At 51.2% G+C, this 125,079-nt stretch overlaps 5 protein-coding genes across 5 annotated transcripts; 2 read left to right on the top strand and 3 right to left on the bottom strand.

Moving 5' to 3' along the window:
• Positions 1–31,755: 31,755 nt before the first annotated feature.
• Positions 31,756–44,694, bottom strand: GLYCTK (glycerate kinase). Its single transcript, XM_084214363.1, has 5 exons — positions 44,607–44,694; positions 35,891–36,286; positions 35,362–35,513; positions 33,342–33,517; positions 31,756–32,725 (listed from the first exon to the last, which is right to left on the bottom strand). The coding sequence occupies exons 2-5, from the start codon at positions 36,175–36,177 to the stop codon at positions 31,820–31,822; spliced, it is 1,521 nt and encodes a 506-aa protein (XP_084070489.1). The 5' UTR covers positions 36,178–36,286; positions 44,607–44,694; the 3' UTR covers positions 31,756–31,819.
• Positions 44,695–44,792: 98 nt separating this feature from the next.
• Positions 44,793–60,065, top strand: WDR82 (WD repeat domain 82). Its single transcript, XM_084214506.1, has 9 exons — positions 44,793–45,179; positions 49,999–50,096; positions 52,929–52,995; positions 53,187–53,286; positions 55,927–56,043; positions 56,789–56,944; positions 57,069–57,138; positions 58,902–59,044; positions 59,222–60,065. The coding sequence occupies exons 1-9, from the start codon at positions 45,019–45,021 to the stop codon at positions 59,249–59,251; spliced, it is 942 nt and encodes a 313-aa protein (XP_084070632.1). The 5' UTR covers positions 44,793–45,018; the 3' UTR covers positions 59,252–60,065.
• A 3,372-nt stretch (positions 60,066–63,437) lies between these two features.
• Positions 63,438–70,752, bottom strand: PPM1M (protein phosphatase, Mg2+/Mn2+ dependent 1M; the record flags this gene model as incomplete). The annotated part of the gene is made up of 10 exons (XM_084214717.1): positions 63,438–64,697; positions 64,969–65,117; positions 65,306–65,413; positions 66,261–66,324; positions 66,741–66,859; positions 67,159–67,243; positions 67,978–68,090; positions 68,585–68,839; positions 69,452–69,575; positions 70,532–70,752. The coding sequence occupies 10 exons, from the start codon at positions 70,750–70,752 to the stop codon at positions 64,553–64,555; spliced, it is 1,383 nt and encodes a 460-aa protein (XP_084070843.1). The 3' UTR covers positions 63,438–64,552.
• A 140-nt stretch (positions 70,753–70,892) lies between these two features.
• On the top strand, positions 70,893–93,892 carry TWF2 (twinfilin actin binding protein 2). Its single transcript, XM_084214718.1, has 9 exons — positions 70,893–70,941; positions 80,377–80,454; positions 84,230–84,408; positions 85,733–85,828; positions 86,531–86,635; positions 91,431–91,556; positions 91,649–91,799; positions 92,202–92,323; positions 92,482–93,892. The coding sequence occupies exons 1-9, from the start codon at positions 70,917–70,919 to the stop codon at positions 92,647–92,649; spliced, it is 1,050 nt and encodes a 349-aa protein (XP_084070844.1). The 5' UTR covers positions 70,893–70,916; the 3' UTR covers positions 92,650–93,892.
• Positions 93,893–98,421: 4,529 nt separating this feature from the next.
• On the bottom strand, positions 98,422–105,653 carry ALAS1 (5'-aminolevulinate synthase 1). The gene is made up of 10 exons (XM_084214230.1): positions 105,377–105,653; positions 104,423–104,629; positions 103,289–103,444; positions 102,984–103,206; positions 102,343–102,527; positions 101,586–101,765; positions 101,252–101,416; positions 99,877–100,145; positions 99,257–99,419; positions 98,422–98,703 (listed from the first exon to the last, which is right to left on the bottom strand). The coding sequence occupies exons 1-10, from the start codon at positions 105,573–105,575 to the stop codon at positions 98,543–98,545; spliced, it is 1,908 nt and encodes a 635-aa protein (XP_084070356.1). The 5' UTR covers positions 105,576–105,653; the 3' UTR covers positions 98,422–98,542.
• Between the last annotated feature and the right edge of the window lie 19,426 nt (positions 105,654–125,079).

Below are 125,079 nucleotides of genomic sequence, written 5' to 3'. Positions count from 1 at the left end.
AAAGGACTGGCACCATTTCAGTGCTGCTTGCCTCAAAGGCATGAAAACCCAGTGAAAAAGTAGGCTGGGAACCAAGAGGAAGCAAAATGCAGACCGGCCATGAATAATGGGGCAAATGTGTCAATGCTAACAGAAACACACAGCAGCCCTTCCCATTGTGCAGCCTTGGCACAGTCTTTCCAAAAGCTGCTGCTGAAGTGAGCCTTCCTGGATCAAACAGAGTGTGCCTGCAGGCGTGATCCCCAAGCTGGCTTTGATTTATGTGTTTAGGGTTAGTGATTCAGCCACAATGAGGGATCACACACTGGAGGCACTCTCCCGTTGCTCCTCCATCACCTGCACCTCCCCCACGCCAGCCTACTGACCCCTCATTTTTGGCCATGTTGCCTCAGCATTGATTTTCCTTTTCAAAACCACTCCAACTTGAAGTGCTGAAAATGGCTCCTGAGCAACCCTGAGATGTGAAGCCACACAAAAAGGTCCCTTTTCTTGCATTTGCAGGCGTGTTAGCATTCATGTTTTTAATGTTTCGGTGTCATGGGACAGACAAGAGGTCAGGGCAGGTAGGGGGAAGCAGCCTTAGGTGCACTTACAAACAGATCTCTGTTAGGAGGTGCAGCAGAAGAAAGCTGCACAAGAAACCACAAGAAGGAAGGAGGACTGCAGTTCTCACTACTGAGGATAGAGGAACTTGGGCAACAAGAAGCCAAATGCCCAAAGCAGCTGAACAGGGAGAAAATCTCTGCTTAGGTGACCCTGCTCCCCCAGTCCCCCTTTGTCACTCGCTGCACCAACCCTGAGGAAGCCAGTTTTGTTTCTGCACAGTTCACAGCTATCTTCAGAGGGTTACAGGCTCCCTTCAAGGTCTCAGTGAGAAGGTGTGGTGCAACTTCTTCAAATGGTGGCTTCAAGAGCAGCTAATGGGGGACATGGGAACTGTGGGAGTGGGAATTGTGTCAGGCTGGCACAGGAAAAGTTCTGCCACTAATGTCTCATCAAGCCAACGCGGCCTTAACCTGTCAGGCAAAACAAGAAGTGGTAGAGACAGAGTACCAGTTAATAGGATTTAGGACATACAAAGCAGCAGGAAACCCATTTTTCTCCAACCACCCACATTCCATACGGATGTAGCTTTGAGGGTTTTTTTCAGCTTTGTGTTGGTGGAAACAAAAGCAAGTCCCTTCTGCAACCCATTTGAGCAAGAAAAATGAGTTAGAGGCTCCTGGGGAGGCTTGTTCTATCAGAGATGCTGGTGCTGAGGGGGTAGTATAGAGACCAGTGAAGTATGAATGGTGCTCTAAATTTGGGGCTTTCAGGGATGTCTCAGATGGGACAGTGACAGCGTTGCATTTCCTCTCGCCTTGATCCAGAGGGGTTTGTCCTGTCAGTGCCACGGAGTGTTTACAAAAGGTTAGCTGTAATGCTGCCCCCCTCTTTTTAGAGGGCAAATTGGGGCCAGTTTGTCACAGCAGTGAACTTTCTGCATCCAGCCTTGCCCAAATGTTCCCAGGAGAGGTACGAGACAGTTCCTCTCCATGGGGCCTGCAGCAGATGTTCAATGCAGCCAAAGCTAACTTGTTTGTAAATCTGATTAAGTCAAGTTGGGGTTTTCTCCTGTTTCAAATATTAGGTACTTTGACGTGCCTAAACACCTTGAATGATCTGTAAGTCAGAGACTTTTGCCTGGAAATACTTCCCTGGGATCACTTCTAGAAGAGAGGGGGGGGGGTGGGGGGAGGTGGGGAGGAAGAGAGATTTTTTTTCTGAAGTTCCCTTTTAAAAACAATCCATAACTTCAATTTTCAGATCAATGTAAAAAAAAAAAAAAAACAAACCCACCAAACTAAAAAAAATCTATCAAATTATTCTCTTCCTACATTCTTCTGACACTGCTTTTCTCAGCCCTCTCCTCCTCCCAGCCTGTTAGCTGTAGGAGCGTTACAGGGTGCTCAAGGTGACAGGAGACGATTTGATTACAGCAGCTGAGCTCTGAGTGCCATCGGTTCTTGCCTTACCCTGCTGTTTGAGGGGAGCACAGCAGCTGTGTTTCCCCTCCAAAGGTGGGGTTCCATTGCATTGGTGGGTGACAGGAGATCGAGTTTGCTTTAAAAGGCAAACTGTCGGTGTCATTACTAATGAACTTGCGTTGTGGTAGTGAAGCAACAGAAAAAAATTGGGAAGCAAATAGAGAGCAGCTGAAGAAATTCCTAGATTTGCTTTTTCTGTCTGAAGAACAGAGACAAAAATGTAAAGGGGATCAAACAAATGGAAAAGGCATCAAGACAGAGCAGAAAGGGTGTCAACTTTCCAGCAAATTACACACTCAGTGTTGAGAGACCACAACTCTGATTTCCAGTCCTCTGGGATATTCCAGCGCATTGTCTTCAAGCTGGCTTCCTCATTCAGCTGCAGTTGGGTCTGACGGCTGGTGTGGGCTCTAAAATGGAGAGAGATTAGTGTTAATAAAGGCAACGGCCCCCCCCCACCCCCTTGCTGTATTTTAGGAATGGCCTTGTGCTGGAGATGGCACATTGTTTCCCTTCTCCAACCATCCATCAAGGACAGTTCATCTCAGACTCCGATAAATCCTATTATTTCAGCCGCACATTCCCACTGCCTCCAAATCAGCAGCTGATGATATGCAGAGTGTTGCAATAAATGTTTATGGCTCTGCTTCTCCTCAGCCTTTAATTTCAATGGTTTGATGTTGATCAGCCCCTTGAACAGCCGCTCGTTCACATCATTACTGGTGTGTGCAAACAGCCCGCGCCGGGGACCAGCGCCAGCTCCGCTGCTGCGCTCATCTTGGCTTGCTAGAGTTGTTTCCAGATATGATCTTATAACTCATGGAAACGAACGGCTTCCTCCAGCCCTGAGCTAGCATCCTCTGCTGTAGCACAAGCATATGCTACGGAAGGTATTTATGCATGGCTGAATGCCCTGGGTGTACACATAGCTGGGGATTTTATTAAAGCCTAAACCCACCTCGGTGTTTCTGGGCAAATTCACAGCCGAGGCACACCGTCAGCTTAGGAGCCACACACCGCCTGTGAAAAGCAATAATTAAACATTCCCCCAAACCAGCGAGCGGCCGTTTCCCTGCCAGCCTCCTGCCTTTGCCCACGGAGCAGACAGATGCAGGGAGGATGCTGCTGCTCTGCCCTGCCTGAAGTGTTGCAAAGGCCAGAGGATGCTGCCCGGGAGGTCAGAACCTGCTGTGCAAACATCTAGTTTTTGCAACATTTTGGACTCAGCAAGTCCAGCTATGAAGCACTGGTGCAGATTTGGGGCAAACAGTCTGTGCGGTGAGTCTGAGGCAGAGCTGAACCTTCACCCCCAGGTCCTTAGCCAAGGTGACCATCCTTGTACAGATCCCAGTATGGACTGAAAGCCCAGCACTGACCATGTCTTGCGCTCCACTGTAGACTTTCTCAGTCTTTCAGGCTTTCTCAGACACACAAGTCAAAGTTCCAGGCACCGTGGTAGCCAAGTTGACAGGGTTTCATAGCTCCATGGAGACAACAGCTCAGAAGTTCAGAGCAACAGCAAAACCTGTGGGACCTGAAGTGGAGGCACTTCTAGGCTGCTCAGGACCAGGACAGTGCTTATGGGGAGGAGGAGACAAAAGGTACATCATCAAATCTGCAGGTGACACCGAAGTGGGATGGGTTTGGAGTGGGGGGTGCTGGTGTCAGCTCAGCAGGGTGGCCCCTGTGTAGCTCGGGCTTAGAGTTCCTTGGAAGATGCTCCAGTTCTGGCACAACTAGGGGCGTCACTGTACAGGTGCCATGACTGAAGGTCTTGCTCAGAGGTGGTACATGCAGCAGGAGGTGAGTGGGGATGGACTGTGCTCTGTACCAGGCCCAAGGCTGTGGGTGACAGACAAGGGAGACAAGAGAGTGGTTTCTTCACGCTGTAGCTCTTTGCAGGTGTCACTCCAGGAGAAGACAAGTCCACGAAGCTCAGTTGTGCTGGGATTCTATGGACATGAGCCCAACAGACCTCAGTGCTTGTAGGGACACAGTGGTACCAGGTGACTGCAGCTGAGGGACCACCTATGTCCCACATCCCCACCATGGGATACTGACTTGCACCTGTGGCAAAGCTGATGCTGGGAGGCTCAGGCACAGCAGGAGGATGCAAGGGAGGACCAGGAGCTGGGGATGGGTGACACCTGCAGATGGTGCTACCCAGCTGGTGACTTCACCATGAGTGAGGAGTGATGCCCTCGAGGAGCAAGAGGAAGGCCCAGGACAGGTATACCTGCTGGCCCAAGCCTGGGGAAGGGGAGCAGGGAAGATGAGCTGGGGCTGTGCTTGCCAGAAAAAATGAAGTTCACAGCTCACTTGTCAACATGGAAAAGGGAAGGGGGGGCTTCCTGGGAGCGGGATGGAGCCGGGGAGCGCGGGTCGTTAGCCTTCTGCTCACATCGGCGGGGGAAAGCAGTTTCATTTGCTGGCCTGATTGGACTGATGAGATTTCCATATTCTTCATTAAGGGGCTGCCAGCAAGCGCGGCTGGGCTGCCATTTCCCATTACTCACAGCCTATCCATTATGCAAAAGGCGAAAGGGAGAGGGATGAGCCCGTGAGCCCAGATAGCGGCTGTAATGATCCTGTCAGCCGCCCCGGCTCCGGGGGGACGGGAGCCGAGGGTGCTGCAGAGCCGCCGCCGAGCACTGCCTGCCTGCTTCCCTGCCTCCTTCCCTGCCTGGCCACAGCTCTCTACTGCAGGTGACAAGTTGGTGGCATCAGGCTCCATGTCCAACATTCAGCTCTCCTGCCCCACTCTCAGCACTGCAGCATGGGGACAGGTGAGCCAAGTCCCACTGCAGTGAGGCCAGTGCAGAGGGAATGGGGGATGAGTTACCAGCACCAGGATGTGCCCACCGATCTCCCAGACATCCAACGGGGCTGCAGGACCCCCCACCCCGGCCCCTTTCCCATGGCAGATGAAGTGGGGTTGCCTGGTGCTCCAGGCATCCCTAATATATCAGGACGGGGTGGCAAGGAACAGGGAGAGGAAAGTGAAAAAGCAGAGGCAGATCCATCTGCACCCCACTGACCCCCGGGTGGGCACTGCTCCTGCCTGGGTGCTCTCATCACACCCCACGGGAGCTCCAAGCCTTCAGGCTGGGTACCCAACTACTCCCTGTCCCTCCCCAGGGATCACAGCCCACATGTGGAGCTGTTTGATGGGGCCCTGTGCCCTTTGAAGGCAGAGATGATGGAAGGATCATCACCTGAACCTGGCTCCACCCAGAAGACAGCCTGTGCTAGGGAAGAGTGGGAAAATTACCTCTCAGCCCCAGTATTGAACTGGGCTGCTGCAGGGAGGCCTCGGAGCCGGGAGCTCTTCCCAAGGTATCGGTCATGCCTGACCTCAGCTGTCACCAGCAGACAATTATCTCAGTGCTGAGAGATCACAGTGGGGATGCAAGGACCCAGCTCTCTTCCTGCCTCCCCTTCAGCTCCCTTTTCCCCATCTCCTTGCCACAGTGGTGCAGGCAGCCAGGAACTTTCCATCGGACAGAGGCTGCAGGAAAGGCACCCCCAGAACGCTGGCTGTGCTCCCCAGCCTCCATCCCGGGTTATGGATGGAGCTCCCTGGCTTGCTCCTGTCTTACTGGAGGTGGATTCATGGTGTGGGGAGAGGGATGGGGTGCCTGCATAGCCTCTCCATCCCCCCAATGCCTTTCAGCTGTATTTCACAGAATTGTTTACGAGTCTTGCCTCCCTGGAGGGAGTGTGGGTCAGCTCCAAGTGAGGCTGCTACCGGCAAGGCTGCGCTTGCAGGAGGATGCAAAATGCCCAGACGCTGGAAGGAACAGGAACACGTGTCAAGGGAGAGTTTCCATTTATTAGTGACAGTAACCTCAGCAAAAAATAGCCTGGTCTTTGTCACATCTTCATCCCTTCAGTGTCTCTGCGGGGCACAGGCAGAATAGCTCTAATTGCTCCCAGGTGCGGGAAGCAGAGATCAGAGCCCAGCATCTCTCCTCACCCTCTCATGCTTCCTTCTTGCCTTTTTCTCTTCCTGTCCACCCTTTTCTCCACCATCTCTCTTTCATGTTTCAGCACCAAAATGACCAGCATACGTGGCTGTGTTTGCTGCTCCATCCCTGCCCTTCATCCCTGCCCATCACCTTCACACACCTTCAGAGGTCTTGGTCTCGGTGCTGGGTCCCTGGGAGGCTGTCCCCTGTCTTCTTGACTGATTTTGGGGCCTGCTGTGGCACAGGCTCTTGTCCATCCCCTGCGTGCAGGCAGGAGGAGCTCACCAGAGGGGCAGGCAGGAGCAGCGGTGCTGCCCCACGGTCAGGCCCTGCCTTTGGGGAGGGAGAGCCGCTCGGGGGGCACGGGGACAGAAGGGTTAACTGTCCCTGGTGCGGTGCCATCGCTGGGTGCCCATCAGCTGCCCCGTGTTGCACCAACAGCGGGCACTGAATCCCTTCCTTGTTGGCAGCGCTCCAGCCCGGCAGAGGAAGCTGCTGAGAAAATGCAATTACAGCAAACAACAGCCACACGCGCAAGCGCTGCAATCCACACCTGGCACTAATTAACTTAATTAGTCCTTAATGAGCTACACTGGTCGGAAGGCCTATTTTTACTTAATTATCCCCTAATGTGCTTAGCAGAAAGTGGGGGCCCTGATGGATGGAGAGGTTTACCTGGCTTCCTCTACTCCAGCAGGATACTCCATCATCCCGGCATTCCTGCAAGGAGCTGAGCTGCCCCAGAGTGGAGCAGGGATGAGCCTGGGGTGCCTGGCACACAGTGGCCCCTGCCTGGCTGATGGCAGGATTTGGCTACACAGCGTGGCTTGTCCCACTGTGTCCCAGCTCCTGCAGGTCTGGGTGATGTTTAGGAGAGCCTGTGGTGGTGCACTGGTTGAGGGAAGTCGTGGTGCTGGTGCAAAAGGCTTTCCTGGGATGTGGTGGCCTGAAGCTGCCTGGCTGTGCCATGCAGTTCCTGGGGGGATGGCTGGATCTGGCCCCCAGGTGGCTGGAGGAGAGGTGGTGGCCCAGGTCCAAAGCATTTTGTTCCACCCCAGGGAGCCCCATGCAATGAAACACCCTGTGCAAGATGTACAAAGGGTGATGGGGGTAAGCCCATTGGTCCCAGGGGAAAATGCGATGGGGACAGACAGTCTGGGGCTAGGAACAGCCCACTGCCACCAGAACAGCTTTCCTGCATCCTATGCTCTCCAGCTGCAAACTAGGTGAGAGGAGCTGGTCCCAGGTGCAGGAAAATGCTGCAGACCCTGGATCTGGCCCTGCTGTTGCCACAGCAACCAGCATCCTCCAGCCCGGCCCTGGTAGCTGCAGCATCTCTGGGGGCTTCCTAAGAAAGCCTGTCCCGAGCATCTGAGTTAAAGGTGTGGGAGTGACCTCCAAACTGCGTCCTGGGGAGGCTGCAAGGACCTGCTGTGGCAAGGCAAGGAGGCAATGACAGGGTAGGGAGGGGATGGTGCCTGCCACTGGCCCTTATTCATACCATGCCTCAATGTAAAGAATGTTTAAAGAGAGCAGTGCTGCTCTCCCAGGCCTGTCAAGCCACTTCCCAGATGGATCTGCCTGTAAATTATAGATGGAATCTGCCATGCTTTCCAGCAGCAGTGGAGCACGGAGCTGGTGACGTGCTTCTGAAGGAAGTGGCTGTGTCCCACAGCATGGCATGGCTGGACACTGAGGGGCTGGTGCTCTTCTCTCACCTGCCCTTCAATACCACCACCAATACCAGACAGCCAAGCCTGGCTTTGCCAACAAGTGGCACTGGGCTGTGCTGAGGCAGCTGGCCAGTCCTTCCTCCTTCCCTTCCTCCTCATCACCTTAGCAGACTCAGTGAATGGTGCCATGTCCTGACAGTCCCTTCCCTTGGGTTTGGCCCCCCCACCTTTCTTTGTTCTTCAGCCCATCCCTTTGGTGAGATGATTTCCTAAAGCTATTTTAGTAAAGTTTCTCTTGAATTTCTTCCTTGTTAAGTTTTACAGCCCAGACCTCAGCAGAACACTGGCCTGTTGCTTTCCCAGGGCAGGCTGGGCTGGAGAGACATGGTGGGCTCCTGGCTGCTGGGGTCACCATCCCTCTGTGTCTCTCTCAAGACTCCCTGGAATGATGGATCCTTTTGTCTCTGACTCCTTTGTTTAACAGATTTGGAACCAGTGAATTGGCCTCCATTGCCTTTCCTGGGTCTTAAAGGACTTTGCTGGGTGCAGGAAAGGTGTGCAGGCTTTTAGGAAATTTCTTCTCCTCTGGAATTTGGTTAATTCACTCTGGACTTTGGAACTTGGTTAATTTTCCTGGTGGCTCTGACCAGAAGTGTGAGACCCTTTATTCATACACTGAAGTGTGCTGAGTGTTTAGAGGAGGGTTTAGAAGCAGATGTTGAGGGGGATCTGAGGGTCCTTGCTGCTGCCCTGGCAGCAAAAGGCCTGGCCTGTCCTCTGAGGGCATCCTGTCTGTCCTTAAGGGGATTTCTGTCCCAGAGGGACCTCCTGCCCTGGATGGGACTCTTGTCCCAAAGAGGCATTCTTATCCTGGAAGAGGGGATCCAGTTCCCAAGGGATGCCCTGTCATGGATGGGGTCCTACTCCCAAAGAACACCCTGTCCTAAACTGAGGTCCCCTGCCTAAGGATCATCCTGTCCTCAGGGGTTATCTTGACCTGGATGCACATCCTCCCTCCAGAAGGGTTTCTGGTTCCATGGAACAGCTTGGCTGCTCTTTCTCCATGAGGTGCCCTGTGTGAGGAGGAGCTCCTGGCTGCCCAGTCCAACTCCAAGGGATGTTTTCCACCTTGCTCACACCATGGCACAGCTGGGTATCCACCAACACTCCTGGCCACCCAGCTTTGCCCTCACTACACCCCTTCCCTCCAGGTGCAGCTCACAGCTGGATTACAGCAATGCTTTGGGGCAGTAAAAAGGGGTCTTGGGCCACTCAGGGCAGCCCTGGCAGTCATTCCCAAAACTGGGCTGGTAATTTGTTGTTGTGCAGATAAAATAGGGCACTGGAGTGCGTGTGAAGGTGAGCTGATACAGGTTTATTGGTGGTTGGGCCTCTTTGGGAGGGGCATTTCAGTACTGCTACAAGGATGCTGGGAGAGGGTTTCCAGCAGGGAGAGCTCTCATTTGTCCCTAAGGTACAGTGGGGGACTCCAACCATGCAGCCCACCTGGAAGGCACCTGCCACTGCAGCAGCATTGCTGTTTTAACCACAGCCTTGTGGTAAATAGGTGTGATTCGTGCTGACAAAATTGAAACAGTAATCAATATTGATACAGTGATTAATATTCGGAAATAATAAAACAGTTAAGGAGCTAATAAAACAGTTAAAAGGAGTAATGCCAAGAAAGAAAGGGAGAGGAGGGGTTCCACCATCCCCCCCTTTCCTGCAGATGTTCAAGGCAGGAAAAAGCAAGAGATAGCAGTTACTAAAAATTAACAGAAAGAAAGGAAAATCTGGTTGGGTCCCAAGAAAATGTTCATTATATGAGATTTATTGATTTGATGCTTTAATATAATATAATATTAGTTTTGGCTTACATTATACTAGCTTGGTGCACGTGTGTAACCAAAAGTGAATTAAAGGACATTGAGGAAGAGGAGAGGCCTTCATCAGTGTGACCCCCAAAGATGGTGCAGCCGCCTAAAAGAGTGATGGAGCGGAGGTAGAAGTGTGATGAATCGAAAATGGGAGGAGATGGCACTGACATATGGCATAAAAGGGGGAATTTTGGTTTGGCAAGCTTGTAGGTGAGGTGGCGGGGCTCCAAGGACCCTGCACTCCGTACCCCACGTGGTTATTATTTTTGCTTATGCGCTATTATTGGAACCAAATTATCCCTTATTTTAGCCAAATTGTATTGTCAATATTTCAAGTGTATCCGATTTTATATATTTTTAGCTGCTCAATTAAAATTGCTGCTACCTTTGATATTGTTTGGGGTTTTTTTTGATGATGGGATAATTGGGCAAATATAACAGCCTGAAGCCCCAGCCATGTCCCCATCCCCTCCCACTTGCAGCTGGGGCCAGCATCCCTGACTTTGACCCCTCTCCCTGCCACCAAGCAGCATTTCAGCATCCAAATTCAACAGAAAGAAGCTTTTCCCCAAAGACACCTTGCTCCTGGTGACCTGAGGGTGCTCCCTGAGGACGCCATCCACCTCACCTGAACACCACTGCCTGCCTCCCTGGAGAGGGAAAACCCCATGGCAGGGCTCAGGCATCGCCCCCACTTGGGCTCTATGTTTGTCATTATATTAATCTCTCATTTGAAATGGATACAAGGAGGGGGGAGAGATAAATTAGTCCCATTCTTCTGGGAAGAATGAAGTGACCCTGCGAGGCGAGGGACGGCCGTGCCAGCCCCACCGGCCCAGGCAGAAATGCAAATTTCTCCTTTCCTCCACCAAAGCCGGAGTAAAAAATGCTAATGGGGCTGACGGCGGGCTGCAGATAAAAGTCTGTGTCTGCTCGTTCGCACACAGATGGGTTTGAGCGCCGCGATAAGCTGGCAAACAAGGTAATTAAAATAATTAAAATGCTAAACAAAGGGGAGGATGGAGACAAGCGGTACAAAGGGCTGTGAGAGACGAGCAGCTCCTGGGAAATGGTAGCTGGGTGCGGGCAAGGAGGAGGGCAGCGGGACGGAGGTGGGTGGGCTGGGAAGGAGAAGGGCTGCGGGGTGCAGCAGGTAACCATCCCACAGGGGAGCCCCATGCCCGGGCTGCAGCTGGCCCTGGCCACCGGGACATCTGCCTCCTCCATCCCCTGCCTGCCCCGGTGCCCCCTGCACAGGTGACTGGGGGGAACCCAAGAGCCCAGGCACATTCACACTGCCTCGGCAAATTTTTCCAGTTTTAAACAAACTGCCCCCAAAACAGGCATGTTCTGCTGCTGGAAATTGCTATCTCAAAGTCTCCCTTTTATTAACAGCATCCATTAAAATACAAAAAAAAAAAAAAAAAAGCAAGCTTGAAATTAAAATTAATTTTTGTTTCAGGCCAAGAGTCAGGGGGCACAGAGCTTTCACCTGCAAGGAGAGCTGGAGTCTGGAGCCGATCTAGAGACCTCTGTGCCATGCTGAGGCCAAATCCCAGTATGCCAGCTGCAAACCCACACTGGTGCAGCGCTTGGCAGGGGCGTCCCTGATGGGCTGCCACCACCTCACGAGGGGCAGCATGAACTTGGGATGCCCCTGCCAGGCTGTGTCGCCCCACACCAGGTTCAGAATGCCCCAGAGCACTGTGCTTCTCCCTCCCTGCTGCTCTCCTGGTGGCCCCTGGAGCTGGAGCAAGGAGCCTGTCAGACAGTTCTAGCAGGAGCCACGGAGGGTGGGGAGCAGCAGATGCCCTGTGAGATGCACTGGGGGGGTCGGGGCTGAGATGCCCCCTCGGAGCTTCCTGCTGTGAAGGAGCTGTAGCCAAAGCAGGCCGGGGGCTGGCAGCCTGCCCGCGGTGAGCTGAATCTCCGGCTGCAGTTTGAAGCTCGCAGACAGCTATTTAACACAAACAGCCAAGCTGTTATCTTTTCCCTTAGGGCCACCATCCCTTTCGCTTCTCAAATGCCAAATTACAGCCTACATTTAATTTCAATGCCACGGGGAGATGCATGTCAAGGGAGGGCAGCTTCGTTTAAAATTAGCCACATTAGATTAGTGGTGATACAGCCAGGGAGGAGGGTTGGAGAGAGGAGAAGCATCCCCATGAACTTTGGGGGGATTCCTCTAGGAATGTTGAGGATTTGGGGTCCAGGAGAGCCGAGTCTGCCCCATCTGCTGCATCGCTGGCTCCACATGGATGCTGGTTCTGGCTGGGGATATCCCATGTTTCACGGGGTCAGGGAAGGGATTTATGGTGTGGCAGGCACAATGTGGAGCTGGCACAGACAGATAAAGGGCACCAAGTGTGTTTCCAGCCATCAGCCATGAATTATTTGACCAAGAGAAATTTATAAGGATCTTCAGTGAAAATAGTATATTTTTTTCTGCACAGCACACTTATGGGAGAAGGGTGTGAGGTGGTGTTGGCTTCCTGACAGCAGCATTGGCATTGGTAGGATTCCTGTGAGCTTTTTGCCTGGACATGGGTTGAACAAGCAAGGGGGTAAAGACCAAAGGGCCTCTGCTAGTGCACAGCTACGTTCTGCTCTGGTCTGAGCCCCCAAAATGATGTTTTTTGGTGGGGCGACAATCAGAGGAGTTTGAAACCAGCCGTGCGCACATGGAAAGTGTCAGCCCGAATCCCAATTTCTTTTTCTTTACATTGAAATGCAGAAATGCTAAAATTGTGGGCAATGCTTTCATGGGGAATAGTGACAGCCAGGAAAAGAAGAGAAGGCCCGTAATTGCAGGCTTTCACTGACAGCAAAACAACCCTTTAATAATAACTAAATACAAGGAGCGCGCAGAGAGCAATCTTCTCAGAAAGAAACAAACACTGATTTTTCTTTTTTTTCTCCTCACCAGAAACATCTCTGCTACAAAAGGGCTGGCTGGCATCACCCACATCTCCTTCATCCCCAGGGCTTCAGTTTGCCCCATCAAGGACTTCCAGGCATGCTGGTGTGTGCGGGGCAGGATGAACCCTGGCAATGCTCTGTTCCCTCCACGCCAGTACCCAGCCACTCATGGGGGGTATGATGTGTTCATGGCAGGGTCCAGCATCCCTGTGCTCTGGGAACCATCCTGTTTTAGTTTTAATAACACTATTAAAGCCTCAAAATCCCCTGGGGTAGAGCTGCAAGGGGTGGACATGGGCAGGCATTGGGAGTGAAGCAGAAGGAATAGGGAGAAGGTCCCCAGGGAAGTCCCTGATGGAGTGGGGGGAGTGGTGCCATGGAACAATGCCACCCCTGCTCCAGCTCCATACCCAGGGGTGATTGGGCAGCCCTATGGCACAGGGGTACTGCTGCACCTCCCCATGGCAGAGCTCCTCCTGCCTGTGCCCAGCTCAGGGTCCTCTGCAGGTGCTCCCACAGTGCTGGTGCTGACTGGCTGCATCCCTCCGGGCATTCACCTCACCCCAGGGGACACAGGGACAGTGACAGGTGACACAGTGTGGCTTCAGCAGGGGCAGAGGAGATGTTGATGGGTCTGTGGCTGGTCCTGTGTGGAATTCAGCATCTCCTCTCACATCAAGCCAGTCCTGCAGCACTCCCAGTTTTAACAGACCGCTCTGTCCTGCTCTGCCTCACCAGACTCCATGCCCTGTACAGCAAATCCAGCACCTTGTTGTGGGCAGCTCTTTCCCACCCAAAGACCACCCAAAGTCCGGTTTGCCTTCCCATGCCACCAGCCAGCTATTTTTCCAGCAGGTGAGGAAGCGGCGGCGGAGGAAGGGGGGGAGCAGGGCCAGGCAGAGCCGAGCCGCAGGGATGCTCCATCAACATGCAGAGCCACGTGCCGGTTCGACGGTGGCCGGACAGCGTCTGGCTCATCCAGACAGACTGCTGTGGGGAAAGGTGGAAATTCAGCCCCAGAAATAACGGTGGAGAAGGAATCCTCTCACCTTGAGCCCAGGACAATGGGCTGAATCCCACCTATAGGAACCACCAGCGGGAGCCCTTTGTGGCCCTTAATTGGGCTGTAATTTAGGTGGTCGCTCAGTTTCGAGGAGCGAGGACAAATCTTCAGCTTGTACAAATCAGTGGAGTGCAGCCGGTGCCACCCCCCTCTGTCCCCTCCTGCTCTCTCACGGGTGGCGTTCGGGGTGGGAAACTGCTGTGCCAGGTCTGGGCTGGCCAAGCTGCCGGGGCCAACCCTGGTACTCAGGAATCTGCCGCCTCGTGGGGCTTCAACTAATGTGACTTGCATCTGTAATTTACTTTTAAAAGGGGATTCTTGCTTTCTCTCTCTCTCCACACTGCCTGCTGGCTGCTCCTGGATTTTCCAAGCAAAGGGAAGGGGAAGAGGGGTATGAATAAAATATCATCATGACAGCTTTTATATATATATACATGAACCCGCTCTGTCAGGCTGCGAGCTTCATTTTTAAATAAGAAGCTCAGCTCCGTTCCCCAGAGGCCGGGAGAACGCAGCGGGCTTTTAAGGGAAGGGACCAAAACAGAAGAGCATTTTCCTCTTCCATCACATCAGACTGGAGCTGGGTTAATTACGCTTCTCTGTCCTGATTTAAGCACGGGAGCTTATTCAGTACAACTGTTCCTTTATTAATGAATTGCAACCCAATTTTAACTGGAGGAAGCTGGCGAGGAGGAAAAAAAAAAAATTGGAAATCCTTTTGCCAGCATGCTCTGTTTGCCGCTGCCTTTCATTTACATAACTTCAAAGTGATGCATTTTTTAAACCAACCTATTTTCAGGTCTGGCTGGACTGCATGGGTGCATGGACATCCATGAGGATGTGGCATTCCTCTGTGTATGCCCACTGCTGCTGCAGGGTGCAACAGCTCCTGGGCAGGGCTGGGTCCACCATCCTGCTGGGCTGGGACATGGCTCTCCACTCTCTGCTGCTGCCTGAGATGCTGCTGGCTCCGGGTGAATGTCACCATGAGCTTATGACCCGGTGCCAGCAGTCCCTGCAACGTATCCTGGGGTTCCAACCCTCCCTAGGATGGCCCGAGAGGTGCATGGAGGATGCCCCAGGGAGCAGGGATGCGTGCTGCTGCAGTGCTGTGCTGGTCCTGCAGGGCATCACTGGCACCTCGGGGTCCCCGTGTGCCTCCCCCAGCGCCGGGGGAGTCGCGGGCATCGGCGGCGCCGCCACGCGCCGGGGATCCAGGGACATATGCTGCTTTTTCACGCCGAGGAAACACCACCTGCTCGGCTTCCTGCTCAGCCCCAGGCAGGCAGGGAGGGGAGCCCATCACCCCAGTGCCCCCCAGCACGTCCCCACAGCCTCCTGCACTCAGCAGGGCTTGGCCTCTCCCTCCCAGCTGTGGGCACTGGTGAGTGGCCTGAGCTCGGGAGCGCCGTGGGCTGGCACAGCTGATCCCCGGTGCTCTGCAAGCAGAGAGAGCTGAGAGCAGCTTCCCAGCCCTGGGCAGCGCCAGGACCCAGCCCGGCGCCAGCACCCACCACTGCCCCCTCCATCGGCTCGCTCCACACACGGAGAGGTGCTGGGCTAGGGGGGAGCCTCATGGATATTCATGAGCAGAGGGTTTGCTGATCAAAAGGCGCAATCCTGTTTTCCTTTATAATATATCTGGTTAATACAGACTTAATGAACAAATGAATAATAAATTAGACCAATTTTGTTTTCTTTCTTCTTGGAAAGGCGGGCGCGAAGGGGGACTCTGTGCAGGTTTGATTGATAGCAGGGGCTTGCTGGGAGATCTGCTCCTCAAACCCTCATTAAATATGGAACAACTAATGGTGCAATTGGTTTAATCTGGTTGCAGCGGTGGACGCTGGCTGGGCAGGGAGAAGAGGAGGATGATGGGGAGGAAGAGGGATTTTCAACTGCCTTCACCCCACACCAAGGCAGGGTTCAGGTCTCTGGGCAGGGTGCCGGGCACCTCGGTGGTGGCTGCACCATGAGCCAGAGCACAGTGTGGGCACAAGCCACAGGAAGCAGCCAGCACTGCGTGGCACCACTGTGGCACATGGCCCAGGGCGATGCAAAGGCATCACGAGGGAATGAAGGAACAACATCATTGCCCCAGCTGGATCAACACTGGGCCTTCTGGGCTCGGCAGGCTGATGTGTGAGGAGCTGCCACCAGAAGGAGGATGAGATGATGAGCTCCATCAGGGAGGCGAGTTGTGGCCGCCCCGCCATGGCCGCGAGCCTGGGATGGCAGGGGGCTGTGGGTCCCTGCATGGCAGCACAGCTCACTGAGCCAGTGCTGCCCTCACTGCCACTGCTCATTGCAGCCTCCGGGCTCCTGTCACATCCCACCTGCTGGTGTGAAGCACTGGGAGGAGGTGATGAGTCACAGGCCACTGGAACATCCTCCCCCTGGCAGGACTGGTGGGAAGGCAGCTGCCCGGGGCAGCCCAGGGTGTTTCCCTAGGGAGCACTGGGGCTGGCATGCAGGTCTCCAGAAACACAAATCCCTTCAGTAATACCTTCCCGGCCTCCAACAGGCTCCATGGTCTGGGCTTCATCCTGATCCATCTCCACAATGTCCCACGGAGATGCCTGAACCTCCTGGACTCCCTGCAGAGCCAGTGATGGGAGCATCCTCCTGCCCTGTGATGGACATGGGGGTCATGGGTGGCTCTCCATGCCCAGCACTCCCTGCTAGGAGGGCCAGGCAGCGAGGGACTCCAGGGGGGTGCCAGCACCCCAAACCACCCAGTGACACCTCAGCACACACAGCTCCAGCAGTGCAGCGGGTGCTTCTTGTGGAAGCTGCTCCTCTCCAGGTAACTTCCCCCTGCTATCATTTCAATGGAAAAAAGAGAAGGAATTCCCAGCTGCTGTGAGCTTAGCGCCGCTCCAGCTGCCTTGGCCCAGCCTTGCTGCTTTTCTTTGAGCTCAGAGCCCCTCACTGGAGTCCTGGCCGTGGTGGGAAGCTGGGCTGGGGATAAAAGTGCCGCTTACCTGCTTACTTCTGCTCCAGTGCCCAACGAGCAGCAACACATGGATTACCAAAAATAATTCCCCCTAGAAAAGGAGGGAGGAAAGAGAGGGGGGAGAAAAAAGGGAAAAAAAAAAAAGAAAAGAAAGCCTGTGCTGTGGGAACAGCCAGCTAACCTCGAAAGCCTCTTACCTGGCTAGATTTAACTGCCTTTGTTGCTGCATCAGCCTGAAAAATCCCCTCTTGCATGGTGTCAGTGCTGCTGGCAGCTCCGAGCCGCTTCCCGGCCCTTTGTAATGAAAGGCGGCTCTGTGCGGCGCGGCAGCCGCGGCTCCGCTCTCCCCGCTCCGGCTGCTCTCCCGAGGGACCCAGCTCAGCTCTCGCTCTGCTCGTCTTCGCGGGCCCGGGCTCCGTGTGCACGGGGCTCCAGAAGCGGCCTGGGGAGGAATTGCCTGTATTAAACACTGGTCCTGGTATTAACTTATCTTCTGCCTCCTTGAACCTGCTTATCGCTGTGATCCCAATTGCAGCACTTCCAGCTCGCTCCAAAGTGGCATTTCTGAGCCATATCTTCAATCTACTAATTAATGGCTTTATTAATGCTAGAGGAATGGCATAGCTTGGGACAGGGGGCATGAGGGGCAGGGGAGCTTGGGTGAATCAGGCTGCTAAGGTAGAGCCTGAAGCTGTTCTGGGGAGTTGGTACTGGTGGGACACAGCTCCCACACACTCCCATCCCCTCCTTTTCCAGAGCAAGCCCCAAGGCCACCTCTGCCACCATGGTTCAGAGCCTGGCATCTGTGCCACGCTCCAGCCAGCAGCACTGTGGGGCTGGGAGTGAGCAGGGGATGAATGGCACTGGGTGCCATTTGCACTTTCCCCTTGGATTTTTCTGCCGCCTTGGTGCCAGCCCTCAGAGATGAAGAGGGAGCCAAATCAGTTGCGAGGCATCAAAGGGGGATGTGTGTATGTGGATGGGATGCAACACCAACCCCAACGTCCCCTTTGAGTTGGGGTCACCCAGGATGGTGGGTGACAGCCACCTTGCCCGGGAGCATTTGGCAGAGGTGGCAGTAGCAGCTGGAGGACACAGAGGGGTGTTCATATGTGTGTGGTTTGTGGGACCTGAGTGCACCTCGGTGCCCGGACCTGCATCACCAGCACAGCATGCACCTGCAGCACCCCGCTGCCATGTGTGTGGGGACAGTCACAGCCCCTTCCCTGGACCTGCCGCTGCTCAGTGGGAAGCCATCGGGAAAGAGGACGGTGACGATGCTCCATGCTGCCCGAGATGTGCTGGTCTGTCTCCCAGGGTGGGCATCCCTGTCCCGGGCTCCCTCTGCCCACATCTGGGCCGTGACCTCCATCGCGGGCCGTGTCCCCATCCCAGGCTGGGCTCCTCCTGCGCTCAGAGCGGCCCCGGCCGTGGGGGTCCCGAGGGGATGTCGGGCGGGGGGGGGGCGGTAAGGCAGAGGAGGCTGCGGAGGGGGCGGGGAGCCCCGGCCGGACCGGGGGCCGGTGCCGGGCAGGGCCGGGGGCGGGGAGGGGGCGCTCGCCCCCCCTTCCCGCTGCCCGCCCCCGCGGCAGCGCGAGTCGGCGGCGGCTGCAGACGGGGACGGCGGCGCCGCGCAGGTAGGACCGGCACCGGCAGCGGCACCGGCAGCGCGGCCGCTCCAGGGGGAGCTCGGTGCGGGGCAGGAGCGGGCGGCGGGGGCAGGTGCGCCAGCCTCGGCTCGGCTGGAGCGGCGCCGGGTGCTGCCCGGCCGGTACCGGCCCGGGGATGGGAGCGGCGGAGCCCGGCGCGGGGGTGTTCCCGCTGCTGCCGCTGGCCGGGGGCGCAGGGCCAGAGCCGGGGCTGGATCCTGCCGGGAGGGAGGCGGCTGCCTGGCCGGCCGGGGCGGAAAGGCTCCGGGATGGACGATCGGTGGTCCTGGGGACCGCTCGGGGTGATGGGGGTTCTCGGGTGCCCACGGAGAGCGAGGCCGGCGGATGCCAGGGGCTGGCGTGGGCGTGGGTCGGGCGCCGGCTGCCTGGCGGCAGGTGGATCCGGGGGAGGGACACCTCGGGGGGACCCCTCGGCCGCTCGCTGTGGCCCCCCATTTCCCCAGCGGTCACTGCTCTGGCCACCTTGGTGGAGCCGGGGGCGCCTGGGGGAGAGCCCACTGGAGCGGGGAGCACGCTGGGAGGCAGGAGTCATGTCCGGAGGGGCCGAGCCCTTGTCTCCTCTCCCCGCAGAGCCCCGGCCCGTGAGAGACTGACTCCCTGTAGGTTCACTGCATCGTCCCGGGTGGCCTCGTTGGGCTGTCGGGGTGGCCGGTGGCTCTCCGGGGATGTGATACATGTGACACGGCTGAGCTCCCCTCTCCTTTCCCGGCTGCCGCCTCTTCCCTCTGCAATTTTTCATCCTCCCATCTCCACGTCTACCTCTGCAGCCTCTGGTTTCTTTTTTATCCTACCCTCTTGTTTCAAGATCCGTGGGTTTGTGTGGACTTTTTTTCCAGCCCACTCTCTCCCCCCCCCCGCTCCTGTTTTCTCATCCGTGCTCTCGCTCGCCGGAGCCCTCGTCTTTGTTTCAGCAGGGGAAAAAAAAAAAAATTGCATCCCTTGTAAAGTTGGCCCTGGCAGAGCGAGCCCCTGGAGAGCGATGCTGCCCGGGTGGCGCGGGAGCCAATGGCAGCCCCTGCCGCCTCGGAGCCGCGGTGCCCAGCGCGGGGGGACAGCCGCTCGCCCCAATAAATACCTGCCACCTCCCAGGCAGGGCAGTGTTGGGATGGCCCACGGCTGGGGGGCACTGCCGGTCTGACACAGGTACCTCCACGGAGCTGCTTTCCCCAGGGTGGGTTTTTCTTCCGGCATGATTTTGAGCACGGGCCCCGTGTCTCGGTTTGGGCATCTCTGTCACTCAGGTCTGTGTGTGGTGCTGGTCCCCGGTGGTCCCGTGGGGCTGGGGGCCTCTCAGCCGGCCTGGAGTTTCAGGGGGCTTGGGGTCTCAGGGGCTTGTGTTTCAGGTGTGTGCTGCTATGCCCAGGTTTGCCTTTGTTTGGAGCAGGGACGGGGTGGGGAGGGGGGGGGTTGGTCTTTTATTTTCCCTTTTGCATGTGTCTTTGATACCGTCCCCAGGCGGGGATCCCATTTCCCCGAGCCGCCTTTGCTCTGCGTGGCTCCTCCTGCGCTGCTGGGATTCACAGCAGCCCCAGGTAAAGGGAGAAGCCAGGACTGCTCTGTGCTTCCCGCTCCCGTTCCGCGGGCAGGCTGCCGGATCCGGCTGCGATCCCGGCATGGAGCCGCTTTGTGGCTGGCTTTGGCCTCGCCGGCTCGGGTATCGCCTGCCGGATGCTGGCGGCAGAATCTGGCCCCTTGTTTATAAGCGAGGGAGTAGTTTTGTCCTTATCTCCATCTGCTACGGAGGCCGGAGCTAAAATTTCAGTGGGATGCCGTGGATCACCCCGGGCGGCAGCCGGCGTGGGTGCTGCGCCCAGGGGAAGGTGTGGGCACCCCGAGGGGGACGAGCAGCGATGGCCTCTGCTGAGCCCGGAGTTGGGCTCTTGAGAACCACGGGTTTAGCCATGGATTTATTGTCTGGTGTCTCTGTCTCCCCTCTGCTCTTTCTGATTTCTTTTCCATCCCTAGGCTGGCTCTGACAGGCAGGGAAGAGGTGATGCTCGGTGGGCAGCACACAGAGGGCGTGCGGGGTGTTTCGGGGGTATGCGCACAAAGCCCCGCTCCCTTGTCCCCAGGAAGTTTGTACAGGATGCTCCCGCGGCTTTGGGCACCCGATGGCTTTGATCAGCTAAATAAACCCGTGCGGAGCGGGAGCGGAGTGTGAGGGCTCCGAGCCCCGTGGGGAGCGCTGGCCGGGCCCCTCCGGCTCTCCGGTGTCGGCACGGCCGCGCCGGCTCCATGGGCTGTGTTTGGAGGAATGACGTGTGCGGTGACGGGAGGGAGGGAGGCGAACAGGGCACGATCAGGAGCCGGAGCCTGGCCGCGTCCTGGGGCTCGCGTGGACATCCACAGCGCGAACAGAGAGTGGGGAGGGGGATGAACAAGGGATGGCGTCTTCCTCTGCTCGGCCCTCCGCCTGCCTCTGCGCTGCTGAGCCCAGCGCCACTGCTGCGAGCCCCTGCTTGCCCCTGCCTGCCCTCTCCAAGCCGTCTGAACTCGGCCACAGGGAAAGAAGGCCGGGCCTAGGGTTTCCTCTCACCTCCCCTTTTCTTTCTTTCTTTCTTTTTTTTTTTTTTTGTGTGCTTTTAGACATGAGACATTCCTGAGTGGATATTCGTTGCCGGGGCTGGAATGCCTCCTGCCAGACAAAACTCATGAGAAATAGGGGAACTGGTTTGGGATTTTTTCTCTGGTGTCTTGACCCTTTGAGTTATTGAAAAGCCAGCTGCAGCACAGCCCTGCACAGCGATTCCCATGTCTCCAGCCAGTCATTTTGGGTCTGTAGGTGGCTTGCAGAGAAGCCCTTGTGAGTACAGGAGCAGCAGCTCACAATGTTGTGGTTTCTGTGGCAGGTTACATGGTTTTGTCTCTATTTCCTCCCCTCACCCATTCAGATGTGTAACAATCAGAATCATCAAAATGTAAATTATAAAACAAAACGCTGCTGTGACACGGTCACAACTGCCCTCAGTGAGGTCAGCCTTCGGAGCTGGGAGGCCCAGAGGAGCACTCTGCCCCTGTCCCATCTCCTGGCCACCATCCCATCACCCACATGGCCAGTGGCAGGGGAGGAGAGGGGAGATGCAGCTAGGCAGGCAGGGAGTGGGTGACCTTGTGAGGTCCCCTTCGTCCTGCTCTGCTCCACCACCTCTCGTTTTTGTCCAGGCACTCACTGTAGACATCTCTGAAAGCTCTAATCTGCAAAGCCCTGGGGGGCTCCACACTGCGCTGGCTGCTATTATCCCCGAGACAAAGAGGGACAGGCAGGCAGATTACCTTGGCCTTTATTTTTTCAGCTGGAAGCAAAGAAAAGCCTTAAATGAGCTTGCTGCCAGGGAGGGATTGATGGGGCAGAGCCCCCAATGCCCTGCACTCCTTCCTCTCCCCGGATGCCGGGACTCCATTTCCCATCCCTCCTGCTGTCCGGTCACTCCCTGCTCTGCTGCCAAGCCCCAAGGCGAGGCAAGCTTTTCCCTCAAGCCTGGGCTCCCCTGGGGCTCCTGCAGTGTCTCAGGCCACGTCGCACCAGGGGCTGGCGTGGCCAGGACCAAACTGACGCTCACACCCACTTGGTACCCTCCATCTCCGTTACATTTCCAGGCTGGAGTGGCGCTGGCTCCACGGTCGCATCCCGCGGGCTCAGGCGCTGTGTCCCACCCGGACTGGCCCCCAGCCAGACGGCACCGCCACCGCGAGGGCCGGCTCCCCTCCATATGGCGCCCCTGGCCGGCTCCCAGCGCGGGGCAGGTGCTCTTGTCGGGACTACACAAAACCCCATTGTCGGGCTCCCCGAGGGTTCCCTCCCCGGGCAGGGCCCGCCCCAGCCCCAGCCCCAGCCGCCTCCTCCTCCTCTGGGTGCCCTGCAGAGGATGCTCCCCGTGCAGCCGCTGTCCCCAGCCCTGCTGGGTGGGTTGTGTCACCGGCCGCTGAAGTGCTGATGGTTTTATGCCCAGCACTTAATTATTTCCCCGATCGCCACCGCCATGTGCTGGCGAGCGGCGCTGGCTGTGACCCCGCCGAGCCTGACGCCGCCGCTGCAGCCTGGGGAGCTAATGGCAGAAGCACACCACACGTGGAGTTTAATTATTGGCTTTCTTCCTCAACAGAGTACATTGGCTGACCTTAATGCAATTAATTAGGGCTTAATCAACTTCTGGTGGCTCAGCACAGCACACAGTGATTCCTGCCTTTCCAGGAGGGTTTATAAGAGGTTAAAGCAGTAAAGGGGAGGGTGTGGTGTTGTTTGTGGGGCTGTGCTGATAAGTAGAGTTAAGTTAGACAAGTATTGGGGTAGACCTTGTGTCTTCCCAGGCTGGGCTTGTTGCTGGACCTTCTGGTAAAGGCAGGGGAGAGGTGAGCTGAACTCAAAAGCTGTGTCTGACATGATGCTTCTGCCTAGAAATGCTTGTGTTGCTTGTTTTTGGCATCACACTGAGCTCAGGAGTGGCTTGTGGTGGGACTGTGGCTGGGTTGTGCATTCAGCAGCTGCTGGTGGGTGGCTCTTAGGTTTGCACCCAGAGTGCTGGAGAGGATGTGTGGGGAGCCCCTTCGCCTCCTTGAGCAGCTGTCAGCCTTGGACACAAGAAGTTGTTGGTCACTGACTGTTCCTGAGCAAGAGGGAGGCTCCTTCCCCTCCCTGCCCAGCAGCATTTAAAAATTAATAGTTCTCATTAATATAACAGAATGTCCCCAGTACCCCTGGCATGGTCCCTTGGCTCTGGTACCCCATGACTCTTGGTTTGCCTGCTGGGTGCCCCAAAAGCTTTCGGAGCCCCTAAAAAGGGGCTTAGACACAGATGCCCAGCATGAAGCCTTATTTGCACACCTTGTGCTTCCAAGCCAGCAGGCACCTGTTGGCATAGCTGGTGTCCATGGGGTGCCCTGTCCTTGGGCTGCTGGGGACGAAGTGACTCAGCCTTGGCCTTGCAGAAAGTCCGTGGCAGGGGAGGTGGCCCTGTGCAAGTGGTGGCATGTGCTGGTGATGGTGGCTGAAACCATGGCATGTCCTGCTGTGTACCCTCACATCCTGCATGCTTTGCATCCTCTCTGTGCCATCATCCCATGGCAGTTCCTGTCCCACAGTGGCATGTGGCCCCTCTGCTGCTGATTCTTTGGGTTCCCACATCCCTGGCTGTGCCACCAAGCCCCCTCGTGCAGGCTGCCCAGTGCTGGGACTGGGATGTGGCAGCAGGAGCTGTGCCAGGCACTGTTACTGCCTTGTTTGCTTCAGTGCCAATTCATTAATATCAAAAAGCTAATTAGGATTCCACAGCCCTTCCCACCCAGCCCTCTCCTTTGGAGGCTGGAGGATACTTGTCTGCAGGATCTTGCTGCAGCCCTGTGTTCAGAGGAGTCAGTTCTGCTCTGTCCCATCCCGGTGCTTTGTGTCCCTCTCTCTGTTCCTGGCTAATCCATGTGGCTAAAGCTCCTGGAAGCCTGGCAAATGGGAACTGATATTTGCCAATAATCCCCGTGCTCTCCTGGGCAGGCTTCTCATATTACAGGTTTATTAAAAAAAACAAAACCCAGGCAGCAATAACTGTGGCCCCAGGGAGAGCCCAAGCACAGATTGTTCCCGGTCAAACCCCACCTAACAGGAGAGTGCAGGCCCAGCCCCATCTCCTGGAGCATCTCTAGGCAGAGCCCAGCCCCTCTTGCCAGCACAGGAGTGAGCCACAATCCTCTTTCTCCCTAGGGAACAAGCAGGATTCCCATGAGTCACGACTAAATCCAATTTCTCCCCTCAAAGGCTGTGGGATAAACCCTGCTATTGCTCACCAGGGCTCCCCAGTCCAGCACTCCCTGGCCTTGGCATCTTCCCCACTGCTGGGCTGGGCAGCAGCAGCTCCTGCACTGGCATCTTGCAGGGACAGGACAGAGCCAGCACCACCTGCCTGGCACCTGCTAGGACAAACACAGACTACTGCTGATTTTTTGCTTTGCTTTGCAAAGCTTTTGAGGAAACTTGCCCAGAATCAGGGATGCTCTTTTCTGTTTCTTTCTACCACAGGGTAGTGATGTGGCTCCATCCTTTCCCAAAGTCTTGCCTTCTTGAGATGGGCTTTTCCCGTGGGAAATTCAAACCACTAAATATGTGTAGCTGGGGGTGAGGTTTTTTTGTTTTTTCCTGCAAAAAATATCAATTTCCCTGCAAGGAGTCTCACTTCAGCTCGAAACATTTCATTGCACGGACTAGGGGTTTCCTTCTGGTTTTAAGTCAACATTTCCCCTCAAAATGTCACTCAGGGAAAGCTGCTTTTTTTTACAGCAAAAGTCTGTGATGACATTTTAAGTGGAGAAGAAAATTGCTGCTTCGTTTCAAAATGTCAACTTTGAGTGGGGTGGGCTTAGAGTTTTGTTGTTTTTTTTCTTTTTTTTCATTCCACTGTTTCCCTGGGGAAAAGCAAAATGGTTTCATTAGACTGAGTAACTGCGGCCCCCCCCCCCCCCCCATCTTCAAAATAAATCTGTTTGGTTTTTTTTTTTAAAACCTGTTTGCATTCTTGTAGCAGGGAAACTTTTGCCAAGAGAAGTTGTGCTCCGGGGGGGGATGCTGCCTTGGGAAGGGACATCCCTGCTACATCCAAACCTGAGCCCTCAATGGCAAATTCTCTGCCACCAAACTCCAGTGAGGACCTGTGGGAGAGGCTCCACTGCTACTGGCTGGCCTTGGTTGCTGTGGGGAGGATTAACAGCACATCCAGGTTTTGAAGCTCTCCTCTCCCTGCTTTCCCTCTGCCTTGTGCTCCTGCTTTTATTTCATACAGCTCTCCTCGAAAATCGCTTGTTCTAGATTAGGCTAGAGACTGGAGTTATCTTCCTTTTATTTATTAGGGTAATTATACCTAATGATTCACATGCTCGGGGAGAGTAATTGCTCCCAAATACAGCGCTGGCAGTGTTCGTACCCAGCCGGGGTGCAGTGATTCACAAACACATCTTTTCCTACAATTCATCGGCTGACGATCCCGTAATTGCTGACTTGCTTTGGAGCGGTTCAGGAGCGATCGCGGACCCGCCGCTGCCCTGCCGGTGTTGGGTTCCCTCGGTGGCGCGGTCCCCCGGGGGTGTCCCCTCCCTGCCGCCCTAATGCCCGGCACCATTCGCTTCCTGTCTGGGTTTTGCTGGGGATTTCGGCTGGGCCAAGCCCCTCAGACTGCGGGATTTGTGCTTTTGAAAGAGTCACGGTGCCTAATCCGGCAAATTCCGTGGCACAGCCTGGCCGAGGGAAAGCCAGGGCTGTCCCCCTCCGCAGTGGGAATGACCTCTCCGTCCTCCCAAAAAGTGGCACAGATGTGGTTTGACTCTCACCTCTTCACAGCTCTTGGCGACAGCCTTGGAAATACTGATGTGGGAAGCCAAACCCCCCAGGTTTTGCACTGAAAAAAGCTTCTGTGTGGATGGATTCCCCCTTCCTTGGGGTCTGGCAGCCCTCAGCCTGCACTGCCCAGGGAGGGCACCTGTGCAGAGCCTTGCCCCAGGACTCCTGCCCTCCTGCCCATCCACCTTTCAGCGCGGGCAGGGACATCCCCCGAGGGATGATGTGCAGAGCCCACCCTTCTACAGCTCCAGCCCCTGGAGAAACCAGGGCACTGGGGCTGGAGGAAGGCTTTGGGGAGAGTTTTGAAGAGTGTTGATGTTCTCAGCGCTACCCTGTGGCATGGAAAGGCAGCCCGAGACTTGAAATTCCTCCTGCTGGCTTAAGGGGAGCCCAGGGTGATAGTTCTGGGGGAGCTCAGCTCCTCTGGAGCTGCTTCAGACAACACTTCAGTGCTCAGCTGGAGGCTGCTGGTTGGCTGTGCTGTCTTGGGCCAGCAAAAAGAGTTTTTTGGTGCTGTGTGGCAACCAGAGAGTGTATTGGTACTTTGTTGGGGGGGTTTTGTTTAGGTTTTTTTGCCGGGGGAGGGAGGGGGAGTGGCGGTGTTGGTGTGTTTTTTTAAAATTTGTTTGGTTTGGTTTTGGGTTTTTTTTTTGTTTGTTTGGTTTGGGTTGTTTTTTCTTTTAGCTAGAAGACCCTTCCCTTCTCAGTCTGGGCTGTACTGCATGAGCCTGCACCCACCACCCATTCTCGCCTGCCCCAGGCACTGCTCCAGCTCTCCCATCCCGTGGATGCCAGAATCGCTGCTGGGATGTGAGCAGAAAGGCAGGAGGAGAGGAGGTGGCACAAACAGCCCTTTCTGCTGGCCACCACTTGGCTTCATCCCCAGCACTGCTTGGGTGGGCTCCCAGGGGAGCTTGCCCTGGTTGCCCCCCACCCCTGAATGTGGGGTTGTGCCAGCGCTGCTCTCTGAGTGTTCACTGAGGAACAGCTCCCTGCTTTCCCTCCACCCACATCCACCTCCTTAGAGCAGGATCCACACTTGTTCACGTTCGTGCCTGGTCCCCTGTCAAGAGCTCCTGCAGGCAGCCAGGAGCTGCTCCTAATGGGCTGCCAGGGGATTTGGGATCTGACAGCTGGGTGCTGACAGCTCCCTGCGACTGCTCGCTCCAGCTGCTGGGCCCTCCTCTCCCTGGTAAGATGGAGAAGGATGCTCTGACTCCACAGGGAGGAGGCTGGCTCCTTTTTCTCCCTTCACCAGGTGTTTGTGATGGTGCTGGAGAGTTGTGGTACCCACTGCCTTAGTGGGGCTGGTAAAGCCCTGGGGGGGGACAATGGTGGTACAAGCAGAGGGATCCCAGGCTGGAGGAGCTTCTGCAGGGTGATGCTCCCAGCAGGGCTCTGTGAGAGGGGAGGAGGTCTGGGTGTTGCACAGAGCAAGTCCTGTCGCAGCTCCTAGCAGGGAGTTGGGATGGGAGGCCCTTGTTAGCTGGGAGCGCTGGGAGCGAGTGCTGACACCTCCTGGGGCTCCCACTGCAGCAGCTCTGGGGCCTCCTAAGCTTTCTCCTGGCTGACACATCTCCTCTCTTCTCTGTTCGATGCAGGGCTCCTGTGTCTCCCCACACACCCCATACAGGGGCTGGGGGGAATCCTGGGGCTCCCTGGGGTCCGGCTCCATCCCGGCGGGGCCGTGGCAGCCCAGGCAGAGGGACTGTCCCGTCGTCCTCCAGCACGGAGCATCTCCCAGCCTGCCGTCTTGTATGGCTTTTTATTCCTATGTGATTATACATCCCACTTCATATAGGGATTGAAGCCGTGCACTACGCCGGGCTCTGCGGCAGAGAGCAGCCCCTGTGCCACGGGAGCCGGCCCCGGAGGAGCCACCAGAGCTGTCCCCAGGGTGCTGGAGGAGGACTGCTGGCCTCAGCCTGGACTCCATCCTGCATCCCAGGCTCCCCAGCCCTCTTGGGATGCAGGTGAGGGGTGCCAAGCTGCTTTGGGGTGAAGCCAGCACAAGCCCACTCCTTGCATTGCACCCCCTTGCAAGGGTGGGCCCGGTTCTGCACCACATCTGCTGTGGAGAGCCCCAGTGACTGCACTGGTGGGCTGATCCCTGGGGAATCTGCTGCTTTGGTTTTGTCCCCGACTATCCTGGGATACGCAGCATCTGCGTGCAGGCACTGCCAGCAGCACAGGGGAGGAAGAAGAGGAAAAAGATGCTGAGGAATGGCCACGACAGCAAGGGCTGCCCCAGGCACGATGCTCTTCAGGGTTTCTCAAGAGGCCTCAGCCACTCTTTCAAGGTTTGTGTTATATCTGTCACATTAGCAAAAATGGTGAAAATTGTGGCTTGTGGAGGAGATGAAAGGCAGCCCCTTCCAATGCCTCCATAAAGGAAGGGCCCCATTAACACCTAGTGAATTATTGGCCATTAATCAGGCTCTGTGCAAAATAAAACCATCCACATTTATCATTATTGGATCCTTAATGAAGTGATAATGGGAATGCTGGGGAGCTGTGATATTAATGTCTTCTAAGAGGCAAGAGCAGAGCCAAGGGCGGCAGCCAAGATTTTTAATTTACTGCCAGAAGCTCGTGCTGTTAATAACGCTGTTACTTCTCCCGGCCGTTAGCACTGTTTGGCTACGAGCTGCCGACTTAGGAGAGCAAATCAACCCTGAACATACCCAGACTTTATTCACCTGCTCCCCACACAGCATCTGAGCCCGTGTTTCCCACCCAGGGTCCCTGTGTCCCCTGCCATGTGTAGGGATATGGCCAGGGAGCTGCTGGCCATCTTCACCCACCTGACTCCCTTCTGAAGGCTGGCTGGTGTAGAAAGTTTTGCTTTTCTGATAAAAAGGAAAGGGACTGTGAGCGTCAAGCCCCAGTGTCTCTTACTGTCCTCACTCTCTGTGTGACTTTTCTCCTTAGGCACAAGCACCCAGAGCCAGGGTGGCACGGAGCTGGTCCCAGCACAGCCCACACGCTGGGGTTGCTTGGTGTGACTGCAGCCACCACACTCTGGTGTCTTCATTTGCACAGCTTTACTCCCATGAGGCCTATATCCCATCCAGGACAGCAAGGACAAGCTGCAAAGCCCTGCTCAGCTGTGGTGACTCACTTGAGTTCCCAATGGGAAAGTCATTGCTCCTGCCAAGCCCTGCCAGCCCAGAGGCAAATCATTACCAGGCGGGTAAGCGATGCTCTCGTGTCTTAAGATTTGTGTTATCTCACAAATCTTGTTAAACCTGGCCAGTGGGGCCCAAAGGTATGTTGGCTCATGCATGGGGCCTTTTGACCTTTTGTGTGAAGGGACTGCAGGTCAGAGGGAGCTGGTCTTGGGTTGGAACCATAGCAGACAATTCCCTGCTGAGCACTGTCCAGAGAAATAAGATGCTGCTTTGTCTGTGAGGGCTGAGCACACTCCTTTTGTCCCTAGGCAGAAGTTGCACAGGGTCCACCAAAGCAACCCCTTGGAAATGGAGCTTTGAGTTATCCAGGTAGAAGCATCAGAGAAGTATTTCTGTAGCCTGGGTGTTCTTGCTGAACCTCCCCCTGGCCTGTTATCTCCTCATTAGGAAAGAAAGAACAAGAACAAAAATTCATATATGGCAGCCAAGCAAAGGTAGATGGGAAATGCACTTCAAACAGCTCTATCCTTTCAACAGACCTTTTATTAGACTTCTCTCCTCCCCAACACACACTCTTTAATCGTTATGAAAAGCCACCATTCAGGAAGCAAGGACACTGCTCGGGCTACCTGGAGTAGGCATTTCCCAGGAGAAGCCAGCCAGCACTAGCCCAAGGTCTTCTGGAATTGGCTGGGAGGCAGCACAAGCAGCAGCTCGAAGTCCAGGATGGTGCTCAGCCAGTGTGGCAGAGCTGTGGGCAGGGGTTTATGGTGGCCCTGTGGCAGTGTGCCCAGGCTGGCACACTGGACTGCTGCTGAAGTGGCCCTTCTGCCAGGCACCCCAGCCCAAAAAGGAGTCACTCTGCATTCTGCTGGAGCAGAATGGCCCAGGGAGCCCCCAGCACCCTGTGGAACCAGCAGAATGGCCCAGGGAGCCCCCAGCATGCTGTGGAGCCAGCAGAATGGCCCAGGGAGCCCCCCAGCACCCTGTGGAGCCAGCAGAATGGCCCAGGGAGCCCCCAGCACCCTGTGGAGCCAGCAGAATGGCCCAGGGAGCCCCCAGCACCCTGTGGAGCCAGCAGAATGGCCCAGGGAGCCCCCAGCACCCTGTGGAGCCAGCAGAATGGCCCAGGGAGCACCCAGCACGGTGTGGAGCCAGCAGAATGGCCCAGGGAGCCCCCAGCACGCTGTGGAGCCAGCTTCACCCAGCTGTCCTGGCTGCAGCCCACACTTGTGGCTGTGTGGCTGCCCGTGTTAGTGCCCCTGTGGAGCTGCCCTGCTGGGCACAGAGCAGGCGACCTGCCAGCAACCTCTGGAGAAAAACACAGGGCACAAAGCAGCTTCTCCTGCACAACCACCCCCTGACATTACGGGGGCACAGCAAGCTCTGTAACGCTTGGCAGATTTTCCCCAGCAGATCTCGGAGCTGTTTGCCACTGTGAGCAAGTTCAGGCATGTTACAAAAGACCTTCAGACTCTGAGGACAAATGAGATGCGTGGATGAGTTTGAACCACCGGGCAAGAGTGGGGTTTTGAAATTCCCAGGGTTGTGCCTTATTCTGAGCCTGGGCTGTAGCCCAGACAGTCCAGCTGCCAGCCTGGCATCGACACCAGGCCCCATGATGGTCCTGCTGATATCCCTACTTGTTAGATACTGGCTTCAAAACCAAAATAGGAGGTTTTGCATCCTCCTCAAAACCCCACCCTCTGATCCACCTTGAAGTGGGGTGCAGAACAAGTGAGTGTTCAGTGAGACAGCAGAGGGTGTTGGCACAACGGTGTATTTATGTCACGAGATGAGATCAGCCACACGGAGTAGGTCGGTCTGTCTGGAAAGAGTCTGAGTCAAGCGTGTCCTATTACATTAGAGCTGGATTTTCAAAGGAGCTCAGCTCCCACTTAGGCTCTGTAACAAACAGACGGATATTCAAAAGGAGTTGGACGTGCTGGGTCATACTGGCTGCTGAGCTAAAGCCCTTTGAATATCCAGCCAAACCGTCAGTGTGCCTGTTGCTGCAGGCAAAGCCCTCCTGAAATCCAGCCCCACTGTGAGCTCCATGTCCTGGGAAACCAAGCTCATCTCTGCTCTCCCACATACCACACTGCAGTAGGTGACAAAAACGTGATAACCACCGTGTCCTCTGCATGTGGGGGGAGCAGCTCCCTGTCAGAGCACAGCTCTGGCATATCTGCCCTTTGATCAACTCAGCAGCATGGGTCAGGAGAGCTGAGCACGAAGGTTTCCTTGTCTTTTGTTCTATGGAATTAGCAGAGTTAATCAGAATGACAGCAACTTCTGCCTCAGTGCAGAGGAAAGGTCAGTGGCTCAGGCTGGATGCACGACAGTTTTCTAGACAGTTGGAAAACAACACCATGAAAGCTCATAGCATACATGCTGCTGGCACAGAGGCTCTCCCAACAGGGACCAGCAGGGAAGATGCTACTGTGGAGGGAAGGAGGCTGGAGGAGGACTCCACACAGCTGGCTTGTCACTGCACTTCTTTCATCCCCATCCTGACGCTGTACAGTGAGGGTATGTTGTCTTCTTTGTCACTGTGCACTGCTTGTGTCACCCAGCCAGTATCAAGAACTTTTCTCTGCCAACATGCATCTTAGCCACGCTCCTGGGTGTGCATCCTGCAGGGCCTGGGGTCTCTGTCATCTCAGTACCCTGGTGTGGGAAGAGCTGCAGGGCACTGTGCTGGCATGTGGAGCAGGTGCTGGGGGGCCCCTTCCACCACATCCCCCCAACACCTCCATGCTTCAGGTGAGCAGGCCTTGCTCTTAGAGCTTTTACATCCTTCAGTCACTGTAATTTGCTCCAGTGGACCCCTCAAACCCCACAGCTGAGCTGCTCTTTAGCTGGGGGCACTGGAAGTGCAACAGTGCAGCAAGGGCTCTCTATGGTAGCCCTGCCATGGCCTCAACTTCCCTACATCTCTTAAATTAACTATAGCTGAAGCAGTCACATGCCTTAAATCCAGTTTCCTTGTGTACAATGTGACCTCTTACCTTCCTCTGATCCCACCAATTACAAGTGCTTGTTTTTGCTGTGGATGTCCACTCATGTGTCTAATTAGTGGATTCTTTCTGTCAATGACACTAACAGCCTCAACAGCGAGCCCTAATTTAAGTAGTTTGCATTTGTCCACAGCATTGGTGCTTTCATTTACTCCTGCTCCTAATTAAGTGCATCTGGGTGTCTGCAGAGGGAGCTCTCATGATCTCTCCATGGCTCTAATTAAAATGGCCTGGATGTCCATGACATTGGTGCCTGTCAAGCCTGTCACCAGGAGGTGATGCCCACCTTGGAACTGGCTGAAGAACGTGTAGGAGTCATTGTTCCTGAGAAAAGCCTCCACATCCAGGCCCTCCTGAAGTGCCTCAGCCACCAGCGCTGGGCTGCAGAAGGCTCCTGCTGCCTCCGTTGGCCCATCCTGCCCATCTGTTCCCCCACTGAGGAAGAGGATCTCACACCTCCCTTGGGGGCTGCTGGCTCCTGTGGCCTGGGCCTTGTGCAGCCCCAGCCCCACACGCAGGGCCAGCTCCTGGTTTCTCCCTCCCCTGCCCGTTCCTTGGAGCTGGACCGTGGTTTCTCCACCAGCCAGGATGCAGACTGGTCTGTCGGGCCCTAACCCTTGCAGGGCCTGTAGAAACTCCTCCAGGTGCAAGCCTGGGATCTGCAGCTCTGCTGCCAGCTGCAGGAGATTGCCCCTCAGCTCGTCCCCCAGGGGCCCTTCTCCGGGGCTGCTGAAGCGCAGGCAGAGCAGCTGGATCAGCTGGCAGTACAGAGTGGCAACACGGCCCACTTCCCCCTGGACTGCCGCACTCAGCACCAGGGCTGCATAGCCCAGGCCCTCAGCCTGGCGCCTGGCCTCTTCCAAAGCCAGGGTGTTGGACCCAAGGATGATGTTGGAAACGTGGGAGTAGTTTTCCGGAGCAGTGGGCTTGGTGGGAGAGCTGGAGAGGACCATTTCCACTGACTTGGGCAGGTTGTGCAGCAGGTTGTACTTGGTGAGTATCTGAAGGCAGTCTTGGACACTGTGGGAGCTGGCAGCAGTGGGCCCACTCGCTATGATGTCCAGGGGGTCACCTATCACGTCAGACAGGATGAGACTCACCACCTATGGAAAGAAATGCCCACAGATTATTGTAGGAGGCAAAGACAGGTGACCACAAAAGAGCCCTGGCATAAGCACTGCTCTGAGTGCCATCCCCACATCAAAGCAGACGGAAACAGGGTAGGTCTTCACCCATTTTTAATTTATGGACCTGTGAGTGTCACCTTGCCCTTCTCAAACCCACAGATTTACAGTCCCCTTTGAAGCTGGACTATTATGTTGGAAGATGTAACCTGTGACACTGCACTTGTCAGGCCCAACCTCGTGTGAGTTCAGCAATGGGACATGCTGAGAACAGCCCTCAGGGGAGCCAAGGGTCAGAGCCAGCCTTGAAAGCACTGTGCTGAAGCACCAACACTTGGAAGTGCCTGCTGGGTGTGGGCTGGGGTCTGCAGAGTGGCATGATGGGATGGCTGATGTTTCTCAAGTCTGAATTCCCACTCTCCCAGCTCTGTCTCCCTGAGAGTTTCAGTCCAAAGTGAAATCTCAGCCAGAGAGTCCCAAAACAGTATGCAAAGTTGTTCACTCAGTATGGACAAAAACCTGGCAAGCTGATTAAACCTGTGTTTTGAGGGCAGATGGGTGATCTCTGGGCAAACAGGGGCTTTCTGTTGGTTACCCGTGCAGGATGTGCCAGCTGGGCCAGCCCTCCACCCTTCAGCACGGACAGAGTCTTCCGGACAATGTTCAGCTCCTGTATGGCAGCTCCTCGGAAAGCCAACAGCTTTGTGAGCTTCTCCTTCTCCTCGAGGAGGATGGGAGGGATGGGAGCAGGCAGTAGGGCTGATCCACCCCCTAGGATGCAGAAGAGATGGCAAGGACATCAGGATAGCAGGAGAAGGAGGACAAGGGAGAGCAGGGCTTTAGCCTTTTCTCTTCCCTCACCAGTGTCTGGAGGGAAGGCAGAGATGGTTGGGGACCTAAGCTAACATCTCTGGAGAATTCAGTCATCTTCAACAATGGGTTTCAATCACTGCTGTCCTGCACTCTCTGCAGTCAGCTACACTTCACCCAGGCAGTGTGAGCCTGGCTGGATGGGGGCACCACAAGCCTGCAGTGTGGTGGGGATGACAGAAGAGGGACAGCACCTACCCCCACCTCTGCACTGGGCTACAGCTGGGTCCTCACACTGATACTCAGGGGTTACCTGGGTGGCTGAGCAGGAAGCATGGCCTCCACAGCTCACACAGCAGCCAGTGCTGTGCACATGGGGACACTGCCTGCTTTGGTGGCTCCATTTATTCAGGACAGTGTGTAAAAACACTGGCTAGGGATGCAGCAAGATTGGAAACTGCTGAATTGCACTCATCTAGGCCTGGGAGGAAAGAAAAGGGGGGACAGTAATGCAAAGGACAAAGCACACTCTGAGTCCAGGGTGATAGCTTCACTGCTGAGAATTCTGTCTGATACAGGCAGGCATTGGAAATGTGAAAAAGAAGGCAAGGTTCTAATGGAAAAGTGGAATGGATTGAAAATACAGAGGAGAAAAGAGCAAGGTCTGTGCACAGAGTGAACGTGCACAGAAGTACAGCTGAATGCTACTGTCAAAATGCAAAGCCTGCTCAGAGGTTTGAGACAAATCAGCATCAATAAAACATGATGAGCAAGAAAAACAAATGCAAATGCCTGTGTTTCAGTCAATAGCCAGGGATCTAGCTGAGAGGCAGGAGCAGTTGGGGACCGGCTGCTGTGTGGGAGTGCACATGCATAGGGAGTCACAGCCACGGGGAGATCCTGTACAGGCTCCCTGAAGGGCTGAGGAGTCTCTTGGAGATCCCTGTAGCCAAAAGACAGGAGGAAGCCCAGGGGAATCCCCAGAAAGCACAGCTAGCTTCCAGTCACTTGGGTGTTTGCCTAATGGCACTGCTCTCTCTGTACTGGATCAGGCTTCAGGATCCACAGAGGAATAAACACCGAGCAGAGGAGACCAAGGCCTTTCTGCAGAGCTGCTCCAAGCCCCTGCATGCTTTTGCCCTGTGACACCCACTGAGCTCAGGATGAGGTGATGCCACTGCATCCCTCTGCTGCATCTTCTTACACAGCCCTGGATCTGGGGACAGCCTGGGGGCCACCAGCCAGGCCCTGGGGGTGTGCAGGGCTGCCCCCGCAAGGCATGCAGCTTACTGTGTGGTACCTGGAGGCCTCATTTCCACTGGCTGGGAAGGAGCCAAGCCCTGGGAAAGGTCAGTGCCAGATCTCAGCTTTCAGACTCACGCTCCTGCACAAAGGCTGAACATGCAAATCTACCAAGTGCTTGCTTCTCCAAGTCTGCATCCCCAAAGGTAAGGAGGGGGCAGGAAGAAAGTGTCTCCTTGCCAAGAGGTGGGAACAGCTGCCAGGCTGTGCCCAGAGGTGCCACTTCACAGTGGTGGCACAACTGCAGGACCCAGCCTGTGCAGCTCAGCCTCTTTCCAGTGCTGGGAGGCAGCAGCAGTGTCCGCTGCAGCAGCAGGAAGACCTGTGCTCTCCCTCGCTGCATGCCTGGAGAAAGGATGGCAGAAGGGAGAGGAAAAATCAGAGGTGCAAGTGTCTGTGCTAAAGGGGCTGGCACAGCACAGCACTCCCTTGCTGCAGGGTCAGGGGTGGGCAGGCAGCTGGGGGCCCTCAGCAGATCCCATTCCCTGGGATCCCCACACTACCTGAGATGAGCACAAGGAGCAGATCCTCTGCAGTCAGACCCTCAGCCAGCTCCTGGATGGCAATTGCTCCCTTCAGAGCCTCTGCATCTGGGAGGTTGTTCTTGGCACCTTCAATGACCTGGATTCTGCTGTGTGGCTTCAGCAGCATCTCCCTGGTGAGGTAAGAGAGGCAATTACACCATGGATCTGTGCACCCACACAGGCAGCCAGGCTGTCACCTGCAGGTGCCTGGTGTACCTACCAGTGGCATACAGTGAGTGGCCAGGACAGGCACATGGCCTTTTCTGAGTGTCTCTTCCCCACAGCCAGGGAGGCAGCACACCCAGCACAAGAGGTGGGCTGCATCACTGGTGTCACTGGGATGTGACGGTGGTCGAAGATGAGAGCGGTGGGGTGGATAGGGTGGGCAACAGAGCAAGGGCAGCTCAAAAGGACTTAAGGTGTTCACAGCAACATCCCACAGAGGGAAAATCTGGCAGCCTACACCCCTCTTTCCTGCTCCCCAAAATTGTCCAGAAACCATCCTTACTGCATTCCTGCTCGCTGCAGGCTCTCCTGGATCCCCAGCGGCACATTGATAATCCCCCGTGTGAGGTGGTCTCCCAGGATCTCTTCTGCTGCTGCAGCCATCCCCAGCACAGCTTTTCCAAAACCCACCAGGTACAGGTTCCTCTTCAGTGGAAAGGCCTGGCCCTTCACCAGCAGCTGAGGGCACCCATCTCCCTGGAGCTTCAGAGCCCTCCTCAGCATGGGAGCTGGGCGGACGGTGCCCAGAGCGCCACGGAACAGGGACAGTGCGTGCTCGCGGAGGGACATGGTGCACAGGCTGCCGGGGCTGAGCCACTCTGCGGTGTGGGGTGGGCTTCTCTACTCCCTGCCAGCACTGGCAAGGCATCAAGGGCTGAAACAGCCAGCAGCTTCCAACCTGCAAGGGAAAGTGAACATTTTTGCTAGTAGAAGAGACAGGGCTGTCACAGAAAGAACAGAGAGGTCAAAACACAAACCGTGGAACTCTAGCTCCTGTTTCCCCTAGATTAAGGTGTCATACAAGCAGCATTTTCTAACTTTTCCCCAGGCAGGAGGAAGGGAAGGACAGTGTCACATTCAAACTATCTGTCAGCTTGTGATTCCCCTGCAATCTCATCACCTCCTGCAGGGAAGGTGAGCTCTGCCAGCCAGCTTCTCCATCACTGTAGATTTGCTACTGGCAAGCCATCATTTCTATTTGCTTAGCGTTTGACACCTTTCCAAACTGTGGAAGCTGCTCTCTGTCCTGGAGAGAGCAGGGCGTCTGGGTGGAACAGCTTTTCACTACATTAACTCCCTTCCCCATGCTAGCCAAATGCTGATGTCATCCTCTGGCTGTGCATTGCCCCATGTGTCCCTGCAGCATCAGACACGGACTGAGGAGAAACAACAGCCTTGCTGGCTGCCTCATCCCTTGCTGCTGGTGGCCACAGAGCAACCAGTAATGAGGTTTCCTCACCAAACAGCAAATTAACACAAGGCTTAATTTACCTTTCTCTTTTACTCCTCATTATCCATTAAAATCACATTTAGAGCCCAAATAAGACTTCATATCCAGGCAAAGTGTCTGTGAAAGCCGTGTCTGTGAAAGCCCATTTGAGCTGCTCTCCACTGAGCATTAGCATTATCTGCAACAGATCTGTGCATGGACCAAAAGATCTCAGCTGCTCAAGGGCAGATACTTGTCTTGACAGAGGAAAGGTGGCCCCTGCCAGCACACACACATCTATTCCCTCCCAGCATTTCTCCTTCCTTCTGTCAACTGGCAGCAAATTCACTGCTGGTTTCTGAGGATCAAAGATCCTTGTGATCTGCATCTCTCCTGCTCATGGCATTTAAGGCAGGGTGCCAGGAGGCTGAAGCAGCCAGGGCAACACACTTGATCACAGATCCATTGAAATTCCCTGAGAGAGAGTTAATCCTCTCTCAAGTAAGTGGATGTGTTTTGTGCAAGGGCTTCTTTTAGGAGCGCTCAGGAGTCCAGAGGTCTCTTTGTCCTGACACTCCCTAGCATTGCAAGGTGTTAATCATTAAGCTGGACAAGCTTTTCAACAGCTCCTCTGGGTCTAAATATGCCCTTATTTTGCTGCAGGGACCCAAAAGATCTACAAAGAAAACCTCTATACACCTTCTCAGGCATTGAAACTTGGAACACTCTGAAATCTTGGGACAAGGGACTTGTAGGTAAGGCTATACAGAGAATCAAAAGTTTGTCAGAGAAAGAACCCCAAGAATCACTGAAGTGGGAGAAGACCCGTAAGAACAAGGCTAGCAATAAACCATTAATTGCTTAGGAGAACAGATTTTAAAGCCAAAAGCCGAGGCACATTAACTACCTATGTGTACTTCCTTTAGGTGCTGGTCAGAAGGACTGGCTTTTCAACTACTAGGAGACAGGAGAACAAAAGACAGGGTGCCCTGACCACTTTATTACTAGACTCTTAAACCACTGACCCCACTTCAGTGAGGGCCAGAGTAACTGTGCTGACCGCAGTGAAGTCAGCCCTGCACCTCTCAGGAACTGAGATAAGCATCTCTGCTCCCAGCAGGTCTCTGATTCACCTGGCCCTGGGCACAGCAATCAGAGGAAGGTGCTACAAAGCAGAGGTGCATCACACCCAGGTCACCCCGTGTGAGCTGCAACACAGGGTTTGCAAGAATGACTGGAGAAGAAAAGCTTAAAAGGAGCCAGGGGAGTTTAAGAAAATAAAGCCCCAAAGTTTTTAACAGGCTTTGTCTCTGCCTTGATGTTTCTGTGCGCCGCTGACCCTGAAGCCCGGGGAAATTGAGCACAAGCAGACCTGCAGCCGTGGCTCCTGTCACACGTGCCCTCCTGGCAGCCCCGTCCTGCTCCAGCTCCAGACACCACACAGCAGGCGTGAGTTCTTTAAAGGCAATCCTCTCCTACTGGAGGTGGAAAAACTAAATGCCAGCTTAACTCATCTGGCACTTGTGTACATACTGCTAATGCTTACTCTGGAAAGCATTTCAGTACAATAGCAGGCATGTAATCTGTTTTCTGCACTCTGAACTCAGATTATATTTTAACCATTGAGGCCTGATCCAGAGTCTGTGGAAGCCAGCAAGCACCTTTCTACTGCATCTCAGGATTTTGGGGTCCACTGCCTGACACTGATCTCAGAGCACAGGTGTAAGGGCAGAATAAATACAGTGTAAAAAACCCCCTTGCACTCAAGAGGTTATCCAACTTTATGCCAGTGCAACAGAAAGCTGAATTTGGCACAGATCCATTTGCTTTGCATGTCTCAGTGTGTGACTCTGCTCCTTGTCAGCTCTGATTAGACACACAGGCTCACCAGAGACTCCCCTTGGAATGGGGGTGCTGCTAATGATACCACAAATCCCTTTTTATGTAATTTATTTATACAGTCTCAGGCACTGGGTACCAAATGTCATCAGGGAACAGCTATAAATCAGTGCTATGAAATCCACTGTAGATATTAAAAAAAATAAAACTCCTACTCATTTTACTAAGGCTTTAAAACAAGATCAAGAGAACTGAATATCACCCCAAAACACAGGCAGTTGTGGAAAGAAAAATAACCCAAATGGCAGCTCTCATGCTCCCTCCCCGGATGGTGGGTTTAGAAGTGGTGTAATTGCCTGTTAACTGCTACATATTGCACGAGGGGAAATTACACCCTCACATCCCTGCATTTTCCTCTTCCCACTGCTGGCTGTGAGGAATCTGGGCTGGGAGAAGGGGCTGATGATGTGACTCATATTACTTCATGCACTAATCTTAGTTTCCCAGTTTCTCAGGAAAACCACTTAAGGATGAATGAGCCCCCTTCAGATATATGGATATAAGGTGACAGGCACAAGGAGGTTCAGGTTTCACACCTTCCCTTTGTCCCTGGTTGGGGTAATTTGGAGTTGGGATACAGACAGTCTTTTGAAAAGTTTCCTGTAAGTTTGTACTAAGCTTAGGATGAAAATGATGCTAAGAATTGCCTGTTCCAAAGAGAGCTGGAGGATTGTAAGGGGTTTAGATTAATCCCCTTTAAATGAAAACTTCCTCAGCTTTCATTCATGAATAATCTACGCACTTATAATAATCTACACACACCATTACAAGCCCTTTCTTCAGAGGGCTCCTCCTAAGCCTGTAGAAATTTCCACTGTTAGCTCTCACACCATAATACAGCAAAACCCCAGCTTCTCATTTTCACCTTCTCTGGGAAAGAGGGAGGGGAAGGAGCTGGGCTGTGATAAAATACAGGCAAAACGCTCGTTTGCATTACCTTTCATTAACTTTTTAATTAAAGCAATTCTGCAGGCAAGGAGCCAAAGTCAGAGGGAGACAGAAAGAATCCAGCAGTAGAGGCAGAAATGTGGTAAAGCTGCCAAGTAAATTGGATGGTGGCAAGAGACCAAAAGCATGGACATAGCAGGGCAGAGTCTGAGCCATAAACTTGGAGGCACACTGGGGAAGAAAACAGTGAACAAATGAGCTGGCCATGCCCATGCAGTGAGAAAAATGAGCCAGCACCTCACTCCATGGCAGGTACTTGAAAGCTAGAAAAATACTCCTTTCTAGGGGCCAGTCTGCCATCATTGGGCAGAGCTGAGCTGTTCCAGGTGCTGTGGTTGGAGATTTGCTCAAGGATTTGCATCTTGGGCTTGTGGTTTTCTTGAAGTTGCAGCAATTGAGCTTATTGCAGGCCAACCCAACCACACAGACATCCTGAGCATTTCAGGTGCTGTGAGATCAGAGGATGCTGTGCCAGAATGCATGATTTAACTGAGAACTTCAGGGACCTAGGTTACTTTACTTTCAATACTGTCAGGATGCCTCTGGATTTCCTCCAGGACTGGTGGCTGGCACACCTTGAACAGGGTCAGCTTCAAAATCCCCGAGGGGCTAGGAAAATCTTTGAGATAGCACTGGATCAAAACCCAGTTGCTGGAGGATAATTTTGAGCTCAAGCTCTAAGAGATAGATTACAGTAGTAAACTCCCAGACACAGCAAGTTTTAGCAGTGTCTCTTGTTCCTCGTTTTTCTTGCTGCGTGACTTTTTTCTGGCCTCTCGGCATGTAAATTACTGACAGACTCACCAAGGCTCCTTGCTTCCATTTCTCCTGCATCACCAGGGGAATTTACCTATGAAGTACAACAAAGTGGAGATTTTACTGCCTTAAACTCCCTCGTTCCCACTTACTGACACATCTCCTCTATCATTTGATATATCAACTTTAATTTGCCTGGTGAGCCCTGCTCAAACCCAAGCTTGCTGCTCCACATGGTCCCAAAAGCATTACAAGAAAATTTTCCAGGAGATGCACTAAACCCAGGAGGGAAACAACGCACTGAAGGCTTGTTCCAAGTGACTATTCTGGGAGGATTAGATGGGGGATTTTTCAAGACTAATCTCTTTAAATGAAAATTTCAGAATTTGATTAATTTTTTAATCTGCACATGGATTTGCATAAAATTACTGCACTGCCTCATTCACATTTGGCAAAAGAGAAAATGTCTGCAGCAAGGATGGGCAGCTATGAAGGGTCCAGTGCATGAGTGGGTGTGCAGGGAGAGGGTGAGGGGCCCTTTGCCTCCTCTCACTTCAGTGCTCCTGCAGCCATAACTGGGAAAAAGTATGAGGGTAGTCAGCAGCAGTATGATGAGACCAGAGGGCTTGCCAGGCAGGCAAGGGAGAAAGTAGGATGGAGCCTGGATACCTTTGTTTTAAGAATATGCTGAGCTCTGGGAAACCCAGGAGTCCTAGTTTCCAGTACATGGCTTTCTATATGTTGCTTGGAAAAGAAATATGTTGCTCTCATGACTGATTTACTCACCAGGAAAGTGTCAACAGGGTCTCTTTGCCTTTGATGGGGAATGTGGCTTAAGGCCAAACACAGGGAAGATAAGTGTTCTATTCAGCATTTTATATATATAGATAAGTATCATTAGCAAAAAAAAAATTAACTGGATTTGACATATGCATCTTACTAGTTTTTCTAGGTCACACTCCCTTCACTCCCTATATACCTTTTGGAAATGATTTTCCCATGCTCTGGGGATTGCAAGGAAGAAAAAATTTTCACTAAAAATTCTTCTGTAGCTCAACACAGAACACTACTACCCTGAAGCCAAACCCATGCCAAGTCTACTTCCTTTCATGCTGTAATTTCTCAAGCTCCCTATTCTGAGTCAACTTGCCATCAAAGATGAGAGTCATTTAAAATCCAGGGAAGGATCACAGTATTCTAGAGAAGATGAAAAGCTGTGAGCCTTGAGGACTGGAATAGTAGAAAGGGGTTGAAATCCAGTGCTGCGAAATACAAGGTCATGGTCTTTGGGATTAATAGCAGAAAATTATGAGCTCCTCAGCTGGAAATAACATAAGAGGAGAAAGGGCCAGGAATCTTAATCAGTCACAGGATGACAATTACAGCTGCCCTCTGGGCTGAGACAAGAGGCTGTGGGGAATGTGGAAAGCAGCAGATGTGAACTGCCTGGACTTTGCTGAGGTTTTTGACATCATTCCTGTAAGCACGCTGGAGGGTGGGCTGGGCAATCAGAGCTGGAAACCAGCCTGACCATTGGGCTCAGAGGGCAGAAAGCAGTGGCTCGGGGTCCAGCCGACATCTGGTAATCCACAGGGACTCTGCTGGTGTTTGTGCTGCCCCACGGCGTCATGAGTGACCCGGAGAGTAGCACAGAGCGCTCAGTTTGGGGAACTGCTGATGGAGGCACCTTCCAGAGGAGCTGTGATAAACTCAAGGTCAGGGCCCACAGAAACCTCAGGGCACTCAGCAGGGAGAAGTGTGAATTTTTGCTGCTGAGCAAGCACAAGTCCCTGTGTTTTGCAGGTTCCATGGTATATCTAATACAGAAATGCATAGGTAGAATAACTGCATTTGATCGATATTACTCAAGCAGCAATTAAACATTTTTTCCATTAACTAATTTTGCAAGGGCATTATCCATAATTCCTACTTAATATGACATTTTTCTAGGAGATCCAATTATCCTGCCAGCTAAATTCCAGCTTGGTATAAACTGACAAACTAAGTTCCAACGATTAGGAAGAAAGGCAGAAGAATAAAAAGGAAGTGACAAAATATCAAATCAACAACCCACGGTGTTATACAACTCTAAAACTTAGCTAAGTATTGTAGGTGTTTTGAAGTAAATTGTCTTATGATGTTATTGGTGAGTCACCTCCGGGCCTGCAGGAGATAATCTAGGCTCTGATCCTGCAATTTAGAGTGTGCAGGAGGCACGACATTCCCAGCTTTTGTAAAAGCTCTTATCGCAGGAAAATAAATCAGTTGTGGGTTTTGAACTGGCCTAACAAAAGGGCAGCTGACCCCGAGACCCTCAGGAGGAATGAGGGCGTGTTTTGGTATCCCTGGACTCCCCTGTGAAAGTCTTGACTTTGTTTCAAAGTAAAGAAGGTAAATCATTCTGAGGAGCCAAACCCACCACAGTGTGAAAGGATGAGATCATTAAACATGTAAGAAGGAGCTCCAGCAAGCAAACAGCAAGGGCAAGGACTCTGAGTAAAGAAACAATTAACTAAATCAGACAAAAATAAATGCACACAAAATAATTCAGCCCGTTTGAAGGACATGCAGAGCTTTAACAGTCCTTGGACTTGCTGAGGTTTGACCACAGGAGGGCAACAGGATCCAAAAGCAAAATCAAACTCTATTCTGGACACCTTGAGAGGAAATGCAATTAATGTTCAGGACAGCATCTACAGTTGGTTTTTTTTTTGTTTTGATTGTGAGTTTCTGGGGGACTAAAGTGACAAGATCTGGTTTCTAAATTTAAAATAGCAGAAAACTTCATGGGGTGAGATTTTCACAGCTACTCATACTCCAAGAGCAGCTTTTTAAGGTAAGAAATACACAAAAACATGCACACTGAGCCTGTCATCAGGTTTTGTGATAGAAAAAAGCAGTTCCAAGGTGTGTGTATTGGAGCAGCATCCTCAAAAGCCACGGTGTGTTGCTCAAAGGCTTAAGTGTGTGCTGCCCACCTTTACCTGAGAGCCTACGTGGTGTAGGAGCACGGTGCTACAGCTGTGGTCATGCTGTATTATTGCCAACAAGTTTTTAGAGGAATAAAACTGTGGGAAATAAAACTGTGCAATAGCTGGACTGAAAGGGGGAAGGGTGAGAAAGTGATCTCAGTGTATTTCAAAGGAGAGGGAGCTGACTGACACTCCTTGGCCACGCTGGGCTGCCCCGAGGCTGTTCCTGCCCAAGCTCTGCGAGATGCTGGCACAGCACAAAATCACCTGTGTTGGAAATGAACCCTGAGACATCGAGTCCAACCTATGGCCCAGCACCACCGTGCCACCCAGACCCCATATGGCCACAGCCAGGCTTTCCTGAACGCCTCCAGTGACAGTGACCTCACAACTCCCTGAGCAGCCCACTCCAGCGTCTAAGCACCCTTGCTGTGAAGAAATTCTTCCCGATGGCCAACCTAAACCTCCCCAGGCACAGATTAAGGCTGTGTCCTCTTGACCTGCCAGTGGTTAGCTGGCCAAGCCCCACCGGGCTACAACCGCCTTTTGGGGAGCTGCAGAGAGCCGTACGGGCACCCCTGAGCCTCCTTTTCCGCAGGGTAAACACACAGAGCTCTCTCAGCCGCTCCTCACATGATGGTGCTCCACAGCCTTCCCCAGCTCTGCTGCCCTTCTCTGGACCTGCTCCACTATTTCAATGTCCTTCCTGAACTGCGAGGCCCAGAACTGGACGCAGCACTCAAAGCGTGCCCTCACCAGTGCCCAGGGCAGGGAGACAACCAGTGCCCTGCTCCTGCTGGCCACACTATGGCTGATACAGGCCAGGTGCCACTGGCCCTCTTGGCCACCCGGGCACGCCTGGGCTCATGTTCAGCCGGCTGCCGACCAGTTCATGTCTCTCTAGTTTCCACTAGAAACTCCGAAAAACGCCTTAAATCGACATCACACGGGGACTATCCCGCACAGGGCGCGGCTGTCCCGCGCTCTCCGCGTCCCCTCACGGCCTGCAGCACCGCCAGCCCGCCCTACCCCGCACCGGAAGTGACGCGCTCCCGCCGGCGCGAAGCCATTGCCCGTTCTACGGGATGACGTCATGCCCTCAACCCGGCCCCCTACGCCTCAATCGGCACGGACGGGCGGGTGGGTAAAGAGCGGATAACGAACCCCGGCCCCTCCACAGCCGCCCGGCCCTGCCCTGCGCAGCCCCTTCCCACCTCGGGCCCCGGGAGCGGCGAGGACGGTGATAGATGCTGGCAATCACGGCGGGCCGGGAGCGCGCAGGCCTTTCTGCTCTTCCTGCCACACTCAATATGGCCGCCGGACACCCCGCCCTCCCCCGTCCCAGCGGCCCCTGCGCACTCCCCCCCTCAGCACCCCCCGTTCCCAGGGTGTCCCGCGCGGCCCCGCCGGAGCCGCAAGATGGCGGACACAATGAGGGGGAGCCGCCTCTCCGCGGCCTGACCGCGCCGAGCCCACCGCCCTCCGCCGCCCCCGCGGCCCCTCACTGCCCCTTGCCGCCCCTGACCGCCCTGCCCCGCCCGGCCCGGCCGTTCCCGCCACCGCCCGGAGCCCCGCCCGGCTGCCCTCAGCGCCGCCGCCCTCGCTCGGTGCGGCCCGGCGGGCGGGATGAAGCTGACGGACAACGTGCTGCGGAGCTTCCGCGTGGCTAAGGTCTTCCGCGAAAACTCGGACAAGATCAACTGCTTCGACTTCAGCCCCAACGGCGAGACCGTCATTTCCAGCAGCGACGATGACTCCATCGTTCTCTATGACTGCCAGGAGGGCAAGTGAGTGACGGGGCTGGGGCTGCGGCCTTCGGGGTCTGGGGCAGTGCCTGGGGCACGGGGCTGTGAGGGACCGTGGCGACTGCCCACGGTGGCCTTTGGGGACAAGCTGTGCCCGCACATCTGGCCGGGGAGTTTCAGCTTGAGCTTCTTTTCAGTCGTTTTTCAGCCGTTTTTCAGCGTAGGCTTCTGAGTAGAATCCCAGCGGCAGGGATGGCAGCAGCATGGGTTTGCCGGCTCCACGGGTGTACTTGTTATCTTGGTAGGTTGGAGACAGTCGTGATAATTTCCTAAGAGTAAGCGAAAGTTCACTTCTGTGAGAACTAAACAGTTACTAAGCCTAAAAGGCTTAGTCTGGTCACATTTCCAGGTCTGACTTCTCGGGCTTCTCTGGGCTCAAGTCTCGCTAATTAGTAGAGAAGTGGTTGTTGTGAGCAATGTGCAGATGTGCCCTTTTAATGCCTCATTTGAGTGTAACTTCTTTGCTAAATGCTTTAAGCCAAAAGGTGCAGATGGTGCGGTGTGTATCACTACAACTATAAAAAGCTGATGGTGTTTTCCATAAAACCCAGTTCCTAAGTGGTGTCTTGGATCGCTGCAGACAAACGTGGTCCTCTGTTTTGAATCATTTTCTCTAGTTGTGTCCTTATCTGTAAAGCACCTGTGTGATTTGCCTGTGTCTTCGAATAGTCTGTTTGGATGTAATCGATCAGGGTTGATTGATTTCTGTTACCTAAGCGTAATGAGTTGAGAGTGTGTTTCTGTTTCGCATTTAACTGTCCGGGTTTAATCTTTCTTCTACCATTGATCACATGGTGCTCATCTTGATTTTCGATGAACTCTCAGAGTTTTGCAGAGCACTTGAGATCTGGTGCTCCTGTTCAGCAGATGGAAACCTACACCAAGGGCGTTTGTAGTCTGTGAGAGTTGGAACAATTTGAGCCAAATGATGTCATTATGCCATTAAAATCTTTCTCTGTACTTTCTCACACTCTGTACAAGTGTGCATTTGTCTACTTTAAACTCCTTCAGGTTTTAAGTTTTACATGTGCTTATTGGTGTAGAGATGTAGTTCTGAGGTTGTTGGTTGTTCTTGGTTTTTTTATAGAGTCAGGACCGGGAAGCATCACATCCACACAGAACGTGAAAGGCGAAGAAGTGTATTATAGGACAGGGAATAGAAAGGTCAGGGTAGTGCAGGAATGAAAAAGAAATGGCCTGGGAGTGTCAAGACAGAGATATGTCAGTGTTGTATATATATTCTAGTAAACTAGAAATTCCTAACCCTCCTGCTTTTCCAAGCAGGCCAAGACATCATACTTGCTGGGAGGAAAGATTGCCTCCTACATATTCTCTTTATTTGTGGCATACCTCTTCTATATTATTTTAGACTTCTGTGTACTTTGATTGCTTTACACATTAAAATTGTTGGTGTTCCCCATCTGCTAGAATGAGCTCTGACGTTAAAATATTTAATTTTGATTTATGTAAGAACAGGTAACTCTATACGTATGGATTGTGCCATGGATCGTATCCCAGATCTTAATTATATACAGTAGTAGCAGGGCTGAGTGATGTTAATGCAGATGGTATTGATTGCTCTTCCCCTTTCAAACTTGTAAAGAATAGTTTGATGGGTTGGAAGGCATTTGGCCCTTTCATTCCTATCTCCATCTAATCCTGATGTGCTTTATAGTCAGGGGGTTTGCTTTAATAAGGTTAAATGTAGATCAGTGGTCCTCTACTGCAGTGCTGCAGGGCAGTGAGAGTAGTTTCAAGGTAACTTCTGTGTCAGGATGCAGTTCTCTGGTGGTTATAAAATTTTAAAGTTATTTGAAAGCTTCTCATGCACTGTCAACTGGCTTAAAAGTGTAGCTGTCATTTTTAGGGGTAGCTAAGGATGCAGGACACACTTGTTCTCTAACCTGGAAAGTATTACTTTGTCACTCAAAATTCATGTGAAGATGGTATTTCAGGTCCCTGAGTGATCATTGTTGTGGCAGTTTCAGGGTTATAGTTGGTTTCTTTTTCCTTGTAAATCAAGATTTCAAGAGCCTGGAACTCTCACCTGCTTAGATATAATGGCCAGGAGGAAATGTCCTGCTTGCTGGGGTTCAGTGTTGGATACCCTACTTCCTCAAATGGCCTGAAAATCACTTCCTTTCCCTGTGTAAAAGTGGGAAAATCTGGTGTGTGTCCCCTCTTAATGAGCAGTTCTGCTGGTAAATGAAAATGCAGCCGTTTGGTTGTACTTAAGGAGTATCCTTACCTAGTTTGCTTTGTTTTGCCGCACCAAAATAAGTTGTTCAGCCCTATCAGAGTGTGCTCAAGTCCATCTTGGTGAACTTCAGCTTGTGACAGTGTCAGGACAGTTGAAACAGTGCTGTGTAGCCAAGGGCTGACAGGACAAGATTATCTCCTTATCATGTATTGTTCTGGGCTTAGGCAACTGACATGAGCATCTAATGATTTTGGTCCTGAGATTCCATTTCTGTTTCAAAGTGTGCAAACAACTAATTTGTTACTAAATTTTTAACCCACCCTGCATCACCAAATCCCTCCACATCAGGCTGGCTCAGAAGCATAAGAGGCTCACTGGAGTCTGCTTGGATTTGAGGAAGGATTGTGAGAACTTGCAGGGCAGTTGTGTGTTGGGATGTACGGCAATCCCTGAGGCTGGGAACAGCCTGGCTGCACATTGGGGACCCTGCAGTGATAGAATGGTGCTCCAGTAAAGGTTTAGCTTGTGTTTTAGTGTATATCAATTGTGTGTTATTGAAACAAATAAAATGACAGATCTGGACTCCTGCTTTACTGTGGTGTTTGCTGGGCACACCCACATTCCTGGTTGTGGTGATGTTTTACCCACAGCAGCAGTGATTCAAACCGAGGCATGAATGATATTGCAGGCCTTGCCTGTGTTTTGTTTCATCTTTGTAGCAGATTTGCCTGAGATCTTGTATTTTTCTTTGTCAATATTGCTTTATTTGTAGGTGAGCTGAATAGATTTGCCTTGACTTTGGAATTGTTTTAGTGATTGTGATTTGCTGTTAAAAAGTACTTAGTTTTCTTGTTTGTGTTTAAAATAGTTGACTGGCAGCAGTCTTGTGTGCAGTGACACACTTCTCTTTGTGTCAGTTTACATGAAAACTTCACCTTTCATAGAACACAGAACTCTTTTTCCTTCTTTTTGGTAAATGTACTTTTGTGTGTCTGTTGATCTTTATTGTCTCTATGTTAATTTATTCTAAATAGATCTTCTGAGGTTTAAACTTGTAATAGAAAAGGAAAAGCCAAACTAGGCATGGGAGAATCTAATACATATAACATATTTTGAGATTGGGGTTTTTTCTTGGTTTGTTGTTGGGTTTTATCCCCACCTGATTGGTCAACATCGTAGCTGAGGTAACTTCAGAAAGCAGTGTGGGGTAGTATATCATGCATAATGTTAGAGTGTGTCAAAATTTAAATTAGGTGTGCTTTTTCAGTGTGTGGCATGTTTAGATCTGAAGAATAATTTTTAAAAGTGCTGGAGTTACTGGGGAAGAATCAGTTGAGATTTGGTCTGTGGTACAGGTGGTGTGTGGCTTTGCTTTACTGCACTTGTATTGGCTTTCGCTTCATGAGAACTTGTCCCCAACAAGTTTGTTTGAAGTCAAAGCCCTATGGCTTCTGCTGTTTGAGAATTGATATTCAAGAATGAATGTCTGTTTTTGTTCTGATATGAAAAGTCTCCAACTTGTGCTCTTTTTTGGGTGTGTCAGGTTGAGGCTAATGAAAAAAGGAAAAAGTCCAGTGTAATAGAAATACCTGGTCTGAGGTGTAGTCTGACAAACTTTTCTCTTGGCAGCAGTATTGGTTTTGAGTGCTCCTGCTGTTCGTTTCCGTTCCCATGCTGTTTGTCTTTAGTTGTGTGAGAAGAATATTTTGTGGGCCTGTGTAATAACCAGAGTTATGAGTCTCTGGAATAAAAATAGCTCCTGGAAGAGATGGCATTTCTGGTGTTGATCAGTACCCTCACTGCTCCACTGCCCAGCTCTGAAACCTTCCTGCTTCTTCGGCTGGGCATGAAAGGGGTGGAGACCTTGCCCTGCTCAAACAGGCACCACTGCTGTGAAATACCCTTATTAGCCAGCTGCTTCCAAGCTTACCCTGCCATTTGAATTTCTGGTACTGCAGTGCATTACCTGCTTACCACACCCCCCAAAAGCCAGTTCTGTAGACTGTGTTTGCTCTCACTAGTATTTTTCATTCTGTTGCAAAATGTTAAATTTCTTTTTCTAAGATTGGATACAAGTATAATTCTGCAATGGTTTGGAAAAGTCCCTATGTTACTATGTCTGTTAGAGATGACTGGTATATAGATGTGTTTGGGTTAATACCCCGTGAATGAGACACCCTGTTCTAGGGTTTGAAGTAATAGAGAACAAAGACAAATTATGCTCAATCTAAAATAAGCAGCAGATGAATGGGAGATTTGAATGGGCAAGGGCACAGTAAGGCAGTGCTGCTTGCTGTGCTCATTATGGTGGCTCCTCCTTTTCTTTTTGCGGTAGACGTCATAGGAAAAGAAATGTTTGGAGGAGACACATGCGTTTAGCAGGTGTTACAGAGACCTCCTCAAGCCTAGGGATAGTTTTGGAGATACAACAAGATCCTTTTTTGAAAATAAAATACAAAAGTTTTTCTTTCTTTGTATAAAAACATATGACTTCTTGAAACAAACATGTAATGCCTCAGTGGGAACAGGCCTTGTTGATGTGAATTTTGTTTTGAGATTTTTGTTGCAGAGAGTGCAATTATTTGTGCTTCCTTCTGACAGACCAAAGAGGACCCTGTACAGTAAGAAGTATGGAGTGGACCTCATCAGATACACGCATGCTGCCAACACTGTTGTGTACAGCTCCAACAAAATAGACGGTAAGTGATCCACTGGAGTGGAGCATATTCATCTCCTTACACTGCATATCTGGATAATTAGAGGTAAAGATTTGGGAAAAAGTTATAACAGCTCTTCAGCAATGAGAACTCTGTCAGGGGCAGATAAGGGAATTCATGTCCAACACTAATGCACAGCTTGGTGCTAGTCCCTTGAGCTTCCTTACATGTTTGTTCACTGCTGCAGTAACTGAGGGACTAAACATTGTTAGGGAGATAAAACTCGGGTTCTTCATTGGGCTGTTCAGTTGGTGTCAGTGCTGTCATCGGCCTCTGCACCTTCGTTTCTTACATGAGTGAGGCGGAAGGAGCAGCTGGGCCGAATGCCACATCTCTGTCTGGTGCACACAGCTCAGCTGCAGAGGAAGGGAGGGCAGCAGCTTCAGGCAGCTCAACAAATCACCAGCCAAGCCTGGAGGAGGTCACAGAGCTCAGTCTTGGTTATGTTCATCGTAGTCAATGTCTGAGAATTTTGCGATGACTACGTCTCTGAGCACAGCACTTCACAAATGGATTTTAACGCTGTACTTTTAGACTCATAATTTCTGTAGTAGAGGTTTTGGTTTGGTTTTTTCTTTGCACAGATGAAACTTAACAGTAGAGGTGCTGGTACCTTCTGATGTGTGCTGGGCTACTAAAGGAATTGCAGAGGCTGTAATTTAGAGAAGATGGAAGTTAAGAGTTAGGAAGTTGGGTTAAACTAGAGCAAGCTGGGCCTGAAACTAGAGGAACAAGGAAGTCTCCACCAGAATTAGATTTAATGGTGTAAAAGGTTTAAAAGTGTCACAGGAAGCACATGCCTTTTTAGTCTGTTTCAGAATCTACTTATTTTTAAAATTATATTATTACTATATGTCACATTTTTAATTTGGCTGTTATTTAATTTACAATAAGTAATAATTAACAATCTAATGAAGCATTTTAATGCCATTTTGAATACTGAGTTTTTGTTTATAAGCACTGGTAAGCCTTAAGACTTAAGTCTTCCTGCTGCAGGGTAGCATTATGGTGAACACTTAATTAGAAGAAGAGAAAAAGAGTCATGTGAGAATGTTTGTTGCTGTTACAAATTGTAACCGTAATAAAACCAACAGTGTGTTCTGTGAGAGTCCAGGTACTCTGTAGTCCCTAATGCATGTGGTCATGGGCAAGGTGCATTGTATTAGCCTGTTTTGCAGGTATTGGGAGGGAAAATTACCTCAGGAACATTCTATAGGAATGCTGGTGCTTGTTTGCAAGCTTTTTTCTGTTGAATGTTTTGTTGCTACCAATCTACTTGGGAAGATTTCCTCAAGACCTCTGGACTTAATTCCCGTTGCCTGATTCCAGGCTGAGGTAGTAGTTTGTACAGTTTGAGGGTCTATGATACCACCCGGTACAGGAGATAACTGTACAGGCCACTGCCTTGCCTGGGACAGAGCACTGCCAGCAGTGAGCATCACAGAGGAGCACAATTGCCCAGTGCTTCCTCTTTAGCCAAGGAGGATGGAATTCTGCATGGATACTTCAGAGATCAGGTAATGACACTTCTTGTAGGAAACAAGAGATGAGTCCTAATCGCAAGTTTGAGGCATGTTGGTTCTATCCAGTGTGGGATGTGACACTGGTGTTAGGGATTTATATTTTGGATAACCACCTCAGGTCACTTAGAGCTTTTCAGAACTGTCTGTCACCAGTACTACATTTCCAGTTCATTCAGTCAGCTTCAGTTTGCTTCTGAAATACTGGAAGGTGGTTTAGACCTCTGATATCAGCTTGATGAGCAAACTCAGGCAACAATGAGAACTTGATAGTTTTTTCACAGACAGAAACTTCTGCTGAATGAGCCTTTCAAAACATTCTGAACACAGCAGCCCCTCTGACTGTCAAAACGCCCAGTTCATCTTGCATCCTCTTGGCACATGTTCTTCTGAGTCAAAAGTAAAATGTCCTTGACCCTCAGCAGGACTGGTTGTTCCAGCAGTACAGAGTCTGCACATAAAAAGTGGCTTCTGTCTTTTAATAATTGTTTCCTCCTAGAAGGATTTATTTTAATTTTGGGAGGAGGTCTCAACAGCGTATTCCAGAATTGTGGGCTACTCTTGGTATGTTCACCTATACTCGGGATAAAATTGTCACTTGAGAAATGTTGTGCTGCTGCTCTCATCTATTCAATTTATGTTTAAGGGTGCTTGTAGTGCACTAAGCTTTGGACTACTCTGTCCTCTTCTTAGAGCTTAGTGCAGAGAAAGTGTGAAGTTGTTGATTGTCAGATTAAACAAAAAGAAGAAAGATTTGCTAATTTTTAATATCTTATCCTAGCTTCAAAGTTATGGTTTTATCTTTAGCTGAGTGCCAGAATTTGTACATTTCCTGTGTGTACTGCTTAGTTGGAGATTTGTTTGCTGAATGTGTATGTAGGAAAGAGAGCAATACTCATGCTGCAAAGCAATATGAAGTGGTATCAACTCTGTAAATTTGATACTCTCCATTTCGTGAGAGCAATGGAATAAAACCTGCTGCTACTTAAATTTTAGCACCTTTGAAATTACCTTGCATAAATCACATGACAGTTATTTTTAAAATGTTACATGACTTCAGACTGTGGGAAGTATCTTTTCCTGTTGCCTAATTTTTACTTCTGCTTAAGAACTGAGTTGGTTTATGTCTGTTTCTAACTTGATTCTCTTTCGAAGTCTTACTTGAAATTAAATTACCAGACTTAAGCACTGTGGTGAGATTACTATTGCTCTTGGGAGCAAGTTACTATGTGATCTCTTTCAGATAACCTTGGGCCGGTGGTATAATAAAGCTTATGGTTTGTTTATGTTTCAGACACAATCCGATACCTCTCCCTGCATGACAACAAATACATTCGCTATTTCCCGGGGCACACGAAAAGGTGAGATGTGGCCTGGGGGCAGGGCAGGAGAAATTGAAATGAGAATGGTAATGGGCTTGACTTCCATTACACTTGGTTCATGCTGCTTTTTGCTTAGTTCAGTTATTGGTTTTCACACAGCTGTTGGGGTGGGTGTTGCTGCATTCACTTCTTTGGTTTGTCTCTGATGCGTGTGGGTTTCTGTATTGCAGGGTGGTTGCTCTTTCAATGTCTCCAGTGGATGATACTTTTATTTCTGGATCTCTGGATAAAACTATTCGTCTTTGGGATCTCCGCTCTCCAAATTGCCAGGTAAGTTATAAAATTAATGTGCACAAAATGTTGAGTTTTCAGTTGGAAGAATAAAAAATGGTTGTGTGTTTGTAACAAACTAAAAATACTGCCAGAAGTGTATGCTGCTGATTTAGTGTTGACACATTCCTGAAGGAGCCTGGGTCAGGAATCTCTGTGCAGAGTGTGTGTGTGTGTGTCACATTGTGTAACAGCACTTGCTCTCACCTGTGTCTCTGCTGGAGAGGCACTGGGGAGGGCAAGAAATAACACCCACAGCTGATGAAACAAGAGAAGGGCTGGGTGTCATCAGCTTGTTCATCAGGCTGCTACCTTATGCAGAGGGTGTTCTCTCAGAGTTGGCATCTCTCCTGTGTTGAGAATTCATCTTATCTGAGTGTTTGTGTGTCTAAAATTGGCGCCTTGATGCAATTAAATTTGATGAAGAAACTGGCGATCTAAAGTAACACAGCAGCCATATGGTCTGCCACCTCCTTGCATCACCTCTGTTGTTGATCAGAACTGTTTGTGAGCAGGTTTGACTCGATAGCAAGACAGCAAAACTGTTTTTGTTTACTTTCTTTTCTGGAATGCTTTACTCTTCGTAGTGGAAGCAGGCTTGTAAGAGCTGAGAAAAATACAAGAACTGGCAGCAGTGGCAGGAATGAAAGACTGAAAATAGAATCTCTACCTTTAGTGGTGCTGAGTTGTTTTGTCCTGGTATCTGGGTACACAGTGTTGTGCTCTCATATTTCCCCATCTCTCTGGCATATTCCTCCATCTCTCTGTTTTGCTTATGAGAGAGGGCTCCTTGCTTGTTCCAGATGATGGAACTGTAAATGAAAGAGAAAGGAAAAAGTTACATTTCTTACAAAACGTTTTTATCGTTCTTCAAACCAAGCCTTTTCTTAATTTTTTCTTAATTCTGCTTTTTTTTGGGAATAAGCCTTTAATTCCAGCATGTAGGCTTCCCTTGGGATGAAACTCCAAGTTGCTGCACATGAGGCAGGGTTGTAAGTGCAGTAGCCATTCTGTGACTTATGCTAATGTCTGAACTTGTAAGAATGGTAAAACTGGGACTTGTAACTGGAAGCTGCATCCAGCCAAGTTTGGGAAACAGGTTGAGGAAGTGTTACTTGTAGTTTTCAGTTGGTCCATGAGATGGCAGCCATACTGCCTGGAAATATTCCTAGGAAACCAGAGCTGGCCCACTCACCAGGGCCCTGAGCATTGGCTGAGCTCTCTGCCTCAGAGACCACAGGAAAACTAATCTATGAGGGAAAAAAGAGAAGTAGTAAAATCTCTAAATTTGCCTAAAGAGGAATGCAGAAAGAAATAAAAATGCAGAAATTTGTTAAATGTGTTATGGATTTAATCAAAGATGTGTTCTTGTTTATGTGCATACAGTTCATGGAAATGTTTGACTTCCATGCACAGACTGGTAGTCAGGATACAGAAGATTACATATTTTGTTGGCTTTTAACAAACTTCCTCAAGTGTTTTCTATGATGTGACTTAAGGAAAAGGTAACATTAAAAATAAGCACTGGTAGTAACCTATCAATTTTAATATGTGTGAAAAATGCCATTCACTTTTGTTAAAATTTTAGAAATTTAATAGTAATGAAAATATAATAAAAATTAGGACTATAAGAGACAATAAAATGCAAAGAATTATGGATGTCTGGGTGCCTGGCACTCTGCCTCAAAGCACACCTTGCTAACAAAGGATTACCCCTAAATAGCAATAGCCTATTGTATATTCATATATCTCATACATGATTCAAACATTCCTTTCAAGTAGGGTGTTTCTGCTTAATTTTGGCTTCCCTCCCCCATCTTGTAAATCAATCTTCTTGGTTCCTCGAAGTCTGAGCTTTCCTGATAAGGAGGCAATAATTCTTCTCTTGGGATCTTGATGTCTGTTGCTGTTATCTCTATCCAGATAGGACAATGTGAAGAATCTCTTGATTATCTATTCCATTCCTTGAGATAGTTACAAAAAGTGTCTTACATCCCATAGTTTCTATTTAAATATTGTGCTATAGCCTAAAAACTGTTTACCACACTACTTAGAAGAGATTAATACACCACTACTTAAAAGAGATGAATACAGCATAACTGTCCAACATAACACATAGAGTATTCATTTTAATATTTGCAAAGAGCCAATATTATAATATGTATCCATAACATATGTAAGGTCTATTGGCTTCCAGCAGGTATGAGGTTTCATTTAACAGGCATATAAAGCTCAGCAGCAATATTCCCTTGCTTTCCAAGTACTTTTTTTCCTTCTTGTGCAGCCATGAGTGGTTGCTGTTGATCCCAGCCAGCAGTGTTTTGTGGTGCTGCCTGGTGTGGTTATTAACACAGCCATATGAGCCTCCCTTCTCTGGAGACTTCTGGAGTGCATGACACCTTGAATGAGTTTTTGATTTGTTTCATTGTAAACTTTGTCACTGAAGCAAATTGGAATCCCTGTAGATGACCTAAAATTGAGAAAGCTGAGTTCTGAACCCTTGTAAAACCTCAGTATTTACAACTGAAATTACTTTGTTCCACCCCTAGTGTGCTGTCCTGCTCACAGTGGACTCAAAGTGGGGTGGTAGAAATATAAGCATCAGTCTTGCAAAATAATTCTGGCTATTTCTATTTCTAGGGTTTAATGCATCTCCAAGGGAAGCCAGTGTGTTCTTTTGACCCAGAAGGTTTGATTTTTGCTGCTGGAGTCAATTCTGAAATGGTGAAGCTTTATGATCTCCGTTCTTTTGACAAGGTGAGGTACCCTGACTTCCCTTTTTACAGCTTTTATCTTACAAGAAGTAATCTAAACTCAGTGCTCAGAGGCTAGATTTGTGTACTCAAGCTTACTGTCTGGGTGCCTCCTTGGCATGCAGGGAGTTAGTTAGCACACATTTCGTGGACAGAAACACAAGTCCTGAGGTACACTCTGAACCCATGCTGGAGCGCTAACTCTTGAACCTGCTCCAAACTGCAGTTCAGGCTCTTTGTTGTGTGGTTTTGGCCTTTCTTTCCTTGCTGCTTATTCTGGAAGAACGCTGGCAAAGATTGACCCAGGACTGTCCGAAAGGATGGAAATTTCAAAGGAAACTGTACTGGTGTGGTCAACTGAACTGAATAAGCACTGAGCATAGTTAGGTCCATGGTTCTCAAAATGACGATTACACTGGCTCAAATTCTTTCTCTAACTTCATTTGGCAGCCTTGTTTGAAAACCTGTTCCTACCTTAATTTAATTTGTGCTGTTGATTGTGGTAGAGTATGAAACTGTTGGATTGAAACAGCCTATTGCACTCTTTTTTTGTTTTGGAAACTAGATTTATATATTGAAACTTACACCTGTAAGAGACATGTTTGTCTTGACACTGTCTTTTGGTATCTTAGGGCTAAGGATTTTCTTTTAAAAAATCTGAGCTGTTTTTCTGCACTAAGGTTAAAAGCAGATTCTTGTTAACAGCAATATGAACAGTCTTCCTCACGTTTCCCATTTTCTGTCTGCAGGGGCCATTTGCTACATTTAAGATGCAATATGACCGAACGTGTGAGTGGACAGGCCTGAAGTTCAGCAATGATGGGAAACTCATCCTCATCTCCACCAACGGCGGCTTCATTCGACTGATCGATGCCTTCAAAGGAGCTGTCTTGCACACATTTGGGGTGAGCCTGCTGCCTCTGGTACTTGCTGGAAAACCTGGTGTTAGTTTGGGGAGCAGGTGCCCTTTGGTTGCGAGATTGCTGTGGACACACTCTCTACTACATATTCTCCTGTTTTGTGCCATAGGGTTATAACAATAGTAAGGCTGTCACGCTGGAGGCATCATTCACACCAGACTCTCAGTTCATCATGATAGGTAAGATAATTCTTGGCAAGAATTTCAGCGCTCCGAAATTAGCCGTATTATGTAGGGCTAAAGCTATGTCTGTTAGGAAACAGAATGTATTTAAATAATACAATGCAGCTGTAAGCTTTCTTTGCACTGATGGTGTTCTGTTTTGTTAGATTGCTCTTTGTTCTCTAGACTGAAATGTAAAAAAGCCTGCAAGAAGTCTTTTCTTCTTTTCCTATATATAAATGCTGTTCCAAAATAGATAAGGAGCCAGGAAACAGTTGTAGTGTGGGAAAACTGATCACACAGTTTGCTAGTGGTCCTCTCCCTGTGGCTAGGACACCCTCATGTGCTGCCTCACAGCATTTTGTGGCTGTGTTGTGGCCATCCCCTGATGACCAAAGCACATGTTTGTGCTTGGGAGACTGGTCTCGTAGCATGGTGCATTTGTACAGGGCTGTTCTTACTGGTGACATTCTGGGGCAGCCGCAATTTGTTCATGTGGCTCTTGTAAACCCCCATGTCTGTGGAACAAGTTCTTAACCCTTAATAGAAGCTGTAGGCATCAGTCTGGTGGCTCCCAGTGTATGATTCCCCTGGCCCTCTGCAAGATAGACTGCTGAGGGAAGCAGGTGGCAAAAATCAGCTTCAAACTTCTGTACAGCCTGGTGCTGCACCTTGGGCACCCCACAATGAGCACTTCAGTCACTGCTGCCCAACAGGACCTTTGGACACAAGTCAGATGAGTCTGTGTGGTGCTTCCCCATCCTAGAACTTTATATTTTCTACTCATTTCTGTGGCTGATATATCAAATATGTTTAACCTTGTGGTAATTTGATATCCAGATCCTCATTTTTCCTGTATGAGTGATGGTCTTGGCAATCCTCCCTTTCTTTTGTTCTGGCTGAGATCTTCCTGACTGCAGAGAAGAGGGGTGGGGTTTTTGTTTAGTTTGTCTCTGGAGAGCACTTTATTGCACATATTTACCTTCCTGTTGTGCTCTTCCAAATAAAAACAGTAGTCGAAGTTCCAAACCACTTATTCCTGTTCAGTTTTTACATACGTTAAAATTGCAACTCATGCTTCTTAATTTTTTTCCTGAAAGGCTACAGACATAAATACAGAAGAAGAAAATGCTTTGCATTTTTATTAGGAATCCTGTTTAAAATGAGTCTAAAGCAGAACTGAATTAAAAAATTCTAAGTTCTCAGCCTCAGAGTTTGAAAAATGTAATTTTAAAGTGAAAAACTTGTTCCATTATACTAATGTGGAGAGTCAATATCTCCAGGGAAGCTTCTGATATTTGGTTTAGTGCATTGAAATCTCGTTCCCTTCCATGGTGAAAGCTTTGGCTTGATTCTGTGCCCACTGAGTGAGACATTTACCTGTGTCTGAACTGAGAACTTGTGTGAACAATGACTCTTTCCCCAGCACTTGGCCTCTCCACATTGGTGCAGGTTGGCCAGGGTCTCTCCTCCACAGCTGGAGGTGTCAGGTCTCCTTTCCTACTGGGTGACAGTAATTAACATCTTTGCCTGAATAGTGTTGCCCTGTTGTGTAGTTGAGTCTCTGCAGTGCAAAGATAGAAACCTACCATTTGGATACAGGTGTTTCAGCTCTATGATGTTTTGCACATGCCCTTGTGGCACTTGGAGAACTCTAAAATTGTATTATCAAGTTGAGACCTACCTGTTCCTAAAGTTCTGACAGAAAAAAATGTTCTTCCTTTCCTCTGCTGACATCTCTAGTGCATCTTGCGTATCTTGTTTTCCACTCCTACCTTCAGGTTCAGAGGATGGGAAGATCCATGTTTGGAATGGAGAAAGTGGGATGAAGGTGGCTGTCCTGGATGGAAAACACACAGGTCCTATAACCTGTCTGCAGTTCAATCCAAAATTCATGACTTTTGCTAGTGCATGTTCCAATATGGTAAGGAATGGGCATTAAGTTCCTCTGAGCTCCATGAGGTGCTGACCCTTCCAGACATGACTCTGAGAAGGCTTAGTGCCTCTTATGTTTGCTTGCAGAAGGTGGCAGCTCCTACAGGATGCTGTAGGAGAGATTTGTGTTCTGCTATGAAAAGATGTTTTCTTTCCTCCTCTGTAGGCCTTCTGGTTGCCAACTATTGACGACTAGTTCCTGTGCTGCAGCCGCTGTGGGATGGCTCCATACTGCTAACAGCAGCAGGTCATTGCAAGCATAGTTCTGGAATTGCCTACATCTCCTAGACTGTGTTCCTGTTCCTGCATATTTTCCATGTCTTACCTTTATCTACAGCATTCCGTTGTGAGGACTGCTTCTCTTGGCCTCCTGGCATGCTCAAGAAGCAGTATGCTACAAGTTCTTACCTTCCATGCTCAGCAGGCTTTAGCCTAAGATGGAACTGACACAGTGTCATTTCTTAGAGCCCTGAAGTCTGTTTTATCTACAAAATGTTTGTGGCATTTTTTAAAGCTGTAATTATGTGTTTTCCTGCTGTAAATGCACAAGGCTATTGATGTTCCAATGTGGAGCGTGCAGTTCCTTTCCATAAGTGCATGTTTTTAACGTCTGGGATCTCTGGTTTCACTGCAGTCCACAGATGCAAATACTTCTGTGCCAAATGTGAACACTGACAGTTTTCAACGGCAGATGCTGGATTCTCTTGCAGTGGAACATGCACCAGAAGTGTGGGTAGCTGTGAATGTACCTCATACATCTTGTCATCCTTTTTTTTTTTGGCAATTTAGTGTGCAACTGCACAGGTTTCATCCACTGTCAGAGATTGCCAAAGCCTCCCTGCTGTTTGCTGTGTCAACATCCTGGAGGTGCAGACAGCACTGCTGAGGTCCAGCCAGTGTCCCAAGCAATAAAGGAGTCTGTCAGCAGAAGATGGAGAAACCACACTGAGACTGAAAGCACAGTCTGCCTGTGTATCTTCCTTATGTACCATCTTGGCTGATCTTACTTGTAAATAATCATGGGGTGGGTGGGCAGTGGGAATGGGCCATATTTTTTTACTTTTAGATATAAAAGAATATGATGTGGGCCAGTAATGTGAGGTGTCTAGGCTGTTTACTTTCACCGATGCAGTTTTCTGCCCCCTGGTTTGTAAATAAGCTCCATGAAATTCATCCCACAGCAGGCTTAGACTGGTATCCCTTTGTTGGTAAAACTAATGTGGGTAGTCCATCACACAGTTTGGCACTGGTCTGCAGGTTTTTGGTGATAGCTCCAAAAGAGCCATGCATCCTTTGTCAGATGGTGTCTTCAGAAATGAATTTTAAAAATCTTAGGCATGACTGTGCTGACTCTGCTTTGCTGTGGACCTGCTCCAAGGAATGCTCCTGCAAAGTGATGGGGGGGTACATGCTCTCCTGCCTCAGGGGCTTGTAGCACTGAAAAGCTGGCTGGCTGGTCTTCAAGCCCAGTTCCAGGGTTTTTTTCCTGAAGTGCTGCTTCAATGGAATGCATTCACCAGCAAGCTGGGACAGGCCTGGCAAAAATGTAGTGTTCACTATATTCTTGCCTTTCCAAACACACTTGGGGTTGTGCTTGGGAAGTCTGTTCTTTCCCTTGCCCAGTCACATGTGCTTCCCTGCTCATAAATATGAAAAGCTGGCAAGGTGACAAGACAGTAACAGGCGTGTTCTTTCTGCTCTCCAGGGCCACTCCACACTGGCAAGCCGTGTTGGAGCATTTTCCTTAGGTCAGTTTCCTGATGTTCCCCTGTTACAGCAAAGTTAATCTCGGCTGTATATGGTTCACATCATGACTCTCTGGAAAAGTAAATGCCTTGTAGAACAGCTGTTTCTATTTTGCTTTTTCTTGCCTATTTTTTGTCCCTTCCCAGTCCACAGAAAGGTGCTATGCTAAGAGCTGGGGATGGGCACTGAGCACTTCTGTGCTGCTGGTTTGGTTCAGGTTGCAGCATTTGGCTGTGGCAGTGCAGGAGCCCTGCCCACACAGGGCAGGCTCGCACTGTGGTGCTCCATCTGTGCTGTGGTTGTGGCTCTGCTGCTGCTTCCACATGGGGCATTTCTAACCACAGGTCTGCAGTGTGAGTTTGCTATCCTCCAGCAGGGTGATGGATGCTTTCCCTCTGCCACACAGGCCTGCTGCTGGAGATGCAGATGAGAGGTTCGTGCCACCCCTCTTCTGTGCTGTCCCACTGTCGCCTATAAATAAAACTGCCCCGTGCAAGGGCAGGTGTATTTCTCGGGGCTCGGTCACTTTAACTCAGCAGTGTTGCATTTCAGGCTGTTTGGTGCTATTTTACCTTCATTGGTATTTGCAGTGCTTTGTAAAATACAGATATTTGGGGTTTGTAGTGTGTTTTAACAGTCAAACTTCAGTGTCCAGTAGTAAATTATCTTTGAGGTTTTTCAAGTCTTTTGCCTGAGGAAGTAAACAGATAGCCTCTCTCCATATTCCTTGTTACTTTTGACAGGGAAGCATTTGGAAGTCTTTTATTCTATAAAAGCTCTTTGTTAATGTGGTTTTGAGCGCTTGTCTAGAGGTTGTTGTTCAGCTCTCTTCTGCTTGCAGTGTTGTAAAACATGGTGTGTTGTGGCATGGAATGTTGGAAGAAAAGGGAACCAGAGGAGTGGTTTAGGAGGATACACACACAAGCACATCAGTGGCTTTCTGGGGTGAAGAGGGATGTTCAGGCTCGTGCACAACAGCACTAGTTCTCCCTTCAGGGTGGCAGCTGAGCACCTTCCCAGGCCCCATTGCCACCCAGGGAGGCAGAGACACCTCTGTTGATGTAGCATGGAGTGCTTTCCATCTGGCTTTAAAAGGGGGATGTGCCAAGTGTTGTCAGGGAACATGAGGATTGTGTGTTTCAGACAGACAGGAAAGGTGAATAAAGCTTTTAGCTTTCAGCTTCTATGTGCTTCTCTAGGAGTACCAGGGCTGCAGTTCCTGTGTTCTTAGGGCTGCCAGCTAATGAGAAACAGATCTGATGAAAAATAGCCTTCCCAGGTCTGACAGAGTGGCCAAGCAACAAACAGCATTCCCCCTCCAAATCTGACATGTAAATTCTCCCCATGTTCTTTGGGATGAATTAAAGACCTTTCTTCAGAGCAAGGGGGAAATGAGACTCAAGAGCCTACCTCTAAGTAAGCAGTGTGGTGGCTAAGTACATCTGCCTGGGCTGTAGGAGATTTCAGGTGTAATTCTCCAAGTCAGTCTTGAAAGATTCTTACTACTTTATTGAAGCTCTCAGGTCCTGGATTTGTGCCCCAGTCCCTTTGTGCTTTGGAGGGTGCAGGAGCAATTGAATGACAAATTTGGAAGCAGCAGGGTATCTTTTTCCAATGCCTCTTGGCTATTTTAGCACTTTAAGAGACTTCACCTTGGTTTTGGGTCAGGGGCAGGAACCTGGTGAGCCTTTCACAAACTGGTCTCTGTGGTCGTGAGCTGCTCTAGGGAGTTGGACTCCTCGGTGGTATCTGCCAGTGAGTGTAAATACGTAAAGTCAAATTATGTTTTGTCACAAAATACTACCTATGTGGAGAATTCAATGTTGTGGCTGTGACCAATAAATATTTTGTAGAGAGACCACTTGAGTGCTGTAAATTCTGCATTTGTCCAGTGTGATGCAACTTGCTGGTTTCTTAGAGGGGGAATGTTAAACTCATCCATTTTTTAAAATCTCCCTTTGTTTTGGAGAGTCAGAAATTATGTAGTGGAAATTCTCATTCTTTGAAGTTACCCCTCCATAAATTCCCCCTTTTTAAGAGGATTTTTTTTTTTTGCCTATGAATGTATCAGGATAGGGAAACCTTGTGACAGTTACTTATGGAGCTATGGTGCTCTAGGTAAAGAGGTGTTCACAGCAGCCTGTGGTCTGGATGGAAGAGCTGAGCTCTTTCTCAGTAAGGTGAGAAAATAACTTCCTGAATTTGGGTGACAGGAATCCTGGGTAATTACAGTTAATGCATAAAATTGTGTTACAGCTACTGAAGGGAGGACAGCAGCCAGTATCATTACCATGGGTGAATCCTCATGTGCATTGTTTTCAGGTCAAAGTTAAGAGGATGGAAGGAGAGAAATATTTTTTATTCTACCCCTTACCTAAACCATGAGCAGATAACTAAGAATGCTGCCCCATTCCTGGGGGGAATTTCCTCCCACTGCTGGAAACAGTCTTTCAACACCAAGCCTTTGCAACAGTTCTGGTAAGGGGATGCTTCTGGTGACAAGCAAAGACAAATTAAAAGCAAAAACTCCCCAGTGATTTTTCTGAGGCTGTTTTCCTCCAGCCCAGATCTATGTAAAACCCCCAGCAGGAATAACACCACAGTAAGATGCATGGGAAAAAAACAAAGTACTTTTATTTGGACTTTCATCCTTGGGGAACTTAAAGACACACTGGGGTTTGGCTGCTTTTCTAGGGAATCCTGGAACCTGTGTAATGAATAATGAAAACCAAACCGGGGACTTGGGGAGGTGGGAAGCTTGTCCAGACCTGAATTTGCCTGGCTAATAAACAGGTTGGGAAGCAGATCCTCAGAGTTTAAGACAACTCTGGGATATCTGCTGCACTGTGTTTCTGCTGGAATAAGTGCTTGAAATTCAGCACTGCAGACAAATTGCAACAAACCGGTTTTATTTTACTTGGAGCTCTTCTACTGAATCAGCTGGTGCACTAAACACCTTTGTTCTCATCAGTGCTGCTGCTACAAAACCTGCTTTGCTATCAGAAATGACCTGAATAGAGAAAGTGTCAGCAAGTGTGGATTAAGATTTGTTAGGAATCTTTGTTAGTACACTGTGTTACTAACACACTTCAGTGTTCTTAAATAAGAGTAAGGCACATATCTTCAGGAGGCTTCTGTACACCAGGGTGAAGCTTCACTGGGCTACATCCTCTGGGTTTGAGGTGCTGCCTACAAATGGCAGCTGTCTGGGCTACTGCTCCAGCATTCCCATGCCACAGGCACAGCTGTGCCCAATGCTGTCTTGGCAGCAGCTCCCAGGTTTTCAGCACATCTCACATTACAGCAAATGGATACGAGAGATGCTTTAGCTTATGCATCCAGTTCAGCTTAGTTCAAGTCTGATTAAAAGCCAGGTCTTCACACTGGCTGGATCTCAATTGATCCTTATTGTTCAATAGTAAAAAGGGAGAGGGATCAGTAGAAATATGGATTTGAGTGTCACTGTACCGCAAAGATCTTGGGAAAAGTGCCCTTTGGTTTGCATGGCCCCCTTTGCAGGTTCTCCTTGGTCCAGCAATGAGAAAGGGGAGTGATTTGTTGCCCACTGTGCTTCTCTTGCATGTTGATAAGGAGCTAATCTTGTTCATTCTGTGCCAAGTGCTGGCTGTGCATTTCAGGTTCCACTGCAAATGGTTTTGCTGGAAGAGCAGCAGAAGTCCCTCAGTCTCAGGCTGATGCAGAATGGCACCAGAGTAAGGGGACACAGAGATGCTGTGTGCCATCCTGACAGTCAGTCCTCTTCCCTGTTGTGTAGTGGGATGACAAATACAGAGATGTCATCATAGGAGGCCTCGTGGCTATCATCCAGCATCCACTGGTGGCCTCTCTTCTTTCCCCTTGCCCTGCATACCAAGCACTTGGCCAGTTCTAAAAACCTGTGGGTAGAAAAATGCAAGGGCTAATATAGCAACTATTCCCCTTAAGTACAACGTTGAGATGTGGCTTTATGTTGTCAAAATAACAAGGTTTTTTAAGACATCAGCTTTGTAATTGTTACTTTAGGATGGGAACAGATTAGTAGGCAATTTCCAAAGTCACAGAAAAGAGTGGTCATGTCAGAGCTGACCTGGAAGCAGTGGGATCTCTGCCTGCTTTAGGTCTGACCAGGTTCTTTGGAAGGGAAAACAAAGGCAAAGCTGGTATTACCTTTGAGGATCTGTCCTGTTTTCTGCAAGGAAGCTCCTGACCACATGGGCCACCTCGTCGTTGCACAGAACATCCCAAAGGCCATCAGTTGCCATGATGAGGACATCGTCTTCCTTAATGTCATGCAGAGCAAAGTCAAATACATTCACCTGGAAAGCAGAGGAGTAAATCTGTGACAATTCAGGGGTCAGGGAGATGAGACTGCCTCTAAGAGATGACACGCTGAGACCGGGGTGCTTGGAGAAATGCTAAGCCCTGCCAAGTCTTTAAAAGATGCATTCTTCAGAGGAGCAGCTTGTTTAATTCCACCCTACAATTCCCATGTGCTGTGACTGACCTTAGGAATGCAGGAGAGGAAGGGTTTGACTTCAATGTTGGTGTCGATGACCTTGAGTTGGTGATCCCCCAGGCCTCGAGAGACAGCCAGAGTGCCCAGCAGGCGAGCCTGACCCCAAACAAAGCAAAACTGGATTGAAATGTCAGGGTGTGGGGCCTTTCAAGGCTGGTGTGTGGCTTGTCCTGACTATCTCTGTGTTGCTTTAGGACCTTTCTCCAAGCATCACCCAGAAACCTCTGGAGACTTTGGAAATGGAGGCATGATCAGAAGCAATGGCCTGCTGGGAGTGTGGAAGCAGCCTGACTGTGAATGGCTCCATGTGGCTCATGGTGTGCTCTGGAGTTAGTACATGTGCTCTGGCTAATGCACGGACCTCAGGAGGCCCATGGTGGTATCTGCTCTTGGTTTGAGGTGGCAATAAAGACAGTTGGGCTGGTTTGGGGGTGTCTGTCTGTCCTGGCAAAGGAGGTTCTGCACTGACTAGGTAAAGAGGGTGGCACATGGGTTGTAGAGCTGGGGGAGTGCTGGGACTTTCTGCTCACCCCCAGCAGGCAGATGCTGGATGGGTGCAGTCACTGCTTCTCCCTAACTCCTTCCCTCTCCAGGCTCATTTCTCAGCCTCTCCTCGAGGAGGACAGTTTGTGGGAAAGGCACTAGAGCTAAAGGAGACAGTCCCAAGTGGGAGCTGATGAAGTTCTCATCTGAAATGAGTTCTGTGTGCAAGCCCTCAGGGCTGCTCTCTGCTCTGCTGTACTCTGGAGGAGGGAGGTCTGGGTTACACCAGCCAGGCAGCAAAGGAAGCTGCTGTATCCAGGCTGTGGGACTGTGCTGTGCTGGAGAACACCAGAGCTCCAGGTCTGCTCTAGTGCCCCAGAGTGTGACATGTGTGACAGGGGCACTGAGAACCCCCAGAAGACTTGCTTGTGCCTTCCCAATGTGTAAAGCATTAAGCTACCTGCTTCCCATGACCATGGACAAGAGGATACTTGAGGTCAGCCTTCTCCACCGTCTTGTACCCCCTGGAACAGAGAATTCACTGTTGATTTGGGATTTGTCTGACTTGATAGTACAACCCAGCCAAAGCATTTTGACTCTGATTGACACTTGTGGAATCCCCGTGCACAGGCAGCTCACTGAGGATGGGGCAAGGTGCTCCTCACTCTCCTCTTCCTCCCCATCTTGTACCTGCACCAGTTGGGAACAGCCTGCGCCAGCCCCATGCCCATGGATGCCAGAAGGACCATCCTGACTGTTTTCTAACCACCCTGCCAGGGCCATGGTCCTATGGAGGGAGCTGCTCACAGCATCCTTCCCTACCATCGTGCTGCTGCTCTCACTAGCAGGATGTGCCCCTTCTCCCCTCACTTCCCCATGGGTGTGAGCAGGTAAAGCTCTGTGCCCTGTGCTGCAGCCCTGCAGGGCAGAAGGGACTCACCAGCCCTCCATGAAGTAATCCCGGTACAGGACTTTGTGGCCCACATCATCTCCCTTCAACCTCCGTGGAAACTCAAAGCGGGTGAATTCACCATCCAGGAGCTTGGGGAAAAGGAAAGCCTGGAGGAGGGAATGGAGGGCTGAGCATGGACAGGTTCTGCTTCAGCGGAGTAGGGCAGCAGAGTTGTTTCTGCCTCAGGACTGGCACTCCCAGCAGCAGAATGGAGGCCAGAATTGGGAAAGCACGTTCCAGTGAGGACATGAACATCTCCCATACTAAAGACTGTTCGCTGAATTTCTACCCCAGCCCCCTCCTGGCCCACAGTGGCCTTCAAGGAAAGCTGGAGGTCCTCTTGCCACAAGCCCTCTCTGGCCCAGTGGGATGCTTGCAGCTGGACTGTGTGGAAGGAGTCACTCACCAAGTGCTGGATTCGCTGCCTCTCTGACTCAGGGGTGAACTCGCTGCTCATGGGCACAATGCTGTCCTTCAGGACAAGAATTGCCCTACAAGGGGGAAGAGGCAAAGCTCAGCTGTGCCAGAGAATAGCTGTGCACACAAAACTGTTAAAAAAATGCCACTGTATTTCAAATAACTCCATTGTAATTGCACTACTGCAGCAGAGAACTGTGCTTGCCTGGTTTGACAGTGGTCGAGCTCGCTGTTAGAGGAATGAGGGGGCCACAGCCAAGTGAGGGAAATCACCCCTCACTTTGAAAGACCTGCCAGGCTGAGTGGACTGCTGCATTACCACCCCAAGGCTGTGTCTGGGCAGCTTTAGTCCCTTGAAATCCCCAAACTCTTCCAGAAGGCATGAGATCACCTTTCTTCCAACAGGTCCCGTGCCAGGCAGGAGGGGGATGGCTGGGCTGCACATTTACTGTCTAGGATTAAATCAGAACTGTGCTTTAACCTGGCAGCTAAACACCACTCACTCACTCACTCACTCACTCACTCACTCACTCACTCACTCACTCACTCACTCCCCCACACCCAGTGGGATGGGGCAGGTAACTGGGAAAAAGGAAGTAAAATCTGTGAGCTGAGAGAAAGAAAGTTTATTAGGACAGGAACGGAGGGAAAATCATAATGAGAAAAGAATTAGAATATCAAAAACAATTGTTACACAGTGCAGTTGCTCACCACCTTCCCAGCTGAAACCAGGACAGAAAGATGCTGGAAACCTTGCTTAACTACCAGCTCTCATTCCCAGCAACTTCCCCCTTTTATTATGACTCACCTGCTGTCCCCAGCATTGGCCACATACAGCTTTCCCTGGAAATAAAGGGCAGCCAGAGCAGTGCAACCTCCTGTCTGGTTTGTAGCTTCCATCTCCTGGCCAATGACTTCATCCTGTTGGTTTCAACAAGTTTGGAGACTGGCGTGATCTGGGCTGCTGCTTTCTACACACTGTCTCATCCCTCCCAGCAGAAATCCAGAACCAAAACTGACTGTGGATGGCCCACAGGAAACCAGCAAAATAACAGGCAATGTTGCTTCTGTACAGCCTACACAGCTGCTGCTCCTGGACTCTGGATGCTTTAGGAGGGTGATGGGGAGAGCTCAGCCTTATAGGCGCTGTATGAGTGTGACAACAGCCACCTGCCTGCCCTACAGAATTGTTCAGAGCTCCTGCAGCTTTGCTCCAGGTCAGCACTGCCAACACACAACTCTGACACGGGCCTTGGGGTCTGACCCAGCGTGATCTCAGCACATTTAAAGGTTTGGCCCAGTGTTCCAGCCTACTCAGCGAGCAGAACAGCGGACCCTGCCCTTCCAGGGCTCAGGGAGGGGCAGACTGTGGCTGCCTGGGCCAGCAGGACTGGCGCCCTGCATAGGGTACTCACACATTCCTGGAAGGCATTCTCCAGGGCTCCCACCACCAAGTCTGCTGCGTGGATGTGCTTCTCCTCCACGAACTGGGGGTCACTGTCACAAACGCAGCGCCCGCTGAGGTGCATGGGGGGCTGGGCCTCGGTGATGCCTCCCACAATCTCCTCCAGCTTCTGCTTGATGCAGTAGTGCAGATAGTTGGAGGCGATGATGGCAGCATCTGGGCCACCGTGGCCATCAAACAGCGCCCAGTAGTGACCAGTCAGAAACTGCCGTGAGGAAGAGGGACAAGACAGGGGCTGAAGAGGTTGTACAGATGGCAGGCTCAGAGCCAGGATGCCACTGCATGTTTTGCCTGACCTTCCCAACCCAGCTTCCCTTCCCTGCCACCGGTACATCTCCTCAAACTCAAACGATGCCCACGTGCTGCTCTGCCCGACCCATCATCTGAGCTCTGAGCATCTGGATCTGCACCACACCCCCTCGAGTGCTCTACTGGGGGAGGTGAGGCCATTTCACAAGAAGTGCAGCAGAGCCTGGTGAGAGCCTCCTGTGTGCCCAACTCACACTGCTGCCCAAGCGATGGCAAGACACACTGGCCCTTTAAAGCACAGGGAGGACAGGAAAGGTGAGGGCACCAAGGGCTTGCATGACCTCAAATGCTGCAAGTCATTGCTCATGGAAGTAGAAATGGCATTTGCAGACAGAGCTACGTATTTGCCAGCCACAGGGTACACAGGTCTCCTAAATACATCCAAGGAAGGGTTTCAGCGTGTGGGCATGTAGGACTGACAGATCAATCCGTGTTTCCTGAACCTGCTCCCTTGGGTGGCAGCAAGAGGCTGGCAGCAGGGTGAGCACAGCCTGCCTGGGGGCAATACCTGTGTGGAGCACAGGATCAGCCATTCCTCATCCTCCTCCAGGCCTGGCTCTCTCCTCCGGACAGAGATCTGACAGCAGGCTGCCTGGTCCTCATTGAACTCCGACTTCTCGGCATTGATAACCCTGCAAACACTCCAGGTAAGGTGTGGGGACACACTGCACCTCTGCTCCCAGGCAGCTGTGCTGGCTGCTCTGTAGCCCCTGCAAACAGCTGCACCTTGCCCCTCCTTTCCAGCCCCATGCTCCCTGATCCCTTTTCAAACTCAAGCATCTCTTTTCTGATGACTGAAATAATAAGTCATTTATGTGCAGCAGGGGAAAGCCCAGCTGGGGACACAGAGACCTGCACCTTGGCCTCAGGCAGCCCTCATCAGCAGCCCACACCGTGCCATTTCCTTGTTGACACAGTGCATTGCAGAACCACCACCCTTGCTTTTCCTTCCAGCCTTGGTAATGTTTGTCCCTGGATGGGAGCGGGCTCTCCTTGCATTTCACGCTGTGCCATCCCAACACAGTGGGGTCATAACGTGGTCTGGCCAGGACGTGGGGACAGCTCCTGCCTGATCCATCCCCTCTGCCATGTAAAACAGCAAACCAAGAGATTTCTAAAATCGTGGTTATCCCTTCCGTCGTTTTAAAGACACTTTGCCAAGAGCGTTGCTGCTCTCGGGGCTGCCCCGGCCACTTGTCACAGCGCTGGAGCCGGCACTGCGGCTGGCAGGGGCTGGCCAGGGGTGTGCCCGCCGGCCCCGGCAGGAACGGAGAGGGGCCGGAGGTTTCACCGCCACGCCAGACCTCCTCTGGGGCAGAAAGCCGCTCTCTCCACGCCCGCAGATGCTGCAGGAGAGCGAGCTGTGCCTGCGGGCAGGCACTCCGGGCCGGGGCGGCTGCAGCCGAGGGGCGCAGACAGGGCAGGTGGGGAGCGACCGCCCCGGGCACCCCGCCAGGAGTCCCCTAAGCCTCGCCCACACCCTCCGCACCCTCTAAACCCGCACTATTCCCCGGTATCGGCACCCGGCAGCGCCCCTCGCCCCGCCCGGAGCCCCTCCCGGAGCGGCCCCGCTGCCGGCTGCACTCACTCGGCGTATCCCGCGCCCCAGGGCAGCGGCCGCTCGGGCGCGGCGCCCCGCACGGCCCGCCCGCCCCGCGGGGCCTCCTCGCCGCCGCCGGGCAGGAACTTGGGCCGGCGGTAGCGCAGGGCGGGGGGCGGCGGGCCCGGGCCCGGGCCCGGTGCCGGGGCTCCGCCGGGGCGCTCCGCGGGGCCGCCCCGCCGCCAGCGCCGCAGCCACTCGCCCGACATGGCGGGGCAGGTGCGGCTCCTCCCGGCCCGGCCGCGGTCCCGCCCCGGGGCGGTGCGGAGCGGAGCGGCCCCGCGCTCCGGAACGGGCGGTGCTGCCTGCCCAGCCGTTTCCTGCCCGGGACGCGGCGGAGCGGAGCCCGAGCGGAGCGGAGCCGAGCGGAGCCATGACTCACCAGACCGGCATCCACGGTGAGCGGCGCCCGCCGAGCGCTCGGGTCCCCCCGGCCCATCCCGGGAGCTGCCCCCGCCGCTCGGCCCCCGCCCCGGGCCGGGCTGCCCCGCTGCGCCCCCCGCCATCGGCACCCCCGGGGCCGCGCCCCGCGCATCCCCGGCCCCGCCGCGGTGGACTGCGGGCGGTGTCGCGACAGCGGCGGCGATGGGGGCGATAAGATGAAGCTTCGGGTTCATCGGTTCTTCGGTTGAACCCCCGCAGGCGGGTTTCCTGCGGTTAGCGGGGGAGGGGGACATCGAGTCGGACTCGGAGCCTTTGGGTGCCGGGAGGAGGTGCGGGAGGGGGGTCGGCCCCGGGGTGCCGCCGGTGCGCGGCTCTCCCGCATCCTTTGTGTGGGCTGATGCTCGGCACCCGCCGCGACGTTCTCGGACAGATGTGTCACGCTCGTCTGCCTGGGCGCAGCCCCGGCCACCGCTCCCTTGCCCACGGGGATGCTCGGCCCCAGCTGCTCCCCAGCCCACGGGAGCTGCGGAGAGCCCGAGTGAATTCCTGCTTCCCGATTTCTCCGCCCGCTCCCCGCAAGACCCAGCCAGCACCCCGACACGACGGCTTCTGCATTTCTGAGTGTGCTTGGTGCATGACTGACTGTGTGTCCTCACGGTATTTCCCTCCTGCCCCTCGCCTTGCCAGCTCAATTAGCAATATTAATCAGGAGTAGAGGTGCTGCATAATTTATGTAACCGAATCAATATGCGAGCAGGGATGTGAGAGCAGCTGCCCCTGGAGCCCTGCTCTGTGCGGTTGGGTGTGAATCCAGCCTGCAGCGTGTCCCGGGAGGGAGCTGGGACATTGGCCTCACAGCTCCCTCTGGCCAGCACCTTTGTGCCAGGGTGGGAATTTGTCCGCTGGTCCTTCATGGCAAGAGCATTCTTGTTCCTTGAGCATGGTCGAGAACACCCTTCCCCTCCAGTTGCTTCTGGAGGGGCTGTAGCTGAGAAGTGGCCGGTGTTGATGCTTAGATATTCCTCCTGCTTGTGCTCAGGAGAGCTGGTGGTTGTTGATGGCGTTTGGGTTCAGGTTCATTGCTTCTGGCTTAAACTGAGATCCTGAAGCACATGCTCTGATTAAATCTTCCTTGTTTTGTAAAAATATAACAATAATTTAAAAAGTTAAAAATCAGCAGGACGGAGCCCTGCACCCACCTGAGCTCTGGGTGTGCTGGCCCCATCTGCAGAGCTGTGCAGGGGCTTTGGGCAGGCAGGGCCTGTTGCACTCTGTGCTCCCAGGGGCTGCTGCCTGTTGCCCTCTGGCCATACCTAGCTGCTCCTGTGCTGCTGGTGCTGTCCTTCCTGGCACCCTGCAGCTGCCAGGGAGGGAGATGTGCCAGCTTGGCTCTCTCTGGGAGCGCTGACCTTCGCTGACCTTGGTTGCCCACTGCTTGGCAAGCTGTGCCCAGTGCTGGGAGTCACCACTGCCCGTAGGACGTGACGTGCCCCGTCAGCGGGAAAGGGGAAGGGACTCGACTTCCCCCAAGGAGCTGCAGTGCAGGGGGGGATGGACCTGATGGCTCTGCCCTGGCAGCAGGTTGCTGGGCTGGGGGTGGTGTAAAATCCTCCCTGTGGTTATGGAAAATGGCTTGTGTTGGGTGGTCTGGCTGTCACAGCATGTTGGACGTCTCTGGGCTCTCTCTCCGTGCCCTGTTGCGCCGTCTCTCTTCCGGGAAGCTGCTGTTTCCTCTCTGAATGCAAATCTGCCCCTTCAACACCTGTGATGCACAACTGGGGTGCTCCAGGCTTTAAGGGAAGCTCCCCCGAGGTGGGTTTGGGATATTTCAGTCTGCCCCACCCCGTCACAGTGATTGAATTATTCTGTTTGCTCAGCAAAGAGCAGATTCCATATCGAATGAGGAAGAGCAATCCCACTGCTACTTTCATCCCCTCTGCTGAGGCACTGAGGTCTCTTGTTTGCTAGGAGGAGGAATTATTCACTTCTTCCTGGTTTCTGGGGCCTTGTTATCTTTGTGTGCACCCAGCATTTTCTGTTTCTTCATTCCCATTTCTCCCGCATTTTCATGAAGACATCTGCTCCCAGGGGAATTATGATCAGGTTTTGCAGCTGGCTTAGGGGAGATTGCAGACAAGCTGGCAAGGGATTTTGCTTGACACAGTGCTAGATCTGTGTGAGGCAGGGTGACGTGGTGGTGGGGAACCCCTGGAGCAGCCCCCGTGGGAGACACTCCCACGTCATCCCAGCTTTTGGGCAGAAACAGGTGGAGGGGAAGCTCTGACAGTGAGAGCTGGGGAGTCAGGGAGTGCAATCAGGCCTGAGCCTTTCATGCAGGGGCAAGAGGCTAATTATTGGTTTTTTAGGTATCTCAGGCAGCTCTCTTGAAGGTGCTGGCAAGAAAACCAGGCTGCCATGGAGACTGCCAGGCTGGGGAGGCGGTTGGAAGCTCTCAAAGGGTGCTGTGGGCTTCCTGGGGCTGGAAACCTGCTTTTGAGCTACAGCTGGGAGGATTCATTGAGTGGTTTTGCAGTCCCTATTTTGCTCTGTGTGGCATTAGCATTAGATTGGAACAGCATTTGCTGCCTAAGCTTAGAACCTTGGGAAGGCGATGCTGAACCGGGGCTTTGATGCTGGTGGGAGGTCATCTGCTTTCAGCTGCTTCTGGGATCTCTTTCGACACCACTGGGTAGAGAGAAAAAGTCTCTTAGAAGGTATTTTTTTCATTTAGAAAGTAGAAAAATCAAATGCATTTTGTTTCTTCAACCCAAAAATAGTTTGGTGCCTGCTCTTTCTTGGGGAGGTGATAAGATCTGGGGGTAGGGAGGAGTCTTTGCTCCCGTCCACAGCTGAGCTGCCACTTTGCCCCAGGATCTTGCTTTGGGAATGCATCTGGTAGGAGTGGATGTTTGCTTCAGGAGAAGCATAACCATGGTGCACATGGGCAGGAATGCTGTCAGATGGGTAAAAAAAGAGCATAAGGTGGGACCCAGGAGCTGCTGGGTGTGCCAAAGTCTTAGTGGAAAGCAGGCATCTTCCCCCTCTCTAGTGAGAAGAAAGAAGGACTTTCTCTGCCCATCCAGCACATCATTAGCCCCTCTCCTCTGCCTGTGCTGGGAGGCAGCACTGGCTCCTGAGGCACCTGGATGCACAAATTTGGGGGGCAGCTTTGGAATGCTGGAGGCACCCCTGAAGCAGAGACATGTCACAAGGTGCCATCAGTGCAGGAGAAGGAGGAGAAGGATGTCAGGTTCATGGCCCCTATTATCCATGGGGAACAGAGGGCACTGGGCTGCTGCAAGGATATTTTGAGGAGGCAGACCCAGTCTCTTCTCTGGGGCCACCTTGGAGGTTGATGCCCCCTGGGGTATGGCCCATATCCAAGTGGAGGGCGCGTCAGGATGGCCAGAGAGAAAGCACCGGTGGCAGACCAGATAAATGCCCTGAGATGTCAAATCCCTTGAAGTGAAGCAGTGGTGGGATAGAGGGAATCCTTTGCAAAGTGTGCAGTGAGATTGTGGCCAGGGTCTGTCCCTGGGTGCCTGTCCCCGCCAGTGCACAAACCAGTGTTCCATGGGTGGCTTTACTGGGTGGAGAGAAGGAGCAGCAGCTTCTGCAGGCAAGGACAGGCCATGTGTGCTGCACCACCACTCTGCCCAGGACCCAGCTGATGCTGCCTGCAGGGTGAGTGCTGCCTATCCTGGAGCAAGGGAAGGACGAGTGATTCCAATCCAAGGTGGCAAAGTGCAGACAAGACAGGTCCTGGACACGTGGAAAATCAGGTGTTGAGAAGCAAATGTCTGGTGTCAGGCAGGAGGCTGAAAGTCTCTGTGTGGGATTTGCACTAAGGACCAGGAGCTGTCCGTGTGAAATCCTGCAGGAATACAGTCTAGCCCCACAGAAAATCGGGAGAAAAGCTTTGCTTGTCTTCTCTCTTGCTCCCTTTCCCCCCTGCCCCACTTCCTTCTTTCTATTTTCTTCTGACATCTGTAGCTTTTTTCCTTAGAAAAGATTCCCTGCAAGGACATATTTATTTTTTTCATGGTGAGGAATAAAATCCTCTTACTGCTTAAACTGGCCAACCGTGTCCATCAGCAGAAAAGCTCTCTGCAGCTGCGAGTTGAGCAGGCACTGCCTAAAGGAGTTACATTGGGATAGACTGAAAAGAAGGAATTTTAGCAGCAGCAAAAGCTATTTCGTGCCTGTTGCAGTTGTATCCTTTACTGGCTGCCCAGACCAGGAGCTGGGCAGGGCTGTCTGGGCAGGGAAATTGTGGGTAATGCAGGTATAACCATGTTTTATTCATCACCGTCTTGACTTCTGTCTGGCCAAGCATCCCTGGAACTTGGACAAGTTTTGCTTGGGTTTGTAGCTGGATTTTTGGCTGAGTTTCCCCGTTGCATCCCAGGCACGCTGTGCCCCGGACAGTGAAAGGGAAGCAGCCGCTTGCAGTCGCATCGAGTTGAAGAAGATGTCCAGGGAATGAAAGATTGATGGCCCGGGGCTCGGGTTTCCCGCCGGGAGGGCGAGGTGGCTTGGTGTATTGGGAGAGGCATCTGTTTCAGGGAGCATGTATTATTGATCTGGGAGTGCGTGGGGGCCACGGGGAAGGGTCAAACCAGCAAAAACCTGTTGCTGCTCCAACAAGTGGGCGAGAGGCTGGAGGAGGGGATGCGGGGGGGATGCTGCGGCTGTTGGCTCCATCCCATCCCGCGGTGCTTCCCCGGGGATTGCGCGGGTGGATCTGCCGGCATCCCCGGGAGAGAGGGGCCCTTGCTGTGGGTACGGTGTCATCAGTGCTTCTCTGCCCCCTCTGGTGTCATCAGTGCCTGTCTGCCCCTTGGTGTCATCAGTGCCTCTCTGCCCCCTCTGGTGTCATCAGTGCCTGTCTGCCCCCCCTCGGTGTCATCAGTGCCCCTCTGCCCCCCACCGGTGTCATCAGTGCCTCTACCCGCCCAGTGTCATCAGGGCTCCCTGCAGCCCAGCTCTGCTCAGAGAAGCTCCCTGGAGCTGTGAGCAGCAGAAGAGGCTCAGTCTGGGTGCAGCATTTGGCACGGTGGTACCCACAAGCAGCATCGTTCAGCAGCTTAAACGAGAGCTATGCTTCAGGCTCTGAAATCTCCTGGGGACTGATCCAAAGGGGCACATCCCAGCACAGGGCAGTGCTCTGGCTGCCAGCAGCGTGTCTGCCAGGAGGTGCAAGGATCTGGCTGCCCTGCTGCTGCCTGAGCCGGGGGAATTCAGGCTTTGCTCTGCGCCTTTTGGTCAGTGCTGCCAGAGGGCAGGCACTGTCCTGCCCTCCTCCCTCCAGCTCCAGTTCTCCTCTGGCAGTTTGCCTGCAGGGTCAGGGCCACCCAAAGGCCACTGCTGGCCAGCCATCACCTCCCTGCCACACCGTGAGCTGCCACACCAGCCTGGGTGCCCCAGTGCCATCAGCTGGCTCTGCTCTGCCCTCCACCCCAAATGGGTGGCAGGTGCCACTGGGCTGGGAGGCTGTGTGGGACAAGGGGACCTGGGACATGCTGTTATCAGGCTTCTAAATGCAGGCTGTTTGTGAACAGGGGACAGCTCATCTGCAGCCTACAGACAGGTGGGAGAAGGAGGTGCTGCAGGACTCAGTGGCTGAAGGCGATTTTGGACTGGGTCTTCCATGAGGGTTGACAGCAGGGCTGCCTTGTAGAAAGGCCAGAAGGTTCCTCAGATGCCACTGAGCTCACACTGCCTCAAAGCAGCAACATCTATTTTGTGGGGCAGGGATGGAGACTTGTCCTTCCCAGGGTTTGGGCACCCTCATCATGAGTTTTCCCAAACACCACAGTGGGTCTTGATGTTCCTGACTGGAAAACCAGTACAAACTGTTCATGATTTTTCTTCTCTTCCCTGGGCTGACCAGCTGCATCTCCTGCACGCTGTGCCCTCTGGGCCAGGTGCTGTCTGTGCTGTGCCTGGCTCCTTGCACGATGCTGGGTGTGCTGTACGTGCTGTGCCTGCAGCCTTGGCACACCAGATAACATGGTCACGCTCTTGTTCGTGCCTTCACCAATGGCTGTGCCTGCAGCAGTGTGAAGTGACTAACCTGGACTTGGCTTGTGACCCACCTCTCTTTGGAGCTGCTGGACCCTACCCTGTCTGGTCCTTTCTCCAGTTATGATACTCTGCTTCCTATTGAGTTTCATCCTATTTCTTTTTTTCCCAGCCCATTTCTCCAGTCTCCTGGGAGAACACTGAATTTTTCTCCAGTGCACACTTGCATCTCCTCTAGCTTCCCACCTTACAGCTGCAGGAAGCACTACTGCAGCTGCCAGAAGTGTTCATGGAAATGTGGATAAAGCTGCACCCACCACAGATGCCCAGGACACCTTGCTCGATCCCAGCTCTGATCCCTCCCTGAGTGAGTCACCCATGCAGTGTTGTGTCTGTGCCATGGAGGTTCACCACCCCCATGTTCCCAAGCTGGCATCTGACACTTGGAGACACTTAGAAGCTGAGCTGAGATCCCTGAAGCCCACAGGTCTCTGGCTCTGCTGGAGGAAGCATGAGGGATCTCATGCATCTTGGCCTCAGCAGATCCACACTGGCTGTAGCCCAGCTTGGATTTGTTTCTGGATTATTTGTTCCAGGATTTTCCAGGAACCCATGTCTAGAGGGTGAGTTGGATCTGTGGGTCCCTTTCAGTCCTCTGCCCTGTTGCTCCTCCCTCTCCCTTGGTTTTTCTAGTTTCCTCACATGTGGGTTTTTCAGATCTTGAGTTGTATCCTGGAGACTTCCTGGCAGGGGATGCCGTGAGGCACCATCTCCAGGGTGAGGTCTCCTCCAACTCTTCCTCCAGAGCCAACTGTGGACTTCTCTATTAATATTTCAGGCACACAAGCCATCTCATCAAGTCTGCTGTGCCAATTAAGTCGTAATCATGCCCTAATGAAGCAGTGCTGAGCTCGTGCTCAAACCTTCCCTGGTTTATTCCTCTCCCTCCTTGCTGGCTCTTGGCTCTGTGTTGTGGGAGGCAGAAGGGGACTTTGGAGACACTCTGGTTTTTATGTAAATGAAAATAGCTTTAAAAAAAAAAACCAACCAGCAGAATTAAATACTGCAAGCCCCCTCTGAGGTTATTTTGAAAGCTTTGCTGCTATCTCCTCTGGAAATATTCTCCCTCCTTAGAAGACCTTGTGGTATTTCCTGTGGTGCTCTTGGCTTCTCTGGCAGCATCCAGGCTTTTCCTCACCCCCTTCAACCCCTTGGTACCCACAGAGACCCCAGTGCTTGGCTGTCACTTGTCAGCCACTCAACTGCCAATCATCCTGGCTGTCAATCTTCAGAGCACTCCTAGCATTTCCAAGTGGGTTACAGGGTTGCATTTGCCCAGATTCCTGATTTTCCAGATCCCCCACCTGCCTTTGGGTTCTGGGAAGGATGGTGTCACACTGGAGGGATTTGCAGGCTGGTTAGTGCTGCAGAGCTTTCCTGTTTCTTCCCTGAAGTTGATGCTGTAGAAACATCCAAGAGTGATGTTATTCTCTCATAGTTTTGCAGTGTAATAGGAATTGGTGAAACTTGATGCTTATTAAGAGTTTTGCCTCTTGCATGAGGTTTCCTGGGTGCTTAAATGTTTTTTTCTCTTCCTCTTCCGCCTTGTGCGTGTGCAATAACCACAGATGCTGCCAGAAGGAAACTGCCACTCTCAACAGGGAAAGGGGCTAAAAATATCTGAATATCCTTGGCTGGGCACAGCAGGAGCAGGCTGAGCTCCCAGCTGGCACTGGGAGAGGGTGAAGGTCTGCCCTGGGAACTGGGAGAGCTGCATGCCCTGATGCTGTTGGAGGGACCCTGCTTGCGGTGGGATTGCACCAGCAAACCTTCTATTTGTCCCCTGACGTGCCATTAGGGAGTGACATGCCTCTGCTGGGGTGTCTGTGTGCCCATTCCTGCAGCTCCTGTCGGGATGGCATCTCTGGGTCTGTATGGGAGCTGCTGCTGCAGGGAGCCAGCTGCTGTGTGCCTCTCCTCTGGCGGGAGGAGCAGCAGCGCCCTCTGATCAGGGCAGGCTGTGAGCTGGGGAGCAGATGCTTGGCAGAGGTGTCACTGTGGGGGACAGCAGGAGTGTCCTGGGAGCTCCCCAGGGACTCCTCTTTCTCCCTAGGGGCTGGGGGAGCTTCGGCAGTGCCCCAGCCCAGGCTCTGCCTCCAGGGACTGAGGGCACCCCTCAGTGACAGTCGGTGGTTTCTGTGTCCCTTGTGCGGTGCTGGTGACATCCAGGCTCCTCCTGGGGCTGTGCCAAGGGTGGCACCCCGTGCTGGAGGGCCTGCAGGGGATGGATGTGGCCCTTGTAGGGATGGCTGCCTCTGCCATGTGCCTTGGCTGTGGCTGCTCTCGGGCTCCAGGTTCCTCCCTGCTGCTGGCACAGCAAAGCACTGGGAATGGAGGGGCTGCTGGTGGAGATTCCCAGCACGGGTCCTGGTCTGGGCTAAAGGATGTCTGCCCAGGTCTCTGATCTTTGCAACACCAGTTTCTTGAGTGTTTCTAACAAGCACAGCAGCTTTTGAAGTCACAGGGCCCCCTTTGCTGCACGGCTGCATCCAGGAAAGGGCTCGGGTTGCTTTAGGGGGAGCCAGGCCAAGAGATGGTCCTTGTTGGGGGGTTGGCCCCTGGGAGCCACATCTCCTGAGCTTTGCCTTCACACAGAGCATGTTCCAGGTGGCACAGGGAGCTCTGTGACAGTGATGCTTCCAGGGTGGGCAGATGAAGCCTCCAGTGCTGGCTAGGTGCTGCTCCTTCACTATCCAGTGCCTCCAGCTGCCTCCTGGTAGGATGCTGAGGATTCGTTGCCATAGCCTGGTGCTCAGGGAGCGGGGTGAGGAGGAATGCTCCCCAAAACACTTCCCAAAAGCCTTCTGCAATCCAAGCCCTGCCATCTTCAGAGCAAAGCCCTGGGGCCGTTGCCTTTCCCTTCCCCAGGGGCTCAGCTTCAAACCAGCCCGGCCAGTTTGGAGCTGTGCTGGTTGCCAGCCGCTCCTGCCGTGTGTCACCAGCCCAGGGCACCACAGCCTGCCAGGACATCCTGCAGCCACCCCTGTGCCAGCCCTGCCGCTCTGTGAAGCCAATCAACTTGTCACTTGAGCTCTCCCTGCCTGCACTGGCCAAGCCATCGTCTAAATTTGGGTGATTATGTTCACCCAGGCCAAGTATCAGGTTCTCTGGGTCACATGTGCTCCCAGCTGCTATTTAACTCTGACGCCGCAGGGAGACGCGGCACTTCTCTCCCAGCTTTTGGGGTTTTGTGTTATTGTTATTTTTTATTATTTTTTTTTTAGGCACCAGAGTTTTAATATTTATTTTTTTTTAAGTTTTAAATTTCTATCCTGCCAAGTTGGTCCCCTTTCTGGTCAGTCACTGAGCAACCCAGCACCTGCTTTGATTGCTAAATCTGATCACGATGTTTTTGGTTCTTTCAGCCACCACAGAATTAAGGGACTTTTTTGCCAAAGCCCGAAATGGTTCAGTTCGGCTCATCAAGGTCATCATTGAGGACGGTAAGTCCCATTTTTAAGTGCTTTGATTTACACTCTGTCTATTCTCTGTTTCCACTTCTCCTTTCTTCTTTACCACTGCGGTGCCAGCTTGTGTTCTTGTAAACCTCAAGGAAAATGCTGCTGGGGCTTCTGGGCATGTGGCAACCCAGACCTGAAATACAAGCCCAAACTTTGGCTGTGCTGGTGAGCAGCTCTTGGAGCCCCGGGCCAGCTCCAGTGGGGAGCAGTGACTTTGCCAGCAGAGCAATACCAGCCTGGGATCAGTGCTCTGTGGGGGCTTTTGCTGCTGCTGTGTCATATTTTACTATGGGATCCCTGAGGCACACTGCTGCAGAGACCCTGGGACTGTAGCTGGGGGTGGTGCACAGGCATCTTCTTCCTGGGATGTGTCATCCCACAGCTGGCAAGGAGATGCTCAGGGCAGGGGGGTGCTCGGTGGCTCAAGGCTCAGCAGAGGCCTGCAGTGGCATCCTGTGGGGAATGCCACACTCTGAGACCCCATCCCATCCCATCCTGTCCAGTCCCATCCCGTCCCATCCCATCCCATCGGCTGCCCCTAGCCCAGCATACAGGCTGGCACCAGCCTCGCCCGTGTTTGTCCCATGGAATGGGTCCCTTGGGTGGCCTCTGCATGTGTCAGGCAAGTGAGCAGAGCTGAGCACTGATTGAGTGTCCCAGGGGCGGGGAGCTGCCCTGGTGTAGGTTTTCCATCACCTCAGCCTCACACAATTGCATATGAATGACTTGTTTCTCCAGCAGCAGCAGGGACAAGACTGCCCTGCCAAGCTGCTGTCACCACCTCCCCTGGGTGGGCCACCAGTGCAGACACCGAGGTGGATGTGGTTGTAAGGAGCCTGTGGTCATAAGGAGCCCAGCTGACCTTTGGAGAGGCCACAACGTGCTGTTCAGAAGAGCAGCGTGACTGGAAATGCATGGGACACATCGTGGAACTGCAGCAGGGCTCAGCAGTGTTGGCTTTGGTCTTGGCACGGTCCCCATTGGTGGGATGTGAAACTTCCACATTGTTTCTCTGGGGTGTCTTTGACAACAATTTTGTGCTCTCAGCTTCTTTTGCTTTTCAAAAGTGGGAGTCAGGTTTGTGTTAGGATAAGTCATGCCTGTCCCTAAGCCTGGACTTGGGATGCTTAGGGCTTGTTCTAGGTTTTGGGTTGTGGCTGCTGATGCCAGCGAGGGAGACTTTTTATCACCAATGGAAAACAATTCCCACCATCTCTGTTGTGGCTGAAAGGGATTTTTTTATCTGTCCACGTCAGCAGCAGGGCCATTGCTGTGCTGTCACACAGGGGACATCAGCCTGCTGGTACCCAGCAGAGAAGGACCCTTGGGCACTAAGAGTGGCCAGGCAGATGTCACAGACAGACAGACAGATAGATGCTCGCCATGGAAGGGAGGTGTACAGAGCTGTCTGGGGAGGTCATGCCAGCTGCCCTGCCTGGACAGGGGATGTGGAAGAAGAGCCTCCCTCTCTGCTGGATGGCTTGCAGCTCCTTTTGCCTGTGGAGAATTTGTCTTGGGGCATTTTGGAGCAGGCCACAGGGAGTAGAAGGAGAGGAAGATGGTGCAAGGAGCCTTATGGCAGATGCTGTGACCACCACTGTGGCTGAGTGACCCTTTGGGAGCAATTTGAGACGTTGTTTTTCCTTTGGAGAGCTGCTGGGAAGAGCTGAGATTGGACGGAGGAGGGAGTAGGGGAGCAGGATGTGCACCAAGACTCAGCAGCAGTTTCCTGGCGTGAGAGCAGCTTGTGCTCCAGCGTGTTTTTAGATGATGCTCTGCTCCTCACTGTCAGCAGGATTTGGGACAAGATTGGCTTTGTGGACTTCCCTGTTGGATGCATTTCTTTACTCACAGGTGATGGTGTGCACTGAGTTTTGCAGATTGGCACCCACCAGAGCTGCGGGCAGGGCTGCCTTGTAGAGGCATTTCAGAGCAGGGCAGGGAGTGCTGGGGCCACCTCGAGGGCCAGAAACGCCCCCAGCTCTGCTCTTCCAGCAGCAGCTCCTGGGACAAACAGAGCCTGACACAGCCAGTGCTGTATAACTCTGCTGAAGGGCGTCTGCTCTAAGTTTCCCCTTTCTGACACTGCCCAAGGAAGAAAATTTGTCCCTGAATGGATTGAGCAGAACTGCAAAGAGCTCGGGGGAAAGGTGAAGGCTGCCAGCTCACAGCAGCACGGCTGGGGTCCGGCTGAGTCACAGCCCGCGAATAGCCCGGGGTGACTCAGCGCTGATTGCTTTGTGCGTGAGGTGTTGGTTTGTTTTGCAGACAGAGATACCCTCGAGCTGCCACTGGGTTTGGCCCTGAGAAATCCCTGCAGTTCCTTCTTTGTGATGCACAAATCCATTCGCAGAGCTTTGTGTTTGTTTTAGGAGTACATTGAGGTTTTTGTGCTTCCTTTTCTCCAAACAGGTAGTTTTGCAAAAGGTAAAGTATTTCAAGCTTGTTCTCTGCTGTCCTTGTTACTGAACCAGCAACTTGTGCCACCCGTGCACAAATAACTGGATTGAGTAGGGGTGGCAGATGCCAGGGCAGTGCTGGACACTGCTGTCACAGGGGATGTCCTGCTTGGGTGGGAAGAAGGGGTGAGTAATTCCTCCCAAACTCTTCATTCCTCAACTATTTTCCTTAAAAGTTTTCCTGCTATGAGATCTGGAGCTGCTGAGCTGAATGGATTGGGAGGGAGAGGGTTGTACCCCAGCCAAGGGGCTCCCTGGCTCCCAGTGGGCAGAGGTCCTGGCAGGGCATGTGCCTGGCCAAGCATGCCCTCAAGTGCTAATTGCCCAAAGACCCCAAAATATTTTTCTTTGGCACCTCCAGAATTTCCTACGTCTTTTTCTGAGTCCTGTAATCTCCCCCCAGACCCTTCTGCAGCTTCAAATGGAGTAGAAAATACCGGCTGTTCTCCAGCAACATGTGCTGGTATCCCCAGCACCCCCACTTTTCCACCCAGCCATCCCAAAGCTTGACTTGACCCTTGCCAGGGTGTGGATTCATGTCTGTAGGATGCCTGCACCAGTGTTTGAATCCCAGCTGAGCAGGACAGGGCTCCCAGTCCCACTGCCACTGGGGTAGCCGCTGAAAATAGTGCCTTGAGGTGTGTGTGAAATGCACAGGCTGCTTCCAGAGGCTGGGGCTCTCCTGGCAGCATGGTCCCCTTCCAGGCTGGGCTCTGTGGGACATCCCTGCTGCCCACAGACATGGGCTTTGGGTATCAGCTCTGATTTTGAGCCCTATGAGGTTACAGGGAATCCAATGAGAGCAGCTTTGGCTTATCACCCTGGATTTTGCTGAGACCATTACTCTTCTCAGCACCCAAAATGTTGGTGGCTCTCTGTGTCCCTGGTGAGGTGTTCTAGTGACCCTAGGGCTTGTCCAGGTGGGATGGGGGAGCTCTTGTTTTCCCCTGTGAGTGAGGAGGGGTGGGTGGGGACTGCAGAGCTGGAGGGAGCAGAATGGAAGGAAGCCACAGATGGTCACCAGAGAGGAGACTTTGCTGGTGGGAAACACAGGAGGGGAGGATATAGCTGACAGGAGGCTGGCAGAAAACCAGCCCTCCACAGCAGCCACAGCCCCATGGTCTCTCCTGGTGGGAATGTACACTCCTGCTCATGACTTGAGGTCACAGTTTGTTCTTCTGCAGTACAGCATCGCTGTTGGTGGTGGAGCTGCGATGAACCCTTAGTGAGCCACCACCTGGTCCTGGAGATGAGCCTTGCTTTGGTCTCACACCACCTTTCCTGTGTTCTCCTTGCAGAGCAGCTCGTGCTGGGAGCCCACAAGGAGCTGTCCCGGCGCTGGGACACCGACTATGACACCTTGGTGCTGCCCCTGCTGGATGAGCAGCAGCCCTGCTATGTCCTGTACCGCCTGGACAGCCAGAACGCCCAGGGCTACGAGTGGCTCTTCATCTCCTGGTCCCCAGACAGCTCCCCGGTGAGCTCCTGGCACCCACCTGGGGACAGGGGTGTGCCCGGGGAGGGGCAGGGGGAGGAGGTGCTGGCCAAGGGGACTGTGCCCTGGGGCTGGGGAGGAGCGCTCACACCCTGCTCCTGCTGCCTGCGTTGAGAAATGGAGACTGCTGTGGGGATGGGGAATTTTTTAAGACACAAAGAGATGCACTGGGACTGTGTCTCTGTCCTATTTCAGTGCTAGTGAGGAGGTGGAGGAGCTGGGATGTAGAGGGGGGAGTGAGGCCAGGATGGGCACATCCCACCACGGCTCTGGCCGTTGCTGGGAAGAGCTGGCACTGGCACTGATTTGCCTCCAGCCTGGCCCTGCTCTGCCTGAGGCTGATGCAGAGTGGCTGCCAGCCCTTCTCCAGGCCTTGCTCCAAAATCAGCTGGTGGAGAGTGACACAAAAGGGCTGGTTGGATGGGAAGCAGGTTTAGAGGATGTCAGTGGTACAGCTTGGAAAATGCCATCCTGTTGAGCTCATCAGCTGAAATTTACTGATGTGTTAACAAGTGTGCTTGTCTTCTATATACATATTTGTATATCTATATCTATACACACACACATGTATAATATATATACATGTATACATATGCATATATAGATGTATACTGTATACATGTATATATGTGTGTGTGTATACATATATTCCTATGTGTTTATTTGTTAAATTTTTATTGTAATCTGTGAGCTAGATAGATTTACTGCCATGTTAATGCATGCACTGGTCACATATATAAAAATATGTATACAAGTGATATACATGTAATTGTATATGCACGTGCATATTTGTGCATGTGTACATGTACATATACACGTGTGTATATAATAATACACTTTTAAAATATGTATATCTTTCAACAAACCACAGAGGCTCTTGCTGCAGAGGCACAGTGTGCCCAAGAGCACTTGCCAAAGCTCTTCCCTGCATTTTGCAGAATGATGCAATAGAAGTGCCAAAGGCAAAAGTCACTTTTAAGTGGGTCTGTGGTATTTGTGCCTCCTCTACCCCAAGTGCTGGTGGGAAATGGTGCTCTGGAGCTCAGGGACTGGAAAGCAAAGCATGGAATAAACTGTTGGATTGTGGGCAGCTCTTGGCAAGGCTGCAGCCCCAGAAATAGTGCTGGTGGGTTTTTCCAGCTGATCCCTGCCTAGGGCTGCTGTCATTAAAACTCAGACCCAGCCAGAAACTTGGTGGGTGCTGCCAGGAGAGGCTGAGGTGTGTGGAGCCCATGGTGGGGTGGTGGCTGTGAGCACTGGGCCCCCCAGTGCCCCTGTGTGACAGCAGTGCCCCCCATCCTGGCAGGTCCGGCTGAAGATGCTGTATGCTGCCACCAGAGCCACTGTGAAGAAGGAGTTTGGCGGGGGGCACATCAAGGACGAGATGTTTGGCACAGTGAAGGTACCGTGGTGGGTCCTGGGCAGCCCTGGGGTCTGAGCCTGAGCTTCAGAGCCTGCCCCGAGCTCAGTGTGAGGGTGGTGGGTGTGGGATGCTGGTGTTTGGTGAGGGAGCAGCTGGGTGCTGGTCCTCCACACTGCTCCCTGCGTGGCCAGTGCTGATTTCTCCTGCCTGCACGGCCTGGACTGTGCTAGAGAGCGTGGGACAGGTGGGAGGGAGGCTGTGAGATGTGGAGCTTCGTGCTGAATGGCACAAGTGCCAGGTGGTGGCAGTGTCACTCCAGCAGCCAGAGCTGCCTCCACACCAGGGTTAGCCTCTGCCTTGCACGGAGGTTTCTCCTCCTCTTCCATGGGCAGAGGGAGCTGCACAGCCAGGGCCATCAGTCCTGCTGGGGCCTCTGGTGCTGGTGGAAGCCAGAGAGCATTCCTGCTCTTCTCCAAGGTCCCTCTGCTGCTCCTGGGCTATGGGCTCTGCCTTTCCCTCTCACTTCCATGCTCATGAGCTTCATGAAACAGCCAGAGGAGCCCACTGCCACAGCCATGGGTGACTGGGGAGGAGCAGGGTGGGCAGAACAGACAAATGGAGTGTGGGATTTGCATGGAGGAATCCAAGAGCCTTCAGGTTGGTCCTCCTGGTCAGGAGGCAGCTGGGGGCGCACCCAGCCCTGCAGCACCCTGTGACACCTGCCCTGTGCTCTGTCTGCAGGAGGACGTGTCCCTGAGTGGTTACCAGAAGCACGTGTCCTCCTGCTCTGCCCCCGCCCCGCTGACCGCGGCCGAGCAGGAGCTCCAGCAGATCCGCATCAACGAGGTGGGTGTGCTGCAGGAGGGTGTCCAACAGCAGGAGGGTGTGCTGCAGGAGGGTGTCCAACAGCAGGAGGGTGTGCTGCAGGGATGGTGTCCAGCAGGATGGTGTGCAGCTGGGATGGGTGTGCAGCAGGGATGGTGTCCAGCAGGATGGTGTGCAGCTGGGATGGGTGTGCAGCAGGATGGTGTGCAGCTGGGATGGGTGTCCAGCAGGGCTGGGTGTCCCCCAGCCCTGGGAGAGGAGCCTGAGGCCCTCTGGGCACAAAGGGATGAAGGATGCAGGGAGTGAGCATTCAGCTAAAAGGGATGGCTCGTTTTTACTTTGCTCTCTGGCTTTTAAACAATTTCTGCCCTTCTCATGGTGGATGAGCACCCTCACAGTCAAATTGGTAGCATAAAGAGGAATTAACACTACTTTTTTTTCCCCCCTTGCTTGGACATGAGCTCAGGACTGTATTTTGCTGACAGTCAGAAATGGTTTGGAGCTGAAAGCAGGTCTCTAACCTGTGGGTATTGGAGCAAAAGCCAGAGCTGAGTTTGAGGATAGGGAAGGCAGGAAGAATTCAGGCTTATCTTTGGACTGCAGCAGCATCCTCTCCCATACACTTCCTTTATCTCTATGAGGGATGCTGTCCCAAGAAATACAGATCTTAGCCTGTATTTGGGGGCTTACGTGCAGGAAAGGATGTGGGAGTGGTGCAGGGTAGGGCTGGGGGCACACAGGGCTGTGTCACCATTGCTCCCTGCTGGCTTTCACAGCTTCTGTGGTGCTGTGACACACTGAGGCAGAAAAGGGGGTGTGCTCACTGTGTGGGGAGACCACTTGGAAGCAGTATTTTGTTTGGGATGGGGAATTTCCCTTAGAAAGCTTTCCTCTCTAGAGGAGCATCCCTCTCCTCTGCCTGTGCTGGGGCTGTGGCTCTCAGGGGTGGCTCAGGACATGTGTGGGAGATGGGAAGCCAATCAGCCTCATGGCACAGATAGCACAGGTGAGGCAGGAAGTTTCTACCTGTCAAAGCAGGTCTGGGGGTGATTTCCACCTGCCAGAGCAGGTCTGCAGGTGGCAAATTTGAGGGACGTTTGGGAGATGCCACCAAGGGTTGGTCTCCACCAGGTGGCTCTTAGGGGAGTTATCCCAGCTCCCAGCATGGATGGCCTGGGCAGAATTTGTTCTGGAGGATCCAAGGAGATGCTTATGTTTGGAGAAGAGAGAAGTGCTGATGGTGACTGTGTGGCTTATTTGGCACCTTGAGACATCTGAACTTGATGATTCTTGAGGGTCCCTTTTGACTCAGCTGATTCTGTGGTCTTCCATCACCTTGTCTGGCCTGTGCTGCAGGACTCAGTAGTTTGGGGGGGCTGCTGGGTGTGTCATACAGGGCTGTATGGCCCACATAAGTGGTGCTTGTGGTGCTCGTTGATCTGCCTCATTCTCCTTCCCTCCCACCCTGGCCTTTGGGAAATGCAGCTCCTGGATGGAGGTGCTGCTGCTGTCTGGTTTGTTGGGGTCCCCTGTGTCAGCCTGGGCCACAGGGAGGAGTCACTGACATTAAGAAAGAGATGAAGATGGGTATAGTTTTGCCTGTGGATTTAAAGGTGGGAAGCAGCCCAGTGCTGGGTGTGCTGAGGGGTCTCTGTGTTGGTGTCACAGCTTGGCACAGTGATGCTTCCAGCCTTGTTCATTGCCTGCAGCTTGCAGGGTCCAGGGCTCTGTGCCTCCCCTTGTGCTCAGCCAATCCATTAGGATTTCAGAGGTGGCACAAGGCACATGCTTTTTTTAAAAGCCACCAACCCACAAGGGCTTTGCTGTGCCCCTCACCTGGAGCTGCTGCTGGGCCCCACTCCCCTCCCCTGTCACTCTGCTGACTCACAACCTTCCGAGGTGTCTTGGCCAGACTTGCAGCCTTCACCCCACACATGGCTGTGTTTCTGGGCAGGAGAAGCTACCTGGGCTCCTCCCCAGCCACCAGGTGAGTGTGGAGAGGGGATGGGAAGGGAGGGGCAGGACGGCCCAAAGGCACAGTGAGGGCTGCAGGGCAGCAGAGTGGCCTGTGACACTGAGCAAGGAAGGACTCGGGTTTGCACCCCCCCAGGGAGCTGCCCAGCCTTTGGCAAAGCAGGTTTTGGGCTGGGGTTGGAGGATTGGATGGGCACAGGTGATGTCATGAGTTAACCCCCTTTTTGATAGCTGGGTGGGAGCTCATGGAAATTTGCCACCTGCTATATATATATATATGTGTATATTTTTGCTAGCTGGAAAATGCCAGCTTTACTGAGCTGATAGTTGTCAGCAGACCGTGGGCTAAGAAACAGCCTTGAGCATTGAGCTCAACACCCACGACTGGGGAGTCTTTGTAGAAGTGTTTCAGGTTCAGAAATATGGGTGGAGGGGGAGCTGGGCATATCCCCTGGTGGGCCTGTGGGGCAGAGGAAGGCAGCCTTGGAGCTGGGGGAGGAGGCAGGGGAATTGAGAAGGAACAAAGGTGGGGGTGCCATTGCAGTGTGTGAGGGGGTGTCCTCCACAGCTCCCCACAGTGCTGCTGGTGCTTCACCAGAACCCTCCCGTGAGGACTTTGCCATAAAAGAGAGAAATGCTCCTCAGGCAGGGTCAGCCACACCAGGGAGGAGGGAAGAGGAGGAGAAAATCTCACCTAAAGAAAAGGAGATAAAATAACTTCCCCGGCAAGCCTGCTGCTGCAGGCAAGGTTGGGAGGCTGGGATGTGGCACATGCTCAGCTGTCCCATGCACTGCTCCCAGGCAGCCAGTTTTTAATGTTTCTGAAAAGGGAAGGAGTAGAAAATGCAGAGGTATATGGGGAAGTTGATGTTGCTGGGACAAATGTCCATCTCCTGGTGTTTTGATATTTCAGTGTGCTTTGTGTCAGAGCTGAGGTCACTGTGGTCCCACTGTGACTCTCCCAGTCTTCTTACATTTATGGGAGAGAAAGCTGGGGTTCTGGAGGTGTTGGCAGTGCTGATGTCCTTGTGCTGCACCTCTCCACAGGGTGGGACCAGGTGAACTTGTGTGTGTCCTGAACCCCTGGGTGCTTGCCCTCAGCCCTTTACTGGTGCCAGGTCACCCTGGGGGATGGCAGGACAGCAGAGCTGGAGGTCAGCTGGACTTGGTGCCCACCTGAGCAATTATTTCCCTTTCCCATGAGCTGCACATCAACATCCTGCTCATCCTCCAGGATGCTTGGCATGGATAGAGGCCTGGGCATTTTTTTTCCTCACAAACCTTCCATATATTCTCCTTAGTGGAGGATAGCCCAAAAGCTATTGCTTCAAGTGCTGGAATTCCTCCAGACCCTGGACCGGGGTCAGCCTGAGTGGGGAGCCAGGAGGAGATGGGGCAGGAATGGGCTCTGCACAGGGATGTTCTTGGAGACCCTGCATGCCCAGGCTTGGGGCTGCACTGGCATCTCCTGTGTCATTTTTTGCTGCTCTCCCTGCCCACGTGGCTGGGATCAGCCTTCCCTGTGCTCCAGCAGGGCTGGTGCAGCTCCCTCCCCCTGGCACATCGGTGTGTCACACGAGTCCCCCTCCCTGTGCCATTGACAGTGTGTCTCCTCTCCCCACGCTCTCTCAGGATTCCTGCTCCCAAGGCTCGAGCACTGAGATGGTAGGCTGCTCTGCTGGCTTGGTGCCCGGTTTCTCCCTCTCCTGGCAGTGTTTTCCTGCATGCTCTGCTCCGGGCATCTGGCTCCACCATCTCCCCAGAGTGTGGGGCTGCTGTAACAGAGGGCAGCCTGTAACCAGACCCACCTTGGTGCTGCCGAGTGGTTTTGAGATGTCAGCTCAAGCTCTTGTGTTTCTCTTGGCATGCCTTGACTTCTCTTCCTTTTCTCTATCAGGGGGAGGGAGATGAAGAAAGGGAAAAAAAACCAAAACCATAAAGGTTGGACTGTATCCTAAATCCCCAAAACTGATCCCAAAGGAAAGGGACCCACGCTCGCTGCAGAGTACCTGGGATAGTGTTGCTTGAGTGTTTCCCTGGGAGGGGGTCTTGAGGTGGGAGGGGCTCCTCTGCCCTGGGGTGACCCCGTGTCCCTGTATTCTGTGGCAGATGGTGGGGGGCTGTTGCTGCTGCCCATCGCTGGTAGAGTACCCCGACCCCGAGGAGGTATGGTGTGCCCCCCGTGTCTGCCCTGCTCGCCAGCCCCACCAGGGACCCTGCTGGGCCTGCATGGAGGCATCTGGAGCCATTTCACATCTCTGCCATCTCCTTCTCTCCCCTCTTTGAAGTGGGGTTTGGTCTCCTGGACTAGGGGGTTTGCTGGGGATATGGCTGGCAGCCTCTGCCAGCTGGGATTTTTCTGAGCTGTGGGTCTCCAATCCCCAACTCTGGCATTGGAGGGAATGTCTGTCTGCTGCAGTTAAACCCACTGAGGAGGGTGGGTACCCAGCTGAGGGCTGTGATTCCAGGGCTTCCTCTGTCACCCACAGGCTGCAGTTGGAGATGGTCAGAGAGAAGGTGTGCCAGTGCTGGTCACAGCATTCCTGCCAGGGATTCACTGGGAAATGTTGGTTTTGAGCTGGTGTTTGCTGAGAGTGAAGCAGGAGGTGTGGGGGTGCATGGCTGGGGCCGGGTGATGTCCTGGAGAGGTGGGATGGTGACAGGCACCACCATCCTGAGCCTGGCTGACTCGGTGGTTTAGTGCCATGATCCCTGTGGGACAGGTGTCAGACACCTCCTTGGATGAGAAGCCTTTAGCTGCAGAACCAGCTGGTTTTCCTGTTCCTCCCTTCCCCGCCCTTTGCCACTGTACCCTGACACTGGAGGTGGTCTCCATCCCCAGGTGAAGACGGAGATCAGCGTGGAGAGCAAGCACCAGACGCTGCAGGGCCTGGCCTTCCCCCTGCAGCTGGATGCCCAGCAAGCCATCCAGGCTCTCAAGCAGAAGAAAATCAACTACATCCAGCTGGTGGGTCCCTCACATGGCTTCTCTGTGCCCCACTCCCCACGTCCTGCTGCTGTCTCTCACTCCCATTGCTCCCTGTCCCCTCTGTCCATCAGAAGCTGGATCTAGAGCGGGAGACCATCGACCTGGTGCACACGAGCCCCACGGAGATCTCTGACCTGCCCAAGAGGATCCCCCAGGACTCTGCTCGCTACCATTTCTTCCTGTACAAGCACTCACACGAGGGAGATTACCTGGAGTCTGTGGGTGAGGGCCTCAGCACTAGGAGCTTTGAGCCTTGCCAGTCCCTGTTTTCTCTGGACCATTGGTTGCATGGGGTGCAGGCAGGGATGGGGATTGGGATGGTGCCTCAGGGAGCCTCGAGTCAGTTCCCTCCCGTGGTGGGTGCTGCAAACCCTTTGGGGCCATGTGCAGGGCAGGTCTCTGGGTGCTGCCCCAGAGCACTTGATGGTGGTGGTTTGGTTTCCTCCAGTGTCGTGGGAGCGCCAGGGGAGATCTGGGAGGGGTGATGGATGGGACGGCTCACCCTCTGTTGCTGGATGTTATCTGGCACTCTGGGCTGGAGGAGCCGTGAGCAGGGTGGGCTGCAGCCGGTGCTCCCTGGCCATGGGCCCGGGCAGTGCCACAAGCCCTGCTCTGTTTTTGCAGTCTTTATCTACTCCATGCCCGGGTACAAGTGCAGCATCAAGGAGCGCATGCTCTACTCCAGCTGCAAGAGCCGGTTGCTGGACACTGTGGAGCAGGAGTTTTGCTTGGAGATAGCCAAGAAGGTGAGAGCGAGCCCCCCCAGAGGTGATGGAGCCGGGCCCTGCCAAGGGGCTGCAGCTTTGATGCAGCTCCTGTGATGGGCCTGGGGGGAGCTGGGTGCCCCACAGGTGGGTGTCACATCCCAAGGGAGCTGCTGAGCCCCGTTTGGTTTCCGGCGCAGATCGAGATCGACGACGGGGCGGAGCTGACGGCCGAGTTCCTGTACGAGGAGGTGCACCCCAAGCAGCACGCCTTCAAGCAGGCCTTCGCCAAGCCCAAGGGGCCCGTGGGCAAGCGGGGACAGAAGCGGCTGATCAAGGGCCCGGGCGAGAACGGCGAGGACAGTTAGATCCCGCGGGCGGCGGCACGGACACCATCCCTGCGGCGCTTCCCGCCCTCCTCTCCGCTGACCTGGGGATCTTTCCCTCCATCTCAGCCGTTCTTTGGGTTTTTTTTACCTTTTTTTTTTTTCCTGTTTCATTCCTTTTTTAAACATCTGGATGGCTTGTTGCACCTGGGGGCAGGCCGGTGGGGAGGGTTCAGGGTGGTGGCTGGTTCTGTTCCTCGCGTCCTTGTGCGAGCCCCGGGGATGCGGGGGGAGGACGGGAGCAGCAGAGCCAGGTCCCCAGCCTTGCTCCTGTCCCCCTCAGGGTCACAGCCACTGCTCTCGGTGTCCCCTGGGTGACTGAAGGACACACTCACCTGAAAGCTGCTCTATGCAAAGGGAAGGGGGTTGGGGATTCCTGTTTGAAAAGAGAAAATGCTTCTTCCCCTGCCCCCCCAGCCTCCAGACTCTGTTCCCCTGTCCCGCTCTTGGTGTGCACGGCCCCTCTGCCCCAGGCTGGAGTGATCCCACACCCCCTCAGGGTGTGGGCAGGACCCCCTGTGGGGTGGGCTTTGCTTCCTGTGGGATGGGAGTTTCTCCCTGCAGAGAGCCAGGCATCGGGAGGTGGAAGTTCCCCACTGAGTCCTGAGCTCAGCCCGGCTGGGAGAAAGGTGACTACTTTAGGGTGATGTTTGCATCTCCTTTTTGAACTGCTCCAGTAAGGTTTCCCCCCTCAGTAGGAGCTGTTACAGCCCTGACTCAGCCCTATTCCTGTTTAGGATGGGAGCTGAGGGGTTCCTGAGCCCTGGTCCCCCATCTCCATTCCCCAGCCCCCACCATGACCTTACCCCCAGGTTCTCAGCTGGGTCTCTGGGCTGGGGCAGCCCCATGTCTGAATAATCACATGGGCTACTCCAAATCCTTGTGTGGGGGAGCATGACAGCCCCTGTGTGCCCTGGGGGTGTCCCCAGCCACCAAGGCCATCATCAACTCCACGGTCTGAGCTTGGCACTGTGATTTGGGCTGCACTGGGGGCTTGGGGGGAGAGCACCTTGCTGCTGGGTACCAGTGAGGGCTCGAGAGCCACCTGCCTCCCTGAGAGGATGGCAAAGGGGTCAGTGAAACCTGCCCTCTGCTTTCCAGCTGTGGCAGTGAGCGTCCAGATGTTGCCTCAGCCTCGGTGGAGTCAGGGGGTTGAAGCTGGGAGGAGCAGAGCACACTGTACTGAACGCTGTATTTTCTAAAGAATAAAGTATTTTTAAAACAGTCTGATGCTCTTTGAAGATCCCCTTGGGCCCCCATGTTTGGCATTTAGCAGCTGTGAGCTCTGGAACTGCAAAGCAAATTGCTTGGACATTGTGAGCTGGGAGCCAGCAACTCTCACAACCCACCTGCCCTGGCTGAGTCCAGCTTGAAGGACATCCACAATCCAGGGGTCTGGCACAACCACAATGGCTGGCAGAGATTTTTACACTGAGCCACTCCAGCAATGCCCAGAGATTGAGCTGGCTGCAGGAGGCAGCATCCCTGCTCAGCCCAGCTTTCCTTATTTTAATGGCTGGTGATTTTGCAAGGTTGTGAAGATGCTCCTGGGGCTGTTCTCTTGCCTGGAGTGAATTCCTGCCTGGCCATGGGGAGAGAAAACAAGAGGATGCAGAGCCAAGAGAAGAATTGGGAATGCAGTGGGGTCATCCTGGGCTCCAAATCCTCCTGCTCCTCACCCAGCTTAGGGCATTGCCATGTCTTGGCTTTACCCTCCATGCCCAGGATGAGATGGAAGACTTGCTAAGCCAGCTGTAAAATGTTTTTTAAAAAAGGTTTAATGAAAAAAAAAATCCACCACCTAATCCGTTTCTTTTTGACACGGAGATGGAGGAAAAGGAGGGAAGATGCTGCTATGCAGGAAGCAGCCTCAGTGCAGGAAAGCTCCCTCTGTACATAAGTGCTAATAAGCCTGGCTGATGCCACCAGAGTCATTTGACAAGCTGAGTCACCCTTCTCCTTCAGATCTTACTCCCCTTCTGTGCTCAGTAATTTTTAGCTTGCCCAAATACTGAGGGGGAGTGAGGGCTGTGCCCCTTTTCCCACCTGTCCCACGCACTGCCCCCACCCCCTGGCAGTGCAGCCATTCCAGGGGACAGCCCCCCTGTGCCAAAGGCCCATGGTCATGGGAGAGGTGGCCAGGAGCAGCCCAAAGGCTGGGCACCCTTCCCATCCTATCTCATCCTGTCTCCTGTCCCATCCCATCCCATTCCATGTCCTTTCCTATCTTCCAGCCCATTCTCCATCTTCCATCCCTTCCTATTCTGTTATCACCTGTCCCCTCACATTCAGTCTCATGTCCCCCATCTCTTCCCATCTCATGCTTTCCTTTCCTGTCCCAGTTTCTCTTTAAGGTTTGAGCTAAAAATCTGCTGCTGCTGCTGCAAAAGACCTGGGGTTTGAGGCAATGTTTGGGAAAGCCACATTTGGCCAGCAGCGACTTGTGCCACCTCAGGGCACGTGGCATTTGCCTGGCTGGGCAGGAGACAGCAGGGCACAGCCTGTTTCAAATAGAAGGGGCAGCTGCAGGGTGCTGTGGCTGAACACCTCACCCAGCCTGAGTGCTCAGGGCTTTTTAGAGTCACACACAAAGGTTCATGGACTCCACAGCAAACGAGCTGCAGAGTAAATGATAGGACTATGATGCTTTTCTTTATGGGAGTCCCATATGGGAAGGGGCAAAATCTCAGAGGAGCTGACACTTTTGGCTTCCACTCCCCTGAGGTCTGAAGCAGAGGGGCTGCAAAAGAGTTACACCTGGTTGTAAGCTGAATGTGTGAATTACGAGTCAATTGGCACCTGGGCTATGAAACCTCAGGTGCCTGTGGGAAAGGGAGATGAGCTCTTGCCCTCTCAAGAGCTCCGTACCCTCCCTATGATCCTTGGGGAACGGCAGGAAGCAGGTAGGAGCAGCAGGGAGTGAAAGGCTGTTCACCTGGGGGGTAAGGATATCTGGGATCAGCCCCACTGGGACTGTGAGGGTTGGGGGTCCAGGTGGGGAGGAGGAAACCTAACCTAACCTAACCTAACCTAACCTAACCTAACCTGGGGATGATGAGGGTTTGGGATCGAGCTGGAGGGTGGTTGGAGCACAGAACATCCTAAATAACCAGGAGTCCAGCTGTGCTGTGGTGGGCTAGCAGCTCTGGGCCAGGGGCTACCTTGCATTAGGCTTTTGGTGCCTTGTGCCAGCGTGTGCCCCAACAACAGTGGTTTGTGGTGAGTCCACACTCACATCCCCCACCCCAGCTGCTGGCAGCAGGCCAGGGTGCAGTGCAAGGGGTGTGTTCCAAAAGAAATGGGTGCAAGGCATCAGGGATGCCAGAGCAGTGGGTTTGGTGGTGTCAGTAATGCCATGGTGGGAGCAGGAGCCCCTGCAGCTCCTCCCAGGGATGGGGAACACGTGCTCCTGCTTGCACTTGGAATGGTTTAGCTGCTCCTGTAGCGCCTGGGGTTTCTCCTTTGTGTGAATAGGTTGGGAAATGGAGGGGGGGGGGTGTGAGTTTAGGGCTATGCAACATTTAACTAGATGAATTGTTTTGGCCTAGACAAATGTTAGCCATGGCTTTATGGCTGCATTCCTGCTTCCTCACTCTGCCACTGCCATTGTCTGACCTTAAACATAATTTACTGATTACTTCCTCTATTATTTTTTCCGGGAATCAAACTAAAGTTTGCATAACTTATCCCTACTTATACAACCCCCCATTCAATTTTTATTTGCTGGGAAACAATATGTGTTTATTTTTTCTTTCTTTGTCCTTTCCATTGGGGGGCATTAATCTTTTCAATGTGCCATTGGATTTGTCTTTCTTTTGCAGTTAAGTGATGGACATCTGCTGGCCTCTTGCTGTGCCCTGGTTCTGCTTTCACATTCTTGCTTGCCAACAGCAGTGCTAAAGGTAATTTGTTACAGCTGATGTTTAAGGTGTGGAGGCACTGGCTGCCACGTGCTGAGGTTATTCGTGTTCCTGTCATTTCAAAGGTTGCCAGCTTTGAATCCTGGGGTTTGGTTCTCTCCTGTGAATAATTTGGAGGCACTCTGGAGATTTTTTGATAGTTGGTACCTTTCTATGTCTTATTTCTTCTCCTTGGTTGAACAAAGTGTTGAGTTGCTGTTATAAAACTAGGGAGAAAAACTGGGCTTATGAACTGCTTTGTAACATGGACTGAGCAAATTCTGAAGGCTTTCAGTGAAAAGAAAACTAGAAATGCAAGTGACCTGGTACTGCCAGAATATGGCCATATATGAGTCAATGTGTTGTGTTATCTCCCACACACACTGATTGCTTACAGCTGTTCCCTGATTGTTGCCAGAGTTTGCAATGACGTTGTTGGCATGTCATGGTGCTGGGGACAAAGTCCTTGGGAGAGGCTGATGGAGGAGCTGTGGTTTGTTATGTCTCCAGTTAATGCAGTAATATAACCTAAAAGAGAATGGGAAGAGCTCTATAACAGATGCATGTGTATTCAGTTTTGGGCCACAAATAGTTCATGGCAAGGCCAGGCAGGTCACATCATCCCTTCTACAGAGCACCTGCACGTGGCAGAGGCAGCAGCAGCCCCTTGGCTGGCTTGCAAAGGGCTTTTTCAAAGAAGCTTGGCTGCTTGAAAAGTCAAATGTTTTGTAAAATTCTTCTGAGAATGGCAGGGTGCTTCAGTACATGCTTAAACAACTGGTGACTTCCAGATGATGATTTTGCTTTAATTTGGGATTCTATCTCCACCCCACGTGGCTATTTGTGATACTTTAACAGATCCCCAGTGGGAGGGAGCCTCACAGCACACAGGCGAGCGTGCCAGCAGGGGGAAGTGCCAGGTTGGCTCCTTACAGCCACAAAACAAGAGTCCCTGGAGAGAGTGGCTGTTCAGAGGCAGTGACAGCCACTGTGGCAGGCCCTGGACATGCCTGCACCTGCAAGGAGCAGCTCAGTGCTCTGCCTGACTTCATGCCAATACTGACCTCTGAGTCCATGTGCTCACTCAGAGAATTGACTTCCCCCTGTTCAAAGCAGCCTTTGCTATTTACCAAAGCATTAAATAAGATGGGCCTGTTATACCCAATTGCTAAGGTTTCAGAAGGGTTGCAAAAGCAGTACTGATGCTATCCCACAATGATTGCTCCCAGAAACCTGAACTATTATATTGCTTGCTGCCAGTTTTTACAGCAGCTCATGGAGGCCTGTAGAGACACAGGCAGCCAGAACCCCCCTGCAATGGTAAACACCATTGCCTTCCTTTTCCAGCCCCTGCCAGACCACCACCTTGGTTTTCTGTCAGGTAGGCAGAAGATACCACTTCATTAATGCCATTAGCACCTTTTCCCTCAGAGCAGTCAATGCCAGAAGGGGAATGCACAAACTACAAAGGAAGAAGAGGGTAGCAGAGGGAGACAGCATTTGGCAGAACCCATTCTAAATGCCTGCCTCCCAAAACATGAGTGCAAGCTGCTTAGATACAGCACTTTTCAAGGTGCTTAAGTATTAGTGGGCCTGTAGAACTGTGCCTACATGTTTTCAAAGGCTTTCAGGAAGATGTCCCAGAGAAGCTGCCTTCTCTTTTCATAACAAATAAAGCCCGTGCAGGAAGCACTAGTGCAGTTCTTTGGGCATAATCATGGGACAGGCAGTAGTTCAGCTGAGGGGCACTAAGCTGTAGAGCACTGTTTTATTCCATCAAATGCCATCCCACCCCCTGAGACATCAGTTCCAGATATGGAAGGGACACAGAGAAGCATACAAACACAACAGGGCATCATGGCTCTTGAAATTTATTTCCAGAGCGCAGTGCTTCAACTACAATTAAAATACTTGAGCAATTAAAAAAACGCTACTGACTCCATACTTGAGCTGGACAACAACTAACACTGTTACTCTCATGCACTGACAGATACTAGTTTGCTCATGCCACTGAAGTAGGCTCGTTCTCTTTCACTCATCACTTCAAAATGCAGGGGTCGTCTACAGAAGTTGCATTCTGCTGAGGAGTGTGGTTTCAGCTCCAGACCAACATCCTTCCACGTAGCCAGCAGTTTTTCTGTTAAAAAAAAGTTTATCAAGATCAAAGCTTAAGACTGGATTGCTTTAGGGAAGCATGAGAAGTTTCAACATATTTATTCTCCTAACAAGTGAGTAGGAATAATAGGATTTCACTCTGACACAATCTACCTCTTGAAACAACTGGGCTGCAACTAAGTCTCAGCTATCCTCATATCACCTCTCCTGACAGGATCAAGAAAGATCTACTTTCTCTGAACAGATCCATGTTTAAGACAAGTTAACAGCTCAGCTGAGGACAGCTGAGTTTGGAATCCATGTAACATGTGAAGATTGGCTTGGACAATGCATGAGCAGAGTCCTGGCTGGGTATAGGCCTGCAATGGCCTTGCACCCTCTGTTCCAAGTCACAGTGCACTGGCCTTCACATCTCACACTCCAAGCAGGGAAGTGTGCAGAATGTGCTGCAGCAATGGAAACACACTGCCCAGCTCATGACATCTAAAACTTAAGTGCTTCCCAGTCTCATCTTCAGTATAAAGACTGCACAGACAGGCAGGATCTGCACTGCACTGATTCAGGAGTACACTCACCAATAAAGTAACTCATCATCTGGGGGGTGTGGTGAGGTGTTGGGGCAATTCTGAGCAGCTCCTCTCCACGGGGAACCGTTGGGTAGTTGATGGCTTGGACATAGATGCTGTGCTGGCTCATCAGCTTGTCACAGATCTCTGTATTTTTAGCAGCATCTGCAACCTGAAGTTCAAAATTTTAAGTTACAAGAGCAACCAAAAGAATGAGAGTTGGTAAAACTGTCAGCCCAACTTAACAAGGTGTAAGAATCCAATAAGGCTGGTAAGTAATGTATAGGTCAGGAAGAAAAAAAAAAAAGGCTAAAAGTCTGTGTTGCAGAGCACTCTGGGCATAAGAACACCACTGCAGCCTAGGCAGGTAGCTGTTTACAACCCAAATCTTTTTACTAGCTTGTCAGCAGTGTCCTTATTTTCCATATACTATTAGCGTATGAAACCCAGTCTTTCTCCCTCTATTTTATATTTACACCAGCCTTAGCCATACTCCTGGTACACCCCTGCTGAGCAACAGGGTGAGTTTGAACTTTGTGAAGGCAGTAACTGATACCTGATGGTACAATGTGCTCACAGACAGCAAACGGGCTCCACAGCCCTGTGTTAACAGCACCCCAAGCGCTCACCCTGATGGGAATGATGTGGCTGGGGCAGTGCACTACGGGCAGCCCTGCATCCATCAGCATCTGCCTCATGAGCTTGACGTTGCGCTGGTGCTGGCGGCGCAGGGCCTGGCCCTCGGCGCTCTTGAGCGTGCGCACGGACTCCAGGGCCCCCGCCAGCAGCATGGGCGGCAGCGACGTGGTGAAGATGAAGCCGGCCGCGTACGAGCGAACCGTGTCTATCAGGGAACTCGTGCTGGAGATGTAGCCTCCCACACAGCCAAATGCTTTGCCTGAAGGAAAAAAAAAAGTAAAAAGGTAACTGACTGGGCTTTTTCTTTCCACCTATTGAAGAGCTCCAAGACCTCACGGCATTCCACTTGGAGGAATGGGTTATTCTGACCACAAATGTAATGCAGTCATGGCATGTTCCAGCCACCCCCCCCCCCCCCCAAGTAATCTTGTATTTACTCAGCACATGGTACAGCTTTGTTTTTAAGCCAATCTTGATAACGTGGATCTAGCTGCTGCACAGCAAGGACAGTTCATGCCTCTATCAAATACACAAGTTTTGATTTTGGGGAAGACCTTCCAAGCCAAATCATCAAGCAGGGACTTGAACAGTGACCCCAAGTGATCAACACTAAGTCCCTCAGCAGATTTAAAATAATCTGTTTCAGAGATGCTAGAAATAGCCTGTGATCCTAAGGAGCACAGAAGGCTGTTACTGTGATTGTGCAGTTCAAACCAGCCCTCCTTTCCAAAGGTTTGGAGTGCAGAACACAGCCACAGACAGAACTAGGGTGTCTAGTGAACACTTCTGTTCCTATTAGGCTGTAACACAGGACTTGAAGTTCCAAAGGGCATGAATGTTTCTAGTACATTTTATTTATGTTTTGAAAGGTGTTTTAACAACCTTCCAAATTTCAGCAGTAAACTTACTCCTTAGCCTGCATTCTACTCAGATAATAGCAGTTGCTTCAGTACTTGCCAAATCTCTTTACATAACTCCCCATCTCAGGTTTCTAGATTAGGAGCACTCCATTTCACATAAAGGAACTAAGTCCTACTAAATATAGAGAACTGCTCTACTAGCATTCTCACCTGAATTTCTTCTTGAGTTGTATAACATGCCACTGGAGGACTTTTTCCTAGCTTGCTTAAAAGAAAACCCCATACAAAGCTACCATAACTATTTCTAAGGCAGTCTAAGTAGCTTAACAGAAGCTTTTCAAACTGTGGGGCACACTTAAATCCCTTGGGCTTTCTAAAAAATCCTAGGCCCCAGCAGCCCTTAACAAGTTCATTTGACTAGACTGATTCTGAGCTAACCCACTTAATTTGGCTGCTCAGCAGCTTTGCTGCCTCAGCTCCTGCAGGAGTGCCAGGCTGTGCATACCCAGCGTTCCAGAGATGATGTCCATCTTGTGCATGACTCCATCCCGGTCTCCTATCCCGCCTCCTCGGGCTCCGTACAGCCCCACAGCGTGCACTTCATCCACAAAGGTGATGGCCCCGTGCTCGTGGGCCACATCACACAGCTCCTCCAGAGGACAAACAGCACCTAGGAACCAAAGCAGTGACTGGCAGTTTAGGATTTTCTGTATGGCTGGATAAACCCCAGAAGTACCCCTAGACAACACCTACAGCACTGTACACTTTTGAGACCTAAAACAGATGATCTGAGGACTAATTGGCCCAGAAGCAGAGAGGAGGCTTTGATGTCAACTTACCATCCATTGAGTGAACAGTTTCAAATGCAACAATTTTAGGGGTGGATGGATCAGACTTTTTCAATAGCTCTCGAAGATGGTTGACATCATTATGGCGAAATATATGTTTTGGCACCCTGCTGTTACAGATCCCTTGGATCATGGAGGCATGGTTTCCAGAATCAGAGTAGATCTCACAACCTGAGGAAACAGGTTACAGCCCAGTTACATTTTAAGTATAGAAAGCATTAACTGATTCCTACCATTGCATTATGTATGGCAAGAGTTCAGGAAACAAGGCTAGCTTGTTCTTGAAAGTAATACTCTTGATTGAAAGAGCAAGTTACAGATCATGAAACAAGAGTAATATCTGAGGTTTACTTTAGGCATTCAAACTAACACAAATGAGAGCTTGAGAAAATAATTATCTAACTCTCCTAACTTCTGCAGTGAGAGAGAAGTTCACCCCTTCCAGTGGGAGGGCACTAAATTCCTGCTGTCTCATTTTCAGGTAGAGTTTAAACACAAGAATAGAAGACTCAGCTTGTCTAATTCCTCCAGCAGTTCCCAGCTCATAGATCTCAATATCTCAGTAGGTTGATATATAGGTAATTTGTACTGAACACAACTTGAATATGGTATTAAAACCACCAAACCACACTCTGCCCATGGATTAGGGTGAATCCTCACTTTGGACAGCCATTTGCAAAACATACTCCCAACAGCCTGGGGCAAGGCTGTGTTTTTCTGGCAACACAGGCACAGTTTGAGATCTCACCTGGCAGCATTTTAGCTAGAGTGAAGAGAGTGGAGTCATTGGCAACAAAGCAAGATGAGAACAATAGTGCTGCATCTTTTCCATGAAGATCAGCTAGTTCTTTTTCCAAGTCGACATGAAATTTACTTGTTCCTGATATGTTTCTGGTGCCTCCTGCTCCAGCACCATGTTGTTTCAGTGTTTCCCTAAAGAGGGCCCAAGAGAGGCATTAACATTGCTGCAGGACACACAGGAGAGTAACGGATCCTTGCTGAAAACATTCTGCTACATAATCAGGACTGTTCTAAAGAAGAATTGGCAGCAAAAAGCAGCTGTTGGGTCTTTGAGCAACCTGCACACTCAGGAGTCCAGTAAGGTCAGATATCAGTGACCAAGCACAGCTGCAATATACCATCCAGTTTATCTGGTAACATTTGGGGCTTTTAAGGAAGATTCAAGGAACAGAATCAGTGACTCGTACACACAGTGCAGCCCTGGATCTGAACACTAAGTGGCCACTCAAGAAACGAGTGTAACCTTAACTGCACAGCAAGAATCACATCAGAAGCAAATTGTGCCCCACAGTATAGAAATCAGTTTTTCAGAAGCCTTCCCACAAAATACAGCTGGAAAACCCCTCTTAAGAACACAGCAGCACTCACATAACTGCCCCACAGACACGAGGGTGGCGGCTCATGCCCAGGTAATCATTGCTGCACCAGACAGACACCTCCTTCTTGGTGATCAGGGAGTCAGTGTAGTCGTCTGCCATGGGGAAGATCTGCGCCTTGCGGTTCACGGTCTTGAACACTCGGTAGGTGTGATCCTTCTTCTTCTCATCTATCTTCTTCTCAAAGAACTGATCATACTGGAAGGTGGATACAGCTGGAAGGAGACAGGAGACTTCAGCACACAGGAAATAATCACAACAGATCAGGCCTCTGGGGGTTTTGCCAGACATTCTTACATTTTGGCAAGTTATCCTGAAGCAGATGAGAGACGCTTTCCGGTTTTTGCTTCAGCATAATATCCTTAAACTTCTCGAGCAAGCCACTCTGCTCTGCTCCCTCAGCCTCAATCTTTCTCACTGTGGAAGTACTTGGTATTTTGGCAAATTCTGTACCTACAGATATTGTAATAAATTCCAGTGAGTCTGTTTGGTTTGAAACAGAGTGAAGTTAAGTTGAATTCAGCAAAGCAAGCATTTTAAGTAAAACCAACATTTCAATCTTTAGGAAGTACATACGCCAAACCCCCTGCTGATCCTGCTAGGATGAACTATTTTATTTGCTTACAAATTTGCCTTTGACAAGGCAGAAGGATTAGCCTTGCTAATCAATCACAGTACAACAGGAAATTTCCTTATAATGTATTTGGTTCATCATGACTCAGAGATTCACACTACACAGCTACAGCACTCATCTGAAAGGATTGGTACACACCTAACTGAAGGCAGAGTTCTAGTCAGCTGCTTCCTTTTTGTTCTGTTAGCACAGGTTTTATTTTTTTTAAAAACTATGCCACGGAAGGCAAGCAGGAAAGTAAAATAAGCCTTCTGAGACAGGCAGCAAGGCTTTACTGATACTGCTGAGAAGTTCCTTCCTTTGAAGGACAGCCCTTCCACACTACCACTGCAAGCCAGCCAACACCCTTTAGCTCCATAAACACAAAAAAACCCACCCCAAAACCATTTGCCTGCTTTCAAGCTTGGATTTGTGCTGGTACTTGCCTGGTGTCTTAACACTTTGCTTCATCTTTAGATATAAAGCCTTTGTCTAAACCAGCACCCTGGCAAAGCTCTATTCAGATCTAAGCATCTGCTTGGGTGCGAGTGTAACAGCTTGACTCACACATCTAGAGCCAGCCAGCACATCAAAATACAGTTCACAGTATTCCACATCAGAATCATCCAGGGAAGCCCTGCACAACGTCACAGGTATGTCATTAACACCTACATTCTCCAGCAGCTTTTCCCTGCAGTCTCCCATAATCCCAGCTGCATCATTTCAGTGGTGCCTGTCAGACCAGGCACCCTCCACATCCAAGTCAGGCACCAGAAGCTCTCGGGAGAAATCACTGCTTCAGTGCACAGAGAACGTACCTTTCCTGTCAGCCTGCACTTCCTGCACATCCTCCTGCAGTTCCAGGCTGGCTTTGCAGAAAACATTGCTCTTCTTGTGGTTCATCTGAGCTGCCAGGAACGGGCATTTGGTAGTTGTACTCTGGCTAGCACTGGCAGGTGGGTGGCCAGCAGGAAGCTGGGTTCCATCTACATTCTGCTGGGCCACTTCTTTGACATTCTTGGCCTCTGTATTGCAGGCAGAGAAGGGAAAACACTTCAGCTTCATCATTTGAATACACTGACTTCAGTTTTTTAATCCACTACTTTTGCAATTAATTTGGCAAGATCCATTCGCAACTATTTAACTGAGCAGTCACGTTTTATTTATACAAGCACAAAATGCCAGTAACACCCAAGGGACATCTGAGTTAAGATGCTAGATGTAGCACAGTAACCTCTGAGGGACAGAAATACCTCTCTTTAACTCCCAAAGGAAATATTTAAGGAAAGACTGGCTATGACAGTAAGGGCCATGGTTTAGTTGACATGGCAGTGTTCAGTCATAGGCTGGACTCCACCTCAGAGGTCTTTTCTAACCTAACTGTGATCCTGTGACCTTCTTTCGAGGACTTCAGAGATTTTTAAGCCATGCAGCTTCTTCTGCTGGGAGCCTCAGCTCGTTCCCCCGAGTGCCTGGGGAAGAATTCCCCAAGGAATATTCCCGGGTGGCGTGAAGGGCCACCGTACCGTGAGAAACACCGCCCCGAGACCCAGGATCCCGGATTCCCACCCGGGGCTCGCCGCAGGACGCCCCAACAGGCCGGTCCCTGATTCATACCCCAGTCACAAATTTCCTTACCGCGGACATTTCACGGATTAAGCAACCCCTGCCTCAGCGCTGCCTATTCCAGAAGTTTCCCCCAGTGACATGCAATGTCTGCGTTATTTTTTCCCCCCTCAGGGACCCTCGGCTCGCTCCCCGGCCGTACTCACCGCGGCGGCCCGCGGGGGTCTCTTCCTCCGCCTGCTGCCCGCGGGCGGCGGACGTGGCGAGGGCGCGGGCGGCCGGCGGGGCCGCCTCCATCATGCGCGGGCAGTGCTGGGCGTACAGCAGCAGCGACGGCCCAGCCTTCTGCAGGAACGCCTGGGACACACGGGCCAGGAACGGGCAGCGCCGCACCACCGCCTCCATCCTCGCTATCGGACAGGACACCGGAGGTGACGGCAAAGCGACACCAGCGACGGAAAAGCGACGCCGCGCTGCGCTCCCGCACTGCCGCTTTTATAGAGTCGGGGGGCGCGGCGCAGGCGCGGTGGGGCTGCGCAGGCGCGGGGAGGGACCGGGGGCGGCGCTGGCGGCTCGGGTGTTGGACGGTGTGAGGGGCTGGCGGCAGCGTGAGGGTACGGGATGGACTTGTACCGGTTGTGAGGGAATGGTCGCGTCTCAGGTCTCCAGCCTGAGAATAGGGAGAGACCTCTGGGGGTCGTGAGGGGCTGGGGGCGTCACGAGGACAGGGAGAGACCTCCGGGATCGTGAGGGGTTGGATGCGTCCCAGCCCCCAGGGGTTGTGAGGGCTGGAGCAGGTGTGGACGCCATGGGGGAATAGGGCCGCTGTGCGGGTGTGCGGGAGGCTGAGCCGTTCCCGCAGCGCTGGAGGGTACGGAGGGGGCTTGGGTACTGCCGGCGGTCTGTGAGGGGATGGGGCAGCCGGCCCTGAGCCGCGGCTGTGTGGGCATGGTCCGCACGGGAAGCGCTGCTCCGGGTTTCTCCAGAGCCCCAGGCTGTGCAGTGCGTGTTTCCCAGAAGGTTTGGGCTCCCTCGCCCCCAGGACAGGAGACTCGGGGTCACCCCGGCGCGCCCGTCCGGGGGAAGAGGCGAGCTCTGAGTCAGCTGCGCTGGGGGTAACCCGGCGTTGGTCGGACGCGTCTCGCTGTCTTGTTCCTAAATGCCCCTCTGAATCCCTGCAGAGCCCGTGCCCGGGGCTCAGGTGGTGGGATCCTGAACTCCTCTTAGCTGATATTAATCTAACAGGTGCTCTGTAGGTGATGCTCAGGCTTTCACCATTGCATTTTTGCCGAGTTTTGAAGGGAAGAACAACAGCAACAAGTAAAATAGAACCCTTCATTCTCTGGTTTGCAATAGACATTAAACCTTGTTTGCTTACAAGAGTATTTGGTGGGGAGGGTAATGGCAAAAGGAGTTCTCCTTGTGTGTGTGGCCATTCAAACCACAGTAGTGCTACTTCCTGTAAGCACTGACTGCTCAAGTGTGGAAAGAGTGGAGAAGGAAGAACGACAACACATTTTTTTCCCTCATCTTGTGAAGCAATTTCACGGAAGACAGGATTTGGGTAGAGAGCCAAGAGCCGTCTTGGGCGCTTTGGGGCAGGAGGGGTTTTGTAACAGGTGTGGAGTTTGGAGGAGAGCCTTCTTAAAGGTCACTCCTGGCTCTTGCCTTGCATGAAGTCACATTGTGTAGTTACTGGAAGGTGCTCACGTAGCACGACTAGAAAAGTACAAAGCCTGTATAGGACTGTGGCTGCTAAACACAAATTTGGCTTTAAAAACCACTTCTTTAGCATTAGGTACTGCAGATTAATCTGGGGGACAACCAGCAAGGTATTTGCCTGACCCTCTTTTATTCACCACTGACTTGCTTTGAGGATGCTGCATGCAGTTTGTAAACTTTGGGATCTGAGTAAGTTGGTCAGCAGGAAAACCTCATAATCAAGTGTCAGATTTGATGTCAGCTCCAGTGTGTTACTAAGCTCTGAGGCAGGAAATGGGGCAGAGTTCTGCCCTCATGTACCACTTACAAAGCCCTGAAAAAGTTCGCTGGGGTTGTAGAAGGCAGGGTATGGGATTTGGGTTTTAGTAGGACTTTAGTAGGAGTGTTTTAAGCACAGTTCACTTCTTGCTTATTAGAAATTTAAGACAGTGTTATATAAGTCTCAATGCTCAGATCTTAACTCAGTATTTGTCAGTGTAATGCATAATTGGTGTCATTAAACCAGATATGTGCTAGTTTTAATTTGTTCTGTAGATAAATTATTAAAGTAGGTCAGTGGTATTTGACCTCAGCCTCTGTAGCTGACAGTTATGATAGCAGGAGTCCTGGTCAGTTGGTAATACTAGGATAGTGTTCTGAATTATTAGTTCAGTTGCTCATTAAGAATTTTTTTTTTCCCCCCACAACTATGTTTTGGCTAGTGTTACATACCTCGAGTATTTAGCAAAATAATAAGTTTAAAGACGCCTGATCTGTGTTTCAGATTACTGCTGTCCCTGTTTCCTGGAACATCAACATTTGACTCTCTACCCTGAAGTTTTGTATCACATCAGTTATTCTAAATATTGAGGGAGCATCACAGCATTCTAACTTGTGAATACCTGACAAGTGTCCTTAGAGCACAGTTCATGTGTCTGGGCCTAAGGGACCACTCCTGTGCTCCTGGGGTTAATTGCAGTTCTGGCAGCAGAAATCAAGTCCCATAAGCTTGATTTATAGTATGTTGAGAGTGTTTTTCTTTCTCCTCCGATTTTTCCCTTAACGTTTGTCCATGATACTTAGCTCAGAGGGCATGTGTGTTTTGTTGTAAGAGGCACCAGAGAAAGGTGTTGTGCAAATGAGCGCAAATCTGCTGCAAGACGCTGCAGAGCTTGTCTGCCTGGACACCTGCCACAGCAGGTTAGATCCCTCAGAAATCTGCTAATCCTCCTTTATCCTGGTAATGTGAACAGCAGCATCTTGCCATGTTGTAGGGCTGAGGGATGAAGTACGTTAGTCTGCTTGGTTGCTGGAATGCAGAGACTGGTGGGCTTGTGTTCAGCAGTGCATGTGAAGCCTGAAGAGCATCTGCTTTTTACACAAACATCATTCAAGGCTGGCAGCTGAGACACTGCGACCTTGGCTATGATATGGAGATCTCCAAATGGAGCAGAACTCTCAGCTTTCCTGTCAGACTCCTCCAATCTGTGCTGTTCGTCACACACTCCAACAACACTTCTTTTAAGGCTTAATTTTGGTGAATTTATTTAACCTTGAACATGACAGGAATTGCGCAGAGCAGCGGAACGACGTTGACCCTCATCTTGGAGGGGGCTGAAGGAGCTGTCCTTGTCAGTGCACAGAGCTGGCTGGAGCTCTGGGAGCCACAGAGCAGGGAAAAGTCAGGAAAAGGGTGTCTTGTCAACGGCTCTGCCAGTGTCATTGCTCCCTTTGGAAATACTGCCAGAGCTTACGTGTTGAAGGTGAAGTAAATACTAATAAAGCTGCCGTTAATTAAAATTTCTTTGGGCTTCAGTGGATTAATTAAACAGTGTTTAAGGATGTTAATTGTGGCAGTGTATTACTGCCATCCTACAGGGCTCAGGAGAAACAAATGCTGTTTGCCACACTGCAGGAGGAGCACAGTGTGCAGCAGGGTCAGTGGCAGCCCAGGAGGGAACAGGGGGCCCAACCTGAGAGAGAAAAAGCAAGCTTAGATCGGAGAGAGACAGCAGGTACAGCAGGCAGGGGAGAAGGAATGGCTGCTTGGCACTACTGAAAGGGCAGGGGAACGTGTAATAAAGGAGAAAAAGGTTTAAGCAGGGGGGGTAGCACTGGTGTGAGAACAAATTTATTCAGCTGGCCCTGATAAAATGTAGCTCAGAAGGTGAGTATTTCCTTACTGAACCTATGTTTTGGAGCAGCCTTTACAGCTGGTCCCTGAGACCAGATGGATTGAGCAGAGGAAGCTTAATCTACCTGAAAGTCCCCTGTGTTGCAGTGGCAGAGGAAGACTCTCGGCTATCCTGAATCTCTGCTGATTTTAGTTTCCTAAAGTCCATTCTGTTCTGATGTATCATCAATTTCTTAGGTCAATAAAAGTTAAGGGAAAACAAGGTTATATTCCATCAGTTTGGGTGGTGGGTGAGAAGCCCCAGAAAGTGCTTCCCACAGAGAAATTGAAATGGGGAAAAATCCCCTGCCACAAGATCAAGTTAATGTCTGCAGATGTCCCTGAAGAGTTGCTGGTGAAGATGGTCGCTTTCCATGTTGCTGGTTTACCATGTATGTCAGGTGTAAGTTACATTGAATACTTCCCTCCCATCCCTCTTCTCTCAAGCATGTTTGCCCCAGTATTCCTGGAGACAGAACTTGGTTCACAGGTTTATAGCATTTATCTGCTCTTGCATTTGTCTGCAGGTAGCTCCTTTAATAGAATTTTCATGAAATTTATGCTTTGAAGAGAGCATTTACATCCTCAGCAGAAAAGCAAGGGTCAGAGCCCTTCTGCATTCAGCCTGTTCATATGAAAGGCTGTAACTGCACCATAATTAGCAACATCTAATCCCTTTTGCCCACTTCTGAAGTCAGGACTGTACATATTCCTAATTTTTTCCCATCCTGTCAGTGTCAGAGGGGCAAGCCAGAAAAACAATTCCCCCTCCCCATGCACAAACCCTTGTCTATATTGAGATCTGAATTTTCTGAGGGAGTGGGTGTGAGCCTGACATCTGGATTTAATCCAGACTCGGATTCCAGGCTTCATCTGAGAACTTCCACCTCCGGTCCTGAGACCAGCAGTTCTTAGAGAGGATTTAGTTTATTTACCTTTTAAGGCAAAATTGGAGGTTTGTTATAGCAGCTGCATAGTGACAGTTCTTCCGATGGTGAATTTCTTTAGCACGTTTCCTGATTTGGAGCCAGTGTCTTCTTTACATGACAGAACAGGAAATCTCATTCCCTTCTAGGACCCTCTAAGCAGCAGAGAGTTTGAGCAAGCTGGAGGAGCTGCTGGATGCTGAGGCTCGTGTTGCAGAGTGGCTGAGCAGCACCCCTGTCTCACTGACACAGGCCAGGCAAGATCTGTACCCATCTCATACAAACAAGCGTGAGTTGTTTTGTTCCCTACTGTAATGGATCCCTTAAATTCATGGACTGCTGGTGGGCCCTCACAAGGCTGTTGGGTCAGGACACTTTTCCTGTCTGCCAGGCCCTAGAAGCTGCCCACTGCTGCGGAGGAGTTTGGTTTCCTGGCAAAGTCCCATCACAGGGGGGTGAGTCAGGCTCAGTCCGGGCAGTGGAAGCTGTTGCCACCCTCATACAAGGTACCTTGCTGTCCCACTGAAGGGCACCACCCCACACTGCTGTTGCAGTCCACAGCCCAGCTGATTAACACATCCACCAATGGCTTATCCTAAGTCCAGAATATCTCCCTGACATCTCTCCAGTTGCTTCAGATGTGGGAAATCATGTAATAATTTTTTTTTTTTATCTTTCATTGTTCAGTTTGTCTTGCTTTGTGCAGCAAAGCATAGCAGGAAATGATACACTAATCCTTCCAGCTACTGTGTGCTTTGCTGCACTTGCCATGACTTGCCTCCACACCCTCATTTCCTCCTCTCTCACGCAGTTTTCCTTCTTCTCTTAGAAAGAACCAGTAGACCCCAACCAGTATACTTTTAGTTATGGTTATTGAAGTTATTCAGCCTGTCACTTTCCTTGCATATCTCAGCCCTCACTTCTCCTCATTAGGTACTCAGTCAGAGACAGCACCTTCTACATCCAGTTTAGGAGCTTGAAGTCTACTCAACAGAGAGCAGAAATACCTTAGAAAATGTAAATTCAAGTGCTTCCTATATTGAAGGTGTGAAAGGGTGGGGAAAGAACTTGGAGTTTTAATCAGAGCTCTTTATAGAAATAGAATGGAGTTTTCCAGAAAGTATTCAAATAGATAGTCTGCTTCTCTGTAGGAAGGACAGCTGTCAGAGGAGAGCAGTGTGTGCCTCTTGTTTGAATTTAAATGCTTTAGGCCCAGAAAGACACTCAAGAAAGACACTCATGCTTATGGAGTAAAGCATCTGTGCTATACCAGGTATCTCTAGTGAGAGCCCCGAGTGTTGCTCATACCTATGCTATTGTGGGCTTTGGCAGGCAGGTGGAAGTCAAAGCAGAAGAGGAATTGTCCAAGTCCTTGAAAACAAGAAATCAACCCATAGCAGTGAAAAATGCTGTGCTGGAGCCTATGGGCTCTCTCCCTTGAAGCAATGTCAGTGTTGGGAGTTTTCTGTCAAGAAGATTGCTGGAAAGCAAGGAGCCGACCTTGTTCTCTCCCTCTTGTCCTCTAAAAATACGCTGGTGTTGGCTGGGATAGAGTTAGTGCTCTTCATAGCAGCTTGTATAGTCTGTGCTTTGGATTTCTGGTGAAAACAGCAACGATAACAGAGGGACATTTCAGTCATTGCTGAGCAGTGCTTGTGCAGTGTCAAGGGCTTTTCTGTTTCTCATACTGCCCTGCCAGCAAGTAGGCTGGGGGCACACAAGAAGTTGGGAGGGACAACCCCAACTGAGCAGAGGGATATTCCACACCGTATGACATCCAAATCAGCAGTTAAACTGGGAGGGTAGAGGTTGGCTGGGGCTATCATAGCTCAGGGACTAGCAGGACATCAGTCAGTTGATGGTAAGCAATTGTTTTCTTTGGCATCACTTGTTTTCTGTATGTCACTTTTGTCCTTTTTTACGTATTAAACTGACTTTAACTTGTGTAAAATCCTACAAGTTTTTACACTTTCACCCCCATCTGAGAGATTATCTGCCCCATCTGAGAGAAAGGGGGAACTGAGTATGGGCTGTGTGTGGATTTGGTGCCTACCGGTGTTAAATCATAACCAAAAATCATCTCTCTGACTTGTCTACCTGTCCCATGGGCCTGCCATGGACACCTGAGAAGGCAGCAGAATTAATAAAACTGCCCTCACTTCTTTCCAGTCACCACAGACTCAGATTGATACAGCAAGTGAAATCCTTTGTATAAATTGATGTCCTTTTTTTTTTTTGTCAAAATGAAGATTCCCTGACTGGACAGTTTTTAGTCAGTACTATTTCCTGCAGCCTTTACATGCTGCCTTGCTGTTCCCAGGCATAGCAATACAAGTAAGATTGCCTTTTCAGCCTGGGAATAGGGGTAAAGGCATCCAGTGAAGTCCTAATAGTCACAGTACACCTATTAGTAAGGCTCGTTGTTGTGGTTTGATTCAGCAAAGGTTTGTTCTTCTTTTACACATCTGGTAATATAATTTCTTCTGCAAAGAGCAGTGAAATTCAGTGAAGTAAGGAGAAGTATTTCAGAATGAAATACCTGCTGATGACGTGAGAAGGTGGGGGAAAGTCCTGCTCCTGACAAGAGCCAAGCTGGGCGTTTCTGTGTAGGTGTTATCCCATGAATGAGTACCCAGTGAGGCAACAGAACTCTGTTAGCTGGGTGGCTTTTCTCCTTATCCAGTCATTTCATAGCATTAGATATTGCTGGCTGTGAGACAGTTTTAAGAACTGTCTTGGAGAAGGCAAGCAGTAACAGAGTAAAGTGTAAAGCAGTTTTGATCTTTCATTGTTTCCATCAATGGCCAGGGAAAATTTATAGTTTTAGAATTAGTTGTCATAGTTAATATTGGATGCTATAGTTGTACAGTCAGAATTAGCTCCTTGCAAGAAGTAGTCCAAAGGGTTGAGGTAAAGTGGCCAAGCAGTAGAGCAGGAGGATGCCTCACATTTAAGTAGAGGTTTTCCAGACATGAAAATAGCATGAAAGTGTGTGGTAAGAGGGGGTATAAAACCTCACAGAGCCAAATTCTCCTGTAAGTGGAACACCACAGCCTGTGTATACACCAGAAAGGTGGAAGAATGAGTTTACAGCCTTCTTAAGGTCCAGCTCCAAATGCTTCCACCTCCCCATGTGCATTCTGCCCATGGTGTTTGCTGTGCTGTTTTGCAATAGCTCTTGTTGCTTAACCTGTGAGATGCAAGACATGCTATTCCTCCTTATGCACTGAAGATTACAGATGGAGGGTGGTGATAAGGTATTAAAATGAGAAGAGTGTCAGCTATAGGGAAGAAGGGGCCTTGTGCTGAAATATTAAGGGAGGAAATTAGCACACTCTATCTCCAAATCTGAACTTGAAAGCTGCAGATCAGAGAAACTCTGTGACGTATTGAGATTATTGGAGTATGCAAGGTTTCCATGCCTTGTTTGCTTTGGTACTGAACTCTCCCAAAAGCTGCCAAGTGCTCTGTGTGCCCTGTCTTACAAACAGCCTCAGTCATGCAAAGCTCTGACTCCACTTCCAAGGCTCCCAGGCCGCTCTGCCTGCCAAGCAGCACAGGCGGTACCAGGAGCAGTGAGGATGCCAGGACAGCTGGACTGGGAGGTTTCTTGGGGTACTGTGACCCTGCTGGCAGCCTTGTCTGCATTGGTTTATAAGACCTGATGGTTCTGCAGCTGCTTTGATCATCGTTCCAGCTGAGATCTATTGGACTAGAGGACTCAAAGGAGTGAGCTGTCTTTGGCTTGGTGTGCTGAGCAAACCTAGTTGTGTTGTGTTGGCTTGGGGTGGTGGTAATGGTGGGTAAATGTGTTGCTCTTGTGCCTCCAGGAGATGTGGTAAAGAACTCAGAGCTTTTAAGGTCTTCTTCTCCAGAATCTCGCTGCTTAATTGGGGTTAGGCATGTGCTTGCTCTTGGAAATGCATCTTGTCCCAGCCCTGGGCAAAGAAGATGAAAACTGATTCTAGAGAATGTCCTGGAAAGAGATGGAAGTGCAAACATTACATAACAAAAAGGTTGAGAGGGATAAGCTGAGACATTAAGATTGAAATGGCAAAAACACAAACCTGAGGTTAAGTCATTCTCTTTACTTCTGTGCCTGGTTTCTCATGTCCCACTGACTGTAAGAGCAAACCAAGGGAGAGTGCAGGATTATTGCCAGCTTAGCACTAGTAATGGATCAAGTGATTGACCTGTGTGCTGTGGTTTTATAGAGAGGTCTGATAATTTTATGGATATATACATTAGATATTTTAGTCTCTTCAGACTTGCAACCCAGAAATTCCTGCAGACATCCCACAAGCTTTTAGGAAAACTGGAGTGTAGTTCTGATGATTTAGTTTTGTACTCCTTATCTTTTTTTTTTTAAGACCTCTAGTCTTGAAAAGTCTCTGCTTCAAAGTTTAACTTGAAAAGGCAATTTAGAATTCATGTTCTCAAAAAGATGCATTGTGTTTTCACTGTGAAATTTAATAATGCATTAATTAATACAAAATAGAAATAATTCTATGTTACTCCAGGTGACCTGTTGTGAGACACCCTCTCTAGGCACTGGTAAGGATGATTGATCACATGGGGAGGATGTACTGAGCCTGTGAGAGTGAGGTGTGGTGGCTCTGTGTGGAGAGGGAACTCGGGGCAAAGGATAACTAGTAGTTCTCCATCCATCAGTAGCACTAGACAACTTTGAAATAGCTCCACTGCACAAAGCTGGCAGTGGCTGAACTGTTTCCCCAAAAGCCCTGATGGCAGTTTTATATTTCCTTGTACCTCTTTGGTGCTTTGAAGTCTGCAAATACAGCACATAATGATGTATAATTGCAGTGTTTAACTGGGGGTGCTTGGGTTGCTTTGCAATGTTTTTCCACAGCCCATTCACTACTTTAAGGTTAGTTCTGCCTCTGATGGAGTGTGCTGAGCAATCTCTGTGTCCAGGTGGGTGTGAGATTGGGTTTTTTTGTCAAGCTGAATTTTGTGAGGCAACAATAACTTGCAAGAAGTAATTTTGGGGAGAGATGCCATGCTGGGCCATGCACGCTTATTGGCCAGGCTCTGATATGGAGCAAATATTCCTCCTCTCCAAATGTTCATCCTCTCTAACCTGCAGCAAGAATGCAGCCACTGTAGTGGAGGGTGGTGTGCCTGAGAAGGGGACAGCCACCATTTCAACCACAAAAGAGAACCAACAGTTCTAACAAGTGAAGATGTGCAAACCTTCTGGATCTTTGTGCTCTCTAGTGCTGAAATCCAGAAGGATCTTCAGGGCTTGTGTAGCATCTGGCTTTGCACTTTGGTTGGAAGAGGTAGAGAGGAGGCTGGTGCTTAGCACAGCAAACAGCTCTGCTGTTCTTTGTGGGGTATGATGGGGGCAAGCTCTGAGTGCACTTGTGATCCTTTGAGGCCATGGATTGCTCTGTGAGAGCTGTGCTCTCTACTCTCTTGGAAAGGTGCTAACCTTTCCTGTGTTTATTTCAGCTTCCTTCCCAAAACTGCCTGCCTCCTCTATAGTAAAAACTGTCAGGATTATCTACCATGAAGAACACTGAGATTTTGAGCAAGTAATTGAAATTTAAAGCTCTAATTACAAGAGCAAGTAAACTAGAGATGCTTCCTAGGCTCATATTTTAATTAGAAGAAGTGATTTCAGTGCATCCTTCCCAAAGTCCTGGCACTGTCTCTTGGGTTTGATAACCAGTGACCCAGTTTTCATGGAATGATCTCACTGTAGTACAGTCCCTCACCCAGCTGTACTTGGATGAAGGAGAGCAGTGCATGTCTACAGTGCTGGTGCATATACTGTGAATTTGATTGCTCTGCTTTTCAAAGTTTCCTTGGGTAAAAATACTGTTTTATGTTTACTTGGCAGCTTTTCTCCTTTCTACTTGTCCTGGTTTAATTGTGTCTGTTCCCTGGCGTGCTGTCATTTGTTCATGTTGGGGAATACAATGCCTTTGGGGGTGGTGGTGAGCACAAGTGACACCTTAATAAGGATCCCCAGAGACATGGCTTTAGTACTAAGCTGCCCTCCTCTCCCAACAGTTGTCAGTGTAGGGCTTATTAGTCATCCATCTCTCCTCTGAAACACTATTTTTAATGCTTCTGCTCTGTGCTGAGTCCTCAAAAGCTCTGTTAGGTGTTACTGTTTTTGCTGACAGTGGCTGCTTTTTAATTGCTCAGGTAGCAGAAGCAGGGCTTGAAAACTTAATCAACATTATCCTGTCTTATCTCCCTGTCACCAGTGGATTTAAGCAGATCAAGATATTTGTATGGATCATATGTAGAGGCAAAACACAACCAGCTGCAGAGGCCAGGGCAGGTGACATTTACCTAGACTGCTCTCCCCAGTGCCAGCCATCCATGGTCTTGCCCTCAGTCAGTCTCTGCTGCCTGTTGGCAGATGTGCTCTCCACTGTCATGGTCAGGACCAGCTCCTTCTGCCAAGTGAACAGCCTGGCTTTGCCAGCATGTGACCTCTCCTAGTGTCAGCTGCAGTGTCAGGCCCTTTTCTCCTCTGGCCTTGATGCCCCTTTGCAGCACCCAGGGCTGTGACTGCCTCTGTGCAAGCTGAGGCAGCCCAAGCAGAGCAGCTGGTATCTCTTAGCTTCTCCCAGAGGAGCTGTAGGAAGAAGTGACTTGGGATAGCACACCCCACCCAGCACAGGGATGTGCAGAAGAGAAGAGCAGGGCTGCAGGTGAAGCACAGCCCAGGGATCCACGGTTCAACTGTCCATCAGGATTTGGTACAGCTCCTCTACTGGAGCCTGATGTCTGCCTGCCCTGGTCTGTTTTCAATCTCATCACTCTCCTGTGTCATGGATTATGTCAGTGTGGTTTGGGCAGGGGCCTGTGAACAGGCTCTGGGTTGCTGTCACTTCCTCAGAGGAGATGGGGGGAGCCTGGTGTCTGCTGGCTAAAGCTTGGCAGGGATCAGGCTTGACAAAGCAGCTGCTGCTTGGCTTGGGTCTGGCATAACCCCTGGCCTGCTTTTTTGCTTAATGAGCCACCTTATCTGTCATGTTCCTCATGGCAGATGGGGAATCTTCAGGATTAATTAAGGCTCATAACTGTGACCTAGTTACCAGACTTGCACTATTGTCACTGGAGCTCTCTGAGCCATCAGGCTGTTTGAGAGAGCTTCTTACCCTTGCCTTCTCTGGTTACTCACTCTGTGTATCCTTCTGGGACTGACTCTGAGCCCCAGGCAGGATCACATTACATTAATTTCTCTGATAGATCTGTGCTTTACCCGTGGATAGGTAACTCTGCTTCCTGCCTGCAGTGTCACAGTTGATGTGGGGATTGGATATGCTGACATAGACCTTTCACAGGGCTGTTTCATGTTTGGGAGCAGGGGAGAGATTGGCTGCAGGATGAGGGAGGATGGTGCTGGAGACAACATCCCGACATAGTCTAGTTCCATGTTACTAAACCTTAAACCATATGGATATTAAAAGGTTATTCCAGGGCCTCTCTTCTCTTGGCTCAAGTCTTTCTCATTTCTAGCTTGTGCCTTATTTTTGGCAAACCCTTAGGGATGCTCCCCTTATGAGGAAACAGCAATGATGACTAGAGTTTGGGAAATAAACTGAGTTCAAGCTCTTCTAGCCCTGCTTTTTACCTTCCAGATTTTCAGGTAGAGCACTTTTCCAGCTGGCAATGTCTCAGCCCTGTGTTCCTGTGCTCTGCAGACCTGCTACAGCTCAATTCCTCCTTCTGCTGGGGGAGGGGTTTGCACCACAGGGATCTTCTTGTTCTCTCCCTCCTGTTGCTGCTCGTTTGGTGGGAGCTTGCCTTGCCCAGGGGACTGAGTCCCACTCAGCCAGGCCATTGCATGAGCTCCCAGCCTCGTGCACAGGGACTGCACATGGCCTCTGTACTGCCCACGTGAGGGAGGTCTGTGTTCCTGAAGCTCCCCTCAGTCCCCCATGGAGCTTTAACCAGCCTGATGTTCACTCAGGGTCTGTCCATAGCCCCAGTGGGGTCCCAGCAGCTCCTGCTGGTTTTGGACAGAGGAGCATGAAGGAGGCTGTGGAGTGGGACCCCGGGGCAGCACTTTGTCCTCAGGAGCCTTCCTGGAGGGGGAGCTGCCTGGTTTTTCTCCTCTACCTCGAAAAACATCTCTCATGTTCCAGTGACCTGCTTATTATGTAGGTCAGCATCAACCGGAAAAGATAAACAATTTCAAAAGTAGGAGAAATCCAGCATGAATCCTCCACGCAGCAGTTCTTTCCAGAAAAGCAAGGAACGTTTTCCTGGGGGAGGTGGCAGGCAGCATGGCCTGTTCTTCCACCCACCCAGGGCAGAGCAGTTGGAGAGGGAAAGCTCTGAGGCTGTAGGGATGTGTGATACCCTGAAAGCAAGCACAGTGTACCACGTGATGGGGAAACAGTGCATTAAGTTAGGCAATAGGAACTTGACTTGGGTGGGTTTGTCCTTTATTAACTTCCTTGGGCTTGGTTTTGGTAAAAGGAGGCAGTTTCTGCTGGTCTGCTTAGTCGTGTGTCTGCACAGCACAGACTGGTGCCATGTTGCTGGAGGAGTTGTCCCTGCTGGGATGCAGCTGTCCTGCCAGGGTGAAAAGGGGACACAGAACAAGCAAATGCCTTTGGATGCCAAAAGTAAAACTGGGACCTCAACCAAAATTCATCTCAGTGTTGTGCTGGTGCCATTACCCTGGGGCTGCACCACTATGCTCGTAGCAGAGCTGACACCTTGTGATACCCACTGGGGAAAGAGAAAGTCCTTAGCGTAAACTCCTGTCTGTAACCCAAGCAAGGGACAAGTTGCACTGTACACAAGAGGTTTGGTGAAGTCCAGCTCATTTGCCACTGTACTTGCCACTGATGCAGTAAATCTAAGTATCCCTCACTATGCTCGCTTCTCTCCCAAATCACCTCCTGAATATCAGATATCAGCTTGGTGGGAGATACCCTGTGCCCTGGCTAATTCTCACTTGGGAACGAGTGTTTGTGTGTGTGTATGTGTGTGTGTGTGTTCTTGCTGGCCAGCCAGCAGGCAGGTCAGAGCTGCACCTTTTCTTGGCAGGAGCAGCAATGTAGGTTCCCTCTCTCCCGGCTCACTATGGAATTTCTCTTTCCCTTCAAACATGTAGAAACACCATGTTTTTGAGAGCTGGGTTTGATAGAAGCTAAAATCACTCAAAGGCTTCACTCATAATCAAGGTGAGGCAACACAATCTCATAATTGTACAATGAGATTTCAGTATGCTGCATTTTTGGTGATGAAAAGGTGTGTGGGGAGGTGGGCTGTGCAGTGAGCAGATGGCTCTCCTGCATCTGCCTTGCTGTTTGCTGGGTCCCCTCCCCATCCACCCAGCCTAAAACTGAGTGTTTGAAGTTTCTCCAACTGCAGGAGGCTCCTGGCACCACCTCTTGTGCTTGAAGGTGCACTGACTTTTTCCCAGATCACAGGTTCTTGCAGAGCTGCTCACTCTGTTTCAGACACAGCCTCCTGCAGCCTTTGCTCCTTGCTTTAAACCAGCATCTGCTGTGCTGGCTTGATAAAGCATATCTGTCTGTGACTGGACCGATCTTCCTCTTCAGTGTCTTGATCTTGGTGGTTTCTATTTAATATTTGAAGAGCTCTCTGCAGATCCCAGCTCTCCCATTGTCTCACCCAAGGGCAGGCAGTCCTTGCCCCGTCACACCACGGTAGGCTGGAGAAGTCAATGCAGGGAGCAACAAAGCAATGAAATTTTGAACAGAATGATGTTTTTTCACCTGCAGTAACAGGACATCTCCTTTGCTTTGTGCACTCACATGGAGTAGAGCATTAAGGCAGCAGGCATGTGTCTTAGCTGGAGGCACTGCCAGTATACTGCACACAGTTGGAAGTCTCAGTCAAGATGTAGGATTAGGGTACATTCCTAGCACAAGATTTTCTGAGTTAGCAGGGGATGGGTGCCCTGAGGCTGGGATTGTCACACTGGCTTGGTGGGTCCTTGCACAATGAGGCTGCTGTGTGTTGGAGACAGCAGAGTGCTGGAGCTGTCATGTACTTGTGGTGAGAGTGTTGAGGATGGCTTGTTATCTGTGCTTGGAGGAAGGATTTGATTAGAAACTGTCTCATAAATGTGTGGTTATTGAATGAGTTGCTCCTTTAATATGCATGAGCCATCTCCACATACGTGACAAGTGCATCTGTCCTGGGAAGGCAGCTGCTCTAAAGGAAAGCAGATGAGCTTTCCTCATCACAAGCCTTTTCTCATCAAGCTTTTTCTAAATTGCTCCCTGCATGGAGCAATTCTACAACAATATTAAACACAGCAGCAGGGGTGAGTCAAGCAGATCTTGTCAAAGCTGCCCTATTTTTTCTCTTTTTGGTTTTATTATAAATTGAATTCACTGTGCCACAGGGAACAGTGCTGTTCTCAGCATGATTGGTAGCAACAAATAGCCACCCAGGAAAAATATGTATTGTGTGGTAACTGGGAAGAACCTCCTGTTCCCAACGTCTCTAGCCTATCTGGGGCTTGTTGCCATGAAATTGTGGAGCTTAACTAAAGGATGATTGGGCTGTGAGAAAATCCTTTTAGCCACTGGTTAGCTGAGCTTACTTGTGTGTGTCTCATTGTCTTCAGAAGTTGGTGGGACCATAAGTTTAGCAAGATGGAGCGTCCAGCTCAGATTCTTAAATGGAAAACAAGGCAACCTGGTGTTGGAATCAACAGTGATGCTTTTGTGAGGGAAGCTTGGGTGCTACTGTCCAAACATAAAGCAATCCTGAGGTGCTGGAGGCCAGGTATGCAGGCAGTCTGTGGTTCTTGCACCTGTTTGGGAGGTGTCTGGTGTTGGTCTGGATAAGAGATGAGGTGAGGTGGCCCTTGGACTTGACATGGAGGCCTTGAGAGAACTCCGCCTGGCCTGGGGCTCTGCATAGCTTTCTATTGCGAGAGCACATCTCCCCTTTGCTCAGCTTTGCTTTGCTAATATCAAGATAAGTCTTGGTATTGTTCAATGTAGGTTTTTGCCCAAACCATGAACAGCAGTTTAACAGTTACTGTAGCCTCAGATGTTGTAAAACTTGTGGGCAGTGGGCAAGCTGTACTGGAACATGGAGGGTCTTTGAAGCAAACACCAGCCTGAGTCTTGGATAATTACTTGGGCTGCTAGCAAGTAGTTGTCCCACCAGTTACTTGTCTTGGAAGCTTCAGTTGTCCTGTGGATGAAACAACTACTAATTTGAATTAATCTTAAAGTAAAGGGTGCCTGAAGAAATAAAGCACCGTGGCGGTTTGTGTGGCAGTGAGTTCTCTGCAACCTGGGGTTGTTCTTTCCTGCCCACCCCCAACTTGCCAAGGCTCAGATCTTGGGCCTCCACCTCTGGGGTGGTGCAGTGGCCCCAGCACAGACCTGGCCTGCCCAGGGCAGGAATGAGTGAGGAGCACAGCTGGGCCCTGCTGAGCAAGAGAGGGAGGACTTGGGGATGACTGTGCACCTCTGGGTGCAGATTGAGGGAGGTAAGGAGGCAAGATGAGGCTGCTGGAACCTCAATGCAATGGTCTTAGCGTGCCTCTGCTCTTTCTGCAGCCTGCAAAGTAGGCCCTTGCAGCCCCTGTCCCTGCACAGCCTTGCCCAGACACTGCTGGGTAAAGCAGGGAGCACATCCTCCCTAGGAGGTGATTTAATTACACCCAGACAAAGCCTCAAGGATCACAGCCTCCAGGTAAGCCTCTGCCTTCTCTGGTTGCTCAGCCCAGTGGAATGGGACTGTGCAGGGAACTGGTTTCACAGCTCTCTTGTGCTGGGTGAGATCGTGCTGTGGGGGACAAGAAAACAGCCCAGTGTCCCAGCATGAATGAGCCATCCAGCTCATTCCAGCCAGCTTCTCCAGCAGTGCCAGGCAGTCCTGCACGGAGATGGGCTGCAAGGATAAAGGACTGACTCTCCTCTTGTGACAGGAGGGTTTATGCCAGGCAGTTGTGGCTGGCTACTGTTGGTGATAGGAGAAGGAGACTTGGACTGAAGAGCTTCCCTTGTGCTCTGGGTGTTCAGCTGAAGATCCTGTCTCTAGGTCTTGACTGTCCAAGTGCTTTGGTTTGGAGGTTCAGGCTACATCTCTAAGAATTGAGGGGACGAGCCTACAAAAAAGAATCTTCTGATTCAGTGCCTTTTCAGATTTGGTTTTGCAATTCTCTTTTGCTTCAAAGGATTTTTGCCAGGCTAGGATATGACTTGCTCTTGGCTTCCTTTTCCATTGGTTTCAAGCTGAACTCCGTGAGGGCACAGTGCTGTTCTGGGGTTGTGCTGACTGCCTGCCAGTGCCTTTGAACGTGGTGGCCATGCTGCAGTTCAGTGAAAAGCTCAAAGAACGGTAAAGCTTTTAAAGGTTCCTAAGAGATCTCTGAAACCACAAAGCCAGTTGATAGAGACCTTGCCATTCACTGACCAAGGAACAGGCTGTAGCAGACTTGAACTGTGGCAGCCATGAGGAACAAAACCAAACCAGAAACCAATTATCCAAATACTAAATCCATGAGGGACCCGGTTTCCTTAGGTCTGCTGTTGATGGAGCTCTTTGCATGGCAGAGGAAACAAAATCGCTCACCAAGTAGAAACTAAAGGAGTGGAAAATAATTTCTGGATTGCTTGCAGCTATTTGCCAGTAGTGTAAGGCACGAAAAGGTTAATCATTAATTTCTACTTATCTCTTCTGTACTTTTTTTCACTTGCCCAGTGCTAATTCAGTGTAGCAATCTGGAGGGCAGATGGTACATGAAAGGCTGGGGAAAGAGGTGCTTTTGGGTGAGGATATAGTGGCAATGTTCACCTTTGGGGGATATCCTGCCAGGCCAGGGCTGCTGTTGCCAGTTAGGCCAAATGTCACTGAGCTGTTGGAGCGAGGGTTTGGCCTTGGCAGCCAGGGTTGCTGTGCTGTGGAGTTGCCCAGCTGCAGCCAGGCCCATTCTGTGCTGTGTGCCTGGACAGATGAGAATGTGAGGACTTAGCCTGTGCTATAACCCCTGCCCTGGGTTTCTCCAAGCCTGTCACTTGTGAGTCACTATTTGTTTATTTACAAAGTGCACGCAAATGATATCAATACAGAGGCTGTTACAGACACTGCTGTTTGGACATCAGGCTGTGTTTGCAGAGCACAGGCAGAGCAGTTGCACAATCTGTGTAAGTAGTCAACCATTCCTAAGAAAGCCACTCACATATCTCAGGTTTTCTACCTGATCAATTGCTTGAGCCCAATGACCTGACCCTCCGCTTGCTTTTACGATGTAGAGGGTTTGATTTTTCCTGCTGCAAAGGTGTTTTACCATGTGTGGGCTTTGTGTCATCTTTCCACCTCCCTTACTGCATAAAAGCACTAGGTCAAAAGCTGTAAGAGCACCACATCCATACAGGTGCATTTCACTTGGGAAGGACGGGGGTTGCATAAAAGATACGTTCAACTTAATTTAATGTGGTTGCTCAAGATTTTATTTTTTAATGTTAAAGTTTCCTCTCCACAGTCTAAGCCCAGAACTCTGTTGTGAATGTTGGTTTCACCAGCACAGCAGAGGCCACAGCTCAGCTCTGGGGCAGAGTTTTGTACCACTCTGAACAAGGTACAACACCTTATGGTGGGGTTGGCACCAGGAACCTTCACCTGATAATTATGACATCTGGAGGTGATATGAGGGTACTTCTTTATAGTAGCAAGAAACTGTGTAAGAAACTGTGTAACTGTGCAAGAAACATATATTCAGCTCTAACAGTAAAATGATGCTTTTGCTGTTGACCTTGTAAGATCAAGGCAGCCCCCTCCAGATCTGTGGCAGAAAATCTGCTCTAGCATAGTCCTCAGCTAAGATAACAGGCCACAGGTAGGTGCTAGTTGTTTGGCCTAGCTTAAGAGAGCTGGGAATCTCTGTTTATAATTAGAGTAAATAAGCCCTGATGGAAAATTGTCATCCTCCTCTTCTTTGGGTCATTTTTATCCATGACACCCATGATTGCAACACCAGTGTGATTAATTCCACGCAAGGGATTTATCTAAGATGTCTTTTCATGCAAGGTTAGACCATTTGCTTGCACAGTGTTGTAATACTTTACAAACAAGAGGCAGAGCAACCCTGTGTCTGCCCTCCTTGGGGATGGTGGTCTGTCTTTTCAGGCTCACAAGAGACAGAAGAAGGAACTGAACACTCTGAGAAGCCACTTCGAGAAATGAGCCTGTGAAATCCCACAATGCCAAATGAGGCTTTGTTTTGCACAAACAACACTGAGACTTGAATACTTCAGTCTTGGCTGACTGTATGAGTCAAGTGAGTCAGAGCAAACGTCCATCCAGCTAGCAGCAGACTCTAAATGAAGATGCTGGTGTGCACTGTGCTCCTGGCAATCCCCTGAGCCAGAGGATATGAACCAGGAATTAAAAAAAAAAAAAAAATTGTTAATCATTAAAAGAATAAAAGTTCTGGTGAACTCTGCTTTGATGAACTTCTATGAACTTCACAGAATCACTAGGTTGGAAGAGACCTTCAAGAGAAACATGCTTAGTTTTGAGCTGAAACTTGGCAATGAGTTAAACAGTTCTGTGTCACTTAGAAATGAATTTCCTTAAAAGAAGATAATATATTTGTGTTCAATATCAGCTGCACTTTCCTGCCCTCTGAACTCTAGGGTAGCATATCACACTGTCATGAAACTTGCTGGTCTTTAAACTCTGTTTGAAAGCCATACGGTTTTGCTTTGGCTGAGTATCCTGTAATATCAACAGTCTGCATTTCTGACATCTTTTGTCATGGTGTAAGTATTTATGGCAACCATGTTGTGCTAGAGAGATTTTTCCCTGAAGGTCAGGACAGCTGCAGATGAAGTAGCTGATCCCTTCCTCTGCTGGTCCTTTACTGTACCTCTGCAGTTTCTAATAAATGTTTGCTGATTAGAGTAATTACCTTTGGGGTAATTTGACAGAACTAAATGCTGCTAACCCTAATTGTTCAAGGATTTAGCAAGGGAAGTACTTTCCCTTTGCTTTAGGACCTTTTCGGTGCACCTAGGTTTGCACCACTAGGTTTGGAGCACTCTGCTTAAGTAGGAAAACAAAACTGGATGTTCTTAGCATAAAGTTCTCTCCCCCTAAAATTGGACACCCTCTC

This window comes from Fringilla coelebs (assembly GCF_963513975.1).
Source record: "Fringilla coelebs genome assembly, chromosome: 13".
Classification (NCBI taxonomy): Eukaryota; Metazoa; Chordata; class Aves; order Passeriformes; family Fringillidae; genus Fringilla; species Fringilla coelebs.
This window is presented reverse-complemented; position numbering and strand designations above follow the sequence as displayed.

What these genes read in the sequence shown, in the direction of transcription:
- TWF2 (XM_084214718.1), top strand. Translation starts at nt 70,917, where the DNA reads ATGACTCACCAGACCGGCATCCACG. An exon ending in GGTCCCCAGACAGCTCCCCG is followed by an intron (nt 84,409 to 85,732) that starts GTGAGCTCCTGG and finishes CCATCCTGGCAG; the next exon opens with GTCCGGCTGAAGATGCTGTA. An exon ending in GCTTGGAGATAGCCAAGAAG is followed by an intron (nt 92,324 to 92,481) that starts GTGAGAGCGAGC and finishes TTTCCGGCGCAG; the next exon opens with ATCGAGATCGACGACGGGGC.
- ALAS1 (XM_084214230.1), bottom strand. Translation starts at nt 105,575, where the DNA reads ATGGAGGCGGTGGTGCGGCGCTGCCCGTTCCTGGCCCGTGTGTCCCAG. An exon ending in TCTAGCTAAAATGCTGCCAG is followed by an intron (nt 101,766 to 102,342) that starts GTGAGATCTCAA and finishes CTGTTTCCTCAG; the next exon opens with GTTGTGAGATCTACTCTGAT. An exon ending in GATGATGAGTTACTTTATTG is followed by an intron (nt 98,704 to 99,256) that starts GTGAGTGTACTC and finishes TTTTTTTAACAG; the next exon opens with AAAAACTGCTGGCTACGTGG.
- WDR82 (XM_084214506.1), top strand. Translation starts at nt 45,019, where the DNA reads ATGAAGCTGACGGACAACGTGCTGCGGAGCTTCCGCGTGGCTAAGGTC. An exon ending in TTCCCGGGGCACACGAAAAG is followed by an intron (nt 52,996 to 53,186) that starts GTGAGATGTGGC and finishes TCTGTATTGCAG; the next exon opens with GGTGGTTGCTCTTTCAATGT. An exon ending in TCCGCTCTCCAAATTGCCAG is followed by an intron (nt 53,287 to 55,926) that starts GTAAGTTATAAA and finishes TTCTATTTCTAG; the next exon opens with GGTTTAATGCATCTCCAAGG.
- GLYCTK (XM_084214363.1), bottom strand. Translation starts at nt 36,177, where the DNA reads ATGTCCCTCCGCGAGCACGCACTGTCCCTGTTCCGTGGCGCTCTGGGC. An exon ending in CTGCAGCGAGCAGGAATGCA is followed by an intron (nt 35,514 to 35,890) that starts GTAAGGATGGTT and finishes TTACCTCACCAG; the next exon opens with GGAGATGCTGCTGAAGCCAC. An exon ending in GCTCCTTGTGCTCATCTCAG is followed by an intron (nt 33,518 to 35,361) that starts GTAGTGTGGGGA and finishes TCTGCATCCTAG; the next exon opens with GGGGTGGATCAGCCCTACTG.